At 49.3% G+C, this 140,602-nt stretch overlaps 3 protein-coding genes and 1 long non-coding RNA gene across 11 annotated transcripts in view; 2 read left to right on the top strand and 2 right to left on the bottom strand.

Annotated features, from left to right (window-relative positions):
* Nucleotides 1-19,852: 19,852 nt before the first annotated feature.
* Nucleotides 19,853-32,181, bottom strand: TBATA (thymus, brain and testes associated). 2 transcript variants are annotated; one of them, XM_055325918.1, is made up of 9 exons: nt 32,134-32,181; nt 30,568-30,803; nt 28,429-28,584; nt 27,473-27,558; nt 25,810-25,986; nt 23,416-23,497; nt 22,494-22,638; nt 20,980-21,032; nt 19,853-19,950 (listed from the first exon to the last, which is right to left on the bottom strand). In XM_055325918.1, the coding sequence occupies exons 1-9, from the start codon at nt 32,178-32,180 to the stop codon at nt 19,859-19,861; spliced, it is 1,074 nt and encodes a 357-aa protein (XP_055181893.1). In that variant the 5' UTR covers nt 32,181; the 3' UTR covers nt 19,853-19,858. The 2 variants fall into 2 exon arrangements, with proteins under 2 accessions (XP_055181893.1, XP_055181894.1); XM_055325919.1 differs by having other exon boundaries at nt 27,479-27,558.
* Nucleotides 32,182-42,537: 10,356 nt separating this feature from the next.
* SGPL1 (sphingosine-1-phosphate lyase 1) lies at nt 42,538-102,538 on the top strand. 4 transcript variants are annotated; one of them, XM_055325344.1, is made up of 15 exons: nt 42,538-42,584; nt 51,123-51,184; nt 71,535-71,700; nt 76,944-77,011; nt 80,137-80,284; nt 82,637-82,713; nt 84,145-84,273; nt 91,094-91,182; nt 92,785-92,890; nt 94,284-94,382; nt 95,023-95,172; nt 96,719-96,957; nt 98,091-98,237; nt 99,304-99,424; nt 99,910-102,538. In XM_055325344.1, exons 2-15 carry the CDS (start codon nt 51,158-51,160, stop codon nt 100,048-100,050), a joined length of 1,707 nt encoding a protein of 568 aa, XP_055181319.1. In that variant the 5' UTR covers nt 42,538-42,584; nt 51,123-51,157; the 3' UTR covers nt 100,051-102,538. The 4 variants fall into 4 exon arrangements, with proteins under 4 accessions (XP_055181319.1, XP_055181318.1, XP_055181315.1 ...); XM_055325343.1 differs by lacking the exon at nt 42,538-42,584 and adding an exon at nt 45,198-45,267; XM_055325340.1 differs by lacking the exon at nt 42,538-42,584 and adding an exon at nt 49,352-49,505.
* A 2,372-nt stretch (nt 102,539-104,910) lies between these two features.
* Nucleotides 104,911-109,391, bottom strand: PCBD1 (pterin-4 alpha-carbinolamine dehydratase 1). 2 transcript variants are annotated; one of them, XM_055325384.1, is made up of 4 exons: nt 109,294-109,391; nt 106,475-106,606; nt 105,923-106,003; nt 104,911-105,400 (listed from the first exon to the last, which is right to left on the bottom strand). In XM_055325384.1, exons 1-4 carry the CDS (start codon nt 109,294-109,296, stop codon nt 105,302-105,304), a joined length of 315 nt encoding a protein of 104 aa, XP_055181359.1. In that variant the 5' UTR covers nt 109,297-109,391; the 3' UTR covers nt 104,911-105,301. The 2 variants fall into 2 exon arrangements, with proteins under 2 accessions (XP_055181359.1, XP_055181360.1); XM_055325385.1 differs by having other exon boundaries at nt 104,911-105,272.
* Nucleotides 109,392-140,416: 31,025 nt separating this feature from the next.
* Nucleotides 140,417-140,602, top strand: part of LOC129509345 (uncharacterized) — a 4,513-nt gene continuing 4,327 nt past the window's right edge. For all 3 annotated transcript variants that reach the window (XR_008664340.1, XR_008664341.1, XR_008664339.1), the window contains exon 1: nt 140,417-140,602. This exon is cut by the window's right edge and continues 52 nt beyond it. This is a non-coding gene — a long non-coding RNA (uncharacterized LOC129509345).

Here is a 140,602-nt window from a genome sequence, read left to right as displayed (position 1 = left end):
GTCTGGCACAGAAGTGCTTTATAAGTACTAATTATTCCTTATAATTGTTAACATATTTGACTCTGCCTACCAAAGCTGTAGGCTGCCAGCAGGGCAGTTCTTTCTGCATTTGTGCTTTTCTCTCCCTACCCCTTGCCTCAGCAAAGAGAGCAGCCAGGCCTCCGGGACTCCCTGCTGCCCTGGCCCTGGCTGGCATGATGCAGGACAGCACTTGGAAGGCCAGCCAGGGCTGCTCAGACTGAGCCTTCCTCTCCTAGGGGCAGGGCCAGCTCCTGCTGCCCAACCTCCCCAGGAGGGGGGCACCGCCCAGGGTCGGCAGTGCCTCAGTCTCCCCAGAGAGGCAGAGGCAAGAAGGCACCTGCTCAGGAAGCTCAGAGTCCCGGGACAAGTGCAAAGAGACAGGAGGTGCCATTCCACCCTCGGCTCTGGGGCCCACGTGCCGCCTGCCCAGCCACGCTCCCCTCTCTTCCTGCCTCAGCTCCCTCATCTGCAAAATGGGAGTATGGAGAGATTGATTTGGAGCAAAGGAAGCCGTGTCTATGAATGTGCTGAGCAGGTGAGGGATTATTGTTCCAAAAAATGTGGTGATGAATAATAATACCCAGGAGACCTGCTGGGGGTTGGGGAGTCTGGCTTGGGGCTCATTCAGTTCTGCCTCATGTGGGCATGGCTAGAAGCTATTTGGTGGCTTCTAGCATCTTTGGGGAGAAGACCAAGTCCTTTCTGTGGCTGCCGAGGCCCCGCTGGCCTTCCTTAGGCCGCCTTCTGCCAGCTTCTGCTTCAGAGCCCTTGGTGTGCCTGTGAGTTTATCTCTGGTTGCTGAAGGCCTGTCTGCCCCCCAGACCTCGCGCCCCTTCAGGGGGGCTCTTCATCTCAATAGATGCAGTATTTGTGGGATAAACAGTGATGGTGGGTTCTCTGCCTCCCTTCAAGGTCCCACAGGGCTCACACCCTCTCACTAGGCCCTCCTGGGGAGGGGGTGGGGCTCTGGAAACCAAGAGGAGACCGGAAGCCAGGGGAGGAGGGCTGCCCACTGGGCCTTGGAGCTGGTTTCAGCCCCGGGGAGATAGCATCTTCCTTGGAGGAGCCCGACACTGGCGGTATCAGTAAGAGGGCACTTAGGCCCTCGGTTCGTACAAGATTAGCAGCAGGCGAAGGTGTAGACAGTTCTGATCTCCTTCTACAACTAGGGAAACTGAGGCCAAGAGAGAACAAATGATTATTCCCAACGCAAATCTTTGGGGGTAGGGTCCAGGCCAAGATTCAGGGCTCCGTCACCTAGTTCACAGCTATTTCTGTGACTCTGGGAACTTGGTGGTGAGGGTCCAACATGTCGCGGGGCCCGTGGGAGGGAGGGCCTCAGCCTGCGTGGTGTAGGGCACGTCCACATTGGCCTGGTGCAGTGGGGAGGAGCTGGCAGCCAGGACAAGGTGGGGGACCACTGAAGTGCTCCCCGTGAAAGAGAGCTAGAGGGAAGGTGGTTCAGCCAGGGGGAGGGCCCACATCCTGCCCCAGCGGCCAGAAAGAAGCAGGGCTGCAGGAAGTGGCACCCCGAGCTTGCCAGGAGAGAGCCGGCTTCCTGAAGCCTCCCTCCCACTCTTGGGCCACCAGCCCCTTGCAACGTCTGGCAATGTCTACCTGCCTTCCTGGTCAGTGTGGCCTCCAGAGCGCTCCCTACCCCTGCACCTGACTGGCCTTTCCTTCCGGCTCCGGCTCTGCCCTCTGGCTGTGGCCGAAGGAGCCCAGAGAGCCCCTCTGCCACAGTCCTGCCCTCGGTAGTGCCATCCACTCGGGGGGCCGTGCTACCGGCAGGGCAAGTGTTGTCTTTGAAGCCACCGCTAGCGCCAAATCCCAGCCCACCACCCATTTGCTGGAGCCCCTTCTCTGAGCCTCAGTCTCGCCTCGTAGGGCTGAGAGGGGCTCTGAATGAGCTCGGGCTTTGCAGGACCAGGAACAGTTTTGGCATGGCCTAGGCTTCTTCCTCCATGCAGCCCCCATGGCCCCTGCTGAGTGCCCAGGAGGCCAGCCTGGAGCCTTTCCCTCTCCCACCACGGAGCCCGAGCAGCCACAGGGGCCTGCTGTTTCCTTTCTGAGCCCAGCGCAGGCCCCACGCTCGAACAGGGCAGCAAGTTCTGTCTAATGTGTCTCTTTCCTTTTTTTTTTTTTTTAAGATTTTATTTATTTATTCATGAGAGAGACAGAGAGAGAGAGAGGCAGAGACACAGGCAGAGGGAGAAGCAGGCTCCATGCAGGGAGCCCGACGTAATGTGTCTCTTTCCATCCCAGGGTTCCTTGGGAAGGAAGATAGACCCTATTGCTTGCCAAAGTGAGGGCAGAAAGGGTACTCTTGCCTAAAGCCTTGTCTCCCCGTTATCTAGTCAAGCCCCCTCACTCCCCTCGGACGCCGCCGGCAGCCTCGGCCTCCCCTTCTTTGCGCTCTGATAGCACCCGGGGTGTCCGTCTTGGGTGTGACCTGTCAGCTTCCGCCACCGCCCCCAGGAGCCCTGAGCAGCAGCTTGGAGCCTGGCACCCCCAGCACACAGTAAGCGCTGGCTGGGTTGTGGGCAGGTGCACGGAGCCCAGAGTTTCCGTCAGGCCCTGGTGTGGACCAAAGGGCCCCGGCCCTGGGGTTCTGCCTCCCCCTCCTGCAGCTGCAGACACGGGGGTGCACGGGGCTGGCCGACGCTGCCATGGCCACAGCAGAGGCGGTGGGGGACCTCCACATCCAGCTGGGTGGTCCACTCAGCACCCCTGTGAAGGGCACCCACAGAGAACTGGAGTCCATTTCTGGGGCAGCTCCCCGAGGGGGACCTCTCTCATTTTAGGGCTCCTGCTCACTCACGTGGAACCATCATCCAGATAATCAGGGCCCCACAGCCTGTCCTTGCTGAGAGGAAGCAGATAGCCGTCCGGGAACCCCACCATGCATGTGGGGACAGGCTTGAGGAAAACCCGTTCCTCTGGGGGCGCAGGACCTCTGACCCCAGCCTCAGGCTCCAGGCTTGGAATCCCTCCCTCCCTTGCTGGGCTTTGGTTTGCAGTTTCTGTGCCCATGCGCTCTCGTCCACCTGGGCAGACACATCCGGGCCCAGCCGGATGCACGTTCATCACTGCAGCCCCACCACATGGGGGGTGTCTCTGGGGACCAGAGGTGGTCCCTGCCTCCACAGGCCTGGGCTCACACCTGGGCTCCCCTGCCTTTTCCATACTCTTCTCTCAGGACCAGGCCCAGCTGTTGCCTCCCCAGGGAAGCGCAAGTGAGTTTGCCACCCCCCACCCCGTGCACGTGCAGAGCTGGTTTTAGGAGCCTGCCTTTGCATCATGTCTCGTGAGTTCCGCTTGGCTATCCCCTCTCCTGGGCTGGGGCTCCTCGGGGGCAGGGGCCACGCAGAGGTGCACAAGACAGACAGGGTCCTTCCCTGCACGGAGCTCACAGTTTGATGGGAAAGGCGGAAGCACATCTTCTTCAGGACCTTCAGGAAGGTGCTTACAGATGGTGGGAGTGTGGGGAGGAGGTACACAGGTGACATGGTGAGGAAGAAAGGGGTCAGCTGTCCTTGGGTAGGATGGTAGGGGCTCTCTCAGAGGAGCGGTGACTTGCTGAGACCCGAGGATAAGAAGGAGCAACAGGCACGTGCTGGAAGAGCGTCACTGCGAGCGGCGGGAACAGCATGAGCAGGTGCTCTGCGGTAGGGACGGGACTGGCTCCCCGACCTGCTGGGACACCCGAGCATCGCTGGAGAGAGAAGCAGGGGAGGCCCCCACTAAGAAGTGGGACGACAGTTGGGCCCGTGGCTGGGGCCGAGTGCTGGGCAAAAGAATGATGAGGTATGGTTTACATTGTAAGGGACACGGGAGCAAGCCATTGGCCCAGAAACCCTGGTGGCCTGGACCAGGTGGTAGCGACACAGGTGGCGGGAAGCGAGAGTCAGAGGTTGGAGATGGATTGGCTGTGGGGTCAAGGGTAAAGCCCAGGGGTCTGAGCCCTTGGGCGAATGAAGTGCCCGTGCTCTTGCAGCATGGTCGAGAGCTACATGGCAGGCACGCTAGGTCGGCGGTGTCGGGAGCCCTGGAGCAGAGACAACGGGAGGCCAGAGCTCAGGGCAGAGGCCAGGGCTGGACAGGTAGGTTTGAGGGTTCTCAGCTTATTAGGGGTGTCTTATTAGGAGGTTGGAAGGATGGCCAAGGGAGAGAGCCATCAGCAGGGAGCAGATGGTTCAGGTGGGGACCTGGTAGGTCCCCGACACTTAAAAATCAGTCACTTAGGCAGAGTGTGTTTGCCCAGTATGGGACACTGCTGGCCGTGAATTGACAGCAAGTGCCAGCTGGGCCTGGGAAGACCTCACACGTGTGTTATGGGTTGAATTGTGACCCCACCATGGGTTGAATTGTGTGTGTCCCCACCCCCGTGTTGAACACCTAACGCCAATACCCTAGAGGGTGTCCTTAATTGGAAATAGCATCATTGTAGACATACTTAGATAACATGAGGCCATACCAGAGTAGAAGGGGGCTCTAATCCACGTGACTGGGATCCTTACAAAAAGGGGAAATTTGGGCACAGAGACGCACATTAGGGAGAGGCCATGTGAACACGAAGGTGGAGATTGGATGAGACATCTTTACACCAGGGAATGCCAGTGATTGCCATCAAACCACCAAAGCGAGGGGAGCGCCTGGACCAGACTCTCTCACACAGGCCTCAGCAGGAACCCACCCCACTGACACCTTGTTCTCAGACTTCTGGCCTCCAGAACCGTAAGACAATACATTTCTGTTGCTGAAGTCACCCAGCTTGTGGTACTTTGTTATGGCAGCCCTAGAAAAGTGACAAACTGGCCAAGAAATTCAGAAAAAAAAAAAAAAAAGTAACATGCCGGTCAATAATCCAGAAAACTGAGATGGAGCCCACTGTGTGACCTGGGGCAAATCACACGCCCTCTCTGGGGCCTTTCCACCCATGACAAACTGATGAGTGGTTATGAAGGAGCCATACACTGAGTGGAGAAAAGCCACCAAGAAAGAAGAGGGGCCGGGTGGATGGGGGAGGTACAGGGAGAGAGGAAGGAGCCAGAAGGGGAAGCTGCTGATGCCGGGAGCCAGGGTGGGACTGGGCCCTCTGAGGTCTGTGACACAGCAGGTGGCAGGTGTGGCCCTGGCTGTGTTCAGTGTGGGGCAGGGTTCCAGGAGGTGGGTGTCCCTCAGGGCCCGCAGGTCCAACCTCGGCCACTTTGCCCTGCCCGCCTGCAGCAGCGATCGGGCCACATGTCGGCAGTCACCGCCAAGGGCCTGGGGCAGGGAGTCCCCTGACCAGGTGGAGGCGGCTGTGCCCAGCCAGAGGGACTGGGGAGGGGGAGCAGGGGGACCTGGGACAAGGCCACCCTGTGGGGACGGAGGAGGTGGAAGGGGGACACAGGTCAGTGCGAGAGGCTTCCAGCCCCGCAAAGATTCCGAGTGGGCTACTCTCTGGGGGTATCAAGGCCCCAGCCCAGCGGCAAATCCTGGGGGAAAGGAACGGGGTGGGGGGATGGATTGTTTTGCCTGCCTCTGAGAGACAGAGGGGGTGGCTTTGGTAATGCCACTCGGGGAGACGATGACACAAGGCAAGCGTCCCCCATCACTGGAGGGACCACCAGAGCTTGGGAGCTGGCGAGGGGTGATACCTAAGGGCTTCTGCAGGGCCGAAGGAGGGATGGCCATGGGGGAAGGGGGGCGGGCCCGGGGTAGAGTGCTAGGGCTGACAGCACAGCTCTTCCCTGGGACCCACACATCTATAGCACCCCCAGAGATCCCAAATGCATGTTATGATCGGATTCCTTGTCGCGGTTCGTGTCGGAGCCAAATTCTGCATCCGGATTAACCTGAGGGGCAGAGCGGGGTGGGGGTGGGGAGCAAAGGCAGAGGGGCCCAACATTCTGTGTGCAGGAGCCCCGGAAATCGGACTATGAGGGCCGGGAGGGTTCAAGGATATCTGTCCTGGGATGCCGTGGCAGGGGGCCAGAGGCTCCCAGTGCCACGTGGGACTCTGTGCTGGGTAGGTGCTCCGGGCAGGACCCCGGGGTGCTGTTTTCTGCACATGTGTTTATCTGTACTTGGGTCTGACACTGGTAGTTGGCCACTCTGCAAGATGCTTTCACTGAATAATTTCATCCTCCCACTTTATACGTGTGGCCACTGATGTACTGAGAGGTAAAGGGATCTGCCCAAGGAAGGCATTCCGAGCTGGAATGGGAACCCTGGTGGGGTCCAGCCCCAGGGCCTCTGGCCTGTCCCTCGCAGGCCAAGGAGTGAAAGAAAGGACCTGGCTAAGTCCCCTGGACCAGAGAGAGGCAGGGGATGGGCCTTCTGCACCATCTGATCTGAGACTCCAAGGGCCACTGTGAGGAGCACCTGCCCCTCACCTCACAGAGGTGTGGCCGGGGATGAGAGTATAGGGAAGAGAAGGGGGGATTATGGCTGGGGCAGTGCCCAGGGACCTTGCTTCCACTGCCTAGGAAACCCCGGGTTCTACATCTCAAGTCTTTTTCTTTAAAAAAATTACATAAGAGGGACGCCTGGGTGGCTTAGTGGCTGAGCGTCTACCTTTGGCTCAGGTCCTGATCCCTGGGCGCTGGGATCGAGTCCCACATCAGGCTCCCTGCATGGAGCCTGCTTCTCCCTCTGCCTGTGTCTCTGCCTCTCTCTGTGTGTCTCTCATGAATAAATAAAATCTTTTGAAAAAGGATTGCATAAGAAATTACATGCTCATGATTGAAATCAAATCTAAAAACCTAATGAGAAAAAAATCCATTTTTCTACTTATCAATCACCACTGTTAACCATTTGGTTATCCTTCTAGGCATATGCAGATCTGTGCACACATGTGTATATGTACACACACAGCCCTGGACATTACCATGCATGCCATCAGAAACTTGCTTCCCTTGGGACTCCTGGGTGGCTCAGTGGTTGAGCGTCTGCCTTTGGCTCAGGTCATGATCCTGAGGTCCCGGGATCGAGTCCTGCATCGGGCTCCCTGCATGGAGCGTGCTTCTCCCTCTGCCTGTGTCTCTGCCTCTCTCTGTGTGTCTCTCATGAATAAATAAAAAATTTTTTAAAAATTTATTGTTTCCCTCTCTCGCTGCCCCTGCAACAATAGAAGCACATCTTTCCAACCTGAAATAAGTCAAGCTGCACCTTCATCCTCAAAGACACCTCACACCCTATCATATGGCCAATCATTTAACCAAATCCTCTAGTACTGTAAATGGACGGTGTTTCTAAATTTTCGTATCATAAACAATGATGTAAGGTAAATCTGTTTCTGCTTACCTGGTTTTTCTTAGGAGACATTTCCAGAAGTGCATCTTTGTGAAAAAGGTACCAAAACCACATTCTGAGGGCACTTGTTGGATATTTCCCCATTAAGGCAGTTGGAAGAGGTTGATCCAGAAAGGTCGTTCAGATTTTAGTGTCTCCAATGGTGTAATAGGACTACAGCCTGCGTATTCTAAATTTTGGTTTCATCATCTTCTCTCAAAACTCTTAGAGAAGTCTTAGACATCCAAACAGATCACATTACCAGAACTTTTTGAATTTACTGTCTGCTTGGCTAGAATCTGACGTTCATAGTGATGTTCCCAGCAGCCTAGCACATTCCATCACCATAGCAGCTGATGGTCTTGCTAAGTGGTCAGCAGGATGTAGGAGACAGTATACTGGTCTGGGAGAAGACCCAGGTTCTAGTCCAACTTTGCCTATCTTTGTGTCACCGGTCACCTGTCACTGGTCACCTGCAAGACAGGGAAAACCACAACCACCTCTGCTCTGATCCTTTCATGGGGTCGCTGTGGAGATGGTATGCAGAGTGGCCATGACACCCTTTTATAAGTGTCAGCCTGTCCCTGTATAAAGAGTTGTCAAGAAAAAGACATGGCAATAGTAATGTGGTTTTCATTCTAGATTAATCTCCAGAAATGGGTGCTTGTGTGTAGGGGAATATATTGCTGACATTTATCGACATGGATGGGGAGTAGAATACCAAAGGCAGATGGTAATGAGCACTCCCTGCTGGATTGAACTTCATCTGAATGGACCTCTACAGTGGCTGGACAAAGTATTAACTCAGGTGGGATCCTCTTCAGTGCGTTGCTCAAGCATGTCATAAAGCTTTGTCACCACTCAGATCCCATCAAGACTTAATGTAACAACTCTTCTGTCATAGTATTTGTGTGTGGTCCCCATGGACTGGTTACTGTCCAAAAATTCAAGAGAGAAAAACAGCACTTGAGGTCTCATCAATTGAAGCACCTTGTGGAATCGGTTTCCTATATTCAAATATTAGATGGGAAAATTAGTGTCTAGAAATTCCCTCCCATACAGGAGAAAGAGAAGATTTTAAAGACTTAACTGATGTCTTGGTGGGCATAAAACAGAACGTCCCAAAGGTCTATGAATAACGGTAGTAGTTAGTGTACAGGTAATGTATCATGATCCAGTATCACAGTATTGTGCTGTTTATATACATTTTTAGTTTGCATAAATTAGGTGTGTGTGTGTGTGCTGCTTCTTGATTTAGGCAAGCCTTTATAAAGTTACAGTACCTTTAAAAAAAATCTCTTTACCATGGCTACAGAACCATCAGTCTCCTTCTAGGAAAGAAGGAGCACAAATTCTTGTGTTCTCACCAATGTGTACTTTTTATTAGTTCTTCCATTTATTTCTCTAGTCTACGATAATGATAGCTAACACGGCCCTTACTGTGTGCCAGGCTCTACTCTAAGCACAATCTACAAATTAACTCACTTGGACTTCAAATTCAAGCATTTTTCAAACCTGGAAATGTTTTCGTTCTCTGATCAGCCTGCCTCCTCTTACCCCTGTAATGTGCTGATTGAAAAGCTTATGCCAGGCATAGGGGAAATGCCAGCCCTGTAGTTTTGTTGGCCTTATGTTACTAGCATTATCTTCAATCTTTGGTGTCTCTGCAGGAATACTTTTTTAAAACCATGTTCTGAGAGTATTCACCTTACATAATGCTTGTGCATTGGACCAGTGAATGGACCAGAGTGATGTGATGTGATGTGAATGGGGCAGAGGTGTCATAGTTACACCTCCTAAATTAGAGATCTCAGTCTTCAGAATACCTGTTCTCTGGGCAGCAAAAGAAGAAAAAAAAGAGACATCGAACGCGTACTATGTGCCAGGCACTGCTATGCCCTTCTGGTGTGTCACTAAATCCTTACAACCACCCTATGAAGTTGGTTCATCACATCCATTTCATAGAGGAAGCGCTGAGACTCAGAGGGGTTGATTCACTTGCCTAAAGTCACACAGCCAGTAAACTAGCTCTACTGAGCTAGTCTCCAGCTAGGCAGCTGAGGAGAGACCATGTGGCGGACAAAACCTGGAATCCTGTATGCAGGACAGTAAGTTATCCAGTAAGTGACAGTGTTCACAACAAGGGCTTGAGCCCAGATAATCCACTTACTGATGAATCTAATGCTCTGGCTGGGAAGTCTGTGGAAGCAGAAGCCAAGAGAGTAATGGAGTAGCTGCGGAAGGCCACACGATGAGGGCCTGAGCCTGGCTCTAAAGCCACCAACTCTGTCCTTCCAGTCTGCCATGTAACTGCAGGCCGAGAACGTGGTCAGGGCACCATCGGCCCAGCCACCAGATAAAACCAGGCGGTCCATCAACACAGTTGCAGTGGGTGGAACTGGATCTCCTGCTGCTCATTTTCTGTGACTTAGAATGCAGCGAAATACACTTCACGCAGAGCTTCCCTGGTGCATGACTGGGCGAGACCATCCCCCCTCTAGGGCTGGGCATTGAACTAAAAGCTCCCTGGGCAGTTGTCCCAGCCAAGAGCATGCCGGACTGTTTCTGAGCCTTGAGGCCATCGCTGTGTGGGTGCAGAGAAGAAGGGGATGGGGAGCTGCAGAGCGGAGTGGACAGAAGCAGCAGAGCAGCCCACAGTGGACAGCATGTGTGGCCGGAGCAGGGCGCCCAGACTCAGGACGAATCTTGTGAATGAAGGTAGGGACTACGGCGAAGGGGGACTCAGGCCAGGCAGACCAAGGATCCAGTGTTTTCGTAGCTTCTGATGTTTTCAAGAGACACCCCAAATTCTGATTTTTAAATTTTAGCAAGAAATATACTCCAAAGATCAAATGCACCTACCAGTGGTCTAGGTTTGGTCCTCTGGCCACATGCCGTCTCTGGTCTGCTGAGGTGGCAAAGATGGGCTTCGCTGCACCCTTCTAGAGCCACCAGTACCTTTTCTTGAAGTCCCTCCTGTCTTGCTCTGCATGCTGCCTCTCCGAGTGCAGTGCAATTCTTTTTTCCCCTTAAGATTATTTATTTTAGGGAGGGAGAGAGAGAATCTCAAGCAGACTCCCCACTGAGCACGGAGCCTGATGTGGGGGCTTTATCCCTGACCCTGAGATCATAACCTGAGTCAAAGTCAAGAGTTGGATAGTTAACCACTTGAGCCACCCAGTCTCCCCTGTTGTTTCTGCTCTATCCTCGATACTTAGGGAGACAGGTGCTCTGCTGACTGAATGCAGGAGCTGCCCCTCACTGACTATGCCGAATCACTTAATCCCTCTCTGCTTCGGTTCCAGCATCTAAAAAATGGGATAATAATATTTAATCTCATTGCTCTAAGGACTAATGGGATAATGAGCATAAAAAGCTAAGCATGGTGCCAGGGACGTGGAAAGCCTTTGATAAATGTTAGAGATTTTTATTACTGGGAGCCCCACTTCATTCCATAGTTTGAACTTAGAATTGTAGACTGTCCAAGTGGGAAGAAGTGGCCTTGATGACCCGAGGGAGGGGTGAATAAAGGCCCAAGGCTAGGAGGGACTTCCCCTGGGACAGGCCCCCAGTTGAGGGCAAGGCCAAGGGCCACCATGTCTGTTTCCTGGCAGGGTTTGGGGAGAGGCCCTGGGATGTGCTCACTGATCACCAGCCTTACACCCAAGTGCTGTCCGTGGTTGGAGCTAGATGATTGCCCACCATCCTGCATGGGCATCCACCCCTATCTTAGCAGAGGTGAACAGATCTGAGAGAGCAGATTTAATAGACATGATTTTCCTTCTTTCTACTGGCAGGAAGAAAAAAATCTAAGCAATTATTACTCTGGGTTAATTATCTCTGATGGCAAACTGGAGCTGAATGGAAAAAACCAGAACTGGGCCTCCCCAATTTAATACTAACTTTTACAGTCTAAGCAGCCACAGACTGCAGAGGACAAGCCTGTGGTTCAATAAAATCAAATTTATTGACTTAAGGCAGCAAGGAAGTATGGAATGTCACTGGACAAGAGGCAGGGTCGTGCCTTTTTCTCAGGGTTCCCACTGAAGAATTCTGGAAAGGCCCGAGGGAAGTAGGTTAGAGGACAGTTCTGGATTGGTGACTGTTTCTGAGGGAGGATGAGGAGAAACAGGGATCAACCAGGGGACAGGGTGCTCTCATGAGGCGAGGGCGGCTTAGCAACTGGCTATCCCCAGGAGTAAGTCTAAATAGCAACATAGCTCTGGGGGGCTCATCGGTAAAAAAGTGTCACTCAAAGAGGGTGCGATTACTCACAAGTATTGCATGACCTTGGGCAAACCAGCATTTCCTGTTAACCTGACAGTTGTCTGGTCTGCATCTGTCCTCTAGCCTGATGCACCGCAGGACCGCTTATGTTGTTTGCAGTCCCAGCTGATTTTCACACTCTTAAAATCCTGGTCGGATTTTTACTCCACACCCAAGTCAAGCCAAAAATAGAACACAATTAGCATCACAGCATCTCCGTTGCTTTCTTTATTTCCTTTTGCATATTGAGATGGCCCAAAAGAAGTACAAGTAGTAAGGAATGGGTCACTGGACACTCAGCGAGGGTCTCAACCAAAACCAAGTGCTTCATGAAGATGACCCCAGAGATGCCATGATTTGGCCCCAACCGAATAAGGATTCCAGGAACAGATATCTGCCTTGTTTTGTGAAAGTGGTGCCAGGATAGAAGTTGGGCAAAGAGAAGCTTAAAAATCTCTCAGGGTCTCCCCAGTTTGGTGGAAAGAGGAATGTAGACTCGTGGGTGTCCAGATGGCACCAGGTATTTGTCACCCATTAAGGATAAAGAGGATCTCAGATGGAGACAAAAGAACTGCTGAGAGGCACTTTCTCCTCCCCCAGGTGGCAGGGAGAAAATATGCAACCAATTTAAGTACTCTGTGTTCATAATCTCGGATGGCGAACAGAGGCTGAGTGGAGTGGAATGAACAAAGTGCTGGGCCACAGCAAAAGCAAATAAAAACTGGAGACCCTCCGACCTAAGTGGGTGGTGGGCTTTTGCAGGGCAACCGCTATAGGACTAGTAGAGTTCTGGGTTAGGATAGGATATCCTCATACACAAAACAGGAGCTTCATTGTTTTAAAAACAAAATTACATCCGAACAAACATGTTTTTTCAAAGCAGATACACAAATGGAATAAGCACATGAAAAAATGCCCCACATCATGAGCCATCAGGGAAATGCACATTAAAACCACAGTAAGAGGGGCACCTGGGTGGCTCAGTTGGTTAAGCATCTGACTCTAGATTTCAGCTCAGGTCATGGGCTCGGGGTCATGGGATAGAGCCCTGCATTGGGCTCCACGCTGGGTGTGGAGCCTGTTTAGGGTTCTCTCTCTTCTCTCCCTCTCCCTCTGCCCCTCTTTCCACCTCCCCCACCACTTGTGCATGCTCTTGGTCGCTCTCTGTCAAAAAAAAAAAAAGCTATAGTAAGATAACACTTCAACTCACTAAGATAGCTATAAGTATAAAAAAGATAGATATCAAGTGTTGACAGAATGTGGAGAAATTCAAGCCCTCCTACGCTGCTGGTGGGAATATAAAATGGTACCGTTGCTCTGGAAAATAGTCTGGCTGTTCCTGAAAGGGTTAAACATGGAGTTATCCTATGACCCAGCCATTGCACTCCTAGGTAGCTGCTCAGAAGAACTGAAACATATGCACACGCAAAAACTTGTACATCAATGTTCCTAGCAGTGTTATTCACAAAAGCCAAAAGGTAGAAACAATCCAAATGTCCATCGGCTGATGAGTGGGGGAAACGTGTGGTATGTCCGTAGAATAGAATAGTATTTGGCCATAAAAGGAATAAAATAGGGATCCCTGGGTGGCACAGCGGTTTGGTGCCTGCCTTTGGCCCAGGGCGCGATCCTGGAGACCCGGGATCGAATCCCACGTCGGGCTCCCGGTGCATGGAGCCTGCTTCTCCCTCTGCCTGTGTCTCTGCCTCTCTATCTCTCTCTCTGTGACTATCATAAATAAATAAAAAAAATACTCTAAAAAAAAGGAATAAAATACTGTGACACACTACAACATGGTTGGATCTTGATAACATTATGCTAAATGGAAGAGGTCAGACACAAAAGCACATATGTTATGATTCCATTTATACAAGAAAGTCCAGAATAGGCAGATCCAGAGACACAGAAAACAGTTCAGTGGTTGCACAGGGCAGCCGGAATGCTGAGGGAGATGGAAAGTACTAGAGTTTCTGTTTGGAGTGATGAGTGTTCTAGAATTGTCTGTGTTGCACAACTCTGTGAATGAATACTAAAAACCGTTGAACTGTAGAAGTAGGTGGATTTTGTAGTTGTGAATTAGATCTCAGTAAAGCTATCGTATAAAAACACTAGTGGGAGAAACTTCATGTGGGAACTCTCTCTACTACTTTCACAAATTTTCTGTAAACCTAAAACATGAAAATTAAGTTTGAAATTAAGTTTGAAAATTAAGTTTATTTTTAAAAACCTATAGATGAAGAGAGCAGAGACCCAACTGATTTACTGGTTTCCCGGGACCCAATCTTTTCCAACCTCTCTGTCCCAGGCAAGTTGAAGAGAGAATTAGGGAATATACACCAGCGACACTCAGCCCTCAAGCTAATGTTCAGAGGGGAGGATGCATACGGGGCCCAGGTAAACAAAAAGGAGAATTGCACCCTTTTCGCAAAGGGAAGGCTTTGCAAATGTTCCAGATCCAATGTAAGCAAGAGCAAAGCAACTGGTATGGTGCCCGTGCAAGAATTCTACAGGAAAAAGAAGAAAGGAGGAAGGAACCAAAGAAGAAAGGAAAGAAAGAGAGAGAGAGAGGGAGAGAGAGAGAGAGAGGATAATATGCAAAGGGAAGATGAAGCCTGCATTCTGGAAGAAGACAACCCCAGGAACTGAAGAAAATATTAGATAAGAAATGTTTTGCATTCTCAAGAAATTAAAAGATGACTTGGGCTCTTTGAAACAAGAGCTTGAAGTTGAGACAAAGCAACAGAATGAGTCGGAAGGAGGCTGTGGGGATAAAGAAAGGGAGCCAAGGACAAAAATAACGCTATGGAGGTCATGGTTACAGTAGAGTAATATCAAGGGCGTAGTTGACATGATAGTGAAGTGGAAGACAGATGTGAGGAAAATCACACAGCATGCGGAAGAAATTAACCCAATGTGCAGTAGAGGTGAACTCTAAGATCGCCCCATCACCGCGAGAGAAGGATATATGAGCAAGCTGTTTGACCTTGGATGAATCACTTAACCCCTCTTCTGATTTCTCGCCCGTGAAATTGCACTAATAACACTCTCTACTACGTAAAGTTATGGGGCGTGTAGGGTCAGGAGGCTGGGATCTACCCATTCAAGCTGCCAAGTTTAAATCCTGAATCTGATTCTTATTACTTGTATAACTTTGACCAAGTCACTTCTTTTTTTCAGCTCCTTATGTGTAAAATTGTCGTAACAGTCATAGTATCTACCTCATTAGATTCCAGTATGGGTTAAACACTTAAGAACTGGTCGCACAGTGGAAAAAAAAAAAAAGAAAAAAAACACTTAAGAACTGGAGGATACTTCTCTTTTTTTTTAAAAAAAAAAATTATTTATTTATTTATTCATGAGAGACACACAGAGAGAGAGGTAGAGACACAGGTAGAGGGAGAAGCAGGCTCCATGCAGGGAGCCCGACGCAGGACTCGACCCAGGTCTCCAGGATCACGCCCTGGGCTGAAGGTGGCGCTAAACCACTGAGCTACCCAGGCTGCCCTGGAGGAGACTTCTTGACATAACTTTATGAATATGTGATTATTTCAGTTTATAGATCCTTCATAGGTAAACATGTTTAATGGTGAAAAATGAGAATGATTCTCATTAAATACTATTAAAATGCCCACTGGCACTATTATTATTAATTAAATATTTATTTATTTATTTTAGACAGAGAAAGAGAGCATATGCCTGTGTTCATGGGGGGGGGGGTTGCAGAGGGAGAGAGAGAGAATCTCAAGCAGACTCCCCACTGCCGTGGAGCCTGATGCCAGGCTTGATCTCACAACCCTGAGAGCATGACTGGAGCTGAAATCAAGAGTTGGGAGCTTAAGTGACTGAGCCACCCAGGAAACCCTGTCATCATTATTATTTAACATTATTCTCTGGAAGTATTAGCTAATGCAGTTGGACAAGAAAAAAAAAGATATAAATATTGGAAAAGAGGTGTGGTCTGATTGAGACTTTTTACAAAAGAGTTTTGACAAGCACAAAATCAGGTAGCCTGGAAAGACATGATCTTGGTGGTTCTGGGGACAGAACTCAGGATTGAAAAGCCAGGAAATGTAGTGAGATCTCTGTTACTACCGTTGTCCAAGGTGAAGTTGGGTATCATGTCTGGGGTGCTCCAGTGAAGGCTTCCAATGGGCTGGGAAGGCTGTTACAGAACTTCTGAGGTGTCCAACGATGGGATTCTAAGGCATCGCTAGTGAGGATTCGAGCTTTCCCTGCCTTTGCCGTGAGTCTCCAGCCTATCCTTATCTATTTAAGTGGAGTGAGGTGGGAGAGGGGGTGGTTGTTGAGCTAGAAAACTGGGCAAGGAGGTGACCCCCACATGTGTCTTTAAGCCAGGAGTCCCAGGGGTGGCTCTCTCTTCTTCAAACTGCAATATGTTCTAGGCAACATTTCCAAAGTGTGGCAAACTCTGGTGGTACGATAGATGAACTTAGGTGGTACGTGGAGGAGCAATTCTGATACACTTATATTTATCCTCATTGTGTATGAGGAACTTTAATAAAAAAACATCAAAAACATGATGCCATGGGATCATATTGCTTAGATAAAAACTATATTCAAGGAGAAGTATTAAAAAGGTACATTAAAGGAAACTTTAGGAACAGTTGTAAGAAATTTGTGATGGGGGAATGAGAATGGTTCAAGCTTGGGAGCCAAGGGCTCTTATCTGTGACCCTGGAGTCTGACAAACCTGGATTCTAATCCCAGAGGCTCCACTTACTAGTTGTAATGACCTTAAATGATCCAGGCTCCCTTGCGTCATGTGACATAAAAATCAACTACTTTTGTGCACTCGTATTCTTGGCAGCACTATTCACAACCCAAAGGTGTCCACAGATGGATGAATAGATAAACAAAATGTGACATGGACATTCAGTGAAATATTATTCAGCTTAAAAAAGGAAGGAAATTCTGATGTGTGCTACCACATGGACGAACCTTGGGGACACTGTGCTTAGTGAAACAAGCCAGACACTGAAAGGCCAAATGCTGCATGACTCCACTTACATGAGGTACCCAGAATAGACAAATCTATAGAGAGTTTCGAAGAAGGATGGTTGTCAGGGGCTGAGGGGAGGGGACGGGGAGTTCGTGTTTAATGGCTGTAGAGTTTCAGTTTCGCAAGATCAAGAGAGTTCTGTGGGTGGATGTGGTGATGGTTGCACAACATGCATGTGTTATCACCCAACCATACTCTTGACAATGGGTAAGATGGTCAGTTTGGTGTAAAAATGCATAAAAATCAACTACAGGAAGTAATTTTATGGACTCGGATAATGGGGAAGGATGGGGGACAGTCAGGGACTGCACAGCCCCTGGGGCTTCCGCCTGGGAACCAGTCTGGCCTCCAACCCACGTAGGATCTGAGGGCACAGGTAGCCCAGTGCAGGTGATGAGGAAGGCAGGCTGGATGCCACTGCCCTTCCAAGAAGGCCAGCAACTTCTCTGATCAGTGCTTTGCTATGGTTCTGGAACCTTCAAGTTATCCCAGCTCGCTAGCCCCCTGGGGTTCAGCAGTAATTCCCTTAAAACCTGGAAAGAGGATGTGGGCCTGAGGAGGGACTGCGAAGAGTCAGGGAGTGAGTGAGAGCAAACCCTGACGTGCTCCCTCTCTGAGAGATGGGGGAGGAAGACGGGGGAGGAAGGGTGGGCGAAGTGGCTGTGGCAGCGGGACGGGGAGGTGGCCTGCAAGAGGGCAGTGTAGCAGAAAGGACAGAGCCAACTGAGAAGCCCTGCGGCCCTGAGTCTGATCCCTGATTTATGGGCTACATGAGCCCTGATGTGTTACTTTTGCTCGAAGCCTTGGATGTGGAAAATGATGCCTGCCTTACAGGCTGTCGTGAGTGTCGCCTGAGGTCAGGTCATCTGTACAGGCACAGCTCAGTCCTCCCACGTGTCTGCAAGACAGCAGTTTCCCACCAGTGTGCATCTCGGTGCTCTTTCCGCACAGTGTTTATGTGTGCACGCTTCGGCTCAGCCCCTTGATCTTTCTTTGTCCTAAAAGACCTCAGGGCTGCAGAGAACGAACTGTTTGCCATCCACCCTCAAGATACAGGAGTAAGAAGCCAGGCCCAGCCCACCCTGTCTTTAAGCACAATGACAGTGGCTGCAAAGGCCAGGCAGTGCCACATGCATTTTGCAGGGAGTTGCAAAAGCAAAATCAATCAATCAATCTGCGGGACAGGCTGAGCCGCTCTGAGGAGAGGTAAGCTCTTTGGAATAAGAAAATCATGAGAATCTGTGACCGCAATTATTAACCACTCAGCAATACTCCCTAATCAGTTCAAGGGAAGATAGAAGGATGAGCAAAAGGGCCAGGTGGGGTTTTTTCGTGCCAACAAGTATGATTTATTCTGGAAGCAGGTGTCTTCTAGGATTTTTTACAATGTGGATTGTTAAAAATTATTCCTAATGGAAGAGAGAGAGACTGTCATACCTACAACTGCCAAGGGGCAAGGGCCCGTTTTCAAGAATGGACCTCTAGGTTGGCGCCTTGATGGGGCTGGACAGGCCAACGTGGGGCTGGACAGTCTGGGAATGGGGCTGGCGGGGAAGCCGAGCTGGTGCGTTGGGAAAAAAAGAAAAATCAGTGTGAGAGAAAATTCCTACACACGCTACAAAATGGGGGAGTCTCGAGGACATCCTACTCTGTGAACTAAGCCAGTCACAAAAAGACAAATAGTTTGTGGCCCTACTGATACAAAACAGCCAGAGCAGTCTGGTTCACAGGGACGGAGAGGAGGCAGGTGGTTGCTGGGGGTGAAGGAAGGGGAATGCAGTCAGTGTTTAAGGTGCACAGAGTTTCAGTTTTGTAAGAGGATGTGAGTTCTGTGGACAGATGGTGGCGATATTTGCACAACGACGTGAGTGTACTTAATTCCACCGAACTGTATACTTGACACATGGCTAAAATGGTTAAATTTTATGTTATGTGGATTTTACCACAATAAAAAAAGAGGAGGGCAATAAGGAGAAGACAAATGAATGTGGGCTTTCTGGTGAACTTTATGTGGGCTTTCTGGTGGGCTTTTCTGGAAAACTGGTGGCAGGGGTGAGTGCAGGGAGGCCGAAGCCAGCGACGTCACAAGGCGCAGGGCTGTAATAAGAGATGCTGCTGCTGGGGGAACATCCTCAGTGGGAGAGGGGATTTTAAGAACACAAGATGGTTTAATGTTGATGTGAAGCTGTTGGCTGGACTCACAGCAAATCCCCATCCAGCCCCTGCTCTGGGCTGAACGCTGCTGCACATATAGGTTTTGTGTGGGGTGTCTGAGAAAACCCAGAGGGACTGAATCTGAGTTGCTGTGAGGTGGAGCGGTGTTGCCGGCACAGGAGGGAGCCATAGTCTGGGGACCTCACTCAGTGGAAGTAGCAGCTCGGAGCCACAGGTGACCATGACACGGGGGATGCTCGATGCCTCTCATATCTCCCTGCCCTGGCTTTCCAGGGAATCTTGCAGAAATCTCAAGGAACACACTGGACTTCCAAGAGGGTCAAAGGCTATCTTCTCTAGATTTTAAAGGACAACAAAACCCCAACTGGGTCACACTTATGGAGTATCTCTTTCCTCCTTGATCTTGCCCACCACCATTTTGCTAATGCTTATGATTTTCAGACTGCAGCTACCACCTTGGGTGAGGGGTAGAGCACAGCGGGGAAGAAAGAGCAGGGTTCCCGAGCCAGACATGCTGGATTTGGGTCCTGGCTCTGCCACTCACTGTGTGGCTTTGAACGAGTTAGTTCCCCCATTTGAGCCTCGATGTACTCACCTGTAACATGGGAGTGATGATATTAATAGTCTACCTCACAGAGCTTTGGGGGAATCGAATATTTGGGGGAATTGAATATGGTACCGGCAGGAATTCAACAGTTGGTAGTGACGGTTACTTTTCAGAGGCCTGTGGGCTCCTGACATCTGCTCTAACCTACCCGGATCCCCTGTGTGTCTTGGCTCGGGTGGGACAGAGCTTCTTCCTCGGGCTGCCCTTCAGCTCTTAGGAACATAGAACCAGCAGGTAAGCCCCGTGTGGGCGGTAGCAAGGGAGCTTTCTCCAAGGGAGCCGGACGGTTCCGTGCAGCCCATCCTCGCTCCTGGAATAAACCCCCAAGTACAGACCTGCTATAGAGAGTGGAGTGGAATTGTCCTCTTAGGGGGAAGGCAGCCTTTTAATAGGTTCCGTGTGATAGGAAAGTCGGTGTTGCTGTTGAGGTGGGTGGACTGGGAGCAGCCCCGAACCTGGGGACAGCTCCTGAGCAAGGCGGCCAAAGGGACTCAGACTCCGCATTCTGCCTTTGGCTTTGAATTTCTGTCTTCTGTGTTCTGGTTCAGATGCATCCGGAGAATTTGTGCTCTCCCGATGTACTCTGGGAGAAGGGAAGACATCCGTCAGCAGAGGACAGGGATGGGCCAGGTCCCTAGCTGGGAGCTGCTCTGGGGACCTAAATGGACGTCTTCTCCCTGCGAGGCCCCAGGCAGATGTGGGTCAAGCCCAGCTGCTACTCTGGGTGCTGCTGGTGACCCGGGAGGAGCTGACTCCCTTCTCTGAGCTTCACCTCCGCCTCTTCTTTCTACATCCAGACAACAAATACCTAGGGAGTGCCTACCTGTGCCGGATGCTCACCTGGGACGCCTTACAGTCTAGTGGCAGAGAATACGGTACGTGGTGGGTAGCTGTCCTCTTCTCTGCCCCTGCCCTGGCCGAAGACACCAGGAGGATGCAGCAGCCTCCTGCCTGGTCTCCCCTCAGCCCCTCTTGCCCCCAATAGTCCTTCCTCCACTTGGTAGCCAGAGGGGAACTTGTCTGGACACCAGGCCCTCTTATAAGCCTCCAGTGCACCCCCATGTCACCTGGGTGAGACCCAGGCTGGCCCTGCCCACCTCATTTCTTACCACCAGCCTGACCCATAAGGCCCCAGCCACCCTGGCCTGAGTACGCTTTCACCCACACAGCTGGCAGGTGAGAGCCCTATTTCTGGGCTCTCCCGAGGCCCACACTGGGCTGGAACTACCTGTCGTTCAGGCCAAGGAGCCCTCTCCCCACCCTGCCAGTCCTTCTTACTGCCCCTCACTTCCCCTGCTTTATTTTCCTGCCAGTACCTATCCCCCTCCGATGTTTGGATTTGCTGTCTGCGCTCCTCCTCACTAGGATGTGAGCTCCATAGCAGCAGGAACTTGTCTGGACTCTTCCCCAGAGCCTAGCTCACAGCTGCTAAGGAAGTCTCTGTTGAATGGATGAGTGAATAGATGAATGGGTGGAATGAGCAGCTTCCTGGGGCAGAGACTCATCTCCAGTGTCCCCGAATCCCCTGAGGCATACAGCCAGGGTGGGCCTAGGGGTGGGGGTGGGGGTGGGGGGGAGAGCCCCTGGGATGATCTGCTGCATAGAATCTTACCTGGTTGGTCGCCTTTGGGTAGTGGTGGGGTCTTCGTCTTCTTCGGGGATTGACTATAAGGGACACAAAGGGAATGTGAGGCTGGAGCCCACTGCAGCAGAGCAGCAGGGTGGGTGCGGTGGGGAAACAAATGTTCCAGGGAGCCCAAGAGCCCAAGGCGCCTGGCCCCTGCTGGCACCACCCCCAAGTGGGACCCCGACAGACAGCTGTGACTCCACTGCCTGCTGTGACCACGAGGAACCTCCTGGGCCCTCTTGCCCCAGGAGCGGTAAGGGAGGCCCCCGCCCCAGCCCGCCCCGGCTGTGCTTGGCTCCTGCTTCCTGGAATAGAGGAAGCCTTCTCCTGTGAGTGGAGAAGCTGGAGCTCCTGCTGCCCTAACGGAGGACTTCCGCTTTGCACCAAAGCAGGCCTTTTTATGCACTCGGTCTAACTGTCCTCCCTACAACGCTAGGAGAGTGGTTTTGAGGGGTGCAGCTGAGGCCCATGGTGGGGGCAGTGGCTCGCCCGAGGTCACAGCGAAGCCTGCCTTCCTCCCAAGCCTCTCTGGTCTCTCAAAGCAGAAAAGAGAACCCAGTTTAGGGCCAGAGAGAGAACCCAGGCCTTCAACAAACCTAAATGAGCACAAGCACCTGCCCCCTCTCACCAAGCTGCAGCCACCCCCAAACTTAACATTTCCTAGACTGAGCGCGTTCCTGCCTTCCCTTCCTGACGGTCCCCACCCTCTCATTTGCTCCTTCAAATCCTACCTGTCCCAGCCACGTTCTGCAAAGCTCTATCGGGGAAAACCAGGGAGATTGTCAAAGTGATGCATCCCCTGGCTCATCCCCCACCAGCTGTTAGAATCTCCAGGAATCTGCATTTTTAACAGGGTCTCTGGCAAATCTGGGTGCTGCTGGGCTTGGAAGTTAGGCTGGATCCCAGCTCTTCCGACTAGCCAGGTGACTCTAGGTAGTCTCAGCTGTTGCTGAGTTTTCTAATCTGTGAAATGGGGGTAACACTGCCTCTGTGGGTGGTTGTGTGGACTCCAGTGGTGTCCGGCAGAACAGTGGGCCCGCACTATTGCCAGGTCCCTTGCTGACACCCTAGCCCTACCCACCTGCTTGGTGAGGGCTTCCCACTGTACCCTCCGCTGTGTCCTCTAGCCATCCGTGGGGGTACTTCTGCTCCCCTGTGTCAGCTTCCCCTCTCTACTGGCCTTCCCCGAGACTAAGAGCTGGAGGGCTAGCTGTGGCTTCTCCGGCCCTGTCTTGCTACAGCTGACACTGGTCACCCCTCGGGCATCCCCCATAGTCAGCCGCCGACATGTGGGCTGCCAGAGGGGCCCTCAGGCAGCAGGGGCTGAACCGGAGGGTCCCTCGGGGAAGGGGCTGGGCCTCCTCCTCCAGCACAGGCTCAGTGAGCCCAGTGCCCGGATCCCCTTTCCAGACCACCCGGCCTCACTGGGGAGGACAAGTGGCTGAATGGGAGGGAAGAGCTCTGGGAACAGAGGGGCAGGTGAGGGGTGTGAAGCCCACCTGTAGGGCGGCTGTTGCTTCTCTTGAGATGGCTCTTGGAATTCCTGGAGCTGATAGAGAAGTTTTTCCAACGGGATAGAGACTAGGGGCTGTGGAAATTGCTGAGCCACGGCTGTTTGCAGGAGCCCCAGGGCCAGGTCTTTCTCTGTAAGCACAGCCAGGGGGCATGGTTCTCAGTGGCCGGACATCCTGTCCTGTCCCTGCAAGGGACAAGCTGGAAGCAGGGCCTCGGCTCTTCTGCCCAACCCTGGCCCAGGGCAGCCCTCTAACCATCTCTCATTCTGCTTCCAGGTCCACTTTGGGGAGGCCCCTGTTCTATCCTGGCCCCTGTGTGTGCAGAGCACCCAGCCCCTCCCCACCTTTCTCTCACCACACGATCACATGCATGTTCCTTGTTCTCGCACCTGCTGGCCCACCCAGTGGTCATGCCTCTGGGCTCTCTCTGCAAAGCCCCCTGGACACCTGCCTCCTGCCCTCCCCCTCCCCTCCTCCCCCACTGTCCCTGGCTCCCATCACCACCCCTCAGCCTCCCACCCAGATAAACCTTCTGCCCACCATCCCAGTGTGTACAAGGACGTCCTTTCATGGTTCCTGTGTGTGTGTGTGTGTGTGTGTGTGTGTGTGTCTGTACACTTCCCGCAGTGGTGGGTGAGGGGGCGTGTCTGCTAAATATATCTTTGGATTTCCCCCTCCTGGGTGCCAAGGGCGGTCAGTGGTCAGTATAAAGTCCCCTCCAAGAAGCAGGGTCGAGGAAATCTTGCGGAGGAAGGGCGAGGAGGGAGCAGCAGCCCTGTCCTGCTGGAGACAGGTGCATTCGGGGCCCAGGAGGAAGGCCCTGGGTGGGAGCCCAGTGACATCCAGAGAACAAGGCCCTCCACAGCCTCCACTCCGAGAAAGCCCTGGGCCCCGGCTGTGTCCTCACCTTTTGGGGGGGCGTAAAGTAGCCAGAACTGGATAGTGCTCAGGGAGTCTGTCTGCAGGATCTGACAAAGGAGCTCCAGGACCTGCGGGCAGGAGGACAGGCCCCGGGTCAGTGAGCCTGGATGACACATCCCAGCCAGCAGCACAGGCCCCGCTCCTACAACATGTGCTCCCAGAGCCACATGCTTGGCTAAACTGGTCCCCACCATTGTCCCTGCCCTGTGACTTTGCATTTTACACAGCACTTTCTCTCCCCCAGTGGAAGAGTCTTAACCTCCTCACTGGACAAATGAGGAATCTGAGGCCTTGAAAGAGGACGACCCCAGCAGGGAGAGTGTGGCACAACAAAGCTCCATATCACATATGTGGACCCATCCCTGAGACCTGCGTGGGCTGATTGTACCCCCAAAGTCCCTCACTGGGAGGCAAAGTCAGAGCTGGCTACTCGGAGACCCACTGAGTCCCGGATCCCTGGGTCCTTGGTGTGGGGGTTTCAGGGACCCCACGGGCCTCCCCACCCTGGAGCTCCCAGGGTCTGGAGACACTAGCATAGAGGTGGGGTGATCCCAGCGGGCGGGTTGGGGGTCAGGGCTGGCTGATGCTGCAGATGACCCCGCGTGGGGCTCCGTCTGGCCAAGCAGCGTGAACGCTTCACCCTTGGTCGCTTCCGCAGCCTCTGGCATCTCTGCCACCGCCGGGCCCTCTTTCCCCTGCGTCCTCCAGTCTCGTATCATCGGGGGGAGCTCCAGCTCTGTGTAGGAGGATGGACTACGAGGGCTCCCTAGGCCAGGCTGCTGACGGTGACTGTGGCTACGGTCGCCTGGAGTTGGGACCCGTGGTAGGAGGTGTAGCCCCTGGAGTCCTAGGAAAGCAGGGTCCCCTTAGTGCTTGGCAGTCGGTCTTCCCAGGACCAGAGGGGGCCTGTCAGTCCCCAGCAGGTCGGCCTCATCCTTGGCAGAACAGGAACCGGGCTGAGCCCCTTCCCGGGCCTCTGGTTGCTAGGGTGCCCCCTCAGCCCCAGATACCCACCTGTTGCAGTGACTCCCCCCACCCCCTGGGTCTGCCCCTGGGCCCTTCTCCATTCTCCCCATCCGACTTACCTGCCCGGGGCCCCCTCCCCACAGGACCCGAGAACCTAATTCCAGGCAAGATGAGGCCGCCCTAAGGTGGAGAAAGTGTCGTTCTAGTCTCCGCTATGCTGCTCCCTCTCTGGGGACCTGGGCCACAGAATGTCACCTGGCAGGGCCTTAGCCTCCCCATCTGTGGAATGGGGATTCTGGGCCCTGTCTGCTATCCACTTCACTGGACCATTGTAAGTCTTCAAAGGGACTGCATGCTTGAAAGCACGGGTCACAGGGAGGGTGTCAAGATGCTGGCTCGGGGACTAACCTTCCCTGGAGAACATGTATGCATTTTAAAAGGGACCGCAGGTAGCCTTAACCCACCAGCATCGGTCACGGACTCATCTCAGGCCTTGGCCGGTGAAACTTAAACATCAGAAGATAGATCTGTGCTTCACTGTGGCACCCACCAAACCCTGCACAGTGTGGGGAGACTGGGCTGGGACTGGCGGGGCTGGCCACAGGCTGCAGCACACCCAGGTATGGTTCGGGGACACACTAGGCAGGACGTTCTTCTATGAATGTCATCCAGCCACCGTAGCTCCCTTCCTGAACTCATCCAGTGCCACAGCTAGGATAGCCCTTCAAGACAACATGTGCATGCTCCCAGCTTGCGTAGATCATGGAGCTAAAACCCCAAGTCGGGGGAAGGCTTTAAAAGAGAGGGAGAGCTTCCCGCAGAAACCTGGACATGGCAGAGGATTGGATCCAGGTGCTTGACTCCCAGGTCAGGAGTTTCTGAGGCTGATAGTCTCAGGTACAAGTATCCTGGGAGAGGCCACACCTTTTTTTTTTTAAGAGAGAGAGAGAGATGGGGAGAAGGCAGAGGGAGAAGGAGAGAGGATCTTGATCCCATGACCCTGAAATCATGACCTGAGCTGAAATCAAGAGTTGGGCAATTGGGATCCCTGGGTGGCTCAGCGGTTTAGCGCCTGCCTTCAGTCCGGGATGTGATCCTGGAGTCCCAGGATCGAGTCCCACATCAGGATCCCTGCATGGAGCCTGCTTCTCCCTCTGCCTGTGTCTCTGCCTCTCTCTTTTTCTCTCTTTCTCTGTGTGTGTCTCTCATGAAAAAATAAAATCTTAAAAAAAAAAAAAAGAGTTGGGCAATCAATTGACTGAGCCACCCAGGCACCCTGAGAGGCCACACTTTAAAGCAGTTTGTAAACGTCCTAGCTGGGACTGCTGGGAGCCTGGGAGCAGCGACCACATGTTCTCTGCCCTCAGACCAGGCCTCTGTTGGGCCGTAGCTCCCAGCGTTCCCAGGGCCTTACCAGCAGCTCATGATCCTTTAGGAAGACAGTCTGGACTCCTTCATCTTTGCCAGAAGAATACATCCGTGGGCCCTGGCGGGAGTGGCGGCGACCAATGACTCGGGTGGAAGTGGGGATGAGCCTCCCGGTCTCGGCTGAGTACTTTGCCCCTTGCTCCCGCTGAGGCTCCTCCTTCTGCTGGGAGCAAAGTGACCAGAGACTCCAGGCAGTGAGAGAGAGAGATTGAGAGAGAGAGAGAGGGAGAGAGGCTCGAGGAAGAAGAGGAAGAGAAGGAGGCCCAGTCACACCTCTGGGGCTTCACCTCCCCTCCTGCAATTCCAGCATCGCAACATTGCAGGGAGCTGGGAGGATGACCAGGCCAGCCTCACCCTGTTCTGGACCCCTCTCCCCAGCCAGGGACTCTCCCCATCCAAAATGCTTCCTCCTGGAACTTCTTCAATGCTGGAGACCCTGGTGGTCCTCTGAAGTCTTCATTATTCCTCCTAGGGAGACCCGCCCTCCCTTCCCCTCACCCCTGCACCCATCAGAGATTGGAAAGCAGTATTTTAGGCCAAGACCCCCATTTCCTACCTTAACTCCAGCTCAGCTACCCCTCAAATTTGTCCCCTAGAACTTGGCATCCATTCTTTGCCCTGGGAAAACCTCCTGAGCTAGGCCTATTGGTATGAGGCCTGGGACCTCCTACCCCTGCAACCCCAATTGAGACTGCTAGTATACTTCTTCCCACATTTATTTGTTTATATTTTCAATTTTTTTTTATTTTAGAGAGAGCAAGTGAGAGAGCATGTGCGTGGGAGCAGGGGTGGGGCAGAGGAGGAGGGAGAGAAGCAGACTCCCCGCTGAATGCAGAGCCCGATGTGGGGCTCGATCCCAGGGTCCTGAGATCAAGAGGTGGACGCTCAGCCCACTCAGTCACCCAGGTGACCCTATACTTGTCCCCATTTTAAAGATAACAAAAGTGAGACCCCGAGAGCTTAGCCGAGTTGCCGTGAGCATTGCACTGAGTAGGCCACAAATCAGAAATGAGAACTCTGCTGCCCAAGAGCAGGGCAGGGCCAGACTCTGTCCCAAGGGCCAGACCTGTCCTGCATCCAGTACCAACTACTTCCATGCTGCCTCCCAGTTGTCTTTACTGGATTATCAGCAGATAGCACCCACAAAGTCACCCCATCCTGTTTGAAATCCGTCAGTGATTCTCTATTCCCTATGAGACTGGGCACTACAGGAAGTTCAGAAATGAAGAGCAAGCTCCTCCTTTTTGCCCACATGCAAAGTCAACCCCTTCTTACCTTCCTCCCCACTCCCAACCCCACATGGCTGCCCGCTTATGCCGCCCTCTTTAAGCATGTCCTGCACTTCGCAGCTTCTGAGCTGCATGTGTCCACTAGGAACGTGTCCCCCGTCCCCGTCTGCCCATCCCACCTCTGTTATGCACCCTTCTTGGATCTCCCCACCTAGCCACCTTCTCTTCTCTTTTGAGCCCTTGCTGGACCCTCCTCGGGTGGGGAGGTGGATGTTCTGCAGCCCTTTCCTCCTGGGCCAACAGCAGCACCTCTTGTGGACACTAGCTCTACTGCTCACGAGGGGGAACCCACTTGGGAGGGCTTTCATCACAAAACGATGGACCCTTTGGATCTCTTCCCAGATGGCTCCTGTGTTCTGCACCCACCTCTTTGCTCTTCAGCTCATTCTCCTTGGTGAAGACGGCCACCCGGGAAGCCAGGTCTCTCAACTCCTTCTTCCATGCCTCTGGGAAGACATTGCCAGCTGAAACCCGGGGTTCTCCTGCCTTCCCTGTGGTACCCAGCCTTGAGAGGGCTGGGAGTGGGGGGTCGGGGTGGGAAGAGCCTGCTCACCTCCCCAGCCTTCCGCCTTATATCTTAAAGGGAAAGGGGGAGGCGGTGACCTTGAGAGGAGAAGCAGGAATCTCGCCATTGGGGGGGTGAGCATGGTCACTACTGGAGGGGGCTGATGTTGATCCTAGCCTGTGGCTTCCCTGGAAGCTGCTGGATATGCTTGGCTACCTGCGCCAACATGTGTGCGGTTAGTCTAGCTGCGCCTCTTTTAGGCACCTGAGGCCAGCACTGAGCCTCAGTTTCTGCAATGTGCTAGTCCCTCAGATACCAAACTGCTCTTGGCGCAGTTGGGGAGATGTGCTGCAGCTAGCTTCCCAAGCCGCTCTGCCCTGCACAGCTGTCCTGGTCCCCACCAGTGGGTTTCCCCTGGACCCTGATGGAGGGGAAGGGGAAGCGCAGGGGCTGCTAGAAAGCTGCTGCTTCAGCTCCAGCTCCATCTCTGGCCAACTGCTCCGACGGGCTCGTGCCCAAGCCTGCAAGCTACTCGGCATTTCCCATATCAATCCTGTCTGTGGCTGTAAGTCACATGACTATTGCCCCACTCTGTCTGTCTTCTGTTATCATGCCTCAAACACCTCAAATCTGAGTAGGGGCCCCATTTCTGAGGACCTGGGGGGGGAATAGTGCAGATGCTGCTGTCTGAGGAAATGAGGAAAGCCGCAGGGGACCCCATCAACCTAAGAGCGCTGGCTCTTTCCTTCCCAGGGACCTGCCTTGAGGGAGGGCAGCCCCTGGGGAGAGAGGCTGGTGCCCGAGTACCCACCAGAAGAAAGCCGGGGTTCCCGATTGGACTGCGGGTCTCCGATGGGGACAGAGATGGTGGGCAACCCCATCAGACAGCGGGATAAAAGTGTGGCTTGAGGCAAGGGGGCCACAGAGAACTCGTCTCTGACGACACAGACAGGCTTCCCGGTGAGATCTGCGAAGGGTGAGAGGCTGTGGGAAGGAGGGCCTGGGTGGACCCCAGGAACACCAGGAGGCTGGGAGGAGGCTGGTGGGCAGGGAGAGTACGGACCCCACTTCTTCCCGACCATAGATCGCTAGAGCTGGGAGGGCCCTCCGGCCACAGAGGCCTTATTACCCAGGGGGATACTAAGAATGAACAGTGATAGGCAGTGCTCAGGGTCACCCAGCGAGTCAGGGGGAGGTGAGATAGGACTCTAGTCCTGGGGTCCTTCTGATTTTCTACGACAGAGCGAGGAACTGCAGGTGTGAGCACACGGAGGTGGACAGCTTGAAGAGGAGGACACGGGGATGGGGCATGGAGCCATAGTCTGTGACCAGAAGGACCTGGGCTCAAATCAAAAGGAGCAAGGTTTAGCCAGACCCCCTGGATAAAACTCCTTGCCATCTGTCAGCCTCTGCAGGGCAGCCCAGAGGTGGTGGCGAGCTGCTTACACATGAGGACCCTTCTGGCTTCAGGTCTGTGTGACGGTGTATTAGCATACACGGTGAAGCTTCGAGGACCAGCCTGGTTAGGTCCTGGCATGCTGGCTTACTCTGTCTTTCCTGAAACATTCTCCTTTTTGGCTGGTGGGGGTGGGGGGCTCATTCCCCTGGTCCCTCCTAACTCACAGGCTGCTCCTCACCTCCTTGCCCTCCCAGGGGTCCCTGGGCTCAGCGCCAGGCTCTCCTCTTCTGCATCTACACGGGCTCTTGGCTTTCCCATCCAGGCATGGCACTTCCAATGCCCTCCCTCCTTGAGTGGTGGCCAGATTGGCATCTCTCACCTGAACTCCAGCCCCAACTGCCTACTTTACACTTCTACCCCCAAGCCTGAAAGATGCGTGGAATCTCACATCTCCCAGATTCCCACCCAATTTCCAACCCCCCCCCTTGCCCTGCACTGATCCTGCCTTCAGGCATTTTTTTTGCCTCAGTCAATGTGACTATGGTTTTCTAGTCATTCAGGCCCAGCACCTGGAGTCATCATTGACTCCCCTCTGCCTTTCCTACTATTTTTAACCAATCTGCAAATCCTGTTGGTTCCACCTCTGTATAGCTCTAGAGCAGGGCCACTTGCTCTTCCATTGCTACCTCCTTGGTCTACATCCCCCTCCAGACAGCAGCCAACAGGTCACTCCTGTCACTTTTTTGCTTTCCACCTTCCAGTGGCTCCCATCCATTCAGCGAGATGGCTTAATGGTAAGTGGAGTGACCTCTAAGGCCCACATAATCTGAACTCCCACCACCTCTCTGGAGTTTCTCCTTTCTCCCCCTCTTTACTCAGCTCCAGCCACACTGGCTTCCTTGCTGCTTCTCCAGCAGAGCCAAAATGTGTGCCTTGGGGCCTTTGTACTTGCTGTTCCCTCTGCCTGGGACATTCTTTCCTCCACTAGCCACACAGTTCAATGCGCTCTCCCCTTTAGTTCTTGGCTTAGATGCCATGCTATTGATCAGGTCTGCTCCCTTCTAGGGCCTTGGCACTTCCTACACTCTGACACCTCATCTATTTCCTAGCCTTTTCCAGCAGAGTCAGCTCCACAAGGTTAGGAACTGTTTCGCTCACTGTCATATCCTTAGGGCCTAAATAAGTGATTGATCCATTGTTTGCACTCAACAGATATCTGATGGACAGATGGCTAAGTGGATGAATTGGCCTGAGTTAGAGAACAGAGTGCAGTTCTGGGGCAGAACATTCATCCCTTTATCTGATTTGTAAAATGGGAGGATCAGCAATGAGGGAATGGTCTAGGGCTGCACAGTCAGCCTCAGAGCCTGCTTCCCCAGGTCCAGTCTTCACTTGATTGAGTGCTTGCAAGTGGCCAAGCAGTTCTCTGTCCCTGACCAAATCCCCATCCTCTCTGGGCCTCAGCTTGGAAACAGAGGCTGGATCCTCCTTTTCTGGTCATCAGAACTGCCCCACCACCTCCAGTCAGGCCCCTACCTCCCCAGGGCCTACCTTGGATATGGGTCACACGTTGTGGGTGGGGGTGGTGCCGGGAGAAGAAGGAGTGGTGGCTGAGGCGGCCAAAGCGGTAGGCTCCAGGGGTCTGGGGCTTGGGGGTCTTCAGTGCTGTTTGGATCAGCTGGAAATCCACGATCCCTGGGATCATCAGTTCTTTCTGTGGCCCGTTGTCCCCGTGGCTCCTTGGCCTGTGCCCTGACTTCTTTTCAGGCTTCAGCTTAGCCCTTGGACTGAAGGAGAAAGTCAAGGAGAAACTAATGGAGCCTCCTGGCATTAGTGCCCACCCAGCTCAGAACTCAGGGCTCAGATGGAGTCTATTCCTGAGGCACTCTGAAATTGGTTTCCAGGAGTTCACTTCTACCCCATGGCTCCCAAAGCCAGGCCTCTCCTGGGGTCCTCTCCCAACTAGTCCAATCCAGTCCCAGGGAGCCTTTGTCTTCATAAGATGCCTTAGCAGGGAGCTAGGATCCATTGGAGAGAACTCAGATAGCATCTCCCAAGACCTCAGTTTTCTACCAGAAACCCTCTCTAAAGCCAGAAAAAGAAGCCATAGACCCACCTACTCTCCAAATACCTGGGTTGGAGCAAAGGTACCTTATATATACCTCCAGGGGCAGGGGCAGACAAAACAAGGACCTCACCCCAAGCCAACTGTTGGCAGCCCAGGAGAAGCCAGCTATGGGCAGTCCCCCTGCCCCGGGGCCCCCCCTCCAGGCAGTCTTGGCCCAGACTTCGCGTCCAGGGGCTGAAGCTAGAGCACCAAGGCCAGATGGCGCCAGCATGTCCTCTTTCCTCGGGAGCCCCTCCCAGGAGATGCAGAGCTTGTTGGGCAGCATTCAGAGTCGCAACGCTGCAGGGAAGCATCAAGCTCTTGTCGGCTTCACTGGAGACATGTTTCTCAGGTTGTCTGTCCTCCACCCTGCACCCCTTCCCTCTCCTGAGGATGCCGGGCCCTGCCTCTGGAGGAGCCCGGGGTCCGTCCAGCATGGATCCAGAGGTGGGGTGATCTCCGCTGGGGCCTGGTGGGACCACCTGCCTGCTGGCTGTCTGCATTCCCTTCTCCCGGTGGCCCTGGCTGAAGGGAGGCCCTCTGGAGAAGAGGTGGGCTCTGGATATGCTAAGCAAGGGCCTCGGGGCCCTCTGAGGATTTCGCTGGCCAGGCCCCTGAGTTTTCTGTGCCGTCCTCCATTGGCCTCTAAGGCATCTGGGACTTAAAGAAATAAAGCAAACCTTCTCTGAAAGTTGCAGTTACGTGGCCTCCCTACCCCAACTGACAGAGGAAGTCGCCCCTTAAAAATCTAGGAATTCTCACGCAGGTGCTTCTGTTCCCTGCCACCATGTCCTCCTCCCTCCAGGGAGGGACCCAGTTTGTGACCTGTGCTAACTCAGGCCTAAGAACCCACCACTGGGGGCTTGGCTGATGGCAGCCGAAGGTGAGGAAGGGCTGCCTCTCCTGGACTCTCTATCTGTTGGGTTCCCGCCACGCCACTTTTGTCTCCCAGCCTGCCCTGCCTTCCCCCCACCCGCTTGGATCAGCAGGGTGGGCACTTGGGGTCTTACCTCATCAGTGGATGTTCAGCCAACTGGGTCTTCACGTCTGTGGCCATCGTCGACTTTCTAACAGAATAAGGACTAGTGCACTTGACACTGGTGTTGAAGATGGATAACAGGAAATCTCATACGCTGGCGGTGGGAGTGTAAACCGGAACAGACACTTAGAGGAGAAAAATTGGCAATGTGTGGTAAAATTGAACATTTGCAAGCTGTAGCGCTCAGCGATTCATCTCCCAGACATATACCCAAAAGAAGCTCTTGCAGTCGTATGACTGGGGCTGTTTGTAATATATTCAGACTAACATTGTTCGAATTAGCAAACACCTGGCAACTTCCCAAGTGTCCAAAGGCAGAAAGAAGGGGTGAGTGAGTGGTGCTACATGTGGGCAATTGAACATTGTATTGCAATGAAAATGAACCAGAGCTACCCAGAACCACATAGATGAACCTTACAAATATTATCTGAGGTCAAGTAAAGCAAGGCCCAGAGGGCCACATAGCCTGAGATTCCTTCTTAAAAGTGAAGCTCAAAGGAAAGCAAAATTATCATAAATGTGATAAGGGAGGGGGAAAAAAGGCAAGAAAATGCTAAACACAAAATTCAGCTAGTGGTTCTTTTTGAGGGAAGTCAGGGATGGGGGATGGGAGGGAGGGGAGCACATGTGTTAGTGGTGCTATTCTAACTCAGTTTGAGAGGCGCGTTTGCTGGTGCTCATTATAATATGAAATAGTTCTGATTCAGTGAAGTGGATGAAAGCTGATAGGTGTTAAAGTCAAGAATTGTGATTGGTCTGAATCGATGGACCTGAATGTAGCTGGATATCTAGATACGCATAAACAGACACATATACATACACATGCATATATAGATCTATCAATCTACCCGTCTATATCTCTCCAAAGTGCAGGGCTTGCAGGTGCTAGGGATGGGTTTGGGACCGAGAGTCAGTGCATTCTGAAAATGAACCCTCAAGTTTACAAAATCTGCAAAGGACCCCAGACCTGCCCAGGGCCAGCTGCTGTCAGGTTCAGGCGGAAGTGAGAGGCAGCACTCCTTGAGATGGGGGAAGGGGAGACCTGAGGTCACACAAGGACCCCAGGCATCCTGACTCCAAGTCTTCCCCGATCTTTTCTCTAAAGAGAAAAACAGTTGGTAGAACTTCCTTTGAAGGAAGCTTTGAACATCCTGGATGACGGGGGCTGGGCTCTAGACCCCTTACATGCTGCAGGCTTGCGGACAGGCCATTTGGAAGCCCAAACCCATCTGCCTACAGGAAAAAGTACTTGTTAGAACACAGACTTTCAAATGCTTTTGACTGTGATCATCGTAAGAGACTCATTCGTGGATCAGATCATGATCTACACACGTGTGCACACACCGGTGTGTATGTGACACTGAGGCAGGAACATCCTAAAGCAATACCTACCCTTGCTACATACGAAGCACAGTGCTATTTTCATCCTACTTTCGGTTTTTATTTTGTAAATCTTAGATATGACCCATTAAATTGATTTTATAAGCCACAATTGGGTCACAACCTGTAGTTGCAGTAGAGGTCAACAAGGACTGGGTCAGGCCAGCCTTTTCCAGAGTGGGCCAGGCTGGGCTCCACTGTGTCCACCTCTGTCCTCACTTCCCTCTCTGCCTGGTCCCCAACCAGCTGGACAGAAGGGGTCTGAACGCTCACATCAATCCTGAGACAGAACTTTCCTTGCCCCATGTTGACCTCTGTAGGTGCCCCTGGCCCCCAGTCCGGCTCTAGTGTCCGTTTCCCTCCGCAGGAGATTGATCTCTCCATGGATCTCGACTCACCGAGGGAAATGCCTGCTACAGTCTGTGTGTGAGAAGTCCCTGCTGCCTGAGCAGAAGAGCAAGGGGAGCTACATCAACAGGAAGGCTCGCTGGTTCTGTGAGCAAGCCTGCTGGCTTTGTGACCATGTGAGCCAGTGGTTGCTAGGTTACTCCTTCCCCACAACTCCAGAACTGCTCTCCAGCACCCCTCTCCTCACCCCCACGCAGCTCCTCTGATCCCTCCAGGTTTCTTCCAAGTTCCCACTCCACCTGGCAGTCGGCATTTTCAGTGGGGGCCAAGGGAGACGATGAGAGTCCGGGGCCGATTTGGGCCGCAAGCAGCGGGCAGGGAGACAAAAACTGGCAAAGAGGGTTGATGGAGCTGGGTCCCAGCTCTGTCAGCCTGCCTGGGCCTGATGCCACCATAGAGGGCTCTTGCCCCCACACATCCTGTTTCTGGGGATGGATTTGCAGACAGCTGTCCCTTAGCTGGGGAGGAGGGAGGCTGCCCAAGTGACCCAGACCATCCAGCCCTACTCTAGGCAGGATAGTTGGGTGGGAAGACCCTGGTTTTCAGTTGGGCGGAGGTTTCAATCTGATTCTGACACTTCCTAGATGTGCCACCTTGTGCTAAGCCACTTGTCCTGCCAGAGACACAGAACAGTGGTAAGAAGGCTCGGTTTGAATACCAGTGCTGCCACTTCTGAGCTGTGTGGCCTCCAGGGGATTACCTGATGTCTCTGACCTTCAGTTCCCATATCTCTGAAACAGATGTGTGACTTACACTTATTCTCACGGGACTGCTGGGAAGACTGAGTGACTTCGTGCATATTGAAGTGTTTAGGACAGTGCCAGGTGCTAAGTAGGAGCGCCTACCATTCTTGCCTTCTCGGAGCCTGTAAGACAGGGTAGCCGCCTCTACTCCTGGTGTCTGTCTGAAGGACAAGTGAGCTCAGGGAAGCCAGGTACCTGGCTTTTACCTGGCACACCCGAGATGCTCAAAAATAGTAATAATAATGCTCATTAATATTGGTGTCTTGGGGGATCCCTGGGTGGCTCAGCGGTTTAGCACCTGCCTTTGGCCCAGGGCATGACCCTGGAGTCCCGGTATCGAGTCCCACATCGGGCTCCCTGCATGGATCCTGCTTCTCCCTCTGCCTGTGTCTCTGCCTCTGTGTGTGTGTGTGTGTGTGTGTCTCATGAATAAATAAATAAAATCTTAAAAAATATATTGGTGTCTTGATGGAGTAGGATTTTATACTATATATAGGTATATAGGTGGGATGAGTCCGTAGTCCGAGAACTGCCTTGGGTAATTCACCTGATGGCTCTGAGACTCCACTGGGACACCAGTAAAATGAAGTGAGGATATCCCTCAGCCATGGTGTGTGATGAGATCAGGCGCTGTGAGGGGTGTAAACAGGTTCTGTAAACTAAGGGAAAGTGCTTCATGCGTTGTCTTCTGCTAGGAAGGAAGAACAGGAAGCAGGAAAGCTAGAGGCAAACCTACCTCCTTCAAAAGTTCTGCTTCTCCCAGCTGAGGGTGGGGATTCAAAGGACCCCATTGCGGGGTCGTCCCTGATCTTGGCCTTGGCCCAGATGTCCCTCTATCCGTGCAGGTCAGAATGGTCTCTTTGTAAGTGTAGCTTTTCCTGGGCCTGTCTCTGCAGGAATAAGTTGACCCTGTTGAAACCATTCTGCAAGCCCCCTCTTCCTTGCTTCTGGGAATCCTGGCTGCTATTATGGTAAACAATACCGTGTTTGAAAGAAGAGAAAGCTCTCTTTCTTTCTGCCCTGTCCCTTCCTGCTGCTTCCAGCAAACTCTTGGGGGGTTTCCCATCATGTGAGCTGTTGCCACTGAAACTAAAGTCCATCTTCCCCTTCTGATTGTACCTCTTATCCCTTCCATTGTATTCTTCAGAACCCAGCATGGGCACTGCATACAGGTTGCCGCTGTGAGGGTGAAGGGAGTACCTTAGGGAATGCCTTCAATACTGGTTTGTAAGGTTGATAACCTAATTGCTAAGCAAACCCTTCTGACATCTTCCTTACGGAGTGTCCAAGGCAGGAGGGTCTGTCTGCCTGGAAATGCATCAGAGTCTGGTCCTCCTGCTTGGATGCCTCTGCTACAAGAGCAGCAATATAAAATTTTATGGAGCACTTGCTATGTGCCAGGCATTGTGCCAATCCTTTTAGATATGTTATCTCATTTAACCCTAGAAACGGGGAAATTAAAGATCAGAGAAATCCTGAATTACAAGTGTTGCAAATATTTCTAAAATTTCCATTTTGTTCTTTATAGCTTCTATATCTTTGCTAAAGCTTTCTATTTTTTCCCTCACTTATCTCAAGTGTGTTCTTAATTGCTCATTGAAACATTTTTTTTATCATGACTGCTATAAAATCTTCATCAGATAATTCTAACATTACTGTCATTTTGGTGTTGGCATCTATAGTGTTTTTAGAGGAATTTCTCCAGAACATTGACATTTTCAAGTTTATAGTGTGGGTCGTATCTTTGTATTGTCTCTAGGAACTATGGTGATACTCTCGTTTCATTCCAGAGATTGGACTGGATTTGTTCTCTCCCTCTCTTCCTTGATCAATCCTGTCAAGGGTTATTATTTTTATCAGTTTTTTTTTTTCTCAAAGAACAAATTTTTTAGATTTGGCCCTCTTTAATTTCTTCTACTTTCTTTGGGTCTAATTTGTGTTCTTTTTATAATTTCTTGATGGGGTACTTAAGTCATTGACTTTCTGTTTCCTTCTTTTCAAATATAGTCTACCTTTAAGGCCATAATAGCTGCATCCCACACGTTCTTCAAGTTTGTGGGAGACCCATGCTACCTTCATTTGGCTTTAATTTGCATTTCTTTTTTTAAAAATATTTTACTTATTTATTCACGAGAGACACACAGCGGCAGAGACGTCGGCAGAGGGAGAAGCAGGCTCCCTATGTGATCCCAGGACCCCAGGATCATGACCTGAGCTGAAGGCAGCTGCTCAACCACTGAGCCACCCAGGTACCCCAATTTGCATTTCTTCAGTCAGGTGGAGCATCTTTTCCTATGCTTAAGTGCAATTTGTGTATGTTTCTTGCAATTCCTGTTCATATCTTTTATCCACGTTTTCTGTTTGTTAATTCTTCTTAATTGAATATATGCATTTACATATTAGAGAGGTTATCCCTTTGTAACATGAGTAAGAAGACCTTTTTTTCTGGTTATTTTTCTTTGACTTTGTATATGCTGTGAACTCAGTTTTAGATCTTTCTTCTGCTAAACTTCTACTCTGCTGAGGGCTTACTCACCTACTTTTGGACTTCAAACAAGAGAGCTCATTTTGATCTATTCTGCTTTGTTGGGCTTTCATTTATCTCCACGCAAGGTCAACACAACAGAGGCCAGAAGCATAGGCTCTTTAGACCCTTGGACCTGCCATTCCCTAGCTATGTGATCTCAGATAAGTTTTAACAACTTCTTGGCCTCAGTTTCCTCTTCTGTAAAGTAAAGATAATAATAATTCTGCCCCTTATGGGGCTGTCTGATGCTTAAGTAAGATAATATGTATATAATCACCCAGCAGGGTGCCTGGCCCATTGCATAGCTTGAGGCATGATATTTTTATTATTATTATTATTATTATTATTATTGTTTGCCCAAATCATGTGAACATTTCATGAATAGCTGCTATGTTATCCTAGTGCTATTCCCCAATAGTGCAGGAGAAAATCCTGTGATCACATGCCTCTTGGCTCACCTGCTATGTCTTTTCTTCTTTGTACACAGAGTTCAGGATTGTGGCCAGGACCACTGGGTGCTTTGATGGCTGCCCTGAAAGTGGAGAGCCTGCCAGGCTCCGGGGGTTCACCTGTCATGGCATGGCCAGTGCCTCTATTGTCCCAAAGTCTGTGTGCCTAGCCTTCTGGTGGTCTTTTAGAAAAGAGAGAAGGAAAGAAAGGGCATGACTAAAGACCACACATGGCTCCCCTGGGATGATCAAAGTTACCTGGTTACCTGTCAGCTGAGCAGAACTCTGAGCTCTGGAACTGACGGGTATAGACTGGTCTAAGCCAGCACTCAGGAAGGTCACCCAACTGGAAGAGCAGACATCACAGAAGAGGGAAGAAGCCTGAGCTCTCTAAAAAAGTCTAAGGTCATGGAACCACACAAGCTTTCTCCCATTAGTCCTTGCTCAAGTTAAATATCTCTCTGACCCCCAGAGAGCCCCAGTTGTCCCCTCATGTTCTCTTTTGACACCCCATAATTCACACGATTGCGTGTCTCTCTTCTGCAAAGCTCTGACAGGTGGGAGGCAGAATCTGCCTTGTGCATCAGCTAACATAGGCTCTGCTCTCACTCTGCATGGTGGTTACGTGGGTGTGTTTGTTCTGTGCTAATTCATTGAGCTCCTGGTGCAATGCCAGGTGCCCAGTAAATACTCATGAATGAATGGATGCATGAATCAGAGTATAAGGTAGTTATCCAGGCCATTCACTCACTACACACCCAAATCCTTACCTCAAAATTCCTACCAAGTATATACTAGTATCTGTCAACAAAACAGTCCGAGTGGCAGGGAGCTCTCTACTGTTCAAAGCTGCCTGTTGATTTTGTGTAGGCTTATTGGCTAGAAAGTTCTTCTTAATATTGAGCTGAAATATATTTCCTTGAGGCTGTCAGTATTCTTGTCCTTCCCTCATGTTCTCATAAGTCAAGTCTAGGTCCTCTTCGTAATCACAACCCTTTAGACAATTGAAGTTGGTGGACACGTCAACCTCTTCTCCAGGCTTATTACAAAAATCATTGATTAGACACATATTGCGTACCTACAACATGGAATAGAAAACACAAAGGTGAAAATATATAATACCTGTCCTCAAGAGGCTACAGGTCTTGTGGGGAGCCAGGGAAAGAAAGACAGAATGTGATACATCCTGGGGACAGTGAAGACACAGGGGAAGGAGAGCCCAAGCCCACCTACAAGTCTTGCAGAAGGCTCCGCAGAAGAGTGGGTTATGGAATGTGCTCCAAGTAGACCAGAAGAGGAGAGCATGTGCAAAAGTCTGGGGATTCAGGAGTGCATGGCAGGTTACAGGAACTCTAGTTTCACGTGGCTAAGGGGACCAGAAGTCTGAGATGGGGTAAAACAGTACAGTTTGTACCCTATGTTTCAGAAAACTTAATATGTCGTCCATCTCAGAAGTATCTCATATTGGATAACAGACATTATGGTCACTCTATGCCTGGGAAATAAGGTCTCAGTGTGAGGCAGAAATGGGGGAGATGAAGGCAGAGAGAGGCAGAGGCTGATGATAATAAGGGACCCTGTGAGGTCAAGTTGAAGAAAATTATTCTGTTAACCGAACTTTGTATGGCGTCTTCCCTCGGAGGTCATCTTATCCAGATGTTATCTAATTCACAGATACATCAGTACATCTATTGAAAGATGATTATTGCTATGGGTTGCCATTTATGGAAGACTTACCAGGTAAGTGGTTTCCACATGGTCTGGGATATAACTCAGGCAAACTCTGCTGACCCTTGTTCCTGCATATCCTATAACTGATTCTCTGCCAGTAGGCCTTAGTGTTGACTTGTTTTTATGGTTTTAAGGTTGTGTCCTGAGACAACATTGGGCAATACCCTCAGGGCCTTCTGTTCCCAACTAGAAACTTTGTAAGGCTTCCCTGGAGGGGGACAGCTCAGGTGGGGAGTAGGTCTACTAGCTATAAATAACTTGCTTTAAGGGAGGGGAATGGTTTGTAGAGTCTTGCAAGAATAGTCAAATGAAATGAGTTTAATTGGGTCTACGATGATGTGATAACCAAGGAGCCTTGAGTTAGATGTTTGAATGTGCAGCCAACGGAAATAGTTTCAATATTTGCAATTCTTGAAATACATGAAAAAATGGATAGAAAGGGTGGGCATTTGAACTATGTCCCTGTGAGTGGTTTCCTTTTGTAGTGGCTCCTAAGGAAAGGTATTCCAAAGTAGCAGGTTTTGGTTTGTGCTCCAAAATTAAATATAGCAGTCACCTCAAGGATTAGCTTCAGGATTAGCCCTGGTCTCCAGGGCCACTGGGAGCTTCCCCACTCTAATCACTGCTTTGACACTTGGCTCAGAGGGGGCATGAGGCTACTAGGAATGGACAGGTCACCCTGACCTTCCCATTCCTCCTGTGTCAACCTACTGAAGGTTAGAATGAGTTTGGGAATCTCAGTGTATTTTTTTTTAATTTTTTATTTACTTATGATAGTCACAGAGAGAGAGAGAGAGAGAGAGAGAGCAGAGACACAGGCAGAGGGAGAAGCAGGCTCCATGCACCGGGAGCCCGACGTGGGATTCGATCCCGGGTCTCCAGGATCGCGCCCTGGGCCAAAGGCAGGCGCTAAACCGCTGCGCCACCCACGGATCCCGGAATCTCAGTGTATTAATTTGCAGGGGCTTCTATAACAAAGGACCATAACCTGGGTGGCTTGATCAACAGAAATGTATTGTCTCACAGTCCTGGAGACTAGAAACCTGAGATCAAGCTGTCAGCAGGACTGACTCCTTCTGAATACTGTGAGGAAGAATCTGTCCCATGCCTCTCCCCTAGACTGGTACTTTGCTGGCAATCCTTGGCGTTGTTTGGCTTAGAAAAGCATCATCTCAACCTCTGTCTTTATCTTCTAGGGCATTCTCCCCATACATGTCTGTGTCCAAACTCCGAAATCAAGAGTCACATACTTCATCGACTGAGGCAGCTATGCACCTCAGCAATGCTCTGTGTTTTAATATGAGTGCTGAACACTGATATTCACTCCCTGAAGATTCATCAAAACTTAGTCTTTGATTTGTGAACTTATCTGTAGATAGGATATATTTCAATTAAGAGACAAAACTTCAAAACAATTGAATAAGTCGCTCAAAGTTCTGGAAGTTCCTTGGTCATATTCCCCTTTATGTCCTTTTAGGTCTCTTGACAATCACCGTACTACTGCAGATTTTTTTCTCTCTCTCTTGGGGGCATGGGGTTGGCGGAGATGGAATTAACCCACAGCAGCCATTCAGCAGGTTACATCATGGTCACAAGATTAATTATGGAAATTGGTGTAAGAAAACAACATAGTCCTACAAGATTTTTGAGCTCTTTCTGTCCAGAATTCATGCTGGCTTGCTATTTCCTGTTCCTAACTGAGGATAAAGAGTGATCTATATGTTGCATTTGTCTCCTAGCACCTAGAAGGGATCAAGAGTATGCTTGAGTGTTAGCACAGCACATCATTCCCCTCTGGATTGACAGTCTCCCCAACAGAGCTTGGGCAAGAGGCAGGCTGTGGGCACCTCCTGTGTCTTCCCTAAGAAACGGGGAGATCAGAATAGCTTGGGCATCTGAAAAAAAGGAAAAGCTCATGGGTAGTCTCTGAATGTTGCTTCTTTGGGGCAGTGACAAGACCTTTGAGTGGGCTCCATCTCTTGGGGCACTGAAACTATTTGCATTGTTTGACATAAAGGACTAAAGGAGTCCTAGCAAAGAGAAGAAAGTAATCACTGATTCCAGCAGGCCTCTAGGACATCACAATTTTAATATTGAGAGATTTTACCAAAAAGTCTGGATTTATAACTTTCCTTGAAAAATTGAAACATTCTGTCTACAATGTAACACCCATGATACCTTACCCCATGCCCCACACTTTCTGTTTCCCAGACTGCCTTTTTCCCTTAGTCCTTGGCACTTTCTAACGTACCATTGTAGTTTATTTATTATGTTTGTTTGTCTGACTCCTAGAATGCTAGAGTTGCAAGTTGTTTTAGGGAAGGGATCTTTGTTTTGTTCAATGATACATCTCTCACGTGGGATATAGCAACCTAGTATTGAATGAATGAATGATATAATGAATGAGCCTGAGGCAGTCACATCACCTACTTGGGCCCCTGAAGGCATATACATCTGTGCACCTGTGCTGCACAATGGTCCCTACAGACCTGCACCCCTTTCTGCTCCTGCCACTGGGCCTTGGCACATACAGCACCCTCAGCTAGAACACTCTCGGCCTGGTTAACTCCTCTGCACTCAGCTCAAGCTGTCCTTGATCCCTCAGCCAGCTCAACTCCCCTGACCATGGAGAATGACTGCCCTTGATTTTTATAAAACCTCCTAGAGAAAAGTAATTCCATTTTTAAAGACCAAGGTTTTCATTTGCTTGTGGAGATGGATGTTTTCTCTTCATCCCCTGACCCCTGAGCTCAGGATATATACAAAGCTCCCTGGAGTGAGTCAGCCTGGGAACTGGTTCTGCAGGGCCAGGCAAGAAGTAACCACAGGCCAAGGTTCATAATTACCCCCTTGGTCCTCTGTTTACACGGGACTTATATTACCTGGGCCTCTTCATTGCATTGCATCTGTGTCAACACTGGTGGGGGAGGCCTGGCCACCCTGGGCATTCTGGCCACACTGCTCACCCTCCATAAAGGACTCAGATGAACACCCTCCCTAACCAAATAACTCATGATGGAGAGCCTTTCCTGGGAACCTGGGGAAAGAGAGGTGGAGCTTATAAACAAAGGCTTCTGGGAAGTATCACCCAAGTGAGGCATAGAGAATTCTAGACTGACAGAGTTGGAGAGCGGCTTCGCCTTCCTATCCAATTTTGAGGTGTGGATATTGAGACCCAGAGAAGGTAAATGGTTTACCTGAGGCCACACAGTGCGTGAGTAACAAAGTTGGTACAAGAACCCATAGATTTCACTATAATTCCTGAGCCTGGGCTTCTGGAGCTGAGATGTCAGGAACTCTAGGTTCAGTCTCCACTAGCTGTGGGACCAATGCATAGAAACTGATGAGAATGGATAGAACTTGGCAACTCTTATCTGTGTTTGAAATACAGATGTCTGGGCCCTACCCCTCATCCACTGGGTCTGCAGGAAAGCCCTGACATGCAGATTCTGCAAAGGTTCTTGGAGATGCTGATATGCAGGGCTATCTGGGAAGGCTGGGCCAGGTTGGTGCTCAGGTCCCTTCCAGTTTGCAGATACTCAGCTGTAGATACTAAAATGAGGCCCACACTCATGTGCATTCTTGTTATCAAGCCACAGTAGCAGGTCTTAGTGGGATGGCTCCGCTCCCAAAGGCGCATCCCAAAAATTTTTAAAAATTTTGGTTTTCACATGATGAGGTTAATTCCCCTGGCATTTGCCAATCTTGCCCTGCAGACATTGCAAGGCCAGCCCCTCACAGTGAAGAATTGCCCCTGAGTCCTGTGCAACTTTTTAATAACATCTTGCTAGAACATTCATGTAGGTAGAAAACCAGATCATGGTCACATGAGCCAAAATTTTGACTTTCTTTCTCTTTCTTTCTTTCTTTCTTTCTTTCTTTCTTTCTTTCTTTCTTTTTCTTTCTTTCTTTCTTCTTTCTTTCTTTCTTTCTTTCTTTCTTTTTTAAGATGTATTGATTTATTTGAGAGAGTGGGAAGGGGAGGGGTAGAGGGAGAGAGAGAGAGTCTCAAGCAGACTCCATGCTGAGTGTGGAGCCTGCTGTGGGTCACCATCTCATGACACTGAGATCACAACCCTGAGATCATGACCTGAGCCAAAACCAAGTAGATACTTACCCAACTGTATCAGTCAGGCACCCCTCAATTTGACTTTCCTTTTTTTTAAAGATTTTATTTATTTATTCATGAGGGACACAGAGAGAGAGGCAGAGGGAGAAGCAGGCTCCTTGTGGGGAGCCCAATGTGGGACTTGATCCCAGGACCCCAGGATCATGCCCTGAGCCAAGGCAGATGTTCAACCACTGAGCTAGCCAGGCATCCCTCAAGTTGACTTTCATATAACAAGTGCATTTCTTTAAAAACATGGTTTTATTATACATGCTTCCTGGAGTACAATCACCATATGGAAAGTCGCATGTAAGTTGACTTACTTTGTTTGAAACTTTACAACTCTTACTCTACCATTGCGGAAAAATCATATAATCAGGACAATGCTGCTTACGTAGTAATTGAGTCACCAAGGTGACACCTCCATACTGGTCCATACTGGTCTGCGTTTGTAACTTTTCAGTTTGTAATGATTGTACATAATTATATCAAGATCCTAATTTAGCCCCCCCCCTTTTTTTCAAATGTCAGTTAGGAAAAAAGTGACAGCAATATTCAAATAATTATTGTTTCCTCTTAAAAACATAGTTACCCATTGTAAGTTCATGCATCTTCCGACGTCTGTATGATTTTATTGCCCTGGATTTCACTTTTAAGGTTAGAGCACTGTGCTGCTTTGCAAAAGAATTATATGTACAGGTAGGTATATCCCCTGTTTATAACAAATATATTTTGTAACTCCCATAAATAGGGAGTCTTGGGTCTGGTTGGTTTGGAATGTACCGATCTATAAACAACAAAACCTGCAGGAGGACCATAGTAGATCTGAGGTTCTTGGACAAGCCTTGAAAAGGCTCAGAGTGCCCTATGGGGCAAGGGACATGTTAGAAAGACTGACCAACTGTCAGGATCAGGACCTGATGAGGAATGAAGCCAGACTGAGGCAGGGGGCTGGGCTTGGTTGAGCCAGTCACAGAGCGCTGATTGGAAACTTCCCTGAACTCATCCTAGACATGCGTGGAACATATTAGACTCATGTTCTGGAGTGCCTCCTGTAGGCCTGGCCCTATGCTGGGTTCATGTGTCTGCCTCCTGAGGGACACCGCAGTCCTACGGTAGATGCTAGCCACCTTTGTTTTATAACCAAGGAAGCCCAGGCTCAGGCCATCAGGCTGACTTGTCCAGAGCCATGCAGTGACCTCTGAGTAGAGGCCAGTGTGTCTGTCTGCCTTCAAAGCTGTTCTGGTCACCACAGGCCGCAGCTGGTTTCCTTCTGCAAGGAAGTGTGTATTTATTTGGCTTCTGCTAAGCAGTCACTCTGGTTTTGATGCTTTGCTAGCAGTGATTGTGCCGTCTGGCCAGCAATGGGTGGCTTCCTCAGGAAAAAGTGGGCTTCCTTAGGAAATGACCCTTGTTTCTCAGAGTTCGGCCACTCTGACTTTTGGCTGAATTGGCACCTGGGACACATACCTCACTGAGCCAGTGCACCTTGCTGTCTATCCCGGGTGGCAATCTCTGGGCACATGCTCCCTGGCTCAGGTGCTCCCACGTCTGGCTGGCCCTTAGCTCGCCTTGTCAAGGCCAGCCAGTCCTGTTGCGTCATCCCAACCTGCTGCTGTTGGCTGGTTTCCTGCCTCTCCGTGGGGAAGGCATTTTAGGCTCTATGAACAGAGTTCCTGCAGGGGGCTTTCCTGTGGGCCTTTCCTTTCCAGGAGGGGCTCAGAGCTGCAAGAACATCTGCCCACAGCCCTGTCTCGAGGTGAGATTCCACAGACAGTCCTCAGTTGGGTGGGGAGGTGTCAGAGACAGGAAAGGAGGTGTGGGTAGCATGTTCCTGATTTTAGAGTGGGGTGTGTATGCTCGTGGATGGAAGGAGGGGTGTTGCTGACTTGGCCATGGACAGCTGCCATTTTAAGCAAAACCAGATTTGCCGGCATGAATTGTAAAAGAAACCATGTAGGGAGAAAAAAAAATCCCAGACCATATTCCTTCCCACCCTGCCCCCTGCCACCCCAAGCCCTCTGTCATCAGCACAAATTGCAGTCCCTCACCGGTTCCCTATAGATATTTCCAGTCCTTCCCAGTGTTTTGTTATCCTGGAAGGCACCAGAGGCCAACCTGGGGAACATTCGTTTTCTTCACCTCCCCAAAGAGTCATCAACCTCCCTAAACCATCCCAAGCAAACACATAATCCTAATAAAAACACTGTGTTCTCTCTGTAAGCAGGGTGTCTAGGGAAGCACTTCTCAAACTTTATCACGCACGTACATCACCCGGGGACCTTGTGGAAATGTAGATTCAGATTCATCATCTGGAGTGGGGTTCCAAGAACGTGCATTTCTAGCAAGCTTCTGGGTGATGCCAGTGCTGCCCCTGGGGAGGCCACACTCTGGGTATGGAAGCCCCAGGCAACCCCACCTCGACCTCCCACCAGCCAGCTCAGCCCCTCCTTCTTTTTTTTTAAATTTTATTTATTTATTCATGAGAGACCCACAGAGAGAGGCAGAGACATAGGCAGAGGGAGAAGCAGGCTCCCCATGGGGAGCCCGATGCTGAACCCCGGAATCATGACCTGAGCCAAAGGCAGATGCTCAACCACTGAGCCACCCAGGTGCCCTCAGCCTCTCCTTCTGAAGTCCCTACTGCGGGAGTGTCTGAGGTGGGGAGAGGGGAAGGAGGTTGGCTTATGTCCACTCCTTAGCCAATGCTTCTTGCTTTTTCATATCTCTCTCCCTCTGCAGTATAATTCTTTTATTTCTAGCTCCTTTCTTCTCAGCTCTAGCTTTCTCCCAAGGGACCACCAATATAGCTATAGGACTCCTAAGACCAAGAGGCTGTGGGGATTTTGTTCCATGTTGGTAAAATGTGATTCCCCTGTGAAGGCTGAAATTACCTCCCTGAATCCCCATCCATCTTTTATCACTGTCCACTTTCTACTTGATGCTTCTCGTGTAAATTCCTGATCTTATTCTGTCGTTAGGGAGGGGGGAGTGGGCCAAGAAGCAGGGGGCCTGAAGTGTCTCTCTGTCTTTCTGTATCTCTTTCTCTCTCTCTCTCTCTCTCTCTCTCACACACACACACACACACACACACACACACACATGCACACACACACACACAACCTCTGGGCTTTGCCAGGAACTGCCAAGAATCATGTTCCTTTCTGGGCCTCAATTTATTTATGCATATACTATGGGGTTCAGCTGGCAAATAATAGAAGCCTTCTCTACCTCTAACATTCTTTGAGTTTAATAAATCAACCAGCATACTTTAGGTTCTCCCTACAAAATCTGAAGCCTTCACTTTTTAAAAAAGATTATTTATTTGAGAGAGAGAGAGAGAGTGCTCAAGAGTGAGCATGAGCACGGATGAGAGGGAGAAAAAGCCTCCCTGCTGAGCAGGGAGCCCGATGTGGGGCTGGATCCCAAGACCCCTGGATCATGACCTGAGCTGAAGGCAGATGTCTAGCCAACCAAGCCACCCAGGTGTCCCAAACCTTAATTTTCTATTCAAACTCCACCTCAATTTTCTGTGCGTCTTTAGAATGATCTTCACTTTCTCTGGGCCTTGGTGCCCTGATTTATAAGTTAGGGGGTAATGAGAATCACCTGATCTGGGCAAGTTAGGACCTAAAGAGAGCTTTGGATGTAAAGGTACCTTGTGTCATTCTCGGCAAAGAAAGTTTCTTAGTCAGCTTGGGCTGTTATAACAAAACACAAGATAAAGCTGCTGGCAGGTTCAGGTTTTAAGGAAGATTCTTCTTTCTGGCTTGCAAACTGTTGCCACTTCATGGCGTGCTCACATGACCTCTTTGTGTGTGAGTGGAGAGAGAGAGAGAGAGAGAGAGAGAGAGAGAGAGAGAGAGAGAGAGCAAGCGAGCTCTGGTCTCTTCCTTTTCTTAAAAAGACATCCTATTATGGGAGCTCTGTCCTCATGCTCTCATCTAAACCTAATCACTTTCTAGAGGCCCTACCATCACACTGGGGGGTAGGGCTTCAACATACAAATTTGGCAGGGGGGGGGCATTTAGTCCACAACAATAAGGATTAGTTAATGTAGTTGAATTGGTTGGTCCACCTGGGAAAAATGGACAGACTGCCTGTTGAGCATGAGGAGCAGTGAAGTTGTACCACAGAAGTGTAGGCAGGAATCAGAGATGGACCCTGTCCTGCGATCAGCTGGCACAGAGATTTATTTTTTATTATTTTTTTTAATTTTATTTTATTATTATTTACGATAGTCACAGAGAGAGAGAGCGAGAGAGGCAGAGACACAGGCAGAGGGAGAAGCAGGCTCCATGCACCGGGAGCCTGACGTGGGATTCGATCCCGGGTCTCCAGGATCGCGCCCTGAGCCAAAGGCAGGCGCCAAACCGCTGCGCCACCCAGGGATCCCTGGCACAGAGATTTAACTTGAAAGGATGGGAGGTGGTAGCTAAGAAGGAGACGTCAGACCCTAGGATCTGAAGAAGAAATAAAGCAGAGGGGGTGGAAGTGGGAAGAGCAGAGTGGAGGAGATCATTCCTGGAATTCTGAAGTAACTCTTGATGAGTGGACATTGGCTGGAAGCCCGAGAACATCTTCTGACCCTTCAACACTGAGAATGGATGCCTGCTGGGGGATAGTCGCAAGAGGGGTCAGGGTCTGGGGGTGTCAGCGCCTGATTCAGGAGCTCTGAGTGGCAGAGATGTCTGGGGCTTCCAGTGGGGTGGGGCGGAGGGTGGGGAAGCCCAGACACAACCTGCTTGACTCTTTCAGGGTCTTTGCCATCCTGGCTGGGAGGTCAGGAAGTGCTGAGGGGGTGTGCAGAGGAGGGCCGTTGTGCTAACAAGGGATTTCATCCTGAAAGCACTGGTCGGGGGTAATGATGGCAGCGATGACACTCTGAGTTAGTGTCCTGACAACATTTGCAAGGGGATGGAACTGGGTACCGTCATTAGGGTCATTTTTGTTAAGATTTCAAGATTCCATCTGGGTGTCATTTCTAAATCTGTTGAAAAAAAAATACCGGGTGCTGATCACTGATCAGCTCCGTGTAACTATGCTCCGGGGAACTTCGCTTCTGCTGAATTAGTATCCCGGGCAAGTCATGAAAAACGTATTTGAGGCTTAACTACTTCATCTGGAAATAAAGGGTGACATCTGTGGTCCTGGTGGGCATTTTCCCTTGAATATGAGATGCTTCCCAACATTGCTCGTGAGCATAAAGTAATATGGGTAACAATTTTTTTTGCCCAACACTCGGTCCTGTTCATCAGGTCCGAGGGGGGAAGGGGAGGATGGGGAGGGTGAATTCCATTTAGGGGGTTTTCATGTAGATTTTCTTCTGGCATTATTGACCTCGAGGAAATCTCCAGGAAAGAGAGAAGGGGCAAGTCTCGGGTCACCTGTTAAAATCTCAAAGGCCTCTCTAGAGAAGACCCGTCTTGAGCGGCCGCTTTGGCTCAGTGTGTGCGGAGCTCCGCAGCCTGACTCCCTCAAGGACTCCAAGGGGCCGAATGTGACCCTAAGTTGGTTTTTACAAAGTGCAACCTGAAGGAGAAGCTGGGGACTCCCTGACAGGGAGGGGGGCGGCTCCACCTTCCCGGGAGGGCTGCCCAGGCGCCGGCCCCTGGCCCGGCCAGCAGGCGGCGCGCACGCGCGGTGGGGCCCGGAGGGGAGGCCCCGCCCCTTCCCCGCCCCGCCCCGCCTCGGGCCGCCCCGCCTCGGGCCGGAGCGTGCGCGCGCTCGACGCCGGGGCCGCGCACGCCGGGGCCGCGCACGCCGGGGCCGCGCACGCCGGGGCCGCGCACGCCGGGGCCGGGGAGCCATTTCCGGGAGGGGCGGGGCGGGGCGGGGCGGGCCCGCGGGCGGTGGGACCTCCAATCTCGGCGGCGGCGGCTGCAGGGGGAGCCCGCGCTCCGCCGCCCGCGGGTCGGTCGCGTGGAGAGGAGGAGCCGGGCCGGCGACCGGGAGAGGCTGCGGGCAGAAGGAGCGGGGCGGCGGACTCGGGGCAGGGCAGTGGCGGGGCCGCCGCGGCTCCGGAAGGGGGAAGGTCGGGCTGGGGCGGAGGGCTCCGGGGTGGGCAGGGGAGCGGGGCGGGCGGGCGGCCGGGGCGCGGGCTGGGGTGGGCGCGCCGAGCCCCGCGGGCTGGGAGGGCGGCGCGGGGGAGGGGCGGGAGCCCGCGACCGGTGCGGGAGGGCGCCGGGGCCACTCCGCGCGGTGGGAGCGGACGGGGATCGCCGGGATCCGCTGATGCCTGCGGAGGGAGGAAGGGCTGCGGGGTGGGGGCGATGGGGCGGGGCCGGGCCGCCCGGGGCGTCGATCCTCGGCTCGCCTGCGCTGCGGGGCCGGGCTCCCCGGGGCGTCCGATGCTCCGCCGGGCTGCGCTGCGGGCCGGGCTCCTCGGGGTGTCCGATGCTCCGCCGGGCTGCGGGGCCGGGCTCCCCGGGGCGTCCGGTGCTCCGCCGGGCTGCGCTGCGGGCCGGGCTCCTTAGGGCGTCCGGTGCTCCGCCGGGCTGCGGGGCCGGGCTCCCCGGGGCGTCCGGTGCTCCGCCGGGCTGCGGGGCCGGGCTCCCCGGGGCGTCCGATGCTCCGCCGGGCTGCGCTGCGGGGCCGGGCTCCTTAGGGCGTCCGATGCTCCACCGGGCTACGGGGCCGGGCTCCCCGGGGCGTCCGATGCTCCGCCGGGCTGCGCTGCGGGGCCGGGCTCCTCGGGGCGTCCGATGCTCCGCCGGGCTGCGCTGCGGGGCCGGGCTCCTCAGGGCGTCCGATGCTCCACCGGGCTACGGGGCCGGCTCCCCGGGGCGTCCGATGCTCCGCCGGGCTGCGCTGCGGGGCCGGGCTCCCCGGGGCGTCCGATGCTCCGCCGGGCTGCGCTGCGGGGTCGGGCTCCCCGGGGCGTCCGATGCTCCACCGGGCTACGGGGCCCGGCTCCTCGGGGCGTCCGATGGTCCGCCGGCTGCGCTGCGGGGCCGGGCTCCCGGGCGTCGATGCTCCGCGGGCTGCGGGCCGGGCTCCCCGGGGCGTCCGATGCTCCACCGGGCTACGGGGCCCGGCTCCTCGGGGCGTCCGATGCTCCGCCGGGCTGCGCTGCGGGGCCGGGCTCCCCGGGGCGTCCGATGCTCCGCCGGGCTGCTGCGGGGCCGGCCTCCTCGGGCGTCCGATGCTCCGCCGGGCTGATGCGGGGCCGGCTCCTCGGGGCGTCCGATGCTCCGCCGGGCTGCGCTGCGGGGCCGGGCTCCTCGGGGCGTCCGATGCTCCGCCGGGCTGCGCTGCGGGGCCGGGCTCCTCGGGGCGTCCGGTGCTCCGCCGGGCTGCGCTGCGGGGCGGGGCTCCTCCGGGCTGCGGGCGGAGGTGGCGGCGGGCGGGGCGCTTCCCCGGGCGTCCACCTGGGGGGCTCGCTGGGCGGGAGGCTGGGTCGGGATTCGTCGGGTCAGCCGTGGGAGGGGAGCAGGGTGCAGCAGGGCCCTGATTGGCCGGCTCGGGTGCTGGGGGCGGGGCGCCCTAGCTGCGAGTGAAATCGGAGCTCTCAAAGGAGCGAGAGAACCATTTCTAGACTGCTGCCGGGACTCCAGGCGGGCCGGGAGACGGTTTAAAGCTTTGGAAGTAAACAAACCCGGTTCCCTTTTGCAGAGGGGAGGCGCCGCGAGCACGGCCGAGGGAGGACGATGCCCGGTACGGACCTTCTGATGTTGGTGAGTCTTTCCCAAACAAGCCCCCCGCCGCCCCCCCCCCCCCGCCCAGATGAGGAGCTCATCTCTTGAGTTTTATTTTTAGTTCAAAGGATCTGAGCTTGTAGATCTCACTTCTGATGCTTGCTTCTGGTCGCTGAGCGTTTCTGCTGCTTTTTAATTTTGGGGTTACTGGTTGGGATGGCTAAATGACTGTACTAAATACATGAGTATATTTATATTGAATGGATATGAAGAATCTTTTACAGAATTCTTGCAGTTGATTTTAATCTTTCCCTTCCCATACTTCCAGAACAGTTTAAAAACTTCTATTAAATTTTGCCTGGGGCTGTCATTTATTCGTTTAGAAGTGTTTGCCTCCCAGACTAGAGTTACGATTCCTCAGAAAGCAGTCATCATGTCATTATTTGTTGAAAGATGAATAAACAACTGTTATGGTGCTCTGTGTATAGTAAGTGCTTAGCAAATGCTTGTGGAGTTAAACTCATTTGAATTTAAGTTCTTTGGTTACGCTGAAGAATATGCCTGCTTTGGAAGACACTGTTTTTTCCTCTCCAGATCTTTTTGTGCAGTTTGTTGTTATTATTATTATTATTATTATTATTATTATTATTATTATCTGAGCAAGGAGAATAGCATTGCCAAATGAGTGTTTACCAAAATGAGGTTTTATTCTTGGAGCATTTATGATTCCATAGAGGCTCTTTATTGTGAGTATTGCAGGGAGCTCATGGCTTTCCAATAGCTATCTTGAAAAAAGAGCATTTTGTTTTTAATAAGCTGATTCTCTCTGAGTCTCTTGTCTCTTTGTACAAAAACATTGATTTCAGAACAGTTTTTGTCCCTCTCTTTATCTCACTACCCCAGAGAGCTGGTAGTGGTCACTGGGAAATTGAAAAACAAAACAAGGATCCCTGGGTGGCGCAGCGGTTTGGCGCCTGCCTTTGGCCCAGGGCGTGATCCTGGAGACCCGGGATCGAATCCCACGTCGGGCTCCCGGTGCATGGAGCCTGCTTCTCCCTCTGCCTGTGTCTCTGCCTCTCTCTCTCTCTCTGTGTGTGACTATCATAAATAAATAAAAATTAAAAAAAAAAGAAAAAAAAAAAAGAAAAACAAAACAAAACCCAAAAAACCAACCTAGTAAAAAAAAAAACCTGGGGGTTTCTTATACCCAGTGCTGACTTTCTGTGGTGGCAAAACCTATAAGGTCTGTGGGAGGGATAAAGAAAGAAACTAAGTTGTGATTAGTTCTGTCCTGAGGCAGAGAGCAAGGATGACTTTAGAGACCTAGGTAAATACTTAGCTTATTCACAGATCCTGATAAAGAGTTCGCTTAAAATAGCCTCTTGCCTCAAATTTCATGGATTGTCAGTAGAGATGATAAATAGCCTTATGTGATTTTAAATTCTTATTTCAGGAACCATGTGTTAGAAAAATTGGGAACTATACATAAGCAAAAGGAAGCAACCCCCAATAATTACACTACTCAGAAATAACCACCTAAGTGGGCCAATGCAGAATGATTTGTAACAATTGGCAATTTGTTTTTCCTCTTACAGATCAGTATGTTTATGTAAGTTAAGGTTTCCGTCTTGTGTGCAAGTAGGCTACACCTTCATGCCCAGAGATGTGCTTGGGACTTCTTGGGTCTGTGGGCTCTCTTGAACAGTCTGACCAGTCAGTGCTTTTTTTATTCAGAATATTACCTTGGGTATCCGTTTTGTTTTGAAGTATTTCTGTAGCCACCACCATTACTTTTCATTTCTTCATTTGATGATCTAGAATATTTAGGGTGTTGATTTGCTTGTTGGTGTAAGGAATTAATTCACAGATAATGACTGGCTCTCAAGAATACTCAGGATCTGAGGATACTGCACATATTTCTTGAGGAGCTTTTCTGGAGAAGTTGTCATCCCTTCTGTGCCCGTGCTGTGCTCTTTGAGGCCAAATGGTAAAGAACTAGTGGCCAGGCCCAGGTTGTCGCTGGGGGGAGGGGGGGCAGTAAACCATCATTATCTGCATTCTTTAGCTACTTTGTATGAAGTGTGAGACATATTCTGGGCCCTCTAACTGGGAAGAAAGGACTTCAGTTAATAAAAACTATCTCCATGCAAGGCAGTGTATTGTAGAGCCTCAGAAGTAGAAGCAATCTTAGCAGCTGTATGATGCAACTTCTTACTTGTGTTGTATGTGAATCCTTTTTAGAGCATCTCTGATGAATGGATATCCTGTCATCCATCCTTTCTGCTGGGGGAATACAATGGGCATAAGCTAGGACACAAACCAAGGTGGATCCAAGAATAATAATATAAGTCTAATAGCTAACATTCATTGAGCAGATTTCACATGTTAGGTGCAAGAAATAGATATGCTATATGTTCATTTAATTTTCACAAAAACCCTTTGAAAAATATGCTGGCATCCTCCTTTTGTGGGTGAAAAACGAGGCTTAGGGAGGGTACCGCAGCTATGAGGTGGTGGAGCCGAGTATTTACTACGACTGGTCTGATTCAAATCCCTCCTTCTTACCTGCTCTGTGATGCTGTCTCTGGGCCACATTGTCCTTAAGAGACAGAGGTTGCTGAACTTTGTGACTGATGGGAGAGGGTTTGTGTGGAGAGGGGCGGTGGGGGTGGGGGGTGGAATAGTTCTGCCCTCTGAGGGGCCACTTTGGAAGCACGGCTATGGGGGTGCTTTTGTTTTTTAGTATGGTCTTGCCTGAAAATATGTTTTATTTTCCAGGTCTTTTCATTTATTTTCTCTTACTTAGAAATTAGGGCATCATATTGAAATTTTAAAAATTATGCTCATAGAGGTAGTCTTTGAATTCCGTTTCAGAATGATAAAGGGGCATATAAAATATTTGTTCTAAAAAGAGGTCATTGAGTTTGATAGGGTTGGAAACTACTTGTGTGGACAGGGTACTGTGACACTAATGCATGAAGATGAACTGGAGTCTGTACATAACAAGCCTTAAATTCCAGACCACAGAGCTTGGGCTGTCTGTCTTCAGTGCCATCCAGCCCTTAGCTTTGCCCTCGTTTGATAAGGGTGGTTTGCCTGGCTTTTTCCATTTGCTCACTCATGTCATGAACTGTAATACTGTCCACCTGTGTCTCGAGAATAAAAAAGGTAAGAGTGTTAGTTGGAGGCTTGCGATGCTTTCAGAAGGATTTCAAGTCTAAAAATTTTTTTTTAGCAGTTACTCTCCACTTTGGCAACCATTCACTTTGCTAGGGAATGGTGTCACTTTGCAAGTTGTCAAAGACAGCTTTTAAGAGCAGAGTACTTTATAAAGCTAAGTCTACTGCTTTGGGTGGCTTTTCTCTTTTCCCACCTGGTGAATCATACACTCCATGGTAGTGCTGGGTGGGGTTTGAGTGATAGTTTATCTAGGGTCAAGGTTCTCAACTGTGATTTTGCTCCCCAGGAACATTTGGTAATGTCTGGAGACTTTTTGGTTGTCATACTTGAGCGCTAGAGGTCAGGAATGCTGCAACTCAGTGTCCTATTATGCACACAGCCCTCCACCACCAAGAATTATGTGGCCTAAAAGTCAGTAGTGCTTGGGTTGAGAAACCCTGGTCTAGGATTCCTTAAAATAGGTCATAGCATCTGGGTAGCCCTTGCTTTCATATGGGTGGGAGAATGAGTCTTTTTTTTTTTTAGTTTAGTGGGTCTGTTACAGTATTACTTGGGGTTATTTTGCCCATGGATCAAGTCCTGCTGCTTTGGAATGTATATATTGGACGGTATGCAGCATAATCCTCTGTAACACAGTAGAAGCTTAAGAAATGCTTTCCTTTGCAATATTTCTGCAGCACTCTTGATTTGGAAACAGTAAGCCTGTCTCAGTTTTGTCTTTTAGGTTCAAAATGGAATCTTTCCAGATCTTAGAGCTTTATCTTTGAGCCTCAAATCTTTATCAGGCATGCTTTCTTTCTGAATGTCAGCTGGGATTTGAGCAATAAACCAAAAGATGGACACTAAAAGCTCATTTCTAGTATTTGAATCTGGTGTCTTATTTGTAAGATTATCTAGAAGGAAGGGAAAATTCATGGGAACTGGAAGGACCTTTAAAATTTTATTGACCATTTGAATGGCCCTTGTGAGATGAGCACTATATTTGGCACTGTTCCAGTCTTACTAGTAAAGCAAAATGATAATAACCAGTTTAATAATTTCTCTATCCATCAGTCTAAAGGAAGGAGGGGTTATAAATAGATAAACCTCAAATCCCAGTATTTGGCTTGGCTTTGCAGTCTGTGTGTCAGGAAATTTTTAGTAACATTTGCTTTCTTAATTAGGCTTTGCCCAATATACTGTTATATACAGTTTGTACACATTGGTGGCAGAACTGGGAATCGTTTTGGGATTAAGAGTTTTCCATAGGGAATTGATTTTTAGTGAATCAGTCTGTATATAGAAACATACAGAACACAATGACTGAGAGAAAAACCATGCTAGGGGGTGAGGGGAAATAGGCATCTGGGAAGATGGAATAGTGCAGGCTGAAGAGTTGGTTGGACCTATCAGTTATCTCCTGGCACCTGCCAGTAGTGTGATTGAGAAGATAAAATACTATTTACAAAGCTGGGCAGAGTTAAGAGATCTGTAAGGGTGGTGAGACACCTCAGGGCTAAGAGCTATTATCATTCTTAGGCCTGAAGGGGCAAAGAGGGAGCAGCTTATGGAACCTTGGAAGTTTAGCTGGAGGAGAGAGTAACCTATAGAAATGCTGCCACTGCTAACTGGGAGCCTAGCAGGAAGGGAATCAAGGGGAATACATAGCTCAGACTCTTTCTTTTCCCACCCTCTGATCTAATGCTGGAGCCTTTCATCCGCCAAACCCAACTGGAAACCAGAGGATAAGTAAGGGCCTGGGTGATTTAATTCATAGAACGCAGGCCTGTGAGGCACAGAGAAGTGGAGAAGGTTGGGTGGAGGATCTGGAGGAGCCAAGGGAGCATAGCCAGCATGCTAAAGTTGAGGTCAGGTTGGTTCTGAAAGGCACAAAGGAAAAGGTAGCTTGTTAGCAGAATCTTGAAGAACAGATAGAACATGGAATGTTCTAGAAAAGGAATGTTCTCACTGATAACAGAAGGATAGATTCAGAGGCAAAGTGTTGCCACGGCTTTGGCAAGGCTGGATGGAGCTGCTTTTTTCCAGGAGTAGCCTTAGAATCTTAATTGCCTGAAGGGCTTTTAGAAATCCTGCAGCCCAACTTCCCTTGCTGTGTGGAAATCCTTTCCACCGTGCTCTGCCAGGGGTGGGTGCAGAATGCTTTCTCAGGGAGTTCTTTCCATTGTTGGACAGCTTTAATTGTAGGAAGTGTTTCATTTGTCCAGGTCACTGAGCATATCCAATAGGGTTAGGTTTGGCTGTAAAGAAGAGAAAAACTAAAGTAATAGAGATTTTTAAAAGGTAGAAATGAATTTCTCTAAAGTAAGAGAAACCCAGAGTAGACCCTTCCTGGCTGATATGGCCATTCCTAGGCTCCACACACATGGTGCATCCCCTTCTGGTCCAGGATAGCTGCTCTGAGCTTGAGCTGTTAGGTTCATGTTTTATTTGGTAGGAAGAGGAAAAAGCAAGGAGAAGGGATTGTCCTCCTTTGTAATTAATAATGTTTTCATGTGAAATTCATTAATACCTATAGAGAGCTATTATAAGGCACATACCTACATTTTTAAGAATAACAATAAAACAGTCATACATCTATCCCCCAGGTTAAGAAATAGAATATTTACCCCTAGTCTCATGTGCCTCACCCTGATTATATCTCCTTTCCTTCCCTCTAGGTGTAACAGTTCTGATTTTTTGGAACACTCTCTTGCTGTGTTGAAAAAAAAAGTGTTACCATCTATGTATATGCCCTTAAGTTTAATTTTGTTCATTTTTTAACTTCCTCTAAATCAGTTTCTATGTATTTTTTGTGAGTTTGCTATGTTGCTCAATATTTGTGAGATTCATCCATGTTATGTGTAGTTCATGAATTTTAGTTCATTCATTTTCATTGTTGCATAATATTTTACTGTATTACTACCACAATTATCCAATCCATGGTGATGGACACTTGGGTGGTTTCCAGTTTGAGGCTTTTTTGAACATTACTGTAATGAACTTTCTTGTATATGACATGTGATCAAAAGTCTAAGTTTTTCTGGGATTTATTCCTGGGAATACAATTGCTGCATTGTGACTTCACTAAATAATGCCCGACTTTTCAGAAGAAGTTGATACAGTTTATACTCCTAGCAACAGTGTTGTATAAGACTTCTTGTTCCTACACAGTTTGACAAACTTGGTATATACAAGGCTTTTTATTTTTTTGCCTATCCAGTAGAGTGAGAGCTAATTGAGTCCCATATGCATTTCCCTGATTACTGATGAAGTTAAGTGTCCTTTTCATTGTATATTGACTATTTGGATTTCCTGTTTTGTGGATGCCTCTTCTAGCCTACGCTTTCTCAATTATGTATTTCTGTGTAGCTCTATTAGATCTTATTGTACGTATTTTGAGATTTTGTTGCTAGGTGCATACAGACTTAAAATTGTTACATCTTACCTACTAAGTTGCACTTTTAATCTCAGTGCTTTTTGACTTAATATACCTATGTGAGCTTTTTGTCATGAAATGGGCAACCTGTAAATGTTTGATGAATGAATGACTTGCCTGTTGCACAGGGAGAAACTGCAGAACAGTCTTCCTCCTGGTCTGTTTTTCTGGCACACTATTATTTATGTGGCCTATTATCCCATAAAGTGGATAAATCACTTTTGAATTAAAAAAAAAAGTAGAGTTTTCTTTTTTGAGGTATAACTTGCATGAACAGTAAAGGGCACAAGTCTTAATTGTATAGGCTGATAATATTTGCACCTGGATACACTACTTGTTGCCCAGATACCAAAAATGTCCAGCATCTGGGCAAGTTCCTCCTATCCCTCCCATTTGGTACCCACAAAAGGTTATCCTTCTCACTACAGATTTGTTTTCCTGATTTTTGAACCTTATACAAATGGAAACATACAGTATATTTTCTTTTGCGAGTGTCCTTTTTGCCGAATCTGTGACATTCAGCCATGCTCTTATGTAGCAGTGGTTTTAAAAATTGGGGCTGCGTAGTTTTACCTGTATAAAATACCGCAGTTTATTCATTCTATAGTTGATGAGCATTTGTGTTTCTAATTGTTGGCCGTTTTGAATAACACTGCTACATTCTCGGACATGCCTTTGGGTAAACATAACATTGCCAGGTCCTGAGTCCTACTGTCTGACAGGTTTCCCAAGTGGCTGTACCAATTTATACTCCCACAGGGTTTTCTTAATGCATAACTTGCGCTTTTAGCTTTTGGGGAGCAAACCTTGTATTTCTGTTATCTAGACGTGGGAGATAGCATTGAGAACTCTTTCCTGAAGGTAGGGTAGGCACTTTTAAAGTGTGGAGTGCCCTTCCTTTTTTCTGTGATTTCCCTGGAGAGTGAATGCCTACCGAGTCCTTATTTATCACGTCTCTAACTATTAATAGACATTTGAGGGAAAGAGAACAACCACAGTTCTCTATTAGGGGCAGAGTTTAGATTTGTAAATCACCATTTGTAGCAGTTAATGCAAAGGTAAAACCATAGTCCTCTGGAACTCTTTGAGACCTATGCTGCTGTTGTGGTATATTTACACTTTGGACTCCTTATTAGGGAGACCTTTTTTCCTGGAGGTTTTTCTGAAAGCATTTAAATGTATTCATTTGAAATGCATTTTGGGATTTAAGACTGATGTATTCCCTTTTAGAATCATCTTGAATTCTAGTCTTACTAGTGCTGAGACAGTTGAGGCAAGTAGAAAATTCTCTTTTCAGACCCTAGTAGGAAGGTCTGGAGGATGAACACAAGCATGCTGTGGGGAGTAGGGGTGGGGGGACTGCTCCTTGTCTAGCTGCATTGCAACCAGGGCAGACAGCGGCCTCGGCCTAAGGGTATGTGTGCAACCCAGCCCTTTTTGATAAACTTGTGATTTCAGATGCTTTCCCAAGAGTCATAACTATAGCAGTCAACAGCAGTCTATCCAGATGCCTGAAATCAGGCTTATGATCTGTAAACATGAGTAGGTAACCAATGTAATCCTGCTTTGTAGGTAAGAGAGCACTTGCAGCCTATGTCTCTGCCTCTCTCTCTCTCTATCATAAAGAGAGCACTTGCAACCTTCTGATTGAATTAGCTAGTTGAAGGCTGAGAGTTGATTTAATATCTGTCTCATTAAACTGAGGAGCAGCTTGTGATGAGCATTACGATCATCTCTAAGAAAACACAAGTAGGCATGGGCAGCAAACCACTTAAAGCCTCTTCAGGCTCTGCCTGTGGGACTTTGCTTGAGGTATTACAAAGCTTACTTTTCCTCGTTGCTTACTGAAGAGGAAAGGAAAAATGTTTATCATCAGAGGTTCAGGTCATTAAATATTTAGTAGTTATTATCTGCAGTCGATCTGTTATTACCTTACGGCATTGGATATTCACAGCAACCCTGTAGGTTGATTGAAGGGATTATCTCTTTTTTGCCTTATGAACTTTTTGTTGAATTATAACAATGGCATCTGTTTTTGCAGATGAGCAAAATCCAGCTGCACAGAGGCTCATGTGCCAGAGGTCACACAGAGCTAAAATTAGAGTAGAAGCCTCTGATTACCAGTCCAGACTTTCGAGGGCACCACAGCTGCCTGTAGAACACCAGTAACAGGATGCTCAGAGTCCACAGGAGTAGTGATGAGTGTCAGTTCAGAACAACACTCAGAGCTCGCTGTCCTTTTCTGATATCCTGTGTAGTGGCTGGAGCGGAGTGCATGTTTGTGAGCTGCCAAGGAAGTTTTTAAAAAATTTCATCATTTTAGCGCTTAGTAATTCTGTTTATAGACTCTTAAAAATGTATACCTTAGACGATAATGACCTACATTGTCTAGTTTATATATAATTGCTCTACAATTTCTTAAGTTATTTTTAGATACTTAGGATTGCTTTCATTTGGAGTCCAAAGCTTTACTCTCTGTTCCTGGAATTGCAGAGTTTCTGCTGGTTTTGGCCCATATGGAAACTTTTTTCAGAAAGGCCTTTGGGTTTTTTTTGTTTTGTTTTGTTTTGTTTTGTTTTTGTTTTTTTGGTTTTGTTTTCTTTAAAGAAAGCCAGTGAATCTTGGTGGGTGGTTGGTCTTAGTTGAGAAAACATTTGGTAGACATAATGGAACTGCTGGGTCATAATGCCTTTTTTTTTTTTTTTTTTTAAAGCATACAGCTCATTGGTTTTTTACTATGTTTGCAGAATTGTGCAACCATCACCACAGTTTTAGAACATTTTCAGAAGAGACCCCAAACCCTAGCAGTCCCTTCCTTATGTCCTCCCGGTCCGCTAGCCCTAGGTGACCCCCAAACTACTTTTGTCTGTAGATTTCCTTATTCAGAACACTTCAAATAAGTGGAGTCCTATGATGTCTGGTCTTTTGTGATTAGCTTTTTTCACTTAGCATGATGTTTTGAAAGTTCATCCTTATTGTAGCTTGGATCAGAATTTCATTTTTTGTTATAGTCATAAGGCTCTTCCTGGAGAATTTTAAGTAATGGGTAATAGTTCTCATCTATAGGCAACATAGAGGGCTTGGGTTTGCTCTACATATAATAGGATACTTTGTCATATTACAGCTACTTTATGATTCATTTTAAAGAGGGGGTATTGGGACGCCTGGGTGGCTCAGCGGTTGAGCATCTGCCTTTGGCTCAGGGCGTGATCCCGGGGTTCTGGGATCGAGTCCCGCATCAAGCTCTCTGCAAGGAGCCTGCTTCTCCCTCTGCCTGTGTCTCTGCCTTCTCTCTGTCTCTCATAAGTAAATAAATAAAAATCTTAAAAAAAATAAAGATGGTGACATTAACCTGGGGAATATGGGCCCCAATGACTGGCCTTCAGGATGTCCTGAACCCTTTGTAATTATTTGCACGTTTCATGTTCCCATTTTTTTGGTGGGGGAGTTTGGGGACCTAGAGATTTTAGCTTTTATTAAAAGATGATTTTCAAAAAAAGGTAAAATCATGATGCTGATACAAATATAAAATGAACATGTGAAAATTTTTATCTTGCTTATAATGAGGAAACCAGGCAGATGTTGTAACCAGGTCAAAGGAAAAATGCAAAGAACAGACACATTTATAGATCAGGGATATTAAAATGAATATGGAAACAGTACTCAAACTGGTTTCTTCCCTCATGGAGAGGGAAGTCACTTGAACCTTTATCAGACTTGGCAGATTTTACATGTTTATAGATGAAGAATAGTTTGAATTGCTGTAATTATTTAGAACTTCCAGGGTTGTAAAATTACTTCCTTAGAATCAGGTAACTTAGGGGGACGGCATCGATCATGTATAGTTTTCCATTGGAAGAATACATCTTCTGCACTTTGAACAGATTATCAAAAAAGTCAGAAACTTCCAAATGTTAATGTTAAGTTTAGAGTCTTACTTCAGTTTTAAAAAGTAGCTCTTTTGTTACTAGATTTTGAAGGTAGATTTTCCAGAGGGTGTTTCTATCAGTTGAGGGCCAGTCAGAGGCCCAGGGATAGGTCTCTGGTTTGTGCTTTTGAATAAGATTACATATTAGAAATCTCCAGGGAAGTAGCCTTTGCAGCTTAATTTAGGTTACACTTCCCAGCATATACTCAGTGTTTCTTATCTCTGATAGCAGCATGACTGTTGAAATGGATATTTCTATAAATATAATTTGGAAAGTCTAGATGACAAAGGTAGAAATACTATTAGGAAGGAGAAAAACCCATATGACTTCTTCCCCAGCTGCGGTATGCTCAGGGAAGCCAAGACTTCTCCTTTCTGTGTGAAGCCTATGGGATTATTTCTGCTGGTCCTTGCTTATAATCTAAGGAGCTCCCATTAACCGCCCATAGGATAGTGAACTCCTTTTGTACTTTGAAAGGTAACTTCTGTATATGCGCACAGTCATTTAGCTACTTACGGTTAGAGGCTCTGGGAGTGCAAGGCATCAAGTTTGAATAGACCTTTCCCCCCACATCTTCCCTCCCTACCCCTGGGTGACAATGTATTTAGCAAGGAAACCTGTAATTGCTCTTATCTCAGCATCCCTCAGCCTGTTCCTCTGCTTACTGAGCTTGGTTTCCTGCATGTCAGCATTCTCTCCTAGCTGAAGCTCCCTTTCTCTCCAAGAAAGATGCCTTTCTTGATGCATTACAGGAGAAGGGCTCCAAGTCTTCAGTGACAGAATCAGCATCAGTTTTCACTTGATGCCTTGCCCTGCCCACAAGTAAATAAATACAGAATTTACAGACCCATTTGGCAATGTTTAGGGCTGTCAGTGTTTATGAGCTCAGAAGCTTTGATTTTTTTCCAAGAGTACACTTCTAATAACTTGAGAATCTTGAACGTCTGTCCCCTTTCTGAGGCCAAGATTGTGTCTCAGTGATGGGCAGGTGCTTTGCCTGAAGGCTCTGGTGCTAAGCACAGAGCAATCAGACTTTTTAAGTGTTTGTGGAGTAGTACTAAGTGTGTACCTCGGACTCGAGACGTGGCTAGAAGGGGAAACATGGACTGTTAATGTTAAGCTCATTGAGATGAACTTGATTCACATAGTGGAATTTTGGAGGAGGTACGTGGTTTGCTCTTTACCATCTAAGAAATGATGATTCAGGCCCTTTGAACATTTCTGTAATGCAATCAGATGGTTGTTTGGTTTTGTTGCTCAGTTCTTAACTTCTTTAATGACCCAAGGGAGTTTTTCCTTTGGGCTTGTGGTCTGGTTTTGCTGATAAACTTTAATGCCTTTTAAGGCTCTAAAAACAATAGTGTTTTCTTACCTGTTTACTTTGCACTTTGAAGTTCTCTGGAATGCGATATGAAAGAGAACCAGATTTAATTTGCTTCGTTTTTTTTTTTTTTTTTGTGTTTTTAGGGCAGAAGTGAAGTAAGAAGGACTATATTAACTCTGGGGTCTTCTGTATTTTTAACTCCACTCCTTAACCTGAGTCCTAGGCTTTAGATACCATCTGATCTTAAGACATTAAGGCGGTGGGTGAACTTGGGCGGGTTTTCTTTTCCTCACTAGCCCATTCCTGCTTTTAAGCTCGGATTTCTGTCTCTCCTGGAAAAACTGTTGCGTGGTAACATGTGTAGTGGTATTAGATGTCAAGTGAAAGGAAGAGGAAAACAAATCCCCTTTTCTCTGCAGCATTGGAGGGTGGGAGATTTTGATTTTCATAGTATTTGGCTTAGGAATAAATACTAGCCAGGAGCAGTGAGTTGGTCTTGTGGACTGACGTGGCTGGGCCCTCACTAACACTTTTCAGAATGTTTGGGAATGCCTTTACCACTCATCTAAAAGACGAATAGCCTCTAAGTTTGGTGATTGAATCTCAGCAATATGTTAAGTCAATTATTGGGTGATTCCTCTAAAAAAGAGGTGGATGGGGAAGCTGCGTGATCTTTGGACCTCAGTGTGTTCATCTGTGAGGGATGGAGAGTGGTCATGTACTGGTCTTTAACCTCCCTGTTGGCTCTGGCGACCGATGACATGATGTATCTTGTGAGTTCATCTAAACGGTGCCTGTGTGTACAGTCTGGTTCCAAATACCAGCCCTTGTCCTCTGCGAGTTTGAGCCACTGCCACCAGGAGAGATGTGGGAGAGGCGAGGTGGACTCTTCCCGAGGATCCTACAAAGCAGTCCTAAGTGTATGCAGTATTATAATTATTTCACTGAGGTTGAATAAATAAATGTTGTGTTCCTGCCATGTTGAAGGTGGTGTAGGAGATTGAAAAATTAGCCTTTGCTGTTGTTTGCATTCTTCTCAGCACTTGGTACCAGAAGAGAGATCAGGTATGGAACAATTATTTGGTTATTCTTCCCCAACCTGGGTTGAGTGCTTTGCCTCTGGGACGCATTAACTCATAGTGCTGCAGTTGGCTAATGCAGTTTGGCCCTGGTTGACTCTTGAGAAATAACCTGCAGTGAGGCATACTGGATATTTGGCATAGTAGAAATGCAAAGAAGTCATTGTGCTGTGATAGGGAGGTGAACCTTTTGTAGAAAAGTAACTTTCCCAGAATCCCAGTTTCACAGTGAATCTGTAGTGATATTGTTAGGAATCAGTGTTCTGAATCTTTCCTCCTGTGAGTGACAGGCTTACACTTGAACCCAGATCTGTGTTGTGGCCAGCAGTCCTCTCGGATGAGCAAGCATTTTGAGAGGCCCAAGTTATTGTTACTGGAGCCGAAGAGAACTAGGGAAGCTAGTCCATGGGCACTTTAGTTTTGCCCAGAAAACCTTAGTAGACTTTGTGCTGGGTAATAATCAACTGAGCAAAATTGCTACATTTTCTTTGGCAAGGAATCCATGTCTCTGTTCAGAAATTATTAGTATAGTCAATCATTCTGACAGTGGGAATGTTTTTCTTTGATCTTTAGCCTGATTTTCTTTGATGTGGGAGGATCAGGAAAGAGGACGTACATTGGAATAACTTGCTGGTTCCTCTGCTTGGCCTCACAGCATTTTGGTTTCTTTGAGTTCATATTCCTCTGGTTAATGTTTAGATGTATATAATGTGGAACCCAGAGAGATGTTCTCAGACATCTTAGAATTCAACTCTGAGTGTGAAGTCCTGTGTTTTAGTCCTGACTTTGCTATAGAGCAAACCTAATCTTTCTTGATTCCACTCTTTACTATATACGAAGTGAAACCATTCTATTTTTTTTTAAAGGTTTTACTTATTTATTAGAGTGTGAGAGAGCACAAGCAGGGGGAGGGGCAGAGGGAGAAGCAGAGTCCCCGCTGAGCAGGGAGCCTCATGCAGGGCTCCATCCCAGGACCCTGAGATCATGACCTGAGCTGAAGGCAAATGCTTAACCTCCTGAGCCATCCAGGTGCCCCATGAAACTGTTCATTCTTCACCTGAGAACCTTGTGAGGTTATGAAGCACACAGAAAATAACATGAAAGCTAGTGAAGATTTTAAGTTATATAAATATCACTGTGTATTCTCTACAGATGAGTTAATGCTTTTAAGTGCTTCGCCCTTTCCTGTGTGTGTTTGTCATGGCACCTTTGGCCTTTTTTTCTTCGTTCTGTTCTCTCTGTGATCAGGTGTGATTAGGTGGTCACCTAATCTTTGAATTTTGAAGGGAAGAGAAAGTTTTAAGTGAAATAAACTGGTGATCTCTGATTCCTATAAAATAGCACCATGTGTATAGTAGGTGCTCAGGAAATAATCTTGGCCTCACAAAAATGTTAAGAGAATAAATCATAAGTGTAAAAAGCACAGGTTGTGTGAAGTACAAAATACCTCCATATTAATACCCTTCATTGCATTACACAACTGCATTCTAAATTTAAAGAAGCCAGGAGTAGGATCACAGTAAGGCACCACTTTAAACCTGAAGGTGGTGATCCATTTAGAGGGATGCAGAATCAGTTTAGTGTTTCAAACATTTTAAAAAAGAGGAAATAGGGGATCCCTGGGTGGCTCAGCAGTTTGGCGACAGCAGTTTGGCCCCTTTGGCCCGGGGCGTGATCCTCAAGTCTCGGGATTGAGTCCCGCGTCGGGCTGCCTGCATGGAGCCTGCTTTTCCCTCTGCCTGTGTCTCTGCCTCTCTCTGTGTGTGTCTCTCATGAATAAATGAATAAAAATCTTAAAAAAAAAAAGAGGAAATAGAAAAAAATGTAAATGCATTACAAGTGATCAGGTGTTAGTTTTTATTTTGGAAACCTTTGTTTTGGTTTCATATCTTTCTGTTACTGTGTGTACTAGATGGTTAACATATACCTGTGGGCCTATATTAGAACAGTATGAAACCTCATGGTCTAAAAAGTTAACATGCAGGAATGCCTGAGTGGCTCAGTTGGTTAAGTGTCTGACTCTTGATTTTGGCTCAAGTCATGATCTCAGGGTTGTGAGATGAAGCCCCTGTCAGGCTCTACACTGGGTATGGAGCCTGCTTGGGATTTTCTCTCTCCCTCTCCCTCTGTGCCTTCCCAACTCCTCTAACCTCTCTAAAAAAATTTTTTTTAATACATGAAAAAATAAAAAGTAAGATGCCCAAATTTACAAAATTTGTAGACCTCTGTTATTGTGTTACTTTTTTTTTTTCTTAAAGATTTTCTTTTTATTTATTTGACAGAGCACAGTCGGGGGAATGGCAGAGGGAGAGGGAGAAGCAGACTCCCCACTGAGCAGGGACCCCCCCCAATGTGGGGCTCAATCCCAGGACCCTGGGTTCATGACCTGAGCCAAAGACAGATGCTTAACCGACTGAGCCACCCAGGCACCCCTATTGCGTTACTTTTTTGAAAGTGTCTTGGTCCCTTGAAGTGATTCAGGAGTTGAAAGAGTTCAGTGTGATTGGGACTAGGAGGGCCATTAAATTCCCATAAATCCCAGCAGCTGCCTTTTGTCTGATAATGATTAGTATTATTGAGTACTATTTTGATGTCTTGTAGGCGGCAGCTAAACCCTAATCATTAGATGGGGAATGGAATAAGTAAGAAGAGAAAGGCCAGTTAGTTTACTCATCTTTATTGGACATAAGCTCCTTAAAGCACTTAATATTTTGAATCTTCATCCTACTGAGGTTTATCTTTTCCATTTTAATACTGTACTTTAAAAAGATTTATGATATCCTTTGTCATCATTTTATATACATTCAGTGGGCAAAATGTTTTGTTTTGGTTTTCCTCCAGAGGAATACATTTTCAGTCTGGTGATAAACCCTAGAAGAAAGACTGCTGCTTTACTTGTGGAAATTTTACCAAAACTGTTAAGGGTTGGAGATAGACACCCACACACACCCTCAGATACACATTTTACACAGACACAATTTATTTGTTCTGTGACAGTTATTTTGTGTCCCTTCTTCTAGATGCACAGATGCAGTCTAGAAGAGTGGATGCGCAGGTGGGGGAAATATTTGTCTGGAGGGGCACAACAAGCTAGTGGCCTTCATAGACGACTGTTCATGGTTCTTCTATTTCCTGAGACATTATGTAGATTAAATTGAAATAAATAAAAGCCTAAGTATTGTAACTATTAATACATATGCAGGTATATATAGACCAAAAAATGTATTTCTGTAAGTAAGAAAACATGGTGGGAAATAGCAATTATAATTATATTACGTTCTTGTGCTGTTTCTGTCTAGATGTGTTTATATCAGTAGTCATATAGTTTGTTAAAGTTTGTTCTGATCTGTAAATGTATCCAGGACAGATTCTGCCAAGAACATAAATTGTGAGAAGGAAACTCAGGATGACACCGAATGGTGATGTGTTAAGTGATCCTCTAACTGTGGACACTTAGAATGAAGAATGGAAAAAACACGGAACCCTGCCTGGGTCTTGGCTGGGCTTAGGAGCACTGTCTCACCCTGGGCCTTTGTTTGTGAAGGGAGAATATGGACTTGATCTCTAGGGTTCCCTTCAGCATTGGGATCGTATGCTTCTCTGGGGTTGCAGTGTTGCGTCAGGCTCCAGCCTGGGGCTCGTGCCCTATGCAAGGCCCCAAGGAGCTGCCTCCTTCTTTTTTCCAAGGAGACAATGTGGATTAGCCCACAGAGCCCTATAAAGCAGTGAGTGTTAGTGCCGTGAGGTGCTTATTCATTGGGGACAGAGCCTAGGTTGTTTGTAGTAACCAGAAGGGCCTTGGGCTGAGGCCAGGACATGTAATTTCTGTGACCAGCTAGTTGTCTATTCAAACAGTTTGCTAGGACTTATCCAAGGACAACGTCATTCTGTCTTTGGAGAAGGAGAATATAGACATAGATCTCTTCCTAAGGAGATACATTTAAGGGCTTGGAATTTAAGGACTCCCATTATCATCTTAGAGCAATTACCAAGAAAATATGTTCTTGCTGAATGTAATTTTATAAATGTTAGCAAGAAATGCCTTTATGTCATAATAGGCTGTGTAAAAATTGACATAGTTTGCATTTAGCTGATTCTTTGCTCTCTCCTGGATGCTAATTATATTACTTTTTATCCCGTGTACGAAAGGTTGATAATATTTACAGACATCTTTTGAAGTAGGTAACCTTTATTTTCTGGGTGAATTAGGAACTAGTATCACCAGAGGAAAAGCTAATCTGCATGATTATTTCTTCTGTCATCCCATTCATATGCGCTAGTTATTTATTTATTTATTTATTTATTTATTTATTTATTTATTTATTTATTTATTTATTATTTTTTAAAGCAGGCTTCATTCCCAGCGTGGGGCTCGAACTCATTACCCTGAGATCAAGAGTCACATGCTCTGCTGACTGAGCCAGCCAGGCACCCTATATACACAATTTAACCATTTGGTTTGATCATAGTCTTAACACTACAAGATTTTTTATAATGATGGCAATCATGATGTAACATGTCTGATGATGGGTAGACTCCTCTGGTCTTCCCTGGGTTCTGACCAGCACTGTCACTCCCATGCAGGATTGAGGTTGTTGGCAGCAACAGTGGGCTCTGGGGAATGGCCAAGAACCTTGAGGGGTGGCAATAAGCTGTGTTTCCATGGATAGCCCTCTAGGGAACCCAGTACTTGCCTGATGTTAATGACCTTATACTGCAGCCTAATTGCTAAAGTTAGAAAAGTGTTTTCAGTAGACATTTGTTGAGTACCTGTCCTCCTAAGCTTTCACGCTCCTGCTGGAACACCGCAGGTAGATATCCAACGGCAGCATAACTCAAACCAGTATCATCTATATCTCAAAATCTCCTTTACCTTCTTCAGCTTCCCTTTCTCTTTTAGTCTGCTGTGGTTAGTGGTGACACCACTCACCCACTCTCTCAAATTTGAACTTGAACTTTTGGAATTACCTATCCTCTTCCTACTCTATGCTTCCTGTATCTGAAGTTAGCAAACCCCGTTTGTGCTGCTTCCAAAAAGGGTTTTTAATCTGTACTGCTTTTGAGTCCCCATGTCATCCTGCCAAACCTAGTTTGTTTCTCCTCTGGACTGTTTCAGCAGTCCTCTTAACTGAAATTTATGTTTCTGACCTCTGTCTTCCTTCCCTTTATCTCCCATGTAGTTATCTTAAAAAAAAAAAAAAAAAGTACTCTCCTGATTAACAACTCATGCCTTTTGTTTGCTGCTGTTGTTTTTGCCTTTTCTTTTTCTTTCTTTCTTTCTTTTTTCTTTTCTTTTTTTTTTTTTTACACTCAACATTATGTTCTGGAAATTTGTCTATGTAATTCATTTAGATTTATTTATTTATTTATATTTTTAAATGCTACGTAGTATGAATACATAAAGTGGGTGTATTATAGACTAATCATTTCTCCATGAGTGGACATTTATGATATTTATATTTCACTGTTACAAAGAATACTGAAGTGGATGTCCTTGAGCCTGTACACATTGAAGCATGTAGATACCAAAAAGTGGAATATGTGGGTCCAAATGAATGTACATTTAAAAAATGTAATAGACACTGACAAATTGCATTACAAAAAGTGCCTATCAATTTATATTCCCACTCTCCATGTTTTTTGTAAGACCATTTTTAATCTGGACCTAGTGTATTTCTGCCAGCCTCCGTTCTTTGACTTGTGTTCACACCTGTGCTTGGTCACGCTTGTACTGCTGGCCACGGTTCAAATGTTCATGGAGTGCTCTCTGTGTGCTGGGGATCTAGCACTGATGACACGGAGAGGTCCCAGTTGTCATCGCTGCTCTTACTACACAGAACATTTTTGCCATTTCTAGACTTTCTTATGCATTTGCAGCTACTTTTCTCTCTTCCTGGTATGACTTTTTTTTTTCTTTTAACTTCTGCCAAGAGAATTTTCTTCAATAGTTCCTTTACCCTTTTAACTGTATCTTCCCTTTCTTCTGTCAGGTTAGAATTAAACAGGCCTCCCTTAGTGGTCTGTCAGCATTTTACTTAAATCCTTTTTTTTAAAGACTTTGAGAGAGAGAGAGAGAGAGAGAGAGAGCGAGCATGAACAGGGGCTGGGGGTGGGGGTGGAGGACAGAGGGAGAGGGATAAAGCAGGCTCCCCACAGAGCAGGGAACCTGATGCGGCACTTGATCCCAGGACCCTAAGGTAATGACCTGAGTCAAAGGCAGACCCTTAACTGAGCCACCCAGGTGTGCACATAGGCACACACACATACACACACACTCCTGCCCTTTCCTATAAGATTGTAAGCTCAGTGAAGGCAAAAACTCGTGATGTTTATCGTAAGGCTCCCCCAGGCTAATGCCTTAACCACTGGTGACGCTTAGTAAACATTGAAGAAGTGAGTGAAGAACAGACTACCATCAGATGAACTTGTTTTGTACTGGCCACTGAGGGGGCTTGAAATGATGACTAAGGTCTGATCAGTGTTCAAGGACTCAACCACGTAGTGCGGAAGATAAAAACAGATGAGTAGGCTGACTGGTGATAGGCTCTGTGTGGTGGCACAAGGAGATACTTAAGGCGAGTTTAATGGGAGAGATGAATTCTCATGAGTGGGGTAGTCGGGTAGATTTTCCGATGAGAGGACTTTTTTCTTCCTTGTGCCAGATACTGTATGATACAGAAAGATAAGATATAATCTGTGGCTCTCAGAGTTTTTTAGTCAAGTTGGGCACGAGAACGGAGATTGGCAGACTGGTGCATGGACCAAATCTGGCCTGCTGCCTGTTTTGGTACAGCCCATCGGCTAAGAATGATATTTTACGTTTTTAAAATTATTTTTATAAAAAGAATATTTTGTGATGTATGAAATTATATGCAGTTCAAATTTTAGCATCTGTAATTCACTTTGGCTGGAACACTGCTGTAGTCATTGATTTCCCATTGTCTGTGGCAGCGTTTGTGCCCTAGCAGCAGAGTTGAGTAGTTGTAACAGAGACTAGCTGGCCTGTAATACCTGGACTGTTTCCTCTCTGGCCTTCTACAGAAACAATCTGCTGACCCCTGAGTTAGAGGATGGGAAAGATTCAAATAAAGTAGAGAAGGAGGAAAAGATGGACTCGTTTGAGTTAAGAGAGCGGGGTGATGAGTACTGTATACTCATGGTGAAGCTTCAGGGCTGAAATGATGAACCAACTGAACCTTCTATTTTATAGACTTGTCAGAAGATCAAAAACCTTGTCAAAGTCCACCTAACTCGCAAGGGGCAGTGCACACCGGGGTGACTGGAGCAGAAGCTTTGAGGACTGTAGAGGATGATAAGATTATTGCTGCTGAGGTGGGGCCAGATCATGAATGGCCTTGCCCTTGAAAAATGAGAGCTGAGGAACAAATGAAGAACAGATTTCCTTCTCTCTGAATATAATGTTTTTCTTTCTTTTTTTTTTTTCCCCCTCTTGTATTTCTAGAAGGCTTTTGAGCCCTACTTTGAGATTTTGGAAGTGTATTCTACAAAGGCCAAGAATTATGTAAATGGACATTGCACCAAGTATGAGCCCTGGCAGCTGATTGCCTGGAGTGTCCTCTGCACCCTGCTGATAGTCTGGGTGTACGATTTTGTCTTCCAGCCAGAGAGTAAGTATACTGCCCCTTTTCCTCTGGACAGGTATAGTGGAGTCTCACCAGCTTTAGAACGTATGGCTGATGGATTGGACTAATAACTTCTTGCCTTCTGGTTTGGTTCTGATTTTTAGAATCTATTTAAATGGGAAGTGGAATAGTTGTCTTCTGACTGTAAAATTATAGTAGGACTCTCTACATAAAGTTATAATACCAACTTTAATGTAACTATTATTACTTCTTGATTTTTCTGTATTTCCAGCTTGCATAAAAACTCCTGAGAAATTCATCATTGTAAGGGTCCACTGGTATTTCAGAGTATAGCTTAAAACCTTTCTCATTTTTCATTTCTTGCCTGGAACATAATTGTATCTCCTGGAGTTCCCCAAGCAGGAATTTATTACTTTCATTTTAGGCCATCCTTTTGATACAGATTATGTGAAATTGGAACAGCACTCATGCAGTGACTGTGTGGATATCTGCTGTGTGCCAAGCACTGTGCTGGGCTCTGGAGATATCTACACAAGTCATCTAGGGTCCCTGTCCTCTTGAAATTGTACTTCTGATGTTGGGGGACAGCATTTTGCACATCCTGGGTAGTGACTCAGAGAGCCAAATTGATGTGGGTGGCAGGGGAGGCCACCTCTCATGGAGTGCAGAGGAAGGTGAGAAGTCTCTTGGTGGTGAGTTTATAAATCCTCCATCCTTCCTAAGGTCCTGTCCACCCTTCCTCCCCTGCCAAACCTCCTTGTGAGTTGTGTTCCCCTGCAAGTTGTGCTTCCTAAGTAAAGGAGGACAGTGGGTGTTTTATAACTCTGCATTCCTTTGCCACCCTTAGTGGAGGGAACTGGAGTTAACTCCCTTGGGATAAAAAACCAGTAACATTGAAGAGAATTGCTTGTCCTTTCTCATTTGTTTAAAATGTCCATAAAATGTCCATGACTGGTTGCTTCCCTGGTAATATCTGTTGGACGGGGCTCTTTACCTGTATTGTTTCTGTTTTTCTTCTCCCCCCAGGAATGTTAACTTAGGAGCCAGATTCAGTTTTATCTCTTTACCCTGCAGATAGGCCCTGAGCTGGTCCAGGAACCGTGCAGTTATGGCACAGTAAACATTGCACTTAATGAAACTGGAAATGAGACCTGATTGCCCTGTGTAAATTTGAGTCTACTCCAGCTGTAAAAATCCTCAGTTCTGCTCCTAGTCCTCATAAGATTTTCCTCATAAACTCTGGTGACTAACCCTTCTGCTGCATCTGCTTCATGGTTTGGAAAGGGACACAACCCATAGCTTTCTGCTTAGGCTTGTCCTTTCCTGGGAAGCCCACTATGTTGTCCTTCCAGGTGAGTCCTCTTACTCCAGAGGACTGTAAGGAATCGTGATAAATAGACTTTTCTTTCTCTTTATTTTTTATTGTGATAAAAATACATGTGCATAAAATTGACTGTTTTATCCCTTTTTTCAGTACATTCACATTGCTACACAGCCATCCCTACCATCCATCTCTAGAACTTTGTCAGCATTGCACACTGCAACTCTGTATCCATTGAATGATAACTCTCCATTAGCCCCTCCCACCAGTGGTTCTTCCATGTACTTTTTCTTTTAAGGTGGTGCATTTGTAAAAACCCACATGGTTACAGATCTTGAGATTTTTATTTCCTTGCTATGATTAATAATAGCTTTAAATATCAACTTCCGTCTTTAATTCTACAGGCCAGGGTGCCTGTGTGCACTTTGCCCACCTGGTAGTAGAAGCACAGCCACCTTAGGCCCTGGTATGTACTTACCTGCTTTTAGTGTCCCAAACAGAATATGCTGGCCTCTGAGTATTCTGTGAGAAAATTACTAGTAGCAGTGTGTGTTATAAGTATGCGCCATGTAAATTGTTGTAAGCCCAACTCTGAGCTATTTAAGACCTTTTTAATAACATTTTTTCTTATTACAAATATAGTACATGTTCATTACAAAAAATTAGGCAATACAGGTAACCCATAAGAACTAAATGAAACTCTTGCTGCCTACAGCCAACCACTATTTACATATATGTATCCTTTTCTATATCTGAAACCAGTCTCAAACCATAAAAAGTGTTTTTGAAGATGAAAATTTTTGAATATCAGCAATTTCCTACAGTTTAACACACATACACACAACACACTTTTTATTTTGTAACTTCTAACTTGAATTTTAGACACAGATCAATATGTCTTCCATGTAGAGATTGGAGATAACTTTGATAGCATTGCTGTTTTTTCACTACCTTTCTCAGAGAGAAGTATTATACTTATCACTCAACAATTGAGTTATTTTTAGCAAATTGCCCAGGAGTCTCAAAGTCTGGGCTAGTGGTAAATTTTGCTGATCTTCAAACTCTGAATACACTTCTATGAGGAGAGGATAATTCTAGAACACAGGATGGACACGGACAGATAAAAACTGGAAGGGGCAGGAAGATGAGGGTGGGAGCATGGGCAGGGGTCAGCAGCTGTCCGCCACGTTATCTCTTCCTTAATTCCAATCTGCGATTATCAGCACATGTCATTACTCCTCAACGTTGATTCAACTGTGGGACTGTTCATAGTTCATGAACAGAAATCAGCATTATGTGGTGGGAGGAGGTGATACACTCTCCCAGTTTCTAGCTGTGGCACTTTGAGCAACACCCTTAAGCTCTCTTGGCCTGTGTCCTAATAGTAAGATGGGTAGAAGTGTCACCCGCCTTACTTAGTCATAGGGTAATACAAGTATCGAGAGGTATCGTTTGTGCGAAAGGAATTGGTAAACTGTAGAGAGCCATATATTGTCCTCACTCTGCATTTCCTATTTTATTACCTCAAAACACTATCAGTAACATTGTAATTTCTTTTCTTTCTGTACCTCTAGGGACTTCTGACTTTTGAGATCATCTTTTTAGTTCATGACCACATGATCTTTTCATTTCTAATTTCTCTATCTCTGATTTTGGATTTTCTTCTTTTTCCCTGTCTTGTTTAATCTTGCAGCTTGTACACTGTCCATTCTGTCCTCCTCCACCTAGCCACATTATTGTACTTCTGAACAAGTGACTCCATTTACTGAGTTTTCAACCTCTTTCTGCCTCATTAGTTAATTACTTCATCTCTTATGAAGTTCTGAATCTTTACAGCTTTAACATTGTTAGAAATGGTCAAATAATAAGGAGCTTGAATATTTAGCACTATGTTATACTCATTTGATGGACTATTATGGTAATATTTAAAACTCTGTTTAGGAAGAAATTTTAACATAGAAAATGCTGTGAAGAGAAGACAGCATTGTACGTACTACAAGATTGTAGCTGTGTGTTTCAGTGTGTGGAACATAGGACTGAAAGGAAATACTCCGAAATTTAAACCAAAAAGTTCTACAAACAAGTGATTTTAATCCCTTTGTCTTCTTACTCAGTCCGGGTCTCAGTCACCTGGTCCTGTCCCAGACATTATGGAGTGTTGACTCTAGGTAGGCACTATGGGTGAGGTGGAAAGGCAGGGTTGGAGCCCAAGCAAGAACAACTAATAAAGATGCAAGACATCATGTAATCAGTGCTGACGAGGCACAGTCTCTGCTTGTTGAAGAGTGCTCCACTGGCCAGGGAAGTTAGAATGCCCACATCTTCTAGAAATGTAGTAGAAGATCATAATCATTTCCTGCCTGCGCAGAAGTTAAGTCTAGATTTCTTATAGACTCATTTGAGATAACATAATTCTTGTTGTGCATTTGAGGCAGCATAGAGTCCCAGGGGTCCAGGACTAGGAAAATTAAGACTTCAGTGAAATCCCTGTTGTGACACTGATGTGTTGTGTGGCCTTCTGCAAGTTACTGATGCTTGATTTTTAGTTGCCTCTGGATGGTTGGTGGTGCCTTCTGTATAGAATGTGAATTCATTAAATGTGAATTCATTAAATGTTATGATGGTCTATTTAGATGCCATGTATTTATAATTAGTGCAATAGATAGGATTCCATATTTGTCCTGTGCACTGCCTGACAGAAAGGAGTCTGATTGGTGTCCATGATACTGAAAGCCTTTTGAAGTCCAAAAGATGTTGAAATGTTGTCAGGGTGTGTGTTGAATGAGAGACTAGAGCATAGATCCTGAAGGAAAGCATGGCTTGGTCATTTGTTTTGTGGGAAGGAAGAGAGATGTTGGGCATCTGAAACCTTGGGAAGGTCACCAGCTCTGAAATACATGTCATTTGACCCAGCATTCTGTTTCTGGGAATTCATGCTGTAGGTACATGCTCAGGTGTGTGGTAGATGCTGCAGGGTTATTGATTCACTGCTGTTGGTAATAGGAATTACTAGAAATAACCGAAGCGTCCATCAGGAAGGGGCAGGTTAAATCAGTTATGATATATCCATATAATGGACTACTTGAGAGCTATAAAGATGAATGAGGGGGCACCTGTGTGGCTCAGTCAGTTAAATATCTGCCTTTGGCTCAGGTCATGATCCCAGAGTCAGGATCCAATCCCACATTGGGCTCCTTGCTCAGTGGGGAGTCTGCTTCTTCCTCTCCCTCTGCCCTTCCTCTCACTTGTGCTCCCTGTGTCTCTCAAATAAATAAACTCTTAAAAAATGAATGAGGAAGCCCTGAGCTTTAAGAGAATATGCCTAAGTAGAAAGTCAAGATCTAATATAGTGTTAGAATATGCTACTTTTTATTTAAAAGGTGGGACAAGTAAGTTTATCTTCATTATTGCTTGTATAAACATAAAGAAATTCTAGAAGTGAGTAGTAGTGGTGTTTACCTGAGGGTAGGATGAAAATCTGGGGAATAGATGAGAGAGAAACTTATAACTCTGTGTGTTTGTTAATTAAAAATTTTTTTTCAAAGATTCTATTTATTTTAGACAGCATGAGCAGGGGGAGAAGCAGAGGAGGAGGGAGAGAAAATCTGAAGCAGACTCTGTGCTGAGTGTGGAGTGACATGGGGCTCGATCTCAACCCTGAAATCTTGATCAGAGCCAAACCAGGAATCAGATGCCTAACTGACTGAACCACCCAGGCACACCAATTTTTTAAAATTTTTGAGCCATGTAAATATATTCCTTACTTGACAATTTAAATTTCAAGTTTGCTTGTTTTTTTTTGTTTTGTTTTTATCAGTAAGAAACTACCTTTGCCATTAGAAGGCAGGTGAGATTGCAGAAGGCACATTGAGTAGTTCATACATTATGGTAGTAGCTCATATCCATGGGAATTTATTTGGATAACAGAACTCTTTATTTCTTTTAGGTTTATGGTCTAGGTTTAAAAAGAGATGTTTTAAGCTCATCAGGAAGATGCCTATTATTGGTCGCAAGGTAAGTGGAATCCGTAGATCTTCCTTCCTTATCACCATCCCCATGATCATGACCTCTTTCTTTTTATTAAACTTAGTGCAAATTCCTAAGGGCAAGGGGTGATTTTTGTTCCTCACTTCCCAGGAACATCTGACAGTGTTTGAGGACACTTTTGGTTGTCACAACTGGAGGGGGGTGCTTTTGGCATTTAGTGGATTGAGGATGGGGTGCTACTAAACATCCTACAGGGCCCGGCTAAGAATGATCTGGCTCAAAATGTAGAAAGTGCCAAGATTAAGAAACTCAAACCTATCTCCAACATATTTGACCAAAGAAGAAAGGTGACAGTCTGTTAAGGAAGAAGTTGAGATTAGAAAACCTGATTGAAGTGGCATGATTCTTCAGAGCAACATTTGTCTGCATTGATTCGGGGATTGGGCACTTAATGTGGTTGGCAGACTTTCTCTGTGAAGGACCAGATAGGAAACATTCTAGGCTTTGCAGACCATCCTCTGTCTGTCAGAAGTCTTCATGTCTGCCCCCTGGAGCGGGAAAGCAGCACAGGGCGATAGATAGGTAAAGGGATGAGCCTGGCTGTGTTCCATTGAAATTTCCTTTACAAAACAGGCAGTGGCCAGATTTTGGCTGTAGTTTTAGGATCCCGTGTTTAGAAACACAGCGAGCACTGTTCTCTTGCTCTTTGTACCTGTCTGCAGCATGCTGTGTTCCCTTCACTGTGTCCTCTGTCCCCTCACCCATGCTGAGGACAAGACAGTCACCTCTGTACCCTTCCCATCGGTCCTTTATCACAGATGAAGATAACCAGGGCAGGTCCCATGCAAGCTCTAAGGAAGGTGCAAGAGTCCTGATGTCCTCATCTCCCTCAGTGCCCTGCCTGCCCCTCAGTTGTCCTTCAAGTGTTCTTTCACTTTTGGCTTTCAATTCCCTTTCCCTTTTCCCCTTTCCTGCCCAGACCAGAAGAGATGTCAGTCATCTGTAGCCTTTGATCAAAATCCATTCAGACTCCTGGGCTAACTCTCCCATAACTATGGATTTCTTTTTAGGTTCATTTCCCGTAGGGAAGTAGAAGTAGTTATTGGGTTATAAAAGGGGAATGGGAATAGATAGGCTTTGATTTGACCCTCAATCATCTTAAGCCCTAAAATGGAATCTCCTTGAGTCATTCTAGAGTTAAGGGGTAGGGGGAGGGCAGATGTAGATGGTGGACTGGGTCTCAGAGGATACTAATATTTCCCCTTCTCATGCACTGTATTTTTCTGCTCTTTTTCTTCACACATTTCTCCTTCGGTTTCAGATTTTGAGTCAAATAAATGCCAGGGTTCCAGAACCCATTCTTAAATTTATAAAATAACAGAATTAGAAGGCACTTAGGAACTACATAGCCACCTTTCATTTTTTAGAAGCAGATTTTGAGGCTCAGAGACGAGTTCTTTGTGTTGAGTGAGTGCGTATGTCTCTGTGTCATCTGTTTCCTTACACACACTTACTCAGCACATGGTTAGTGGGCATGCACTTGGCGTCAGGTATGCTCACCGAGTGAGTCCCTGCTCTGTGGAGCTTACATTTCACAGGAAAAACAGAAAATAGATAAGTGAACAAATACGTAAGAATTTCATTTTGCAGAAGTTGCTGTGAAGAAATTAAAATGTGATAGAGGCTCTGAGGCAGGAATTAGGGGAAAGGTACCTGCTGTGCTTTCTAATACGGCTCATTATCATTTGGTGTCTTTTTAATTTTATTGCAGCATCACAGTCTTTGCATGGAAGCTCAGCTTCCATGGTTTGTTCCCATGGCGAGCTCACCATTTGTGCAGCATAGCCCTTCCTGTACAACCTTAAAAATACTTTCATGCCCATCACATGCCTTAGCCCAGCCCTGGGAGTGCGGCCTGTGCTGCCTGCCGCTGCCTGCCTGTTGGACTGTCGCGGGCATGTTTCGCAGGCGTGGCTTGCCCTGCTGTTTCGCTGAGGGCCGCATCTGGGAGGGCCCTCTTATGTTCTCATCCTCCATAGCTAGAGATGGGAAAGTTGAAACGTCTGGGGTCAGACTTTTCACATGGGTCACTGACACCATCTCGCTGTGATGCACACAAATTGTGACCTGTAGCCAACTCTTCCGCACCTACCCCACCGCCCCTGGCACTGCCTGAGCAGGGATCGCAGCCCCTCCTCGGGTCTGTTGTGTTTTTAAACTCTGCTCTGTACCCCCAGCACTCTCCATTACCTGACTTTCATTTTCTGTCTCTGTTGCTAAAAATATGCATCATGAGAATAGCAGTTGTTCTTACTCATACTGCCCAGGGAGACAGGTGACAAGTCCTGCCACCCTTGCCAGTACCACAGAGTACTGTCTAGTGTGTTTTGTTTGCTGTGTGTCCCTGGCCCACAGGGGTAGTTCAGCAACTAGGGAGGGAAGGCACAAGGCCCAGATGCTGCAACAGTGAGGATGAGGGTGAAGTACAAATGGCCAAAGTTGATAAACTGTAGCAGAAACGACCGTCGCTCCCCTTGGCACTTAAAGGTCAAGGAGTATAGGCAGGGGACACCCTGAGGAGGTAGCATGCAGTGTCCCCAGCATCCCCGGGATGTCTCATGCTCGCAGGTGGAGAGTTGTGCAGGGCGTCCACATTCTGGGAGTGCTCTGTGCATGTCTGGTGATGGAGCTTATCACCTGTATCCCTCCTACTGCTGCTTGGCCTGTTTTCTGGTTATGACTCCTGGCTCCACCTGTGTTTCTTTAGCACACCATCTGTGGCTGCCAGGACAGGAACAAGGTCCAAATACTGTGCTCAGAGAGGTGCTGACACTTGGTACCTGCAGACCCAGTACAGCAGGGGTGATGTCAGCATGGCAGGGGAAAGGGACGGGGGAAATTGAACACATCTTCGACTTTCAGAGAGAGTGTTGACTTTTCAGACTTCTAAGAGATTGCTGCCCGTGCCAAAAAATAGCTGAGCGGCCAAAATGTCACCCCATCTCTTTAAAGAAAAACTACCAACCGCTCTCTGTAGCACGGGTGTGGCGCCCAGCCTTGAGCACTTGACTTGGAGTCGTACCTAGTTCTTCTGCTCCCTGGTCTGTGTTCTTCCATCTCCTGTTAACTTTTTAATGTTCTTACCTTTGCAGATCCAAGATAAGGTGAACAAGACCAAGGATGATATTAGCAAGAACATGTCATTCCTGAAAGTGGACAAAGAGTATGTGAAAGCTCTGCCCTCTCAAGGTCTGAGTGCATCTGCAGTTCTGGAGAAGCTCAAGGAATACAGCTCTATGGGTATGATTCTAGGCAAACACAGGCTACTTGCTCTCTTGATGTGGCTGGTTTGGTCATCGTTGAATGTTGGTAGGTTAAGAATGCTTCATCCATGGAACTTCTATATTCATCCTCTTTCAGAGACTGAATTTCTTAATATAAAAATCATATTTAAGTCAGAATTTTATTAGTGTTTTTTTGTGTCATAAACACACACATGTACACACACATACATATGCATGAACACTTAAGGGAAGGTAAATATACCAGCCAGCTTAATGTTTAAGAGTGTAGCCCTGGCTGGCTCAGTCGGAGGAACATGTGACTCTTGATCTCAGGGTTGTAAATTCAGGTCCTACATTGGGTATGGAGATTACTTAAAAATAAAAAAATAAATCTTTTATTATTTTTATTTTTATTTTTGTTTTTTTATTTTTATTTTTATTTTTTTAAGATTCCACCCATTTATTCATGAGAGACACTGAGAGAGAGACGGACAGAGACACAGGCAGAGGGAGAAGCAGGCTCCATGCAGGGAGCCTGACGTGGGACTCGGTCTCGGGACTCCAGGATCACGCCCTGGGCCAAAGGCGATGCTAAACCACTGAGCCACCCAGGCTGCCCCCAAAAATAAATCTTTAAAAAAGAATGTAGCCCATGGAATCAGACTGGATTCACATCCTGGTTGCACCACTTAAAGTGTGACCTTGGGGTGAATTACTTAAGCTATGTCTCCGTTTCTGTCTTTCTACGATGGGGGGCGGGGATAATGATATAACTTAATTGAAAAGATTACAGAGATTAAATTAGGTCGTACATATAAATGTATAATACCTGGCATATAGTAAGTGCTCGGATAAGTGCTGACTATTTAGAAAAACACAGGTTTGTTACAGATTAAAATCATATTGCAAATACTTTTAGGAAATAGGCTTTTTAGTTTGTCATAATTTTAGATTTATAGAGAATTTGTAGACAATTTATGGCTTCTCCTGATGTTAACATCTAAAGTGATGATGATGCATTTGTTGAAACAGTAGTTGACTAAACTACAAATTCTATTCCTATTTCACCAGTTTTTCCACTACTGTCCTTTTTTCTGTTCCAGGCTTCAGTCCAGGATACCACATTGCATTTCAACAAATACACTTAAAAATTTCTAATTGATGAGTGTTGAGATTTTGACATTGGATGGTATAAAATTAGCTGCAGTCCAGGATTTTGGGGGATATAAAGCAGGGATCAGCCCTCTGAGACTTGGATGTTAAAGATTTCCATGATTGTGAGGGCACGTTGCCACCACCTTTTCCTCTCCTTTTTCAAGTCATTGTCAATAGCACCAGTAAAAGAACAGGAAATGAAACCATGTATTCTATTTTTTGAGAGGCTGGGGGCCTCTTGTCCGAAGAAATGCCTGTTACAGTTCAGTGTCCTCTAAGGAAAGAAAGTCCTACTGGAAAAAAAAAAAAAATAAATAAATAAAAAAAAGAAAGTCCTACTGGCCGCAAGCCAGACCTTGGCAGATTGCTGGAGGATGAGGGGCCTGTCTGGATGTTCACTACTCAGTCCTCTGCTCTCTTGTTGGAGCTGAAGATCTTGCCTTTGTAGAGCCCGTGGCCACAGTTTCCTGTTAATGTATCTGTAATAGCTTTGTCACTGCCCACTCTCAGGAGGGTACAGCCATGTTGTGGCAAAAGGACGTGAGATACCTGATCAGCAGATGTGTTGCTGCAACATAGACTGTCTTTGGAGAAGCACCTCAGATAGGAAATTGTGGTTGGTTTCTAGGGTCCTGTGTGGGGGCAGGTCCGCTGAAACCAGGGTGCTGATGGTACTTACATCATTGTGGTTTGGTCAGGGATTCAGTTCCCTGGCTCCAACTCTGATGATAGTGTACTGAAATTTCACACTTGGCCTTGCTCTTCCCTGCCAACTCTGCTCATAACAGTTCACACACTTCCTTTGACTAGAAAGGAAAGGGAGAAGAAGGAAGCTGTTGCAAAAAAAAAAAAAAAAAAATCAAGTTAGCTCTACAGAGACCAGAAAATGAGTATAGGTAAAGGAACAATTTTCTACTGGTAGAAGGCAGTTAGGGATGATGACATCCCCAGTTGGGGATGATGACAACATCATTATTGAATTTTATTATACCTGGATGCTGTTAATATCTTTTTACACTGTTGTTGATAGTAATAGAAGATCTTTCATCTTTATTTTGCTATGGTAGGTCTTTATTGGAATTCTTTTTTTTAATTTAATATAAAAAGACCTTTGGGTTTCCACTCGATTTTTTTTCTTTTGTACCCAGAAGTGTTTCCTCGTACTTTGGGAAGTTCCTGCTTACTGACTCAATGGTCTTAACTTTCTCTACAGACATCTTCTGGCAGGAAGGCAAAGCGTCTGGAGCAGTATACAGCGGGGCGGAGGAGCTCACTGAACTCCTCGTGAAGGTGAGTGCCAGCACTCCAAGGGAGTGTATGTGGTCTCTGACATTTATGCTGCCTCATTTTTTTCTCCTCACATTTGTAATTAAAAAAATTACTTAAGGGAAGTTTACTGTGAAAAAGAAGTTTAGAAAGTTTTTCTTTACCTACATGTAGATAAATATGTAGAGACATCTGTGGTCCGTAAAAAAGTACAATATTACTTATGTTTCAGACTTTATAGGTGCTCTGGGTATAAGGCAGATAACTAGGGAAGGTAGTCAGTCCCCCATCATTTGAGGCTTTTTTTTTTTTTTTCATTTGAGGTTATTAATGACAAGACATACTTTGTTTGATGAGAAGAGATGAGGAACAGATCCTTGGTCATCATTTCCTGTACTACCCGAGTCTCAGGTCAAATGATCTGAGAATGAGCAGTTGGCTCACTTACAATTGAAATAATTCTTGTGTTTTGTTGGCTTTATTTTATTATTATTATTTTTTGTTGTTGTTGACTTTAGAGTTGCCTATAGCTTCTTCCTTTGCTAATCAAATTTATTTCTTAAACCCCACTTTGTCATATAAAATTGGCACTAGACTTACAGTCTCCAAGGTCTCTGTGTAACTATAAAACTGCTCATACCTTATTAATGTTACAGGTTTGGCTCAGCTATATCTTCATATAATGCTCTGATCATACTTTGCTGCTTAAAAATCTTTCAGTGGCTTCCCACTGTCTACAGGATAAAACCCACGCTGCTTACCTAGCACAAGATGCAAGCTCCATCATGAGCCAGCTCCCACCTGTGTTTTTCAACCACCTCTGTTACTTTCCCATGTAAACACTTCCACCTTTTCTCTTCACTGAGTGTACCTCTCTCTTGCCACGTTTTTCCCCCTCCTTCATTCCAGATCTTCTAAATGACAAATTCTTATTGCTCTCTCAACGTTTAGCTGTGCAGACATCTCAGAGCACTTGGGTGTTTGTTCAGTTGTGTACTTCTGATATCTCACTTAGAACAATAGCTGCTTTGTGCCAGATGCTCCCCTAAGGGCTTTGCATGCCTTCTGTTATTTACTTAGGGCTAGAACCCTGTCAGGTAAGTACCCTGATTATCCTTTGAGCACACGAGGACACTGAACCTCAGAGAGGTTATTTGACCTGAGATTACACAGTGAGAAGTAATAGTCAAAGCTAAGTTTGGAAACTGGGTCCATTGGTGTTTTTGTATGTGCTTGTAACCACATTTATACTTCCTCTCTTACCACACTGTAAAATAACTTATTTGTGTGTCCTTCTCCACTGTAATTTGATCTTCTTTACAGTGGGAACCATATCTTACCATTTCTCCGGTTTCTAGTGTTGTGCCTGATACCTAGAAACTTTTGTCTCATGCATGATTATTTGTCCCTACTATGTATTCATCCTACTTCGTATCTGCTTGCATTTCATTGCAGGCTTATGGAGATTTTGCCTGGAGCAATCCATTGCACCCAGATATCTTCCCAGGACTGCGCAAGATTGAGGCAGAGATCGTGAGGATAGCTTGTTCCCTGTTTAATGGGGGGCCAGACTCCTGTGGGTGTGTAAGTATATGCAGGTGGCCTCCAATAACCTCATGTCTTTATCTTAAAATAGAAGAGTTTGTTGAAAACAATTTGTTATACAAGTAATATGTGATTATTGCTAGGAAGGTTTAGATTAAGAGAATATAAAAATGTTAACTGTTGTCATTTTTAAGTTATTTTATTTTTTAAGATTTTCTTTATTTATTTGAAAGAAGGAGCATGAGCTGGGAGGGAGAGGGAGGAGCAGAGGGAGAAGGAGAAGTAGACTCCCCACTGAGCAGGGAGCCTGATGCTGGGCTCCATCCCAGGATTCTGAGATCATGACCTGAGCTGAAGGCAGTCGCTTAACCAACTGAGCCACACAAGTGCCACCTTTTGTCATTTTTAGAGCATCAATATTTGACCGTATATTTTTTAAGATCTTTTTTCTTGTCAGTTTTGTATTTTGAAAAACTTTCAACATGAAGTTGCTAGAATACAGAACACCCTGGATTCAGTAACTGTAAATATTCTGTACATCTACTGTGTCTGCTCCTTTCTTTCTCCCCCTCCCTCTTTGATGCATCCAGTAGACTTAGAGTATGTAGGTATTCTCCTGTGCCATAGACCATAGACTCTGAGCTTTTATTTTATTTTATTTTTTTTTTTTTTAAAGTTAGATATTTATTTATTTATTTTTATTTATTTACGATAGTCATACAGAGAGAGAGAGAGAGAGAGGCAGAGACACAGGCAGAGGGAGAAGCAGGCTCCATGCACCGGGAGCCTGACGTGGGATTCGATCCCGGGTCTCCAGGATCGCGCCCCGGGCCAAAGGCAGGCGCCAAACCGCTGCGCCACCCAGGGATCCCGACTCTGAGCTTTTAAGAGACCATCAGTTAAGCAATCCCAGAACAGTTTGGTCTCATCTAGTGAAGTTGAAGTTATATGTATCTCATGACCCTGAAATTTCACTACTCAGGGTATACCCTCGAAAAACTGGTGTGTGTGTGTATTAGGATAGATGGATATTCATAGCAGCATTGCCCATGATGTTGAAAACTGGAAGTAATTCAAATGTCAGTCAACAGTGAGGTGGAAAATTCCAGAATATTCCACGTGCTTCAATCCATTGTAGCTGCTACTCTGTTGCTCAAATTAGCACATTTTAACCAGTGGGAGCCTCTTAATTTTGGTGCCTGGGTCCTTTTGTATGATTCAAGTAGTCTTTGAAAGCTTTCTTTCTTTCTTTCTTTTTTTTTTTTTGACAAGATATTTTTATTTTATGAAATATTCCAGGTTTACCTTATGCATTTTCAGATCCCAATTCAGCCATTTGTCCAAAGAGCCCTGTTTCCTTTAGAACTATGTAAAATACTTACATGGATCCTAAGTCAAATTTAAAGAACAAGACTTATAAAAAATCAACTAGAATAAAATCTAGAGAGACAAGCAACACAAAAGAGGTTGAGAGACTTGAGGGCTAGAGTGGAAAGGGCTAACACCTATCTGGTTGATGTTTAATTAGCTATTAAGACAGCTGGTGTGGGGATCCCTGGGGTGCTCAGTGGTTTAACGCCTGCCTTTGGCCCAGGGCGTGATCCTGGAGTCCCGGGATCAAGTCCTACCTCAGGTTCCCTGCATGGAGCCTGCTTCTCCCTCTGTCTGTGTCTCTGCCTCTCTCTCTCTGTCTCTCATGAATAAATAAATAAAATCTTTAAAAAAAAGAAAAAAAGCTGGTATTCTCAGTAGCAGTGGCATCCAGAGCATTTGTGGGTAGAGGAAAGATGGGCTGTGAGGTGATCATTATTGGAGCTGAGAGATAAGTACAGGGGTTTCATGGATTCCCTCTTTAGCTTTGTCACCTCTGTACTTCAGTTTTCCATCGGGTTTTTAAATTTTATTTACTGTATTCTTCATTTTTGAGAATTTTGTTTTAATCTGCATAGTGGTTCTTTTTTTTTTAGACTAGGCTTTTGCTCAAGTTATTATTTTATTATTATGAATAATAATAATATTATTATTAAAGTAAGGTTTATGCCTAACATGGGGCTTATGGACTGAGCCAGCCAGGTGTCACTGCATGGTGGTTCATTGTTCCTTTCTTTGGCTTATGTTTTGCTTATTTAAATATATTGGATGTAATTATTTTATATTCTGTGTCTGATAATTCCATTACTCATGAGCCTTGTGTGTCTGTATCTGCTGGTTTCTCTCCTGTTGTCTCGTGTCCTTATATTTGACTTTTTTAAAATTTTTTTTACTGTGAGCCACTTATCTTCCTGGGACTTGTCTTTGAGGCCAAGATGGAAGTTAAGTTCTTGCAGAGAAGATGTTAATGACTTCTGCCAGTTGCCAAAGACTTGCTGGGAGGTGCTGTCACGCTGGAACCTATTTGAGTCTGATGCTCAGCTTGCTGTTTCTCGTACTACAGAGGTAGTAGGAGTTCAGCGCAGACCTGTGTGAAAGCTGTCTTGTGATCTATTCTTGAGAGATTCTTATTTTTCTTTATCTGAACATCTGGATTGAGAAAGCAGTTTTTCTTGCTGTCTTCTTCTACACCAGTAGTTTATTTCTTGTTCCCCTGAGAATAGGGTGTAGATCCCAAGTTCTCCAGCTGTCTCCTATTAGACTCCTTACCTTAGGAAGACCCTAAATTTACCTCCTGTTCATTTGTCACAATGGGAGTTGGTATTCCCTAGAGGTTGGCAGCAACCCTCAAAGTTGAAACCAGCTTTGGCTCTCAATTATATGGTAAGATTCTTGATTTAGCTTTGTTTGGGTTCAGTATATTCCTTTAGTTCACTCAGTGGTAGATGTAAAAAAAAAAAAATGTTTTATGAGGCTTTTTAGTTGTTTCCCATGGGAGGGCAGGCTGCCCAAGCTGTATAATCTATATTGCTGGAAATAGGAGTTCTGTGATTTTTTTTTTTCCATGTGACCTTTGTCCACTTTATTCTTCTTTCCTTCTGGATCTTCTCTTCCTCACTTTTTTCCTAGGCTACTCAGCTATTCTTAGAGAATATGATTTCACAGATTTGCAACCATGCCCGTCCTTCTTTGAACACCGTTTGGTTTTCAGTGTCTAGCCAGATGGACACAGCTCTCCAGGTATGGAGTGGCAGTCCCCTTTCAGTTTTTTTAATATGGGTTCGTTAAACTTTTTTTAAAAAAGATTTTATTTATTTATTCATGAGAGACACAGAGAAAGAGGCAGAGACACAGGCAGAGGGAGAAGCAGGCTGCCTGCCTAATGTGGGACTCAATCCCAGGACCCCGGGATCATGACTTGAGCTGAAGGCAGACACTCAACCACTGAGCCACCCAGTTGCCCTTGGATTCACTAAACTTGCCTGAAACCTTTCCTCTAAGTCCTGATCTTTATTCTTGGCAGTGTTTATTCTGTTCCTTGTGTCCTTACTAATCCTGTGTTAGGGTCATTGGGTACTCTGTTTAAGGTCTGCGGTGTCATTCTTTTGTTTTGGTGTCCAGTCTCTCAGCCCTTGTTTTCTTGAATTCGTGGTCTTATCATGTTGTCCTGTAGTGACAAACAGCAGTGGGAGTTCCCTTCCCCTCCTCAGACTCTTGTCTTTTGAGTTAGGCTTTTATTTTGCATGCTGCTTTTTTCTTTTCTTTCTCTGTGTTTGCGCAGTTACCATGCCATTTTCTTTGATTATGGCTCATGCCATCAGAAAATCCTGTTTTGTTCTGACACGTGCTGGCTGATTTCTCATCAGGGCATTTGGTTGAGGGCCACTTGGTTCCACCTACACTAGAACATCTGGGTCTCTTCTGGGATTTTGTTAAAGATTGTCTCTGAGGGTTCACTCCGCCTTATTGGAAGATAGTAATACCCTTTGGGCTTTAGGTCTTTAACCCATCCTGTATCCCTGAAGCCTTCACTTTGAAGGGGTCCATCCCAATGTTCTCTCTCCCCGTTTTGCTTGTTTCTCCCTAGCCGCCTTGCCTCCCATTCACTGATTGGAAGATAAGGAACCTCCACTAGCTTCTCTGAAGATTTGGGGGGTATTAATGAGAATCCTCAGGGTTTTGCTGGCTCACCGGACAATTTTCAGGGCTTAAAGGAGGGATTAGAACCTGTGTTTTGCTCTCCACTGCTTTAGAAACTTGTCTCTTTTTTTATTGCCAGTATTTGAGGTTTGCTGCATCAGATTTTCTCTGTTCACTTGTTTGGTGGCTGTTACTGCAGATTTCTGCAATTGTGTTTCTTCATTTTTTTAAGTATGGGGGGGAGAGAAGGTAGCTGCAAGGTAGGTTCAGTCTCCCATCTTAATGCCAAAGTCCAACCTAGGGGTGTTTTTGCATTGCTACAGTTAAACAGTGCCTCTCCCGGTACAGTTTCTCTTAGTGGTTGTGTCAGGGGTCGGGAGAAGGCTGGAGTGTGAGATCCCTAGTCTTTAGTAATACTTTGACTTTCACAAGAGATTTAATTACCTCTGGATAATTTGTGTTTCCTATTCTCTCACTCTTCTCAGTCTTTCTCTCTTCCATCTCTCTGTCTCTGTCTTGATGTGCTGCTTCTGGTGAAAAATGTTCAGAGTTCAGAGGTGGGAAATAGGACAGAGCCACATGGCTGGGTGGGCTGGAGCATATTCCTAGCTAAGATCTTGTACTCTTCTGGTTCTTTGTTCTAAACTCTCTTTCCTGCTACTAACTTCAGTTGCCTCAGTTAGAATGGATGAGAGGTGATTTCATATACCGAAAGAACTTCTGTTGTCACGGGGAACAGTCTTGGCTTGTACAAAGGGTCCAAACAGCATCTGAAAGAAAATTCTCCAAACAGCCGTGTTCTACTCTTGTTCTCTGACATACTTATATTATAGCAAGAGTTTTTTCTAAATGTCAGAAGAAGCTGACTAATGTACCAATACTTACTGGAGCTCTCACCTTCTGATTTATTTCACAATTAAATTTCCATTTTTCTCTGGGCTCAGAAGGTGGAGGGCCATGGGGGAGGTTAGCAGCACGTCTAAACACAGAATTTGGGGGGGATCGGAAATAAAAATAAAAATTGAGGTATTCCTGCTTTTACAGTCAAAAGTACACTGCTGTTTGCCTAACAAATAATGATGTTGATTTGATTAGTTATTGGACTAGAAATAGGGCGTGTGTGCTGAGTGACTAGGGGTTTGGAAATCCTTTTGCTTAGGTCATTACTGGACCTAGAGGCTGATGCACTGGAGACTTGGACATTGCTGGTCCTCTTCTGACTTGCTTCACACTTGTTTGGCTCCTCATGTGACAGTCTGAGGTTTTATGCTAGACCACAGGGCAAGCTGCTGATTCTCAGAGCTGACCTCCACTATAAGCATTTTCATCTTCTCCAGCATAAAAGTGCAGAGACTACAAACAGGCGTCCTGTGCCCAAGTTCAGAGTATTAACTTGTGGGTGATGGTCATGTGTTTCCTGAAGACTTCCTGAATCACAGTATGACTAACTTCTCTCAGTAATCTTCCGTGTAACTCCTGACCTCTGGGATTTTGTAGCCAATGGTGTTTGTCCTCTATGTGGGTATCATAGGAAATTCCAGAAATCCCCCTCTCTCATTCCATCTCATGTTAAGCTCCACTAAATACACAAATGTAGAGAGTTTTGCTTTTTATCAACAGATGCTAAGGGATGGCATTGGGTGAATTATTTTAGTCTTCTTAGGGGCTCAGTTTTCTCACCTGTACAATGAGAATGTTATCTAAACTTACATGAATCTTCGGAGATGAGAAATCTCAGAAAATGGCTACCTAGCTCAATGCTGTGGCTTTTTTGGTTTGTTCTGAAATGATGTCTTCTTTCTTCTTTTTTTTTTTTTTTTAAGATTTATTTTTTCACTTGAGAGAGACAATCTCAAGGAGACTCATGCTGAGCTCAGAGCCCAATGCAGGCTCAATCTCACAACCCTGAGATCATGACCTGAGCTGAGGTCAAGTTGGTTACTTAACTGACTGAGCCACCCAGGTGCCCCTAAGAGGATTCATTCTTAGATGTCATCAAAAGGTAGCCCAATGGGTATGATGTGCCTGTGTTGGTCATGGTTTACGGAGAGTCAAATCAGGCTTTGAGAAATGTTAGCTGAGGTTCTGTTAGGTGTCAACCTTTAGGCTAATGCTTGGAATATTGTCATGAACGGATTGGTCCCCACCTTCATGGGTTTGTAGTCCAGTGAAGGAAGTCAGGCATGTGAAATGACCTTTGGGTATTTAGGTTTCAACCCTGATAAAGAAATTCACCTATAACAGGGGCTAGGCCTAGCTTTAGGAAGACATTTTACTCCATTTAAAAATGCTAGGATTTTTGTTTTGATTTCAGTTAAGTAAGGTAACAGACTTCTAAGTAGAGGCTTCTGCTTTTCTCATTCAAACTTGTCAAAACCACAGTTCACTTTGGAATGTTCTCTTCTTGGTCTTCTGAGCTATCGTGTAGTTTACTAGAATTGTGACTTTGCAATTTCATTCTGCAGTGAGCATTGGAAATTTAAATCAAAGTCTATAATCCTGATGCTGTTGGGTGGTGTAAAATGCTCTATCCTACCTGCAACCGGACGAGTAGCAGAAGTGTAAACCGACCATGCACTGCTGACATCTGGGGAGGTGGTGCATTTTTCCATATGGTGTTATGATTCTGCTCAGTCTTATTTTGTAGTTTTTACTCTTCCGAACCAAGATTGGGCTTAGCCGATAAAGCCACATTTCCTTCCGGAAGACACAGCAGTGTCTGCTCTTCAGAGGGCATCCTAGACCTTATCTGCTGCTGCATCAGACATCACCAAGATGAAGGTGGGACATGCATGCTGATAGCTGCTCCTCACTCCACTCCATGAATGGCATCTCTTCTTTCTTATAGGTGACCTCTGGGGGGACAGAAAGCATACTGATGGCCTGCAAAGCATACCGGGACTTGGCTTTTGAGAATGGGATCAAAACTCCAGAAATGTACGTATGTGTGGCTTTCGGGTTTGTGTGTTTGGAGGACTGCGGTTGGAAACAACCTGACCATCTGTTTTCTACTATGTCTTTCTTCCCTCTTCCTCTGGCTCATTCATCCTGTCCTGTGCGCTCAACCCTTATCCCTTCACATTCCACAGAATCCTCAGTGAATCAGCCAGTTAATTTTAAAGGTCATGCCCTTTCCCAACCCCCAAGTTTATATGTGGTATGTACTGAAAGCAAGAATGAGATACTTTTTCTTTTTTTTTTTTTAATTTTTAATTTTTATTTATTTATGATACTCACAGAGAGAGAGAGAGAGAGGCAGAGACATAGGCAGAGGGAGAAGCAGGCTCCATGCACCGGGAGCCCGATGTGGGATTTGATCCTGGGTCTCCAGGATCGCGCCCTGGGCCAAAGGCGGGCGCCAAACGCTGCGCCACCCAGGGATCCCATGAGATACTTTTTCTAAAAGTGACAGAGTAACAGGACTACATCTTTGAATTCTGTGGAGTTTATTATAAATAATTTAGAGCCTGCAGAAAACTCTCTCATTGCTTTAAGTTCAGTGAAAGTTACTTAAATAAAATAGGCTGCCTCAGAGTGCTCCCTAATAAGAAAAATTGAATCTGAGGGCTATTTTCTGGGAGGAAAAATTTTTTAAATCCTTTTGAGATTTATCTGTCATGCCACCCTGTGGACATAACTTTGATATTAGGCTGCATTTTTTTCTCTGGGCCCTCTCTTTGCCCAGAGTATTTATACTATATCCTCTGGGTTACTATTTGCCCACAGGTGTCAGTAACTGAGGGTTGCATGTCATCTCATGCTGGGCTTCATAATTAGCCTAAGAGAAAAAGTCAGGCTACCATCTTTCTCCATACAAAAATCTTAGTGCTTGGTGCTTAGTGATAGAGTCTTTCCTTCCTTAAAGGGAACATTGATTTTGAGAGTGCAGTAATTGAGAGAAGTCTGAAAGCAAATACTTAACAATGACTCTGTCTCCTTTTTAGTGCTGTTTTTTTTTTCCCCCAAGTAATCTCTATGCCCAGGTGTAGGGATTGAACTCACAAAAGAGAGTTGCATTTTCTACTGACTGAGCCAACCGGGCACCCCCATTTCCGTGCTATTTGAAGTGCTGCTTCCAAGTGTGTAGGAACAATGGGAATTACAGTTTCTCACAGGCTTGTGGGCTTTCCAAGATGGAAGGAACCACTGACGTGATATAAACAGTCTTAGGTTCCTGCTTGGCCATGTGTCGTATGAGACCTTGTGCTCCCAACGTCTCCCTGGCTTTGGATGGCCAGCATGATAAGGCTCTGTCTGATGCTGATCTGATCCCAATTCCCAGTCCCTAGTGTTCTACATGTCAGCCCTAATTTATGCTTTGGATTTCCTAAATCATAGGGGGAAGATTTCTATAGAAAAGCAGTTGGCTTCTTGTTTGTTTTTAAAGAGAAAAGTAAAACAATATAAACACTTATAAAAATGTGAGGAAAAATAATTAGAAGTTTACTGCTCGTGGTTTAGATGAGCTGCTAACTAGACTGTCTCTTGAATCCTATTTTTTATCTGAATGTCCTTTTCCTCCTCTTCTCTGTCATTTAGTGTGGCCCCCCAGAGTGCCCATGCTGCATTTGACAAAGCAGCCAATTATTTCGGGATGAAGATTATACGGGTTCCACTGAACAAAATGATGGAGGTGGATGTTCGGGTGAGTTGCCCTGAAGGGCCTCTCTGTGCTGTGGACTGTGAGGAGCAGGGATGCACCTGGCTGACTGGCTTTTTCCAGCGTCACACACAGACAGACCCCAAAGGCCTTTGACTGTAGGCACCAGAGCCGACAAGCTGCCACCAGTGGTGATTGAATACGGCTCTGTGTTTTCCTAAATTCATGAACTGTGATAGCAGGATGATTCAGTCCCTGACTTGGGACTTTGCACACCTGGGTTTTGCTTCAGCAACATCTCTTTCTCCTCTCTGTAAAATGAGCATGGACTGACTTGCCCCAGGGCTCTCCCTATGGTTTTCATTGGCCCAAAACAATATCTGAATTTCAATGCTGAAATAATAGTAATTGTATTTTTTCAGAACTAAGCTACCCAGTTTATTAGCACTAGCGTTATTTCTGCCCGCCATCTTTATTGACATATTAATTGACAAATTGACAAAAAAAAAACTGTATATATCTAAAGTGCCATCTTGATGTTCTGATATGTGTATGCATTGCAGACTCATCACCACAGTCATGCTATTGAGCATGCATTCCATCTTCTCAAAGAGTTACCATCTTCTTTCTTTTTTTCTTTTTTCTGAGCTAGAATACGTAAGACTACTCTCTTGACCTCTAGCTGATTTCAGGCACACAGTGCTGTATTGTTAGGCTTGGTCACACGGCCATCCATGAGTGGGGCAGAACTTCCTGTCAGGCATCACTGAAACTTGGTGCCCCTCATCTTCAGCCCCCAGCAACTGCCATTCTACTCTCTGCTCTCAGCTTGGCTGTCGTAGCTGCCGTATGTGTGAGAACATGCAGCATTTGTCACTCTGTGCCTGGCTTACTTCACTGAATCCTCCAGATTCATCCACGTCCTCACAAATGGCAAGCTTTCTTTTCTAAGACTGAATAGAAGTCCTTTAGTCATTATTTTTTATATTGTGCTTGTGTGGAGAACTTGCTGGAAGAATGGCATCTGAGTCTTAGGACAGCCCAGGAAGGCTGTAGAAGCCATCAGTAGTTTGGCAGTACACAGGTGAGGAAGCAGTCTGGGGGGAGTTCAGCAGTCTGCCCCAAGTTTCTACACTAGTAAGTGGGGCTGGGACTTGCACAGACTCCTCAGCCTCTTAGCCCAATGCTCTTTTTCCTCCCACCATGATTTGCTGTGTTGTGGCCCCTGTGTTGTTTTCCCCAGATAGACGCCCCTCTGGCCGTGTTTGCATCCTGCCACCGTGGTGGTGGTGCTGGTGGTCTTCTCCCGGGTTGGAGAGGTGGAGATAGCGCTACAGGAGTGCAAACCCTAAGCTGGTAGTCTGGGGTGCTCTTGGCAGCAGCACGAAGAGTAATTCTGACGTGGCTTCTTGTTTTCCTTTCAACTTTAAACCCCTAGGCAATGAGGAGAGCCATCTCCAGGAACACGGCCATGCTTGTCTGTTCTACCCCCCAGTTTCCTCATGGTGTCATAGATCCCGTCCCTGAAGTGGCCAAGGTATGCCAGAGAAATGGGTTGCTAGGCAGTCAAGTTGAGATTTAAAAATAGAATCTAATGGTGTGGTACTCAGCAAGAAGAAGCGAGTTTGAGTTTAGATTTGTGCACAAATTTCCTGATCCCCATAGGAAGCCTGGCAGCTCTATTTGGAGCCTCAGGAAGTTCCTAGCTGGGGGGAGGGGCAGCACGAGGAAGACAGCTGTGGAAACTGGATATTCTGAAAGCCTATTGACATTTCTTGAGCCGCATGGAGAAGCCTACCTACCAGAGGGTGGCATCCAGCAGTGCTGCCCCCCCCCTCCCGTGCGCGCTCTCCTCATCACCCACAGTTATTAAGGCAGGACCCTCCCCACCCCTACATCAGAGGCTTGCTGTTTCCAGCTCCATTTTATAGGGAGCTTGAGGTCCTGGGTATTTAAATATAAAATACTACATTTCATATGAACTATTTTGAAGCTTAAATACATTTGGAAAATGAGCTTTATGAGGAATGCCAAAACTAGCCAATTTTTTAAAATATGAAAGATGCAGTATACAGTGGCCTTGTGGTTACAGTACATTTTTCCACCTGTGTCTTGCAAAGTTTTTGTTATGCGGCTATAAATGAAATTCTCTTGTGATCTTTTTTTTTTGGAACTAGCTGGCTGTCCGATATAAAATACCTCTTCATGTAGACGCTTGTCTGGGGGGCTTCCTCATCGTCTTTATGGAGAAAGCAGGATACCCACTGGAGCAACCATTTGATTTCCGGGTGAAAGGTGTGACCAGCATTTCAGCTGATACCCACAAGGTGAGACAGGGAAGGGACCAAATGTTAATCAAAGTGGGCAGTTGATTATTTAGACTACTATCAACAAGATAAATTCAAGCATTAAATTCTGCCCAAAATGTAAAATTAAATCTGGCTCTTTGGGGGATACCTGGGTGGCTCAGCAGTTTAGCACCTGCCTTTGGCCCAGGGCGCGATCCTGGAGTCCTGGGATCGAGTCCCACGTCGGGCTCCCGGCATGGAGCCTGCTTCTCCCTCCTCCTGTGTCTCTGCCTCTCTCTCTCTCTCTCTCTCTCTCTCTCTCTCTCTCTCTCTCTCTCATAAATAAATAAATAAATAAATAAATAAATAAATAAATAAAAAGAAAGAAGAAAAGAAAAGAATAGAATAGAAAAGAAGAGAAAAGAAAAGAAAATCTGGCTCTTTGCTCTCACCAGCGTAGCTAGTTCAGGGGACAAAGTATGGTGTTATAGGTGACAGGTAATATTGAAAAGGGACCTGTTATTTTTGTGGCATATGGCTTTCCATATCCATTGACTGTATGTAGCTGGGACATGCTAGTACAGTGGCCCATAGAAAAATGTTCCCTGAAGCTTTGAGATTCTTTAGGGTGGAGGGTAATGAGTAGTGAAGTTAATAGTGGAATTCCTAAGAGGACGTATGCTAGTGCTGTGGCTTCCACGCTATGGGGGCTCTTGCCCCATGTGACAGGAGCTGGCCAAGGGAGGAGTCCTTTGGAAAAGGGGTAGAACTTTGTGCTTAGGAATGTTCCGATGCCACCACCCCTGGTGGACCTGAAGAGAGTCTAGGTTGGTCAGGAACTCTTTGAAACTACACACAGATGTGGGAGAAGGAGTAGCAGCCTGAGGAATGTGTGCTTTGTTCTGATTATGCAGAGCTTGTTTTAATCTCAAGTATGGTTGGAGACCTGTTTTTCAGACTAAGTGATGCACGCAAATCTTCCATCAGGATCTGATCTGATTTCACCATGGTACCCGGGCAACCCCTGTGCCCTCGTCCTTACTACACGTCTCCTGGTGTGGGTCAGGGGGTAAAGTTAGTTCCATGTTTGCAGCAGCGAGAGTTCATTAGGAGGGCACATTTCTATAAGGAAACTAAGCATGTAGGTTATTTTTAAGCTTGATTCAGTAGCTTGTAGATTCTGAACGCCATGATGTTCTCAAAAAGGAAGTACAATACTAAGCAAAAGAGTTAGGAAGGGAGTGAGATCATTATTTTAATTGCTCCAAGTGATGTGAATTCCACCCTTTTCCTGGTTTCCAGTGGAAATTTATCTTTGCTTCCATCCTGACGTACCACCCTGGAGTCATGTTTTACATAAGAGAAACCATGTGCTGGGTGAGGGGGTCCTCAGACACCTCATCCCTCAGAGAGAGAGTTTAAACCACATTCCTTCAGTTCCCTCCACACTTAACATTCTGAGTTTGAATTCTTCGTGTGAGTGGGAAGCAGTGAGAAATGGGCACAAGGAGGAGTTTGCATGAGGAGTGTGGGGCAGGCCCGCCCTGCAGAACTGTGCTCTCACCTGTGTGCTTCTCCCCCTCAGTATGGCTACGCCCCCAAAGGCTCTTCCGTGCTGTTATACAGTGACAAGAAGTACAGGAGCCATCAGTTCTTCGTGGCGACTGACTGGCAGGGCGGCATCTACGCTTCCCCGACCATCGCGGGCTCACGGCCCGGAGGCATTAGCGCGGCCTGTTGGGCTGCCTTGATGCACTTCGGTGAGAGCGGCTATGTTGAAGCCACCAAACAGATCATCAAAACTACTCGCTTCCTCAAGTCAGAGTATGTGTGGAGGACTGGTTCGGCCTCGTCTTTGGCTTTGTCTGCTCGTGGGCTTGAGCCGTCGCCTGGCCAAGCACCCCTATGCCCAGCCCACTCCCCATCCCCTAGGGACCAAGGGCTTAGGACAGCAGCGTAGGTGTGTGGTATGTGGTAGTGGCCTGGGAGGAGAAGCTTCCTTGCTCTGCTGTGCCCTGGAGGGTCAGATCTAGGCTTCATCTGTAGGCCATAGTGTCCAAAGGATGTCTTTACAACTGACAGCTCTTACCAGATGCTGATACAATGTGCAGTTTAATGCTTAAGACAGCGTTTCTCAAACTCGAGCATGCCTTCTAAGCATCTGGAGGACCTGTTATGACACAGGTTGCTGGGCCCCACTCTTAGAATTCTCATTCAGTTCATCTGGAATGGGAATGTGGGGACTTGCACTTCTGGGAAGCACCCAGTCGATTCTGAAGCTGCTGGTCCAGGGTCCACCCTCGGAGAGTCTCTGGTGTAAAAGCACCGGAGATGAGGCAGAGGGAACGGGGAGGGCGAGGGGCGAAACACAGGGTTGAGATGAGGCTGGAATGAGGCTGTACGTTTGTCTGACCCACCTGTTCATGTGTCCCCTGCCTGTCTCTGTGGCTTACCTGGACTGGGGAGGCTTTTTCAGAATCTGGAGGGCAAATGAAAGCAACTAGAAGGCATATGTCATTCGAAAAAAGCCTGCATATACCCAGCTGATACACCCATCTATTGAGAACTGCTCTACCATTTCTTGCTTTAGAGATTACACATACGACTTTTTAAATTGCAGCGATGGAGGGGTTATTTTGCCAGGATTTTTTCTTAAGTGCATCTTTTATGCCTCAGATGCCCGTGGGGCATATCATAATTTGGGAGCTGGGCAGACAGGGTACGAGCCGGTGATTGTGTCTCATTGGAGCTCAGTGGGGTCTGGGCCTTTGAACATCTGTCATGTTTAGGAACTAGGAACCACTGATCTCCGTCTCACCGCCTGGTTTTAAAAGGTGAACGAGCTGAAGCCCTTAAAAGATGAGGTAGTGTCATAGGAGAGACGTTGCATGATTAAAGAGATGATGACCTGAGCAGCATCCGTGGCTGAATTTCCTTTCTGTCTTTTTTTGTTTAAGACTGGAAACTATCAAAGGCATCTTTGTTTTTGGGAATCCTCAGTTGTCAGTCATTGCTCTGGGCTCCCGAGACTTTGACATCTACCGACTGTTCAACCTGATGACGGCTAAGGGGTGGAACTTGAACCAGCTGCAGTTCCCACCCAGGTAAGCGAGACGAGCCTCCTATCCTTCCTGGGCCCCAGGACTTCCCAAGTGCTTGGGTAGCAGGCTGACCTGCAGCCTAGAGACTGCTGGTGAGGTGCCATTTCCTCTCGCCCCCCGGCCCCCCTCCTCAGAATTCCTCAGTGTCAGAAGGAAACGGTTAGCTTTATGGCTCTACGGCTACCCTCTGGCCCTGCCCCCACCTTCTTCCCTGCCCCACCTTGTACACCACCATCCGATTGCTCTTGCACATGGACTCGTTCCCTAATCATACTTAGTCCAGAACTTTCCACAGGGCCTCTCATTGTTCAGGCCCACTGCTCTCTTCTATAATATTTTGTAATTAATCTTCCATGATGCCTGTAAAGAAACACCTCACCAGATGGCAGAGGTCTGTCCAGTGTCCTTTCACTTGTGGCGCCATTGCCAGGTCCATCTGGACTCTGCTGCTTCCTCTTCACAGTCCTTTTTTTTTTTTTTTTTAAGATTTTATTTATTTATTAGAGAGAGAGAGAGACAGGCAGAGGGAGAAGCAGGCTCCATGCAGGGAGCCTGACATGGGACTCGATCCCCGGTCTCCAGGATCACGCCCTGGGCCGAAGGCGGTGCTAAACCGCTAAGCTAATGAGGCTGCCCTTCACCGTCCTTCTGTACCTCAGCATCCCTCCGGGGGAGGGAGAGCTGCTGCCTTGCCTTGGAGTCCTTCAAAACCCCTGTGGCCCTACACCCTTAAGGGTCTATCGTCTACAAGGAAATACGGGGGAAGCATCCCCTTGGTGGTCACGTGGCTGAAGGCATAGCCATTGGCAGTCTTGGGAGGGGGGAGCCGGACAGAACAGGCAGCTGTGTTCCTCCTGTCAGGATGTTCTTGCTCATGCTGAGGCCTAAGCCCTCGTGCCAGCCCATGCTTGACAGCCCATGTATTTGAAAGCCCTGATTCCCAGGATTGGGAACGCTTGTCACAGATAACACAAAGAAGCGAGTGCTAAACTCCAGTGTGGGAGGGCTGCTTTCTTTTAGAACTTTGTTTTCTTCCCCGAGGTTCACCTGTCTGTCTCTTTGCCCATAGTATTCATTTCTGCATCACGCTGGTGCACACCCGGAAGCGAGTAGCCATACAGTTCCTAAAGGACATCCGGGAGTCGGTCACTCAAATCATGAAGAATCCGAAAGCAAAGACCACAGGAATGGTAGGGACACTTCAAATATTTTTCTTGTGGAAGTTTAGGTGCCATGGGGGGTTTGGAAGAACCAAGTGGCCTCTAGTCTGTTCCTGTCTCTGTCCCATCTCCACAAACCTTCTTCCTTTGAGCAGATGACCTCTGCCTCACCCACTCCCAAGCCGTTTGGTCTTGAGTGAGGTGTGCTGTATAGAAAAGCACCTTGTAACTTGAAAGTGCTATACAAAGGCAGGTGTGGTCGTGCCTTTTGAGAAGAAAATTATGACACAGGAAGGACAATAAGCCTGTTTTCTCTGGAATCTTTGACATAGGCCAGTTCCTTTGGGCAGAAAGGCAGACTGGCACCTGTGAAGAACTGCCTGGGGTGGGCATGGAGCTTGGGAGGGGAGGGACACAGAAGATGGAGACGGTGTGAAGGGGGAGATGAGAGCCACAGCTTCATGTCTGCCCCGGTACCCGTCATCGCCAGTAACGACCTCTCACTGGATTTGTAGGGTGCGATCTATGGCATGGCCCAGACGACAGTTGACAGGAACCTGGTCGCAGAATTGTCCTCAGTCTTCTTGGACAGCCTCTTCAGCACAGACACTGTGACTCCAAGCAGCCAGATGAATGGTTCTCCGAAACCCCGCTGAGCCTGGACGCTCTGTGACCCCGAGGGGCTCCTGGCCTGCAGAGGTTCCCGGGGTGTGGAACAGGCCACACACAGGTTCAGCATTTGGTCTTGCTCCGTAGAGCACGACGAGACAGACCATGAGACGGCTTGATCCTCAGGATTCTTGTTCCTCCTCTCATCCTTTGTGGTTTTTTAATATGGAGACCCCGAAGAAGTCCAATACCTAATTATTTTGCCCTGTTCCCAGATGTTACCCTAGGAATTGTTTTAGCCATTTCCTTTTCTAACCTTCTTGCTTTCAACTTGACTTAATCCTTGTGTGGCAGCTGTGACCTGTCCTGAGTCCTTAGGGAGGCTGGAGTATCGTTTTTGTGCTAAAGAAGGTTTTCTTTCTTCTCTCAGGCAGATTGGTGAAGCTGATTGGACAGGAAGCGTCCTTGTAACAGGGTGGGAGTTAGGTACCCTCTAAGCACGAGGCCTCCTCAGCCTCCTCTCTGAGTAGGTGAGTTGTCTCATAGAGTCATGTTTAGTGCAACTCAGTTTCTCTTTCTGAGACACGGATGGATAGGCCGCTGTTCCTGTTTTGCAGGATTGGAATGGCCAAGTATATGTATGTGCTCAGTGACTTAAGGCAGGCTTTGGTGCGGCCCTCTTCTGTGGTTCCCCCTTGGATATTTGGTTGCCACCGTCTTTGGAGATTTGTGTGCGAAATTGTCCTCACATTGGTGTGCTGTTCCCCTGGATCAGGAAGGGAACGTGGTTTCCAGAGAGCGCAGGACCTTTGGGCCCTGGTCCCGCTCTGTGTTGGCCGTGTTTAGAGCACACCAGAGCCCTGTCCTGGGCTGCTGCTGACCAGAAACCAGAGCCTTTACTAAAGTTCTCTGAGTGTCACATTCAAATAGATGTCTCCACCCCGGAGTGGTCCTCCGCTCCCGCACTGCCATGAGCCATCATGCATGAGAATAGGTCTGCTTGAAGGAACCGCTCAGAGCACCTTCACAAGTTGCCTTGACTTACCTGAGGTGGGTGCGAGGAGGGTGTGAGAGAGCCTTCCAGGCCAGGAACCTTCTCTCCCCATTCGTGCGTCCCTCCTGCCTCTTTCCGTATGTTCAGCTCCCAAAGGTACTGTGGCAGTTTACCCTCAGGTACTGGGCAGTTCTCAGCCCCAGCTAGCATGAGACAAACTTTGGAATAGGAAAGCATGATGGCAACTGTCAGTGGGGCCTGGGCCTGGGATTCCTCCATCAGACTAGTCGCTCAGGGTGGTGCAGGGACGGACCAATCCCTGCACCCACTCCCTCCCCTCTTTGCCCCTGTTCAGGGGCCTTGATCTAGGTGGAGCCACTGTCTTCCCCTGAAGATGACATACTGTGTGCCTTTTCCCTCAGCAGTGAGCAGTGCTGGGCTCCTCCTGACCCAGGCCCCAGGGGAAATGGGGCTGTCTGGAGATTTTTATTTGGGTGGGGGAGGCCTTTTGGGTAAGTCAGGAGAAAATCTCCTGTGTTCCATTCCCCTTCTCAGGGACTCCTGAACCATTCAACCTCTTCAGACTGCTGTCCTCTGGCCTCCCTCACTGGGGATGCTGCCGGGAGGGCCGAGATGACCAGACTCCCCCAGGCTCCCTAGTGGGTTTGTCTGAAGTGGTCTTTAGCACTGTACTTCCTCCACAATAACTGTGAGTCGCTGGCTGGGTCACTGCAGGGCTGATGTGTGCCTGTGTGTGTGTGTATGTGGGTGTGCATGTGCCTCCTGGGGTGGTCGGTTCCAGGAAAGGTTGTGTGTGTGTGTGTGTGTGTGTGTGTGTGTGTGTGTGTGTGTGTGTGTGTGTGTGTCTAAGATCCTTTGGACACAGGAGCTATGTTCCTTCCAGTCATTCAACTGGTGGGCACCTCCCGAGAGAGGAGCTGTGGCCAGAGCCGTGTGTGAATGCCCTTGGGTCTCCGGCACATTGATGGTGTTGGAGGAAGACCAGGGATCCAGAACCACCCAGCAGGCCCCACTGTGGCTTGCTGGCTGCTAAAATGGAGAAGCATGTGCCCCCTAGAACGTGCTGTTGCTTCCAGTGTCTGCAGACCCTTCCTCTGCTGTGACAGCACTGCTGGCCCCGGGGACAGTGGTGTTTTTCAAAGGGACCTACTGTAGACACTTTGATCACAAGCCTTAGTTTGACTCAACACTTGTGGGCTTTCCACTCTATGTGTATCTGTGCATAGGAACACCTAGTCTGGCAGAGGCAGGCCGAATGTCTCCACGAGGTCATATGCTAGCAGATGTCGCACTGGCCTCTGCAGAAGCTGTACTGTCTGGTTTCTATGTTGAGTAAGTAGTTGTGACTGTACTGCCTTGTCACTTTTAATATTACCAGTTTTATACTTGGAAAATGGTACTTGCCTCTTTTAAATCTTTTCTGTATTTAACCTCCTTCTTCCCAGCTCAGTGCTCCCTTCCTAATTGCAGCAATAATATCTTAAAAAAGCAATTCAGTAATTAAACGACTGAAATCTTAACTGGCTGGATTCATTTGCTTATTTGGGGGCAGGTGGGAGATCCCAGGTGGGGCGGTGGCCGCTGGTGGGAGAGCGCCCCCTCGTGGTGAAATGGTTGTGTGCGGCCACGGATATTAGGGCGCCTTCACAGGGGTGTCACCAGGGGCGGTGGGCATACCTGCTTGGAGGAGGGCTTTAGTTCCCCAGGGCATGGGCCCTGCCTTGTGTTTTCTTCCCTCTTCGCCATCTGCTTCTGCATATACCTTAGTGATGGATTGAGCCCTCCTGGGTGGTCTCTAGCCAGCTGGGCACTGGCTTCAAGCCTGCATCTGGTGTGGGAGCCAATGGAACCCTCCAAATCTCTCTGCACATGAAACTTCTGGGCATCTTGTTCCATTCCAAGTAAGAAGTCTTTCCAAAGGTCCCGGAGGCTGTCACTCAGGTAACCCAGCTTTTCAACCCATTTGTGGACTTTGCCAGAACCAAGGGATGCCATCTCTGCTAGTTTTCTGCTACATGACTCGAGTTTCCTGAGCACCTACTTGCTTTGGGGTTAATGCTAGAGGATGAAGCCAGGATATGCTTGGTTAGGAGGCCTGATCCCCCCATCCAAGAATTGGTGTTTGGATGCTTATTCCTGCTACTTACAGCCTTGAACCCTCTTGCCTCCTCTTTGGGTTCTTGGTAGCAATGAGTCACCTGTAGCCAGACCCAGCAATGGCAGAAGTATTGACAGAGGCCTGACTTGACAGCCACAACTACAGCTGGGGTGAGCAAAAGTCAGCTGTTTGAGAGCCTTCTCTTGAGTTGGAGTCTTTTTATTATGTTTTTTTTTTTAAAGATTTTATTTATTTGACAGAGTGCAGCTATGAGCACAAGCAGGGGGATGGCAGGCAAAGGGAGAGGGAGAAGCAGGGAGCCCAATGCAGGACTCGATCCCAGGACCCCAGGATCATGATCTGAGCTGTAAGCAGATGCTTAACCGACTAAGCCACCCAGGTGCCTCCCAGTTGGAGTCTTAATTGCCATCCTTTTCCTTGGGCTTTTTTTTTTTTTTTTTCACAATCTCCCCATAACATCTTCTCTATAGCTTCAGTTATTTGCATGAATTGTAGAACAAACATTTCTGAAAAAGTATTGCTTGTGTCTTTGGCCCACAGAAAAGTCCTTCATAGAACTGTAGCATCCTCTAGGTTGGTGTCTCTCAACTCCTGATCCAGGGTAAGCAGAGGCAGGAAGGTGACCTAACACGTGCTCCATAATTGCATGTCTGGTGGCTTCTGTCCCCTAATCTGCAGTCATCAGATCCAAGCTCACTTAGGAAAAGTGAAGTCAGAAGTGGAGCAGTGGGAGGGAGATCACCATCCGAATCTCCCTGGTTTTGATAGTACGTTTTCTGAGAACCTGCCGTTGACATAGGTGTTGTTAATCCTTAGATCCTGCTGGTACCTCTTACCAACCATATGCTTGTTTCTCAGACACCAACCTCTGCCTCTTTTCTGGCCCTTGTTGTAGGACCAACTCATCCAGGGTGACTGGGTTGTGATGTTGCTAAATGTCTGCTTCAAGAGATCCTGGCATTTGCAAGTCAGCTTAGAATGCAGGCAGCTTCAGGTTAGGGGATCATAGATGAGAAGCCATCGGGAGAAGGGCTTCCCCAAATCTTGCGTAATGGCATATGCAGAATGCCACCCATGTGGCGTGCACTGGAGAGAGAGGAGACTGTGCTCTCTGCCCCCCACTCCTCCCAGTTACAGCATATTAGTGGTAACAGTCTATCCGGGAGGTGGAGTCGTCTATCCTAGGTTGGAGGACTGATCTGTAGGAATCTGCTCTTTAACTGCTAGGATGGTAAATAATCTGTCACCTCCTAAGCTAGGATTTTTGTCCTCTCCCTTACACAGTAAGGGCAAGCAAACCTGAAGACTCTGGCTAAGTCTCTAAAAAACCGTAAGAAACTATCAGGATTAGAAGTCTCCCCATGGGATGTTGTGGACCAAGAAGGGCATAATGCAACCTCAGACCGCCACACTTTTATTCAGTCCTTTACTTTTATTCATGGCGCCCTTCAGCCATCCCTGCCTCAAGAATCCCATTCTGATCTTTAAGGCACAAGTCATTGAAGCCTCCAGACACCCCTGTCAATCGCCTCATGTTCCTTTAGCTCATTTCTTACCCTTGCCTCTAGCATCGACATCATTCATCCTGCCTAGTGTGGTTAACCGCGTCCTGCATAATTCCCTACATGATCATGAACTCCATGAAGACAGGGTAGTCAGGTCCCACTTTCCCCTCCAGTGCCTCAAACAGTGCCTTCCATGGAGTAAGGGCTTTAAATGCCTGTTGACTCCAATTTGGACTGACCTGTGGAAAAGAAGGTTCTAGAGCCCAAGGCCAAGTGACAGTTTTATTTGAGGCATAAAAGCACAGGTGTTTCTGTCACACACAAAGGGGTTGACTTTAGGTTCTGGTTTCTAAGATAAGACAGTGTGCATCTCAGACACTGCTTCCTGGGAAATGTGTTAGAAAGGGAGCAGGACATGGCCTGGCAAGGAGACCGTTACTGTGCCGGGAAAATGGTGCTGAGCGAGCGTGTGACAAAGCGCCGGGGATGAAGAGGGGTGTGGGGAAGAAAGGTCGGTGCTGGTGCTGGCATCTCCTTCCACAGCAGGGTCCACTTGGCAGTTCTAGCTGCAGCGACATCTCAGGGCTCCCGATTCCCTCCCTGGGTTCCCAGTTCAGTCACCCCCTTCACCTGAAGCATTCAGAGAGGAAGGCAGGGGCCTAGGTCATGGACACCGCTACTTGTTCGATGAAGCTGGCCAGGTTTATGTCCCGTTCTGAAAGGCCGGCACACTCGTGGGTGCTCAGGGTGATGTGGACCTGGAATCAAACCAGAGATACGGGCCCTGGCACCCCTCTCTCCCCTGGGGGCTCCTCCCAAGAGTCACTAGCAGCAGTGCAAACCCTCCCGTCTTGGCACGCAGTGGCTGTTGAATGGCCACGCTCATTCGCCCGCAGTCAATCCTGTCTGCTTGTCGAGCGTGGTTCCTACTTTTTGATTCTTAGCTCAGGTTCCTACTTCTTCATTCCCCCGCACCTCCAGGAGGATCTAACCCATTGGGAGCTATCAGCAGGGACCGTGGCCCCTCCCCACAGCCTTGCCTTCTGTGGGCTCCGCCTTCTTAACGTCTACTTATTGTCTACCCCGCCCGCAAATCCTCTGAGTGTTTCCACGTGCAATTCTTTAATTTGTAGTGAGCCTGACTGTTTGGCAGGGGTGTTCCTGATGATTCTAGAAAAGAGCCCAAAGGACCAGGAGGGGCAGACAGGCAAACTTTGGTTGGGAGGCCCTGAGGGAAGCCCAAGGAAGGGCCCTCAGAACTCAGGGCACGCACCGCTCACCTTGTTGTACACGTTAAACCATTCAGGATGGTGGTCCAGTTTCTCAGCCTGCAGGGCCACCCTCGTCATGAAGCCAAAAGCCTGCGGTGGTGAAGTGAGACGCAGGTTAGCACTCTGAGAGGGAGGCCGGTGGTGCAGAGCCTAGGTGCGGGAGCCGGACTGGCTCCCCACAAGACCCTTCCAGCTTCAGTCACCCCCTAGCACCCCATGGCTGGTTCTGCACTGCAGTTCAAGGTGGCCCTTCAGTAGGAGGAATGTCTTGTTCTAGGATCCTGCCTTACGGTGGAAACACCGCAGAGATGTTGAGTCTTGGCCAGTTTTTGGTTATCTGCTAAAATGTACCTCTGTATCCTACTTGACCCATCTCCTCTGAGGATCGTTTCTAAGAGTTCCAGGTATATGGAGAACCCAGGTCCCAGCTCCCCAGTCCCCAGGGGTGACACTCCAAGTCAACCTGACTAGGGTAGTGTCTGAGGGTCTTGGGTAGCAGGGCTTTGAGGGAGAGAACCCTGTCCGCCCCAGTCTCAGACACTGTCCCATCCGCTGACATACCCGATTGAAGTCTTTGAAATGGAACTGCTTGAAGATGGCGTCTCGGCCTTCCACCTCGTTCCACCCCACAGCCCTCAGGTTTGGCAGCAGCTGGTCCCTCTCCTCAGCACTTAGCCTGTGCGCTTTGCCAGCCTAGGAGAGGCAACAGAGGCCCACGGGCATTCTTTCTACAGGACCCAGAGGAGGGCCCTGGTCACGAGGGGCATTCAGGCAACCTCTGCGGGTGCTCTGGGGGGGGCACAGCCTAAAGCAACCACAGGGAGTTGTTGACGGTGGCACCCGGCCCTGGAGGTGGGGCCCTGGCTCACATACTGATAGGTTCTTAGGTTTTGACACTTTGCTCAGAGGTCAGAAAATCCTAAGGTGTGATGTAAGTCACTGGGGCTCAGCAACCCCCCAACCCCTGCCCCCAAAGCCCGACAGAGCCCCGCCCCATAGGTTTCTTACGATAATGAGAGTAAAAGCAAAACCAAGCCCAGATGCAAATGTGTTACTACCCAACTTTTCAGAAAGAGTACCCACAACTGTCTAAGCCTCCTTTTCCTGCTGTGGACTGTATCCAGTTCACCCCCACGGCCACCCTGCTACTCAAGGAATCTAGGCCTGGAAAGGGAAAAAGAGCACGGTTCCCCCATACAAACGCACACGCACATCCCCCTCAGCCCGTGAGCACAGGCATCATTCTCAAAGTGGGTCTGAGTCTGCATCCCGGGCCCCCCAGGGAAAGGAGCCAGCACTGACCACACCTTCCAGCTGATTCTTGGCCACACCACCTCTGACACTCCCTGGAACTACCTCCCAGTGGGTGTTCATCATGCCCCCATGCAGCCTCAGTACTAGCTGCCAGGCCTAGGGGTTCCAGATCCCCACCTTCTCTTCTACTCCATCAGCCTGGGGAGCCTGAGCCAGAGCTCAGACCCAAAGTGGAAGTTAACCTGGCTGAGGGCGACTGGCAAACCTAGTGCCTCAGCCTGTTGACCTACTGTGTGTGCAAAGTGCCCTCGAGGCAGCCCAAACCTGCAGGGTATGGGCCAAGAGTGGAACCCTCAGGCACAGAAGGAGGCAAAGGCCGGTTCTGTTCCTGGGGGGGTGGGGGGGGTGGATCCAGACCTAGGCACTGCATCAGGGATCCCAGCACTGAAACTGCTGAAACAGAAACTCCAGAGAGCTGAGGGAAAGTGAGCCACTAAGTGGGGTGGAGGATGGGAGGGAGGTTAATTTAGCTTCACAAGCAGCCCTGGGGGGAGTTGGCAGGGCTGGTTCAGGCCCCAGATCTGCCATTCTCCAGCGAGGTGGCCCTGGGGCACTCACCTCCCTGGGCTCCAGAGCCAGAAGGGACCCAGAACTTCCACTTTCAGATCAGCAAGAGGAGCCAAGGGGACACTTCAGTAAATTCCCCTGTTACTAAGGGGGTGCCATCTGCATCCGTTAAAGGAGACTCCCTGGGGCCGGCTGGCTTGATAGGCCTTGCAGGCCTGGGGTCCAACTGGAAAGCATTGCAGCCTCCTCTAAGTCAATCTTTCCCTCCCTCCTGAAAACACTTGTTTTCTCCTGACTGATCTGGCTTGAGCTTGGCTCTGTGAGATCTGCATCCTGTGCCCAACCCCTGCTCCATTCCAGAGCTGGCTCTTTCTCAGTGGCTGATAAGCCTGGTCAGTGTATCCAGGCAACCTGATAAATGATGTCAGCCCAGGCATCAGAACCCACTGCTTATTAGTTCCCTGGCCCAGAAAGAAGTAGGTGGGTACCGGTGAGCTCCTAGGAGGCACCCCTTGCCCTTGAGAGTCCTCCAGGATCCCCCAAGTTTCACAGCCTGGGGCTGACGTGCCCAGCCCCTCTGAGAGCTGGAATCCCAGCGGGGGAAGGGGCAGTGTTTGCTTAGTAAATCACAGGTCAGGCCTGGCCCGGGCCATCTGGGGGAGTGTGCACTCGCTCGGGTTACTGATTACCCACCCTGCCCTGCATCTTTGGGGCCTCTGCACACCACACAACCAGCCTCTCTCCCCACCTCCTGTCCCTCCAAGCCACAGCTTTCCAAGTGCCTTCTCAGCTGTCACCGCAGTCCTGACTGCTCCTGAGGCTTGGGGACCAGAGACAGGCTGTTTAGAAGAGCCGTCCTGGGTCTAGAGGCTCCCCTCCTCCCCTGCCAGGGCTCCCCTTCACCTCTCCGAGGGTAAGGGTGTTGAAGCAGGGCCCGAGCAGAGGGCCAGGGCCCTCCTGGGGGAGACCCAGCCTGCAGGAGCGCTGACCCCGTGTAATCAGGGCCCCCTGGCTGGGCACAGGCCTCAAGCGAGGCACAGGGGCAGGCTCTGAGGCCCTGGAGCAGCGCCGGGCGCACGGAGCGCGGGCCCGGAGCGCGGGCCCGGTGGGCAGAGGAGCGCAGAACCGACCACCCCGCTACTCACACTCAGACACACAGACGCCCCCCTCCCCTCAACGTGCAAGAGAACCGCCTCGGCGGTTAGGGGGGTGGGGGTGTGTGTCTCCGGGCGCACCAGCTGCCTCTCCACCCCCACCCAAAACCACGCCCCGCGTGCAGCGGCGGGGCGCCCCGGGACGCGGGCGGGAGCAGGGCCAGGCCCGGGCTGCGGCTCGCTGTCACCCGGCCGCGCCACCGCCGCTCTCCCGGGCTCAGCTCGCGCTGGGCCGCCGCCGGGGGCGCGGGGGGCAGCGGGGCGGGGAAACGGCTCCCGGAGCCCGGGGGCGGGCGAGGGGCTCGCAGGGACGCGCCCCCGCGGTCCGGCCCCGCGATCCGGCCCCGCGATCCGGCCCGCGGCCCGCCCTTCCTCCCCCGGACCCCGCGCGCCCCGACCCCTCACCATGGCGGGCGCGGCGCAGGGGCGGACCGGGCGCAGGTGCGGACGCGGCCGAGCGGCAGGTGGCGGCGGGCGGGCGCGGGGGGCCGGGGCGGGGCCGCGAGGAGGGCGGGGCCGCGAGGAGGCGGGGCCGCGAGGAGGGCGGGGCCGCGAGGAGGCGGGGCCGCGAGGAGGCGGGGCCGCGAGGAGGGCGGGGCCGCGAGGAGGGCGGGGCCGCGAGGAGGCGGGGCCGGCCGCGGGGGCGGGGCGGGCCGCGGGGGCGGGGCGGGCCGCGGGGGGCGGGGCCGCGGGGGGCGGGGCCGCGGGGGGCGGGGCCGCGGGGGGCGGGGCCGCGGGGGGCGGGGCCGCGGGGGGCGGGGCCGCGGGGGGCGGGGCCGCGGGGGGCGGGGCCGCGGGGGGCGGGGCCGCGGGGGGCGGGGCCGCGGGGGGCGGGGCCGCGGGGGGCGGGGCCGCGGGGGGCGGGGCCGCGGGGGGCGGGGCCGCGGGGGGCGGGGCCGCGGGGGGCGGGGCCGCGGGGGGCGGGGCCGCGGGGGGCGGGGCGGGGCCGGCCGCGAGGTCCCGCCCACCGGCAATCGCTAACTCGGCCTCTGCCCCTTCCAGCACTTTCTTCCAGGCTCGGTTTCCCGGGAGCTCGGGGCCGGACTTGTGCGTCTGCGCTGCGCTCTGCCGCTCACGGGGCCGTTTCCCCCGGACGCGACATTCCCTCTTTCTTTTTTAAAAGCAGCAGGTTCACGTAGTGGCCTAAGGTGTACAGTTTGATGCCTCTGGCAGTTGTGAGCTCTCGCGCACGCACCGCTGCGATCACGCTCTTACACACCCCGCGTCCCTGCAAGTTCCCTTCCCTCCCGGACGACCCTTCCTCTGCTTCCGGTCACCATGCGTTAGGTTGCATTTCCTAGGATTTTATGTAAATGCAAACCGTACGCCCTTGTGTCTGGCTTCTTAGGACTCAACGTAATTACTTTGAGGTTCGCCCCTGTGGTTGCATGTATCAGTAGTTTCTTCCTTTCTACGGCTAAGTAAGATTTATTCTATAGTGTTACATTGTATCGATATACCACAATTTGTTGATCTGTTCACTTGTTGATGGACATTTTGGGTTGTTTGCAGTTTTTCACTATTACACATAAAGCTGCTGTGCACCTTCCCGTCCAAGTCCATTTAGATGCTTTCCTTTTTCTTGGGTAAATGTCTAGGAGTGGAATGGCTAGGTCATAGGGCAGAGCGTATGTATAACTTGTTTTATTTTTAAAGATTTTATTTATTTATCCATGATAGACATAGAGAGAGAGAGAGAGAGAGAGAGAGAGAGAGAGGCGGAGAAGCAGGCTCCACGCAGGGAGCCCGACGCGGGACTCGATCCCAGGACTCCAGGATCGCGCCCTGGGCCGAAGGCAGGCGCTAAACCTCTGAGCCACCCAGGCTGCCCGGAGTATGTATAACTTGTAAGGAAACTGCCAGGCTGCGTCCCAAAGTGGCTGCACCATTTCATGTCCCCACCAGCAGTGTCTGAGAGTTCCAGGTTCCCTACACACCTCACAGGAGCACCAATATTTGTTATGGTCAGTCTCTTTCACTTCAGTCATTCTAACTGGTGATCTGATTGTAGTTTTCCTTTGAGTTTCCTTAATGGCTAATGATATTGAGCACTTGTTCTGGTGTTTGTCATTGGTAAATCTGATGATTTGCCTTCAAATTTCCTGCCTCCCCCCCCTTTTTGAGTTGTTTGTGTTCTTCCTGGGTTTTGACAGTTCTTTATTCTGGATGTGAGCACTTCATGAAAGAAATAGTTTGCCAGTTTTTTTTTCTTTGTGTTTCACTCGGTCTTTCAAAGAGCAAATAAATGCCCTTAATTTTAATAAAATCCAATTTATCAATTGTTGCTTCTATGGCTTAGTATTTTGGTGTTGCTGCTAAGAAATCTTTGCCTAACCTAATGTCACAAAGATTTTTGTTATGTTTTGTGATGTTTTCTCTTGTGTTTCTTAGTTTTTGGTTTTGCATTTAGGTCTATGATCATTTTTCAGCTAGTTTTCCCTATGCTTGGAGTTATGGATCCAAATTCGCTTTCTGTGTGTGAGTGTTCAATTCTTCCCTTCTCCACTGAATTGCTTTTATACCCTTGTAAAAACTCTGTGGAAGGTATACCTGTGGTTTATTTATAATTGGCCTTAATATGTAGACTCTATCCTGTTCCATTGATCTATTTGTCCATCTTGATGGTAACGCCATACATCTTGATTACTGTAGCTGTGTAAGTCTTGGAGTCATGTAATACAAGTCCTCTAATGTTCAAAAACATTTTTTCCTCATTAACCTTCATCCCTATACTACACTTTTACTCCTCTCCTCCCAATGTGTTACTCTGTGAACTCTAATGTGTTAATATATATTTTTGTTTATGTGTTTTACATGTGCTATTGTTTCACCTGTATGTATTTTTATCTTTTGTAAATGGATCTGTGTGCCCTGTCTCATTCTGTTTCTTTCACCCATTTTTGCTATATGTATCTTTAATCGATAGCTTCCAACTGCTGCTCAGTATTCCATGGTGAGCACCCAGAATGGGTAATCATTCCTCCAGTGTTGGACTCAGGTAGCGTCCAACAACCTGCCACCACCACGACCACTACCCACCCCCTAGCATGTGAGTGTGTAACACACAGAGAACAGAACAACGAAGATGATTTTGCAGTGAGTATCTCTTCCAGCTTAGTAGGTCTCTGGCTTGTGGGCAGTTTCTTAGGCAACTGAAATCTAAATCTATATAAATATGTAAATCTATCTATCTATCTATCTATCTATCTATCTATCTATCTATTATCTATCTATCTCTTCTATAAACCCAGTAATTCCCTCATGGGTATATATCCCAAATAGTTTCAGATGCTGTGGATAGTGGCTGTGTTGGTCCTTATGTCACGTGCATCATGTGAGGAAGGGTTCCTGTTCCCCTACATTACTTGCACATAATACTCACACTTGGCATTATCTAGCTTTTTAATTTTTGCCAAGTTAACAGGCATAATGATAGCTCACTGTTTTACTTTGCGTTTTCGGATTACTAATGATTCTGAGCACCTCTTCATATGCTTATTAGCACTTGGGGCTTATTGCTTGTAAAGTGCCTTTTAATCTTCCTTTTTTTTTTGTTTTTTAAGAATTCACAGTATTCTCTTTTTTAGTTGATTTGCAGGAGTTTATATCTAGATGTTAATTGCTTGTCCATTTTCGATATCGCAAATATATTCTACCATTTGGCCATCTGTAAACTAACTTCACATAAAAGGAGAGCTTTCACATTTAGGTCTTACATTTATCTAATCATAAAGTTAACTGAAGAAAAGGAAGAATATTGTCATGGTAGGGAAATTATCAGATAAATCTTCAAAAGCACAAAGTTATAAGGCAGAGAAAAAAAAGAGATAAGCCAGTATCCCGACATATAAAATTTCTACCAACAAAGGACACTGTGGAAGAAATGAGTAAACATTCAGGGCAGTGGATGAATCCCAAACGTGTTACACTAAGTGACAGCAGCTCAAATGTCTACTTTCTATAATATTATCCCATTATATAACATTCTGAAAAATACACTAGGCAAAGATTCATGGTTGACTGTGAGGGGCTGCGGGGGTGGTGGGATCAGACTACTGAGGGGCACAAGGAAACTTTTTTTGGGAGGTAATTAAGATATTTTATATTTTGATTGTGGTGTGATCAAATGACTGGATGCCTTTGCCAAAAAGTATGAATAGGTAAATTATATCTCAGTAAACTTAGATTTAAAAAAATGGATCTAGAGTGTGAAATGTCAGGACAATCATTTCCCAATGAAGTTAGTGTCAGAAAAATTGTAAGTGGGCTTCTGGTAATGTTTTCTTTCTGACTGTGTATTGGGTATGTGGGTATGTCAGCCAGGGAAAATTCTTCAAGCTCTACCTCTATGAGTTATGAACTATTTTATATATGTGTTATATTTTAATTTTAAAAATTTTTAAAAAAGCAACAGTGAAGAAATTATTGGAAAAAAAGAGGACTAAGGAAGATTGTCTCTTGAAGTCACCTGGAAGAGAGAAGGGGTACCTATTGAGCATGTGCTGAGCTTGCTAGCTCCTTGTGATAACACTGAAAAAAGAGGGAATAGTGAGCTGATTGGTTCTTTTTTTCTTTTTATTTTTTTTTAAGCAATCTCTCCACCCATTGTGGGGCTTGAACTCATGATTCCAAGATCAAGAGTTGCATGCACTACCAAATGAGCCAGCCAGGTGCTCTGACCTGTTTGGTTTTTGCGCAGAGTTTAGAGAAAACAGAGAGGGCCCAGCACAGCTTTTTCAGCTAGCCAAAGATTTTCAAACTAAGAAATGACTTCACTGTAAAAATCAAGTCAGGGGTGCAGTTTTAAGACTCTTTGTCACGACCTTAGAGAGATTTAAGGCTGTGTGTCATACTTTCAGATAGACAACAGGTCTTCTAGAAGAATCTTTAGGATATGACTCTTAGACCAACTTTTCCAATCAGGAAGGCTGTTAAAAATCCTGAGGACATGGTTATGCAGTGCCCTGACTCACAACCCAAGGTAGAGCAGGGCCTCTCTGAAGGAGATTTGTGGCTGGAAGTTTTGTCTACTATAATAAACCTCCATAACATTCATAAGAACCTCACACAATTTTTTAGAGTATTGTATTGGTAATAGCACTACCCACTCAGACTGAAAAAGATAGAGACAATTGAAAAGGAAAAGTCCTCGAGGAGTGGGATTCAGACTGAAAAAGCTACTGTATTTCAAATAGGAGCATTTCTTATGAGAACTTAGTGTCCTAAGCCAAGAGCTATGGAAGACTGACTCCCTGGGGCAGGACTGGACTGCCCGGGGGCAGGACGATCCAGGATCTTATTATGATCATGCCCTGCTGGATTTCAGAATGGCTAAGGCCCACTGACTACTTCATGCCTCCTTCTCCTTCCCATTTTTTGAGCAGGAATGTTTATCCAGCCATCCACATGTTGAGTGCGGAGGGTTAAGAGCAATGTCCTGGTAAAAGTGAAAATGCCTTGTCATCTTCCTGTTGGAAGTGTCACACATCCCTTGCAGCCCCTTTTGCCCCAGCAGGGTATGCTTTGACTCATGAGCCGTGCTCTCTGGGGGTGGAATATGAACAGACATCCTAACAAGTAGTCTGAGGGCCTCACATTGGGCTAAGCAGCCTGAGCTCCTCCATTTAATGCCTCTGTCAGGATGAGGTGAGTTATGCTGCAGTAATGAATAAGCCCCCAAACCTCAGTGGCTCAACATAAGAAAATCTTCTTTCTTTCACAATACCCAATGCAGGTTAGCTCCACCCAATGGAGTCTATCCATTGTAATTACAGAGGGACCTAGGCCAGTGGAGGTTTCTTGTCTTCTATATTTCCACAATTACTAATCACTAGAGAGGTGGGATGGGGATGTGATGGATTAGCATTGGATCTTAAGTTTTAGCTCATGTGGCTGTGCCCAGCTTCAGATGGAATGGAGAAGTGCAGTTCTACCCTCTGCCTGGGAAGTGATGCTGGAAATACCTGATGAGTTGCATGAAGGACCATTGAGTTCACCACCTCCATGATGGAGCACCTAGAGAAGTTGGATGCTGGCTCAGGTGAAAAGGGATGCCACATCATGTGGGACAGTGGGTCAGGCATATGGAGGCTCCAGGGGCATGGTCTGGCCCAGGGAAACTTTTGAGCCCCCCTTATTGAGTCTAGATGTACATAATGTCTGGATTTTTTGGGGCTGTCTTCTGATCCTCCCACTCTACTTCTAGAATTTCATCCCTCCATTAATATGACTTAATAAATTACATCTTCCAAGAAGTAGGGGCAGATCCAGAATTTTTGTATAAGTCTAATATGTATATGTAATTGTGGAGGCCCTCTTTAGGCAAAATAACACAAAGTCCGGAAAAAAATCTCCCCGCTTGAATTTAAGCTCAAATATGAATTTTTATTCAAAAGGAGAAAGGCAGTTACAAAACAAATTGCAAATTTAAAAGAACTACCATAAACATCACAGAGTTCATAGAAATAATATAATATTTTAATTAGGTGCCTGACACACATCTCTAATAGTTTTTATTTCCTACAATTTCATCTACATTTTGATTGCTTCATACGATGATAGTGTTCATTAGCATTTTAAAAAAGAGAATAGGAAGGTAAATTGTGGTAATTATGTTAGCTGATTATTTTGTTCATAGTTTAGATGTGTAAACTGACCTCACACATGTACAGACTTGCTAGCTGGATCTGCCCAACAATGAAATTTTGATACATTCTGTCTGTGCAATACAAAAAAAATAACCATGTATTTATAACTGAATATGTTAAATTATTGAGATTTTGCTAATATGAAGGGAGAAGATGTCTTTTTTTAAAGATTTATTTATTTATTTGAGAGGGAGAGGAGAGAGAGAGAGAGAGAGAGAGAGAGAGAGAGAGAGAGAGAGAGAGAAGGGGGCAGAGGGAGAGAGAATCTTTTTTTTTTTTTTTTTGAGGCAGAGAGAATCTTAAGCAGATTCCATGCCCAGTGTGGAGCCCAATGTGGGCTCGATCTCAGGACCCTGAGATCATGACCTGAGCCAAAACCAAGAGTCAGATGCTTAACTGAATCAGCCACCCAGGAGCTCTGTGAGAAGATGTCTCTTTGGACCAGAAGTCGAGGAAAATGAAAATGCTTGAAAATGAAAATATTATACAACTGACAACTGCAAGAATGTTCTAGAGGTTAGATGCTGGCTGTGTACATAAGGAGCCTTTTTCTCCCGCATTAGCCACATGCCCCTTGCCAGGGGCCAAGGGATGCATTCGTGTCATGGTGTCTGACCCTGCATCATTTTGTCTTCACCTGCTGAGTCAATCCAGCAGGAGGTAGGACTATTTCTGGAAGGTGTTCCTACAACCAGAATGGCCAGCAATAGCTGATCTAGATGGAAGTCACTGAGAATCACATATGTGTACCTTTCCTCCTGAACCCAAATTAAGCATTTTCCCCAACTCAGCTTGCCCTTCACCAGGTCCCCAAGCCCACGGGGCATCTAGTCTAACACAACCCAACTTGAGATGAGCAACATCAGGGGACTCCATTGAGAGACAAAAGACTAGGGCCTTAGCCCATTGGGTCTAAAATATCAAAACATCTTTCTCTTGCAAATTTCATAAACACACAGGACCAGATTGGTTCCTGGATGGATCCCATTCAGGTGAAGGGCCCTGAGACTCAGAATCTGTTTTCTTCAGTAAATCCACCCCTACCAGGCGCCTTTCCCATGGACCCCACCCACTTCCTGACCAAGCCTTATCGGGTCTATTTCCTCAGTACGTCTTTCCCTTGCTCTGAGGGATGAAACATGGCATCTCTGAAATCCCCCATGGTGTCTGGCACTCTGCCCTGCACTTAAATTGCTCTCAACAAATGCTTCCCAAATCCGTATTCATGCCTGTTTATTTGCTGGTTGGGATGGCTACCAAGCCACATACAAACCGTGTTGAAGAAGTAATGTCTACAAGTGACACCACTCAGACAAACATTTCTGTACCAGTAATTTTTTTTCCCCAGATCCCAGGCTAAGGATCTAAAAAGTTAGAAAAACACAAAACAAAAAACACACAACCTTTGAAAAAAAATATTTCTCAAAATTTTAAAAAAGATTTTATTTATTTATTCATGAGAAACACAGAGAGAGAGGCAGAGACACAGGCAGAGGGAGAAGCAGGCTCCATGCAGGGCCTGATGTGGGACTGGATCCCGGGACTCTAGGACCACACCCTGAGCTGAAGGCACCACTGAGCCACCCAGGCATCCCAATATCTTTCAATTTTATTGAAGTATAGTTGATATACAACGATATATTAATTTCAGGTTTACACATTGTGATTGGACAAGTCACACAACCTTTTTTTAAGTTATAGAAGGAACACAAGCTTAGAGTAAAAACAGAACAAAGCAACGCAACACGAAAATAACAAAAAGAGCCTTGGTAATACGGCTGGGCGTAAAGAGAAAGGTAAGAGGCACCTTTCCACACCGCTCTGTGCCCTCCGAGGGTCACTACGCAGAGGCAACCACAGGAACTGGAGCAGCACCTGCCCTGAGGTCCCGCTCCTCCACTGGCCTAACTGTGGGATCTTGGGCAAATTCACTCAACCTTTTGGAGCTTCAGTTTACTCAACTGTGCAATGGGAGTAATAGTAATAATAGTTGCCTTTTAGGGTTTTTGCAATGACTAAATGAGATATTCCGTGGCAAGTGCCTGGCACCGTGCCTGTGTCCTCTCAACCACAGGAAGGTCCCCTGCGCAGTCTGCCCACTGTTATTCTCTGCTCCCTCTGCCTGAGGACGTTCTTGGTCCCTAGAACAAGCTCTGTCTAGACAGATGGAGTAGGAGGGTAATACCTGGCTCTCTACCAATGTGGACCAGGGCTTACTAGGTAAAATCCGCCTCCTTGCCCCCTAGGCGAGCAATCCTCGTGTGTTCTACATGGTCTCTCAGGGGTCCCCAGTGGACTCAGCCCATGGCCCTCGGTGACCTCCTCTTCAACGCACATGCCCTAGACTTTCCTCCCTTTGCCACCAACCTGCCTGCAATCTTTTTTTTTTCTTAATTCAAGATAGTCCTTTCTTACTGATTTGTAGGACAATAGCCCCTCATTTATTACAGATGTTGTAAATATTTCTCTGAATCTCATTTGCTTTTTAGCTTAGTGACACCGCGAAATGTTACACTGGCGGCGGGTGGGGTGGGGTGGGGATGGGTGGGTGGGTGGGAGGGGAGCAAGGGGAGAGGCAGAGGTAGAGAAAGAGAGAAAATCCCAAGCAGGCTCCATGCCTAGTGCAGAGCCTGACCTGGGGCTCGATCTCACAACCCGAGATCATGACCTGAGCCAACGTCAAGTGTCAGACGCTTAACCGATTGAGCCACCCAGGTCCCTGAAACATTAAATTTTTAGATAGTTGGAGCTGTCTGACTTTTCCTTTGTGGTTTCTGGATTTCATGTCTAGCTTAGAAAGAACTTCCTTACACCGAGATGAACAAATATCGGACAGATGGTAAAAAGTGTTCAGGTTATTGATCTCTCTAGAATGGACTTTTGGGCATCATGTGAGATATAGTAACACTAATAGCAACAACAACAACAACAACAACAACAACAACAGCAATACTTACTGTTTCGTTTTCCAAGGGGGTAAGGAAAATTCTCACACTATTTGTTGGTATCCCAACTAGCCCATCATGTCCTCCCGCCTGAATGCTGCTCCTGCATACTGCCCAATTCCCATGCTCCCCATAGCATGGCTTCTGGAGTCTTTGTTCTGTTCCTTTGATGCGTCAACTCTGCCCCGTTTTAATTACTCTAGCTTTATAGCATGTTTTGATATCTGGTAGGTCAAGTCTCATCTCATTTTTCTTCTTTTCTCAAAAATGTTCTTGGTGATTCTTCCTTGTTTATTCTTTCCAGTGAGCTTTAAAACCAGCCTGTCAAGTTCTATAAAAATCCCTTTAGGGTTCTGATTGGAAATGCATTGAATTTATAGATTTAATTTGGGAAGAATTGACATCTTCCTATTATCGAGTCTTCCCATCTGGAGCATGATATATCACTCCATTTATTCAGGCCTTCTTTATGTCCTTCAGTAAAGTTTTATTGTGTTCCTTGCATAGGACTTGGACATTTCTCATTAAAGTTTACTCTTAGGTTTTTTATAGTCTTGGTTGGCCATTGTGCATAGGATATTTTTCCCATTACATTTCTAATTGGCTATTGTTGGGTGTGTATGTGGGGCATGAATTTTGTACCTTGTCTGCAGTCACACCAATGCTCTGTCTATTTAGTTCTAATGTTTTTCTGTGGGTTAGCAGAACTCTAACCCGGCCATGCCTGTCCCACATGGGATGGGCTTCCATCAAGAGCAGAGGGCTCTGTTGACCCTGCATGGCAGCAGCTGAGTGCACCGACCCCATTAGGGCTGCTGGAGGGACAGCTGCATGGAGCAGAGCTCTCCACTTGTGGCCCTAGATCCCTTCCAGCTCTAAGCTTCTCTGAGTTCATAATTCTGGTGGCTGTGTCTGTTTTCAGGCACCATCTTCCCAGCTGCATGATAATCAAGGACGAGTTTCCTTCCCTCCCTCCTTCCTTTCCTTCCTCACCTATTCTTGTTTGATTTCTCCATGCTGAGCACTGTGACCAGCGGCAGGAAGGAGGGGAAAGGGATACTGAGATGATAGTTGCAGGTATAAATGCTTCACACCCTTGGGATGCACAGGTAGTGTCACCTAAAATATTCTCAAGTTAGAGTGTGATAGAGGCCCAACCCTGAAAATGGCTGGAAGTGCAATACATATTCTGGGGGGCTCCCCCTCCACCCCGTGTCCCTGCGTGGACACGAACCCCAGGGGCTTACAGCATCCCAAAGGAAAGCCTCCATTCTCCAGGAGCCTAGAGTCTTGCTTCCTTTTCCAGGTTGCCCGCCTCAACGTCTGCCACAGGGGGCGCTGCTGTCCGGTCTTGGGTCCCTGCTCTGTTGCCAAGCTTCTGTTCTAGCAACACGTCTTTTCTGAGGCCAAAGTGGGGGTGTCCTGTCCCCCAGCAACTGGGGCTGCTCCCCAGGGACCCTCTCAGCAATTCTCCAGGGGCGCACAGCCTCAGAGCCGGTGGGCAAGGACAGAGGAATCTGCCCGGTGGAAATCCTGAAACCAGCCACCTGCAGGGGGGCCGCTCCCTTCCTTTACCCTCAACACAAATGCCTCTTTGCCACCCATTTCTCCCAGGGACTATGCTTACCTAGCAGAAGGAGCTGGGACAGTGGTTCTCAATCAGGGTGGTGGCGACGGTGATGGTTTTTGTCCCCCAGAGATCAAATGGTCCCTCCCCATTATATTGCTGGTGCTCAGCTTAGCACTTGGCTCAGACAGGCACTCACGAAATGTTGTTGAATGGCATGAGGTCTGAAGGACAGCTTAGGAGTCACCCGAGAGTCCTGAGCACACTTGGAGGTGGCCGCTGATTTTTAGGAGGTGTCCCCAGGGTGCACTGAATGCCCCCAGTTATAGGGTGCTCACTGCCTTAAGTACTCTATTCTGGGATGGCTCCAGCCGTCTGAGCAGAAGTCCTTGCTGATGAGGGAGGGGGCAGGTCAGCTACCTTCAGCTGTCTGAGGGCCACATGGGACTGGTGGCCGCCATACTGGACAGGATAGTTCTAGACATTAGAAATAGGAAGTCTTGGTTTCTTCCTAAGGGAGATAAAAATTGCCACCTCCTCCTGTCTGATGAGTCAGCCTTCCTCCCCCAGGGCAGCGGGGAGCTTTGGCAATAGTGGTAGAAACCAAACCCATGAGTTCAGTTCTTAATGGGTCTCTGCCACACTGAGACCAAGTATCCTCTCTCAAGGACTCTGTGGTCTGGGCAAGGAGGTGGTTACCCCAGTAACACAGGCGACAAGTGCTACCCTTGAGGGATGTGGTTGGGCTGTAGTAGAGTGACACAGTAACTCTGCACGTGGGTGACAGTGAGGTGTCCACATGGAGGGATGTTCAGGGTATGCCTTGAAGACTCACCAGGAGCTGGCCAGGTCCAGGGAGAGACAAGGTATGCGCTTGAGGGGCCAAGCAAAAGTCAGGTGACCTGAGGGAGCGTATGTTCCTAAGGAAGGTCTTCAGTGGGTTGACATGGGAGGCCCGAGGGGTGGGAAAAGAGGCTGACGGTATTGGGCTCTGCGTGTTTCTCTGGCGGGCTTCCCCCATGTCTGAGCCTAGTCAGAGCTCTGCTGCATGACCTACGGGCTTTGAGGGTGCCAGGAATCCAGTTTTGCTTCCACCCATCCCTGCAAAGCTGCTTTCCACCAATAGGGGGCAGGGTGACCTCAGGAAATGATCCCAGTTCTTTGGGATTTGGGCAGCCAGATGATGTCTGGGGTTACACGGGACCTCTCAATAGATACTCCATGGACAATAACTGAGCTTCAGGCTTGGTGCTAGGCTCTGGGAGCACGAAGACAGAGATAAACCCTGCCCCTTGCAGCCTGGGTCCCTGGCTGCGTGGCGTGGATGGTAGGGACTGCAAGGAAGCAGGGAGGAGTTCCGTCCGGGTGGAGGCCAGAGGAGAAGTTGGGCTTGTTCCTTAGAGAAGGCCATTTTGGGGCTCAACTAAGACCCCTTGGCCGATGGGGCTTCGAGGTGTGCCATCAAGGGGACAGAGCATGGTGCATGGGGGCAGGACATGGGCCGGAGTGTCTGGCTGCTGACTGCAGTTCCCGATCCCAGAGCATGAGGTACAGGCAGGAACTGGGGGCAGGGAGCTGGGACAGTGACGAGTGTGGTGGGGCTGTAGGCACAGGTCCTGGTGGACCCGGGAGCCATGCTAAGGAGCTCCATCCTGGGGCAGCAAGGAGGGGCACACAGAATTGCCTTTAGGAACACAATAGCGAAACAACTTTTCATTGTGAAAAATGTACAAATATACCCCAAAGTATGTGGTATAATGACTCCCTTGTGCCCACCAACAATGATCACATTCTGGCATCTTTTCATCCATTCTCCCTCCATGTTTTGAAAACTTCTTATTATAGGAAATTTCAAACACACACAAAAGCAGGGAGCTGGTATAATGGTCCTCATAGACACACCACCTGGTTGGCTCAACAATGAACGAATTGCCAGGCTCCTTTCAGCTCTCCCCCAACCCTCAGATTATTTTGAGGCAAATCACATATCATTTCTAAAAGCTAGGGACTCTTTTTTTTTTTTTAAAACATAATCGTGACCACATCTGAACGAAGTTCAAAATCATTCTTTAGTTTCATCTCACATCAAGGACTGATTTTTTAAGCCCAGAAATGGCCAGACTTGGGTGAGCATTTTTTTTAAAGCATTTCTTAGAAAAATTTCATGTATTTATTCATGAGAGACAGAGACAGAGAGAGGCAGAGACACAGGCAGAGGGAGAAGCAGGCTCCATGCAGGGAGCCCGATGTGGGACTCGATCCCCGGTCTCCAGGATCACAACCTGGGCCGAAGGCAGCGCTAAACCGCTGAGCCACCCTGGGCTGCCCTGGGAAGCTCACCATGGCAGGGTGTACAGGAGACAAATAGGGGGAGGGGGCAAGGGCTGGCATCAGGCCATCAGCCAGGAGACCTTTAATGGGAGCCTGGGGTAAAGCAATGAGGACATGAACTTGGCTAAGGCCCGGCCGTACAGGTAGGAGCGGTGGAGAGTTTAGCAGGTGCCAGACACTTCACATGCTGTCCTAATCTCAGGAAGCCCACGAGGGAGGTCTCGTCTCTCATTCACAGGTCAGGAGACCATGGCTCAGAGGCACTGAATTGCAGAACAGCATTCCCGAAGCCCTGAAGTCCCTGTCCTGCACCGCAGAGGCACTGCCTCCCTGCAGTCCTCCCCGCAGGGCGCCACAGAATGGGGTGGGGGCAGTGGGCTCAGGTGCAGGGATGTTGGGGGGAGCCTCTGGCCTGTGTTGGGTGGAGGAGGGAGCTGTCTCTTTCCCAGTTCCCAGGGAGGGTGGAGGTGGTGGTGGTGGGAGGGGCATCCCCTTTGGCTAACCTGTCCCAACAACACGCCAAGCCCAAGCCAAGCCTTCTGGCCAATTCTGCCCTTTCCCTGCTTTCCTGTCCCTGTGCCCCAGGGGGACTGTCTAGCCCCATTTTCCGTGTGAAGGAATCGGGCCACCGGGCTGCTGGCATCTCTTGGAATCCAACTTACACTGCATTGACTTGGTCCATGGGGGGCGGACACAGTCCCCTTCGGTTGACCTTGTAATACGTCCTTAGGAGAAGATATGTTCCCCCCCCTTCCTCACCTTCCTCCCCCACCCCACGGAAGGGCCTGTCTGTTATCAACATGGGGGCCGGAGGGCCGGTTCTCTCGGGCCTTGAGGCCTTGAGGGAGCATCCCTCCTCCCAGGGCCTCCTGCTCACTCAGGTTACAGACTGGGAGCCAGGGGTGGGGGCAGCCAGCAAGTCCGTGGCCAAGCTCAGGCCCATCCCGGGTGATGGGGTAAGAGTCTCCAGCCCTTTCCGGGCCTCAGTTTCTCCAGCTGTGAAACGAAGTGGGAGGACTGGTCTCACGGAGACTCCAGGGAGATGGTCTAGGGAGATCCTGACAAACTGAAGCGCTGTGCCCGGTGATGGGGAGTCAGGGCTAGCTTCCTTCCCCCAACTCTTCTGGGCCATTGGGCTGAGATCAGACCTTCTGGTCCTTCCCTAAGGTCAGAAGGGAGGGGATGGGGCTGCACCCACTTCGAGAGCCTATGAGGCGGCAGTCCTGGGTGCCCTGAAGGCAGCTTCTCGGGAGGAGGCCTGGGGACCGTTGTCCCTCTCCTCATCACTTGTCCCCCTCCAGCACCACCCCCTCCATCTGACTGATCCCCCAGCTCCAGTCCTACTCACCTCCTACCTCCCCTGCAGCCCAGGGGAGCTCATCTGTCTTCCTTAACCAGGGATTTGGGCTGCTAGTGCTGTTTGGAGCTGGCCACCCTGGGCCAGAGCTCGGGACAGTGGCTTTGCAAGAAGATGAACAGGGCCTCCTTGGTGTCTCTCTGTAGCCTGGTGGTCTGGAGAGGCTGGGGGGCCGATGTTCATTCATGTCTGGGTGCCCAAGCCAGCCAAGCATGAGCTGCTCCCCAGGGAGCATCTGTCATGATTCCCCGGGATCAGAAGGGACACCTAGGTGGTCCCATATGCAATAGATGAGGAGATGAGTGGAAGGTAAGGGACTGGCCCAAGATCACTGCCGGCCGTGATACGAGGCCGGGGCTCCGGCCTTCTGGCTGGGTTCTCCCCTCTGCAGTGGGTGGCCCCCCAGACGTGTCAGGGCCGCAGGGCTTGCCCCACCCTCACCCCAACGTGCTGGGAGGGCTCCAGTGGGCCTGACTCAGGGGCCAGACCTCAGCGGCCTCAGATCCAGAGGGAACCCCAGGGCTGATGCCCAGCCCCATCCCTCTGCAGCAGCTATAGAAATAGAGACACAAAGAGGGGAGCTGGCCGCCTTCAGTCAGCCCCTGGGGGTCTCCTCACCAGCTGGGCCACCTCATTCCTCCTCGTTTTCCTCCTGCCCACCGGATGGGGAGTCCAGACCCCTGGATTCCGGGGCTCTCCCTGCCGTTGCTGTGTGATCTTTAGGAAGGGGTTCCACTTCTCTGAGCCTCACCTGCATTATGGGAGCAATAATCCCACAGCCCTGCCTGAACCCGGGGATCAAAACTGATAGAAAACACGAGACAAGTATCAGGGGTGGGCTTGTCCTGAGATGGCTGGAGAGAGACCTAGAGAATTGGCAAGGACACAGAAGGTGGGTCCCCCCGCCCCGGGGCCTCAGCAGACCGTGAACACGGACTCCCGCTCTGTCGCTGACTTGCTGTGCGGCCCTGGGCGAGAGGCCTCCCCTCTCTGTGCCTCAGGAGAGCGTGGAGGGCCACGCTTCTCCCTGCCGTGGTGTTGACCTCCTGGCTACAGGGAAGCTCTCAGAGCCTTGGAAGAAAGGCTGTTTACAAACCTACGAGATTATTCCCGCATCCAATAGTCACGCTGTCTGCTAACACAGGTAATGACGCCCTCAAGTTGGGCAAAGAACCCCGCCCCGACGTCTCGGCCGAGGCTGATCACCTCCGTGTTCCGGGGGCTTTGCCTCTGCAAACCAACCACTAATTAGTTCCTCCACGTGAGCCTGGGAGGGAGGCAGGAAGGGCACGGGGTTAGGAGGGAGTTAGGCCCCCGGAAGGGGCGTCTAACCGGGCCACCAGCTGCTTAGGGGCAGGCCGGGCTGGGAACAGAAAGAGCTCCTGGTTCTCAGCGCCCCTATCTGCCTCTTGCGGAGCACCGGGCCGAGAGCTCGCACCCCCACCCCACCCCTGGGCTCAGGTGCCCCCACCAGAGCTGCCAACGCAGGAAGACGGAGGCCACCCGCCTGCCCGTGTGGCCCGATCTCCTGTGACTCGTGCCCCCACCCTCTCCTCTGCCGTCCTTGATGCTGGGTGCCAGCCTGTGAGGGCCCTCGGAGGTGGGTGGTGTGGTGGTGAGGGTGGTGGGGGGCTGCACCTTTACTTCTGAGCCCCAGGAATCCCACTGGCCTCAGTTTTCCCTTCTGAGCAGTGGGGTTGTAATCCACCCTGCCGGGTCTGGGTGCCCAGAGCCAGCCTGCAGGGGTGTGTCCTTCCCGCGGTAGGAGCAGGTCCTCAGCCCCTGGTGGGGGCCCGGGTGAGAGAGACCAGCACCAGGCGTCCTGGCTGAGGCCTGCAGGTGCTCACCCTGGTCCAGCTCCCCTGCCTCTCGCCTCAGATGCCTGCTCTCATTCTGTCTCTCTTTCACCAGCAACCTATTTTTAACTTTCGGCATTGGGGGGGGGGCAGGGAGGGCTCTGTGGCAGCAGTTTTTCTGTCTCCTTCCCTTTGTCATTTCCTCCTGGGTCTTCCCTGCTCTGTCCCCCACTGCTCCCCTGCTGCACTCATCCCCTCCCTGCCTCCTGCTCCCCATCAGGGTCCCCTCCCCGCTCTCCCCCCATGCTGTCTCCTCCCAGGACCCCCCAGCCTCATCCCCTCCCTGCCTCCTCCCTTCCATCAGGGTCCCCACTCCCCCCCAACACTCTCTCCTCCCAGGATCCCCCCCAGCCCCACCCCTGGATGGTGTCCCCTTGGTGGCAGCAGATCATGTAGTGTCCAATGGTTTTATTTTTTTTTAAAGATTTTATTTATTTATTCATGAGAGACACAGAGAGGCAGAGACACAGGCAGAGGGAGAAGCAGGGTCCATGCAGGAGCCCGACGTGGGACTCGATCCCGGGACTCCAGGATCACACCCTGGGCTGAAGGCGGCACTAAACCTCTGAGCCCCCCGGGCTGCCCTGTAGTGTCCATTCTTGCTACAGTCGCTTGCGACCATTGGTGCCCAATCTAGTGGACGCTTTGTGGCCGCAGCTGACATGACCATGCCTTCTTTCTGGAAACCTGATCTTTCCTTGGCCTCTGAGAGGTTGACCTTTTCTGGTCTCCTCCCACTTTGCCGGACAAGCCTGTGGGTGCCACTGTCCCAGCCTGTGACTGTGGGTGTTGGCCAGGGAATCGGGCTGCTGCCAGGATGACTTCCCACGGCCCCTCCACCTTCTTTGGCTTCCAACATATGGATTTTCCTTGGTCCCCCTCCTCACCCACCTCATCTCAGTCCCTGTTTTTTTTTTTTTTTTTTTTAAAGATTTTATCCACTTATTCATGAGAGACAGAGAGAGAGAGAGAGGCAGAGACACAGGCAGAGGGAGAAGCAGGTCCCATGCAGGGAGCCCGATGCAGGACTCGATCCCGGGACTCCAGGATCAGGTCCTGGGCCAAAGGCAGGCGCCAAGCCACTGAGCCACCCAGAGATCCCCAGGCCCTGTTGTTCTTGTGGGCCCCTTCCACCTCCAGGCCTCAGGCCCGGCCAGTGGAAGCCCAGCCTGGGTTTTCACTGGATTAGGAAAGAGGGTGTTTCCTCTTGGTTGGATGCTGCTGGGATGCAGCCTGGAGCTGCCGGGGCCTGTTGCCCACCTCAGGGAAAGCCTGCCCGAGGAAGGGGTCAGCAGGGAAGAAAACAGAACCTACAATAGGAGGAGAAGAGAATTTCCAAGCCCTCAGCACCTGCATCCAGCTGGGGGTGCCTCTGTGCCTGGCCCCCCCCTCTGTGCCTGGCCCGCCCCAGGTGGCTGTCCCCCAGGTAGGAGGCTGTCTGCAGGTGCGCCACGGGAAGCCCCACCTGGGGTGGCCAGGGACCAGGACTCACCTAGTGGTGACAGTGATGAGTCTCTGGGCCTCTGGTAGGTCAGGGACTCCTGCCAGGACCTGTGTGAACAGAGCCAGAGGCATGGGCCGGCCTCAGAAGGTGGGGCCCTGCTCTGAGGCCCCGCTATCCCCACCCCAGCCAGGAACACTGCTTTGGGGCCAATTCTACTGTCCTGTCCCCCCAGGTGGGGAATGGGGGAGATGAGGTGCTGAGCACTGCTGGCGCTGCCCCAGGAGGGACCCCTGAGGTGAGGGAGAGGGACCCCTTCGTCTGTGTGAGGTCGAGCTACCAACGCCTGCAAGGACTCTGCCCCAGGAAGTCAGTGTGGCAGCTTTGGAGGGGTGCCCTTCCTGCCTCTCTTCAAGAGAAGCTGCCCCAAGAGATGGTTGGCTGTCCTCGCCCAGCCGCTGCCCCTTAGGACTTATAGCCCTTTCCCCTGCCAGGCTGCCCCTGGCCACTGGCTGAGCACTGGGGGTAACAGCCGGGGAAGGCGGTGTGACCAGCACCCCAGCCCACAGCCCCAGGCTCCCCTGTCTGACACTGTTGGGGATTCCCCAGCCCAGCCCCAGCAGGTGCTGCCTGGCTCCCCCAGGCTCATCTCCAGCCTCTACTGGCTGCCCTCCTCCTGCGGGGCTCCCTCCCCCTCCTGCAGCCCAGGGAACCTCAGCCTTGACTTTCTGTTTGGGGCCTGGCACTGGGCGACCCCAGCGGGTGCCTTACGCCTTCGTGAGCACCTCCTGGCTCAGACCCCCAAGGGCTGCAGGTTCAAGCCCTGGCTGGCCGTCAGCCCAGCTGTCTGGCTCGCTGAAGTGGAGATAAGAGAGGCCCTGGGCTTTGGAGGCGGGCAGACCTGGGTTTAGGCCGCAGCTGGGCCGGGTGGTCTCTTCATGTCTCTGGGCCTCTGCTTCCTTTTAGGTAAAACGGGGAAAGTAAAACCCACCTTGGATGTTTGAGGGAAGTGCCTGGGCCTGGAGTGTGGCTTCCTCTCCCCTCTCTTGCCTGCCTTCGGGCCTGCAGGGCTGGGCACCCAGAGACAGATGAGGTGAGAGGAGGGGATGGAGGGGAGGAGGCCCGGTGGGCTCCACTCGGGAGCACTGAGAGTTACCCTCATCATACCATCCAGCAGTTCTGGAAGCTCCTGCAGGGCTGGGGCTGGCACAGGGGGACGGGAGGGGGCAGGTGAAGGGAGTGAGGGGCAGAAGGAGAGTAGGTGGGACACAGGGCATGAAGCAGAGGCATGAAGGTGGGGAGCCAAGTGGACACGTGGGAGCAGAGGCCAGGCACGTGGGGGGCTGCCCGGGGAGGGAGGACCTGGCTGTCCTTTTCCAGATCACAGCCCACGGCTCCTTGTGCCCCCGTGAGTGCTGACGAGGGGTCCCGCCACCAGGAGTGGGCCGAGGCCTGATCGGCGGGGGCTCAGGGGCCCTGGAGCTCTGAGGAAGGGGGCTATCAGCCCCTGCAAGGGGCCACCCCTGTCCCGGCCACTCAGACAGCACCCTCGAAGGCTGGGGCCCCGGTAGCAGGCCAGAGGAGCAGTAGGGAGGACACAATGGACTTGCACTCAGGCCAGCTCGTGGGGGAGGAGGGGAAGGACGGGGAGTGGCCTAGTGTCCCGGTCTCTCGGGGATGGACAAGTCCCCTCCTCACTCCACCGCTTCAGCTTGGGCGCCCCCAGGGTCATGCAGCTCCCCACCCCTGAGAAAGCCTGCTCTGGTCCTGAGAAGGTCTCTGCTAGGCTGGTGCTTTCACTCTGGCCTTGGCCATGAGACGTGTGTGTATGTGTATGTGTGTGTGTGTGTGTGTGTGTGTGTGTGTGTGTGTCTGTCTGTCTGTGCTGGGGCAAGCTGTCAACCAGCATATGAGGCCACAGGGCTGCCCATGGGGAGAGAATTCTAGAAGCTTTTGTCTGCATCCCAAGAGGAAGTAGGGGTCTTTCTCCTTGGATCCTTTCTTTGATCTTGGGCCCCTGTTGCCCCAAGAATTTGTCAGAAGAACTTCTGACAAATTCATTTATACTGAGATGCTAGGAAATTATTTTGTAACTTCCTCTATAAAGAGGGCAGTTTTTAACCCAAAGGGACACTTCATTTACGGTGGAATTGACAGCAGTGGGGAGCTGACGGGAGCACCTTAGGTGGGCGAGTACACTCCCTGGCTCCTGTTTCCCACTAGAATCTCCTCCTCTTGTCTTGACTGCAGGTGCTTGGCAGGCGGGGGCTATTTCTTCTGTTTCTCTTGTGGGCCCCACCCACCAGAGCCCAGTGACCCTCCCTTCACCCCAGGGACTCCCTGTGAGTGGCACAGATGGGACAGTATGAACAGCCTTTGTACCCATGAGCCACATCTCCAAGATCTCAACTGAGGTTCAAGTCCTGGCAGTGGGGGGTTTGCTGTGCCGCCTTGGGCAAGTCAATGCCTTCTCTGGGCCTCCGTTATCCATCTGGGAAAGGCAGAGTTTGGACCGTAGGGTCTTTGAAGGCCCCTCCAGCTGTGGAAGCCCAAGGTTCTGGGCCTTTGACCCTTCTCAGGTTGCGATCAACCCCTGGGCTAGGCTCTGAGTGCACCAGGACAGGGTACGGACTCCAGATGATTCCATAGCCCTGTGCCAGCCAGGCAGCTGGCCTCCTCCAGACAGAAGTGATGGGAGAGTTATTGCTGGAGGCCCAGAGGCTCTCTTGTCTGACTCCTTTGGTGACAGATGGAGAAACTGAGTCCTGAGTAGAGGGATGGCTTGCCCAAGTCCCTTAGTGTATGAGCATTGGGTGGGACCTCTAAACAGGTTTCCTGCCGTTTGACGCAGTTGGTTAGGTCTTACGGATAAATCCTGGTGACTCCCTGTTAGAGGTGGAAACCAAGATAGATTCTGAAGGAAAGCGTGGGTGGAGAATTGTCTCCTGGGGACGGGCCCCAGGGGTAAGGAAAGGAGTGGCATCGTGCACCTGTCCTTGGCCGGTGTACCCCTTGCATCCTAGGACCCTAGAAGCCCCGGCGTCTGAGCCCGCCGTCCTGCACTTGGTCTCCAGTAGGCAGTGATGGAGGGCACCTCTCCCTGTGGTGTGGCTGTCCCTGGACCAGTGGCTGGACCGGACTGGATGTGGCTGTAAATCACCCTTGCCGCGGGGCTGGAGGAGATGGCTTATGCATCCCAGGCATCTACCCTGCAACTCAGGGTGGGCACTGACATGTCATTCTAATGAGGTCGCAAATTTCCTTGGCACCCAGTGCCCCTTGCTCACCCCAGGCTCCCCCAGCGCCACTCCAGGCTGGGGAGTGGGTTCAGAAGGCGATGGGGCTCCAGGTTCCACCAGGCAGCATGGGGAGAGGCGAGGCACCGGCCTGGCTTTGGGCGCCCCGCCCCACCTGCCCCTCCGCCCGATGTCTCTCCGCTCTGGCGCCTGACCTCACTGTCCTTGAATACCTGTGCAGGTTTTTCTCTCCAGATCTCGACTTACACTGCTTCTGCCACCTGGAACATCCTCTCTGTTTCCTCCAACTACCCGGGTTCTTCTTCCAAGGCCTAGGTGAAGACGTCTCCCTCCAGGAAGCCTCCTGTAGCCAGCTCAGCTGTAACCCTCAGGCCTCTGGGGACACGTGAACCCCGTTTTGCTTGCTGACTCCAGTGATTAGGCTGGGGGCTGCCCGGAGCAGCAGAAAGGAAGGAGCAAGGTGGCTGCCTCCAGGCTCAGCTGGAAAGAGTTGTGGGGTCTATGAGACTTGTCTGCCAAGGTCAGGAACTAGAGGACGGCAGGGCTCTGGGTCTGCTTTCCCTGCTGAGGCATCTGGGCCATGGGGCCATTTATTTTAACATCCTCATGCGTGTTGACATTAAACCTCTCTCATTTCTTTACCTTCTGTCTACCCAGTGGGGGACGCAGCCTCCTGACGGCTGGCGCTTCCCCGTGTATCCCCTGTGTCCCTCATAGTGGTCGGTAGGCATGTGTGAAGACTCAACAAACCCCAGTGAGAGAGAGGGGCAGGAGGAAAATGCTGTCACGGTCCCTAGAGTTGGGTCATAGGGCTTCAGAGCCACTTACAGGGGAGGGCTGCGGGGACATGCCATGGGGAAGCTCTTCCTCAAGGTCCCAGGGGAAGTGAATGCTGGGAAAATCTCTCCAGCAGACCAGAGGTTGCTGGGTTGCTGGTGTTTCTTGGACCAGCGGGGCAGGGCCCAGCATCCAGCCTGGCATCAGGGGCCCCCAGGTTGTTGCCTATGTCCCCTGATCCCCGCAGAGGCTCCCCCTTTCCTCTTCTGAGGCTCTGGAAGCTCTCATTAGCGCAGAGCCTCCCACATGTGAGATCCACACCTGCTATTTCTCCGTTTTATAGGTGGGAAAATGAAGGGTGCTCGGGGTTCATGGTGGAACCCCAGGGCCCATCCAGCAGTTTGGTGGTGGCTAAAGTGGCTCTGGCTCCAAACATAAGCCCTCTGTTCAGGCCAGACCCCAGGCTTGTCAAAGATGCAGTTGTCCCCTCACAGACCCTGATGAAGAGAGTGTCTGAGCTAGAGAGTCACTTACAGATTGTCAGTTCTGAGCCCCCTGTGAGCAGACAGAGAAAATGAGGCCCAGAAGAGACCAGGCTGGCCCCAGGCCACACAGCCTCCCCTAAGAGACAGGCTTCCTGACAACCAGGTCCCCTGAGAATCCAGAATAGAAGGTGAGCAGGGCTGCTTGCCTGGGGCTTTGCCAGGGCCCCACACTGCCCAGACCCAAGGACCCTGAAGAAGGGGACCCTGCAGGACTCCTGCTCTGGTAGCCAGCCTTGGCCAGCACTAGTATATATGCCTTTATTCTCCACCAAGTTAGACACTTTGACTCTCCACCAAAGCAAGACCTTGGCATGAGGAGGTTGTGCAGCACAAAGACCATGGTATAGGCCCAGTGTTCAGAAATTTTCAGCTTGGCCACAGATGCCTAGGGGCATTTAGCTCTCCTAGCCTCAGCTGCTGAACCTCGCCCAAATGACATGGGATCAGGGCTTCTCTGCAGTCTGGTCTAGCTTCAAATTCTTACTATAGTGTAAATGACTGATAGAGGACTTTGCTTGAAGCCATATTGACAGGAAGTGGGAAAGAGAGGCCGAAGGCGATAATGGGACCCCAGGGGATGTTGCAGATATGGGTCATGATGTGGTCCAGAGAGGAGGTCTGGAGGCCAGGACATGCTGCCTGCTTCCAAGCCCCCTCCCTGGCTGGCCTTTCTCTTCCTTCTTTTCCTCCTCTGTCTCTCCTCCCTTCTGCCGCAGTGGTTTGTGCAGTCCTCCCCTCAGCACGGAGCACTGTGAAGAGCTGGCCCTTGGCCAGATTGGCATTGGTGGTTTATCGATTTAATCCATCAGGGGCTGTAAAGTGTCCCCTCCCCCGTATGAGGTTGGGCGGGCTGAGCATCCGCAGCGCAGCTGGCTGGCATTAGAGACCCAAGGAGGCCGTTGACCTCAGGTTCAGCCTGTTTCAGGGACCTGTGGTTCCTGTAGCATTTGTCCCTTTTGGACTCTATTTGAAGTGACATTGCAAGTGGCCGTGACAGCTTAATCAAGCCTGGAGTCTCTGCCAGGGAATTGGGGGCCTGATGGTCAGCAGGCAGGGGGAGCGGGGCCCCCGGAGCCTGGGTCCCACCTCGGCCGCACCTTCTCAGGCAGGTGCCCCACTTGGGGCCCGGGCCGAGCTGATATTTCACCCTCAACAACACAGCAGCGGTTCCAGAGCCCCGTGAAACGCTTTCCCGCGCCCACTCGAGCAGGCATTTGTCGCATCTGCGGGGGAGATAGGAGTGACTTTGGGGGACCAGGGAGCATTGGCCTGGGAGCTAGAAGCGTGGGCACCCTGCCGTCTTAGCCCTCAGGGCTGTGTGTTCTGCTTTCCAGCTGCCCTCTGTAGGTGGATGTGAGGGGCAGGGGCAGCCCTGTCTGTGGTCCCTTCGGCTACGTGGTTGTCCTTGGACCACGGAGTGCTGGGCTCCGGGTGGGGGTCCCGCAGCTGCAGGGTCACCTTGGACCACGGAGTGCGGGGCTCTGGGTTGGGGGCCCTGCAGCTGCAGGGTCACCTTGGACCACAGAGTTCTGGGTTCCAGGTGGGGAATCACCTGCAGGGTCACCTTGGACCACGGGTGGGGGCCCCACAGCTGCAGGGTCAGCCAGTTCTCGCCCCAGCTCTGGAAAGTGGGCGAGCTCGTCTGCACCTTACTGATGAGCAACTCAGAGGGGTTGGGTTACCTGCCTCGGGCCACACAGCTGTGAAGTGGCAAAGCTGGGTTGGAGGCCAGGACGTCCTGGGGCTGGGGTGGTGGTGGTGACAATGTGTTGATGGGTCCCCCGGCATCCTCCTCACCCTACTGTCACGCCGCGAGGCACTGACCGTGCTCCAGGACGAGCAGCGAGGGTCTGCCCGGGGACAACCGAGAGGCTGCAGGCCATCTCTGGCCTCGCCTTTTGGTTTTATTTCTGTGCTTTTAAACTATGGACTACTTCAAGACTTTGCGTCTCATCCCCGCGCAGGGGCCACGCTAATCTCCTCCTCCGGGAAGGAAGCTGGAGGTCCCAGGAGGGTGGCGGCAAGTGGGCTGCACCTCCCACGGGGAGCCGGGAGAGGGGGCCAGGCGGGTGGGCGGCTGCGGCTGGGTGCGGGGGAGATGCCTTGGTGGCTCAGAGCCTGACAGTGCTGGCAGGTGTGTGAGGTCCATTGTCCAGATGAGAACACTGAGGCCCGGGGCGCACGGTCTGGGTGGGGGTCTCTCTGGGTGTCTGGCCCAGCCTGCTGCTGATCCTCCCCCAGTGGACCAGGGTGGCCACCGCGCGAGTGCAGGGGACAATCGGCAGCGTCCGTCTCAGTTCACAGCTGCTGGGAACATCTGCTCCGTCTCCCGCCTCGGCGCCACCTGCTTCCCTGCCCGCCCGCTCCGTCTGCGGCATTTCTCACTTCCTTGGCGTCTCTGTTCATCCCTGCTCCCGCCTCATTCTCTGCTGTCTCTCAGCAGTGGCCACGTCTGTCCCATCCACTGGGTGCCCGGGACCCAGGGGGACATGTGACAGGTGAGCGTGACAGGCTGGACTTGGGGACCTCTGCGGTTGGTTCCCTGGCTGCCCGCTCCTGGCTTCCGGCTCCTCCTCTGTGAGTCGGGGACGACAGCACCCACCGGGAGGGCCATCGTGAGGGGAGGGGGCCCAGGACTGTGCCCGATGCCTTCCCAGGCCCCCTCTGCTCCACGCCCCTGCTCAGAGTTACTGCCATTGTCACACGACCCATCCATTCCCAAACCTGGACGTGCCCAGGACCCCTGGGCGGTCCGAGGAGCCACAGATTCCCAGGCCCATTGCCCCGGCTTGCTTCTGCCTGGTGGCCCCCCCACCGATGCCAAGCTGTCCCTGCCAGCAGGTCATCTGCATTGGGTGGGTCATGGTTGTTAGCAAGGTGGCCTAACAGATTGGGATGCTGGTGCCACTGCTCAGCCTCCGAGCCTCAGTGTGCACGTCCGTGAAATAGGAAGACTAAGGCCTCCTTCCCGGGGCTTGAGGAGAGAGCTCCAGTAAAGCTCCCGCCACAGGGCATTACAGACGTCAGAAAGGCCCAGCAAATGGGCTTGACCATTCTTGTTGAGCCTGCCGGTGTTGGGGGCTCACCCCCTCTGAGGCGGGTAGCGCGGAGCCTGTTCCAGGTGACACCTGGGCGTGCTGACACGTTCAAGTGCCTCAAGGAGTCCTCACCTCTGCCTCTGGTCGAGGCCTTCCTTCTCTTTCCAGAAGTCTCTGCCAGCCGCCCACACTGCTGACATCTCCCTCTGGCCTCCTGCAGCGAGACTGGCTGAGCCTACGCCTGGCACCTGTTTGCTGCTGGCTTACTCATTCTCTCGCACCTGGGCTGTTGCAAAAGCCTCCCAAGTGCTCGCCCTGCCCTCCCTGGCCCTCTCCATTCCACTCTTGAACTTCATCTAGAGGGATTAAAAAAATCCACTTTAGGGCAGTCCGGATGGTCCAGCGGTTTGGTGCCGCCTTTGGCCTGGGGTATGATCCTGGAGACCCGGGATCGAGTCCCACATCGGGCTCCCTGCATGGAGCCTGTTTCTCCCTCTGCCTGTGTCTCTGCCTCTCTCTCTCTCTGTGTGTGTGTGTCTGTCATGAATAAATAAATAAAATCTTAAAAAAAATCCACTTTATTGGGGGGGTATTTCTTAGGATAAAGTGCTCAAATCTTAAGTGTGTGTAGCTCCATGGACTTCTACATGCGTATACGCTGGGTAAATGGCTCATCGATCAAGGTACAGAGAGTTTCAGCAGCCCAGGAGGTTCCCCTGGGTCCCTTGCCAGTCAATAATCTCCCAGAGGTGACCCCTCTTCAGACCTCTATCCCCCAAATTAGTTTCTCTGTCCTCCTTCCATTCCACATTATGTCTGAGATCCACCCCACACCTACGTACATCACAACTGGTTGTTCTTCATCGCTGTGTAGTATTTCGTTGAAGGTTGGGTGCCCCCACTTACTCATCTGCCCCATGGCCGATGGGCATTAGAGTGGCCCTCAGCTCTGGGCTCTCATGGTAGAAGCTGCGATGACTGCTTGTGTCACCACCACCTTCGATGGTCACCCACTTTCATTTCTCTTGGGCGAATGCTTGTGAGTGGCACCACCAGGTCAGGACACGGGCGTGTGTTTTAGTTTCCGTCAATCCCGCCAAGCAGTTTCCCAAGTGGTTCTTTTTTTTTTTTTATGATAGTCACAGAGAGAGAGAGAGAGAGAGAGAGCAGAGACACAGGCAGAGAAAGGAGAGAAGCAGGCTCCATGCTGGGAGCCCGACGTGGGATTCGATCCCGGGTCTCCAGGATCGCGCCCTGGGCCAAAGGCAGGCGCCAAACCGCTGCGCCACCCAGGGATCCCTCCCAAGTGGTTCTTAACATTCCCGCTGGCGGCGTGCGAGAGAGTTCTGGTAGCTGCACGTTCTCGTCGACTCCGGGAGCCAGATTCCTTTTTAACTTCAGCCATCGTGGTGGGAGTGTAATGGGATCTCATTGTGGTTTTAACTTGTATTTCCCCAAGGAGTGATGGGGTTGGGAACTTCCCACGTGCTCGCTGGACAGCTGGACATGTGTTCACTGAACAGCGCCTGTTCACGTCAAGTTTTATTGGGCTGGTTGTTGGTTTTTCCCCCCTGATTTGGAGGTTTTGTTTTTTTTTTAATATTCTGGATTTGATTCATCCGTGGGTATGTGTATAGGCTATGTGCTTCTCTAGCTTCATCATTCACTTTCCCGTTCTCACAAACCCCTTGCTTTGCCTCCTTGACGGCTGGGGTGCAGGTTCCCACCACTGAGTGTTCGTATGTGGGGGGCCCTCTGCCGGCTGGGATCTCCCTCCTCCTCTCCACCTCAGCAGGCATGCTGCCCAATACCTAAATCAAACCCCTTCCTCTAGAAAATCAGCGCCTTCCTGCTGCTTGGTTGACATCTCCGTATTTGGTCCGCACAGAGAGCACAGCGTGATGGGTACAGGAAACGTGTGCAGGGGGTGGGGGCCTCTTGGCACCAGTGTGCACCTCTGGGGCAGGATGGTGTCTTCTCTTTGTTACAGGTGCCCTTGCACCTCACACCGTGCTGGTTCACAACCAACTCTTCCGGGAGCTTTCCCAAGGTAGTGTTGAGGCATGGCCCTTTGCCTGGGACAGTCCCCACTTACACCTAGGGACCTGGCATCCTTATTAACAACCCCTCCTGGAGGCCCTGAGGGTGGGGAGCAGGTGAGGCCACCAAGGTGCTGATGGGGAAGAGAACATTCATCTTGGGGACAGACCCAGGTCTAGTGCTGACCTGCCATTGTGAACCAGGTGCTTTCTTATTTTCAATCGAAAAAGAAAAGTCTAGATTGGCTCTCTCAGTGCTCTGAGCTGCTTGTGAGGAGCCACACTTCTGTCGCTCCTTCAGATGATCGATCAGGCCAGGCTTGTGGGGCTGCTGCAGGCACATGTAGGACTCACTTCTGACAAAGGAGGACGCATGCCCTGTGTCCAGCTCCACACACTCCCATGGATGCCAGCTGGCTGAGGACAGGTGTGCAAGGGGTGGAGGGAGAGTGACCCAGTGCCCGGGGCACTGCTGGGATGAGGTGCCGGGCCTGGGAAGGAGGCAGAGGCAGCAAGTGACAAAGGCAAGCTCAGCTGATTTCCAGAGACCAGAGGAGGGCCCCGTGGCCCTCATGTCTCTCATTTGCACAGATGGGGAGACTGAGACCCAGAAGCCAGAAAGAACTTGGTCAAAGTCACGTGGGCAGTTCTTTCTTTTTCTTTTTTGTATATTTTTTTTATTGGAATCGATTTGCCAACATATAGCATATCACCCAGTGCTCATCCCGTCGAGTGCCTCCCTCAGTGCCCATCACCCAGGCACCCTGTCCTCCGCCCACCTCCCTTTCCACCACCCCTTGATCGTTTCCCAGAGTTAGGAGTCTCTCATGTTTTGTCACCCTCACTGGTATTTCCCACTCATTTTCTCTCCTTTCCCCTAAAACCCCCTTTCACTATTTTTTATATTCCCCGAATGAATGAGACCATATAATGTTTGTCCTTCTCCAAATGACTTGCTTCACTCACCATAATACCCTCCAGGTCCATCCACATCGAAGCAAATGGTGGGTATTTGTTGTTTCTGTTGGTTGAGGAATATTCCATTGTATACATAGACCACATCTTCTCTATTCCATTCATCTTTCGATGGACACCGAGGCTCCTTCCACAGTTTGGCTATTGTGGACATGGCTGCTAGAAACATCGGGGTGCAGGTGTCCCGGCGTTTCACTGCATCTGTATCTTTGCGGTAAATCTCCAGCAGTGCAATTGCTGGGTCGTAGGGCAGGTCTCTTTTTAACTCTTTGAGGAACCTCCACACAGTTTTCCAGAGTGGCTGCACCAGTTCACATTCCACGTGGGCAATTCTTGAGGCCAGGTCTCCCCCACTGACCTCACTTCCCACTTGCCCCATGCTTGCCAGGGATTGGGAAACATTTTTCTGGCTTCCCCTCAGGCTTCGAAAGCCTGAAATTGCATAGTCCACCCCAGGCTTGGGCCAACCTCTGTGTCTTGGACCCGGGCTCCCCGGCATTGAGATCCTCCGAGTCCTGGGGTGTCCCCAGAAGAGCCCAGGAGGTCCCCTAGGTAGGTCTGGGTGCTGGCGCTGGCTCATAGGCTCGTGGAGGTAATTACAGGCAGCTGGTACCTGCAGAGGTGGTGGTGGGAGGATTTGCATCATGGAAATCGCCAAATGCTCCAAGGCAGAGCTATTCCCTGGCCTCCGAGGGTTGCACGTTTCCCAGCATGCCACTGCACGCCCCCCACCCCCCACGCCTCCAACCCCAACCACAGCAGCTCTGCTTTGTTCGTTTTATACTTTGGGCTCTGGGCGAGATTTTATTGAAGAGGAATTCTACTGCTTTAAAAAGTTTTGAAAAATTCTTTTTTAAAAAAGAGAATTTAATTTAATTATTTATTTATTTATTTGAGAAAGAGAGAGCATGAATGGGGCGGGGTGGTGGGGGAACAGAGGGTGAAGCAGATTCTCTGCTGAGCGGGGAGCCTGATGTGGGGCTGGATCCCAGGACCCTGGGATCATGAGCTGAACCGAAGGCAGCCGCTTAGCTGACTGAGCCACCCAGGCGCCCCTGAAAAACTATTCTTCTGGACCAATTTATTTGTTGTCATCCATCCTGGATGTCCCAAGGAAACCTATGTGTCAGAGGCTAACCTGGCCTCACTTGTGTGCTCTGAACTGACCTCTGAGTCCTGGGCCAGCCTGGGGCTGACAGGTGTTCCAAACTAACCCAAATGTTCTAGGGTGTCATGTGTCTCTGAACTACTGTGTGTGTGAGTTCTGGGTTCCTGTGTGGCACTGGGCTGACCTGGGCGCTAATTCTGGGCTAGCCTGGGCTAAGCCACATGTCCAGGGGGAAGTCGTAGGCTCTGGGCTACCCTAGGCACCTCTTCACGCTCATCCGCAAGACCTGGGGGCGCTCCCACTTCCTCCCCTAGAGACAAGGACCAGGAACAGACCAGGCTCCAGTCCTAGTGCCCTCTTACATCTTCGATGATGGGAAAGATGTCCTCGGTCTTCCTTCTGCTGAGCACAACCAGCACCAATGGGTTCCTTGGAGTTCCTTCAGGAGCGGACACCTGGGAAGGCCTCAGGAGTCCAGAGCCAGCCTCCTCCTGAGTTCGTGTAGGTGGAGAAACACAACCAGCTCTTGCCTGGGTCGGGCAGGCCTGGGCTGGGCAGGTGAGAGACAAAGGGGTCATTGTGGATTCCGGGGAGGAGGCCAGACAATAGGAGGGCTCCCTGTCCTTCTTGATCCTTCCTGTAGAAGGAAGGCAGGGACCTCAAGTAAGTCTTGGCTTCATCCCTAGTCTCATCAAGAGCCCCCTCAAGATGGCCTGGCATTCATGCCCAGGGCTGTGTCTGCCACTGTCACCCCCATCCACCCATGGCTTTGGTGGAAAGAGGATTGTCTATCCGGTTGGCAGGTGGGGCCATGAGGCCCTGAGGGGCGCAGAGGCAGGATGGAATCCCAGGCACCCCTATCTCTGAGGCCAGTGCTTCTGAGACCTCATGTCGCCTGTTGGAACCCCCATCCTGGAGCCTACCCTCTGCCTTGGTCCATCATCTGTTCCTCCCTGGGAGGCACCACGGCAAGAACTACTGTCTCCCCCACTGCTCCCGGCCCCTGGTAACACCCTCTCTGCCCCAGACTGGGAGCCTGGGTTCTTGGGATCTGCTGGGCCTGCTGGGGAGAGAGTTTTCTCTTCATGTGTGCCCCGTGGGTGCAGCCACACCATGCTAGACAGAGGTAGTGACAAGGGCATCACTGCCCCCATCCCCAACTGCTACCCACACCCTGAATTAGGTACGCACTTCAGCCATCTGGCCACATCTGTCCTTCCCACCTCCCTCCACCTCTGAGAGTCAAACCCGACTCAATCCAACCATCTTTCCACACCGAGTACCTGAGCCCACCCTGAGGGCGGGTGCTGTGCACGCCAGGGAGATGCAGGCCCTGCTCGAAACTTGCCAGCTCTGCTCCTGCCACTCCCTCTACCCTCTCCCGTCCCCTCCTCCAGGGAGTCTTGCCTGACCCCACATAGCACCTGTAGGTCAGCCTGCGACCCCTGGGGGAACCCCCAGGCCCCTTGAAAAGTGCTCCCTTACTCCCTGGGCATCTTGTGGCAACCCCAGATCCCTCCTCTGTGTGGGTGGGCCTGGGAATACCTTCAATCCAGCCCCTGCCTCTGGTGAGAAGTGGTCAGACTTCCCTGGATACTGGAAGCAGCGCCAACAACATGGAGTGGGTGAGTGGATGTGGGGCGTATGCAAAAGAGATTGGCCTAATTAGAGAGGCAGAGGTGCCACTGGGACAGGAAAGGCTGAGGGTGAGCGGGTTTCGGAGGGAGGCCTGGAGTGCTGATCATTTCAGTGTGAGCGGCCTGTTGGGGTCCCGGGGGAGGACTCCCAGGAGGTGGACAGTGCACAGTGTGAGTCTGGAGTTCAGGGGAGA

The sequence above is a fragment of the Nyctereutes procyonoides genome, unplaced genomic scaffold (assembly GCF_905146905.1).
Source record: "Nyctereutes procyonoides isolate TBG_1078 unplaced genomic scaffold, NYPRO_anot_genome, whole genome shotgun sequence".
In the NCBI taxonomy this organism is placed as follows: domain Eukaryota; kingdom Metazoa; phylum Chordata; class Mammalia; order Carnivora; family Canidae; genus Nyctereutes; species Nyctereutes procyonoides.
Note: the sequence above shows the minus strand (reverse complement) of the source record. Positions and strands in the feature narration are given on the sequence as shown.

Bases quoted from the DNA above. Each gene is read 5' to 3' on its own strand.
- TBATA (XM_055325918.1), bottom strand. From the start codon at position 32,180: ATGGCCACAGACGTGAAGACCCAGTTGGCTGAACATCCACTGATGAG. The intron at 28,585-30,567 runs GTAGGCCCTGGG...CACCCTTCGCAG, and splicing joins ACGTGTGACCCATATCCAAG to ATCTCACCGGGAAGCCTGTC. The intron at 19,951-20,979 runs GTAAGATTCTAT...CCCTTCTCCCAG, and splicing joins ACCCAAAGGCGACCAACCAG to AGTACATCGGGAGAGCACAA.
- PCBD1 (XM_055325384.1), bottom strand. The intron at 106,004-106,474 runs GTATGTCAGCGG...TCACCACCGCAG, and splicing joins ATTTCAAAGACTTCAATCGG to GCTTTTGGCTTCATGACGAG. The intron at 105,401-105,922 runs GTGAGCGGTGCG...GTTTGATTCCAG, and splicing joins GGTTTAACGTGTACAACAAG to GTCCACATCACCCTGAGCAC.
- SGPL1 (XM_055325344.1), top strand. From the start codon at position 51,158: ATGCCCGGTACGGACCTTCTGATGTTG. The intron at 82,714-84,144 runs GTGAGTGCCAGC...ATTTCATTGCAG, and splicing joins TCACTGAACTCCTCGTGAAG to GCTTATGGAGATTTTGCCTG. The intron at 91,183-92,784 runs GTACGTATGTGT...TCTGTCATTTAG, and splicing joins GGGATCAAAACTCCAGAAAT to TGTGGCCCCCCAGAGTGCCC.